Raw genomic sequence first — 144179 nt, 5'->3', positions numbered from 1 at the left:
CATAGCAAAATAATAACTTATATTTAAGATAAAGCATCATTTTATAAATCTAAATATGAGTTCTAAGTTATTTTACTTAAAAAGGTATATTTAATATTAAAAAAAACTTAAACAAAAAGATTTTTAAAGTAAAAAATTAATTCAGTTTTTATATCTTAAATGACAGTAAGAATTTGTAAACTCGAAATGAAATAAAGAAAAGTAATAAAGACTTCTCACTTCTTGCTATGAAAAAGTAAAGGTTTTAGGAGCATCGAAGTTGATAGTAAAATAGATGACATTTGAGAATAAATACGTGAAACTGTTATATTGAAATATTTAACCTTTTAGATAAGACAGATTATTTATTTGAATTTTTCCGTTAAAGTTTATTTTGTAGGTATTACATATTTGGTTAGTTGATACCAGACGAAGTTTATCTTGAAAAAAACGGAAAAGAGCCATTTCCGCGCCATGATTCTGAATCAAAAACACCCTTCCAAGTAAAAGTTTGCTGTGATTAAGTTTGATAAGTAACATAAACGTAACTTAGTCTCATATCTGAAATCAAGTTTACAGATGCTTAGAACATGATAATGGTCACACTTTAAACTTTTTGCACTGGTTTCGAAACGTTTATTTAAACTTAGCCGAATTATTACTTTACTGCTTCTAAAAAAATTTAAAAGGGGAAATCCGATTTGCAATTTATTTAAATATAGTTCACACAATCAGAAAAGACGTTAAAAAATACAAAAGTTGTAATGTAGAATAAAATAATATAAATTCGTTATTTAATTTTTTTCAGAATCTTACAAAAGTCATGTCAACTCAAAAAACCTCTAATTATGTAAAATAAAATCAGTGTTATTAAAACGTTAAGAAACTTTTGAAGCTAAGTTAGTGTCGTTAAAATAACGCCATTACTACCTGCTGTTAGCGATTACCGAACTAACCATTGTCTTGTGTATGTTCTTAAAGAGTTCATTGTATTAGGGTGAACTATAGTCTACTTTCTAAGCTATGATCTTATGGAGAAGAACACCTTTGTAGATTTATATTGAGCAGCTGTTACAATATGCAGAAATTAATATATTTTTTTAAATAACTTTTCTTTTATTGATCGGATTTTCTCAAACTAACACAAATTTTTATTGTTCAAGGAGCACTTCAAATATGTTAATTAATTAATGCATATCATTATTATAATACAGAAAGAGGCTCAAAAACTATATTTTTTTTTAAACTAGAAGAAAAAATTGAATCTTCACATCATCGATGAGAAATATGGGCTGGCACAGGGAGTTCCTTCATGAAAATTGTGTTCAGTTTAGAGGAAAAAGAGCGAAAGAGTGTCCTTTTTACTAAGGAAAATGTTTTCCTACACATGCAAAATATTTTATTTGAAACAAATATTTAGTTAAAGTAGAGCCATTACTTTTAAAGTTTTGTTACTTTAAAAGACGACATTTTTAAAATGACAATAATACTACAATTAGAAGTTTTTTTTAAAGATTTTATTTCAATTATAGAAAATAATACGTAATATAGAGTTTTACTTATAAAACTTTTCCTTATATTCTTAATTTTTTGAGTTTAGCATCTGAAAATCAATACTTTTGAGGAAAACTTTGGTTAAATAAGTTAGTTTAAATAAGTTAGTCAAAGAAAAGTTCACCTCACGTAGGTCATCTTTCTAACATACAACAAACTATTAATATTTCTTTTAACTTCCAACACATCAGTTTCTACCTGAATGCTTTCAGAACAGGAAAAAAATTGACTATGAATTCAGATGAGCCTAAATTATGATTTTCACTAAGAATCACCGAATTATAGTGAAGTTTCAAATTTTTACAAAATCTTCAAACAATGAGCTGCTTTATGACAGACCTGTTCTGAGAGATTAATGAACGTCTATAAAAAGCTTAACATCCGTCAGAGCTTCACGCTAAGTCTAGAACTGTCTGTTAACGGTAATATTCTTAAAGAAGGGAAGCAATTTTTTTTTTTTTAAAACTTGAACTTTTAATGGACTTGAATGAACGATTTAACATAGTTACGAGATAATGCATTTATTATAATTTATAAAATAAATTTAAGTATAATTAATCTTAGTAATATCAATATTTTCAAATCTAAAAATACGGTTTAGCCAGAAGAGCAGTAGAAAACTTTGAGCTCATTAATGTCAGTTTTACTTTAATATTTCTCAGCCTGGCTAGAACTATTTACATTAATCAAAGTATTTCGCATGTTATTATAAAATTTGTTTACCTAAAAATATTTTCAGATAAGCAGAATTTTTTATTTTTTTCTTATTATTTATTTTAATAATTTCAAAAAATTGTAATTTAACATCTTTTAGAAAAACATAATTTTAAATCACACAATCCAAAGCTTTAACTAATTCATTTGAATAAATATCGGTAAATATAAATTCCAAAATGCAAATTGTTTGATTTTATATCTCAATCTTATGATCTTATTTCAAATTTATACTATTCGAGCAATTTCCTTACAGTTTTTTTAAAATTTGTCAGAACTTGTGCACCTTAAAATTCAAAAAATGTACGATCCCTTTTTCAAACTAAATATTAATAAATAGTAATTAATTATTAAAATATTATTTTTCTATGTAAATATTATTGAATAGCTAAGTCTTATAACTATTTGAATTTTTTCTTATTTTATTAATATTATTATTATTAATATTTTTTTCGCGATCTGCTATTGGGATTATATTTTTCAGATTGTGGCTAACCTTAATATCTTATGAATCAAAAATTCAAATTCCTCGGGGGAAAAAGTCTTGAAAATTAAAGGAAAGCACGTTATCTCTGAAGTCTACCCCCTGAACTATAAGAATGTGTGATCATAAGACCAAAAGTTATTTGGGGTCCCCTTCTATTCACTTGTCCATTTGTGCATCTTATATATTCACTCTCACAACTGTAAAAACTAGCAATTTTGCAGTTGTGTGAGTTGGCCAACTCCTCGATTAATTGCCCTTGAAATGCGGAATGCTATTACTGGAAGGGGCAATACCTTAGTTAACTATAAAGAAAGGGGAGGGGAGAAAAAAATGGAAATAATTTACAAAATTACAAACCTGTATTTTAAGAAAACGTAAGAGGAAATTAATCTTTGGTAAAAAATGAATAACTTACAACAAAATATTTTTTTTTCTCAAATGTGTAGAATTATTTGAAATTTAAGGGTAGTATTTTCTTTTTATTTCATCACTCCATAACTTTATAACTAAATTTGTTTCGAAACCATTTTACATTCTAAGTAAAATATGTTCCTTCAAAAAAATATTTACCTGATAAAAATTCAATTTCAATATCATAATTAAAGAAAAAGAGTTAGTTTTAGTGTCGATAATCTATTTGATGCCCGTATTTGGCAAAATGCTTGAGGTTGTTGCCCCTTTAGCCCCCTTCTCTGCACGCCACTGATCTGAGGACACATTATTGAAATCCTGTTTCGTATACGAACGTTCGAACTCAAACAATTTTAAAAAGTGTTTGAAAAGATCAATATAAAGTCATCAACAAAAAAGTCAACAATCAATTTAAAAAAAATGAAATACGCGGAATTATCTTAATAGCGCTGAATGAAACAAAATACTTTTCAACTGGAGTTCATTATCTTTCAAGATCCTTCCTTAGTCTTTTTCTGTCTTACTTTGATTTACAACCAGGTTTTAAAAAAATAACACAAATATGAAACAACGTTACATAAAAAGAAGGGAGTAGTTCAACACCATTAAGTCATTGTCAACAAAAGAACGAATGCGCTACTGAAAATAATAAACGAAAAACAAAATTAGAACAAATTCCAGCCCACATTTATATTGTCTAAAATAGAGGATGAATCAAATTAAGTAATTTTGCGATTCTCACGTGTTCGAATTGTGATCCCTTTACAAGATATATTTTTTACGCAAACCAATTGAACATGAGAGTGCTGCCAGCCTAAATATGATGGAAGCGTTTTCCATCTCATAATGTCAAGGCATCAAAAATGTTTAAATTCAGTGACGCGCTCTTGTTCTAGACGTATCAAAAATAGAACTTACCTATTGGCTAATTCCCAGATTGTTGAGAAAACGAGAGCTATTTTCACAGAAACGCGACCGTCACGGCGCACAGTGGCAAAGAAGGAATAGATCCAAATCACAGTATCGAGAAATTTAATGATTATCCATCTTGAATCATGATCCCAAAAGAAAAGAACGAAGGAATACGGAACAAAATCTATGAAAAGTTATAAAAGGGGAAAGGCAACAAAGTTACGCAGACAGCTAGGTCAACACAGTTGACGTTTGTGAGGAAGAAAATGATTTTTGGCTCTCAGGTTTATTGCGGAGAGAGATTTGAATCAGAAGCTGAAAATAAAATAAACTGATGATGACACCATCTCTTTTTTATCATCTTTACTCTTTCTGCCGAATTCATTTATGTTTCACATAAAAAAGTGTACAATTAAAAGAAATGAAATCGTTTCTTTAAATCTGGTTTGATGCCAAAAGCTGCTGAAGTGAAAATTAATCGTTTCCTATGTTGAATGACTTTTGAATATTTTTTTAAAAATTATATGGTTTTACACTACTACGACTGCTTTAACCCTTTTAGTCTCCACGATGCAAATAAAAAGGAGTTTATAATATTTTGTTTCTTCGTTTCTTTTATCTTTGCTGTGGAAACTATAACACTAGGATTTCTTCGAAAAGTGGGCAAAAACTTTCCGACGGTAAGGTGTAATTGAATTGTCCCTACTCATGTTATACATTTTGTATGATGGATTTATACTATTGCTTCATAAAAGAGTCTACTAATAGCCCTGAGCTTGGCATTCCCCGATGAGAGAACGTTCGTCGTTTTGTTTTGTCACCGCCGATTAAAATTCCTACGGAGTTCAAATTTTTTATCAACTTTGAAAGTTTTCTGTTTAAATGTGATTACATATTTTTAATATATTTATTATATGTGTTTCTCATTTCTCTACTCTATTCTATTATTTCCCCCTTTTAATTTGAAGTTCATGAGTACATTCATAATATTCCTCGATATAACATAAAAACTTAATGATACAACATAGTTGTCCATTGTTATAAGTCCATTTTTATTGGCTGGAAACTAACATGGGAGTATTCAGTTTTCCAGAATGAACTTCCATACTTTCTTATTTGTTATCAGCAGTAAAATTAATAAAAAGTCATAAAGGTACTGTTTTACTGTAAAATATTTTTGCATACCTAATTTAAAGGTATCTGTATAATTTATATTTCTTATTATACTCTGTTATTATTACGTTTTTGATTTTGATTGCTTTCTAAATTAAGAGTATTAAACTAAAAGAGTTGCTTCTTTATAAAAACATAATTCTGTGATATTATCTCATTATAAAGCTACATTTTAAGATAAACTTATCTATATAAGTGTCTTAACTTAGCAGTCGTTTTACAATTACCGATTTTGATGCAAATTACATTAATACATTATGATAAATTAATTACATTTTAGTGGATGGCATATGGTAAAATTTATCGCGTTTCTGACTCTATCGTGGTTCTGACTCTCTCAGTTTTATAATGTATGATAAAATTTAGCAAATGTGGAAAATGAAGTAAATTTTAAAATGATATCTTAACATGACATAAAAACCATTCATTTGTCTAAATTTACTTTTCAGTCTCGTACTAAATGTGTGGTAGTAAGAGCTATAACCAGTAAATTGCTTTATAGTTTCCAGTAAATTGCTACCATAGGAATGAAAAACTACCAAATGAATGGTTTAAGTAGGGGAGAGTGGGGTCAATTGTAACAGGGTACGATTGTAACAGAGCAAAAATTTCGAGTGTCGGGTTCTAGATTTGGTTCCTAGGTGGCGCACAAGGTGTATTTAATAAATCTACATGTACACCCCTGATGGCAACCATTTTTATGTACTTTTGAAAGAGTTACATCACAAAAGATATTTTCACGCCACGCAAGTACTTTTTTTGGTATTAGAATATTATATTGTAACAAAGTAATTTTGTTTAAACAAATAAAAATTAGTAACCGAATATGTAAGTGGACACTTTAATTAACATTTCAAAAAAAAAAAGATTAGTTTTGCTAATTAACTAGCATTGTTTTTAACAAATGAAGCTGAAATGGCGTCTTGGGGACAATTGTAACAATAAGTAAAGGGACGATTGTAACAGCTGAAAATAAATAATCTTATGTTTACAAACCATTACTTAACTCTTTAAGAACCACCAATAGTTTCCTATATCATTTATATTATGTTGCATGTGCATTATTTTATTTGTCACCTTTCACAGCATAAATTAAAATTTTTAACCCCTTAAAGTTAAAAGTTTAACCCTTTAGGTTTCTGCTCATTATTATTTTTACTCCTAAAATATCACTACTATTTTGATCAATAAAAAAATATATCACAACTATGATAATATGTATAATTAACTATGTTTTAGTTGAATTTATGAACTGTTACAATTGACCCCGTAAGTGGGGACAATTGTAACAACTGCACGACTGTCAAAAATTGTTAATAACTAATATAATAATATTTAAAATCAGGTATTTATTTTTTTTCTAGTAGAGGATAGTCTACTTTACTCGTTTGTCAATTAATACTAATAATATATTGGATTTTTTGGTAGTTAAAAATAGTTAAGTAAAAAATGTTACAATTGACCCCACTCTCCCCTACTGTATATTTTGGTTTTAGTAACCGAAATTGTAGTTTTTTCTTCTTCAAAAAATGTCATTACCGTACAGTTTGGTAATCTTACCGGAATTTTTTTCTTCGTGTAGATCGGCCGACATGGTTCCCCCCCCCCAACAAGTTTAGCAGCTAATAATTCTTGAACTAATTGCCGAATTTTAATTTTTTTATTCTATCGAAATTCATGTACAGTTTTCAACACACCTTAATAATTTCAAGTTTCTAAGTCGTATTGTTTTAGAGGCTCTTACGACTTTTTATGTCAAGAGAAATATTTCATATTTAATTAGCTGCATACCTAAGTACTGGATGAAAGAAAGTGTAAGCGATTGATGAATCAGTATTAATGAATGCTGCGAAATCATGTATTAAACTCAAAGACATGTATCGACATATTTAATCAAGCTAAAACTGTTCCATATTTGTTGCCCTATCCTATAATTTTACGTTATTAAATTAAGCAAAATGTTACGTTTTTAGGAGTTGATCCCATCAGAATAAAGATTAACTACATTCAGTATCATTTGGAATAATGATATTGCTCCTGATAGTCAAGACTTACCATGATCAACAATTTTTCAACAAAGATTCTTTTCAATGATCAGCAAAGTATTTATCCCTTTTGTGAGCCATAAAATACTAATTTCCACAGTTTCTATAATAGGTACGTTGGAGTCTATATAAGTATAATTGATGCCTAACAAAACAACACAAATTAACGTAATACCAGCAGTAATAATATAATCTCGATTAATAAGCATCAGGGGCGTCAATATTATGGAGACTTTTTTTTACGGTTTTCCTTAAAACGGCTTTCTCTACTAATTTAGCTTTTTAGTAAATAACTTTCTTTTCCATTTGTACCCATTATCAAAATTTACTCTAGGCATAATTGGCGACAATAATAGAATGGCGATTTTTTACGTTTCTCCTAAACCAATTAGTACCATTTTTCTTTAAAGTTTCCTTTTCAATACATAACTTTTCTTTAATTTAAATTACTACAAATTTTAAATTAGTAAGTTTTATGGAAACATGTTTTTAACCACGTGGTTTCGAGTTACTTTAGAGACATTAAGTTGGTAACTTTAGTCAGCCTATGTTGCCACGTTTACGTTGATCATTGAGTTTATATGACATAACGAACAAAATATAACTATAAAAGAAGATACTATAAACTCGCTTTTTTTTATTAAATAGAGCTAGAAGATAGAAAACATCATTTTTTATGTTATTTCCAAAATAATTGGAAAAACAGAAATCTCTACGGTTTAATTTATAGAATGACTTTTGTTAAACCAATGAGGGAATTTTATTTTTCAAATGTCTCTCCTGAACGATCTAAATTTAATTTTTGAGTGATTTTAAGGATCGAGGACTTAAATTCTGTCCATACTTTAGAACGCTTGTGCAAATGGTTCTTTTATAAGGTATAGGGCGAAATTTGGAAATTTTACTATTTGCCAATGGCCAGTTGTAGCATTTTAACAAAGGCCCAATTTTTAAACATATGACCACTTGTTCGAAAATTTAAAATTTCAAGCGATTCAAAGAACTTAGTGTTAATAATGTAAGGTGTTTCTTTTAAAGCATTTTTCAAAATATGTGAAACATAACAATTCATATATATAATGAAAAAATAAAATTAATAAACCAGTATGAAATAATGCAATTTTCAGATTATTATAAAACATACATAATAATTCCATATTTATTAAGAAAAAGCAATAAAATGCAAATGGGGTGTGTATTGACGAAAGAAGTGACCGGAGGTTTTTTAATCACTACTTGTTATATTTAGTCACCTTATGGCCGGTGGTGACCATTAATTTTGCCCTATATTTTAAGAAAGACAAGCAGAAAACACATGAAATCGTCCTTTAATTATTACAGATTAATCCTAAATATGGTAGGAATATAATATTATTTTCAAATAGAGATAATGATCCTATGCCAACAATTTTGTTGAGAATACATGTCCTTCATTTAAATATATTATCTTCGCAAATCATAGTTATAAACGTTAACAAAAAATAATATTTCTTGTGCTCCTTTGTCCTAAATTTATTTTTAGATGATTTTATCAATTTTAAATTTCTGTAATGGAAATGAAGTTCTTGCTCTAAAATGGTTAAATCCTATGTGATTAGAAAACGAAATACCTAAAACTTGCAAGCGCTGTATGAAAAAGCTATATAACTATAGTTTTTTCAATTTTAATCAGCAGAGCTTTTCCGTATACTGAGACACCAATTTTTTAAAATATAATAGTTATTAATTAATTTTATTCTTCTTTTTTAGTATAGTATTTAGAAAAATAACTTTTACTACATGAGAACAATCAATGAGAAATTATGACATTTTAACGCTAAGTTAGCTTTCAAAACAAAGGATTTTTCTTTTTTAAAAATTATTGTTTCAAAAAAATTAATTTGAAGCAACGAACTGTTTCTAACACAAAGACAAAAAATGCAAAACTTAAAGTGGAAACAGTGAACATTTAGAGAAGTCTAATGTTTGGATTTAAAATATTCAGGAAAAGGTCATTATTAAATTATGGTTTAATCAGGAAAACGACATATCCTCTACAAGGATTTTCGTCGCGTCACAGAATCTTTTCATAAAGAAATACAATGTCAATTATTTTGCATAGTGTAGGCATATTATTTCAAAGAACTCCTAAATTTTTAGAACATTTAAGTTTTAATGGTCTTTTAACTGCATTATAAAAATTTTTGTTTGAAAATCATGCTTTATTCTTGATAAATATTTCGCTTGAAGCAAATGTTTACTTGTTAAAAAATTAATCTTATAAAATAAAATATTACTTTAAATGTTTTATTGTTTTTAGTGGTCGATTTGATATCCCCTTTACCTGCCTGAGGCCGTTGCCTCCTTTTCTTTCTACTCTGGGCACCACTGTCCCGAAAGAAGCAAATTCAAAAAACATCAACAAGCTAGAATGGAATTTTAGATAATTTAAATAATAAAATCGTTAAACAGGTGATGATATACCATTAGTAAGTGAATGCATTAATGCTTTTGAGTTATGGTTAGAAAACTCTATCACGAAAGCATTACCGTACTACGATTTCGAACTAACAAAGAATGAGTTATCGAACATATCAGTATAAAATATTTTTATACTTACATAAGTCAACAAGAAAAATATTTTAATTTATGAAATGTTTTTTTTTGCTTTTGCTGAAACGTATTTTTCAAATTTTTTTAATTTGTTACTCATTTAAATAATGTAAGAATGTTTAAAATTTTATCACCCAATTACTAATCATGACAAGAATATTTTATTATTTTAATTGCAAAAAAAAAATTTCAAATATTCCTTAGAACATTCTGTAATTCCTACTAGGCCAACGATTTCCCAAAAGTGGGCCCTCTAGATAGTTATGGTATTATCATTCAGGCACTGTGAAACATAATTATATTTTTATTATTTATTTTCATTATTATTATTCTTATCATTATTATTGTTTTCATTTTAAGGCTATTTGCGTATACAAAACGTGCGTATGGCATTCTCGAACCGTCGAAAAAAAGTTTACACGCAGTCGAAAACAGAAAAGTTTACACATATACAGAGTAGAAAAAGTTTGAGCACTGCCTGCAAACTATTATCAAAAGTTTGAGCAAAACTATTATCAAAATTTTACTGCTAAACATTGTTTTTTTTATCTGACCCAAACTCTTTCTATTCCCTAATGTTAAAATATAATAATAAATATATTTTAATATAGAGTGCTTGCATTTTTTACAAGGAATGTCTTAAAACTAATCTTTAAATTTTTATCCATATTACATCACTGTTTCACAATTTACAACCCTATACCTAAGAAAAACAAAAGAATCTTTATTTGCAATAATCATAGTTTTGAAACTTTGGAAACGATTTTGAAAAGTACTGTATCTGCGTAAAATCGTTTACTCAAATAAAGACTGCCATATATGAACTCTAAAACGCTTTTTTCCCCTTCAGATTATATAGTTTTTTAATTCTTCTGGAAACCTAGTTCGACAATCTCAGCTAATAGGAAGTAACACAAACTCGCCTTTGGCTGCTATTGTATTATTTTATAGTTCTGACATTATTATTTTTATTATTCAAATGGAAAAAAAAATTGGATGATAAAGTATTGAATAAAAAAGTATCGATGTTATTTAAAAACTATATAACATTTTTTTAAAAGTACAATTAATTCTGACATAATGACACTCCAGTAACTGAAAGTGACGTTGACACGATGAAAAACATTCTGATAAATTTATTGTATTGCATGGTCATGACATTTTTAGTAGAAAAACTTCGGGTAATAAAAACTAAAATATACGGCAATTAAGCTATTCATTTGGTAATTTTTTCATTCATACTATAACAGTTTACCCCTTATTCTGGGCGTGAAAATTATAGTTTTTACTATCACACATTTAGTAAATCTATATAAAACTGAAAAGTAAATTTAAAGGAATAATGGTTTTCATGCCAAGTTCTAAGACTTTAAGGTATCAAGACAAAATTACCAAATTTTTCCACATTTACCGTACTTTATTACGCATTATAAAATCATAATTCATTGTTAATTCTTCCAAAATCATTACCAAAGTGCTTCGGTAGATTTTGACGTTTCTATTGAGACAGAAACAGCAAATTTTACCAAAGTCTGGTAGTTTTAACCACATTTTTTTTCTCAGTGTAGAAAAACAATTAATCCTTACGGGTTTTATTTATCTTGTTGCTAAGATAAATATGATTGTTACACATGTTCTTCGTAATTAAATGTTTGAATTCAGGCTTTTATGGACCATAATAATGTAAATTCAAGTTAGGAGGGAAAAACGCTTTGTTTGAATTATGTATTAATTTTGACAACAACACAGTTACTTAAGTAACTAACAAAAGTGACAACTTAGATAATTCTTTTTTATAAACTGTCGTATTTTTGCCATCAAGAATCAAACTTCATGTACTGTATTATATTATGCAAGTAAAAAATACTGGCAAATTTTTCTAAAAAAAGTCTTTTTTATTCATACGATTAAATATTTCAGTGATATGCGTCAGAATTACTTCATGTACCTTTCCAATTTCTTTTCTTTTGATTAGAGAATTTGAAACTGCCAAAGTGAAATTGAATAATATAGCAGGAAAATGAAATAAAATGAAAAAATAATAATAGTTTTTGCATAAAAAAGGGAAGAAGAAAGGCGAATGAAGTTTTTGGGTTTCAATTTGTAAACAGTATTTAAGAACTAAACTCATTTTTGCAGATTGATTTTAAATTTTAAAATATTCTTCACGGAAAATGAAAAAAATAGGGCTTTAATGTAGGAAGACGTTCTTAAAAAGTTAACAGTGGTAGAAAAAAAAATCAATATTAATGATGCTGCTTTTATTATTATTTTTATTTAAATTTTTTTCATTTATTTTAACTTTCGCAATCATATTGTTAAAATATTTACATTTTTAATAATCTTATGAAACAGATTTGGTACACTTGTCTTCCGTTCGTCTCAATTTGTTCCAAGGTTTTTGAGAAATATATTTGAGTCTAAAACTTTATTCATAGAAATATTTTGGTTAAAAAATTTTATTTACAGCAAAGTTAGCCTAATAACATTAAAAAGTTCAAAATCTAGTAAAAGCAAATCTAACGATATATCGCATTTTTAAAAAGACATTTGTTATTTGAAAAAGATTTTGAATATTTATTTAAGCATACATTTTTTCAAATGGAATATAACACAACTGAAAAATATGTATTCCTGTTTGTAAATATTAAGTTATGTTATAGTTGTAGAACATTTTTATAGTAAAGCATAACAAATTAAATAGCATGAAATATGAAACTGTTAGCTTATAATTCACAGAGGTAAATTACAATTTACAAAGGTATTTTTCGGAAAGGTCTTAGCGCAATTTTTTCACATTATTTAAAACAAAATATATGATAGAAGTATAAAAAAATATATCATATTTCATTCATAAATTAATCCTAGCAATGTGATTAAAAAGTTCTTAAATATAATTAAAAAGCTTTTACGAGAAAACCTTCCACGGGAATTTTGAATCGCAGCCACCGATTTGATGTATGCATACATAAAGATCTAAAACTACTCAATGTCACTAAGTAAAGAACAAAAAAAAACATTTTGAGTTATCGTCTGCCAAATTGTTTGGATAGGGAAAACAGGGATTAAGGGATAAACAGGGATACAACTTAAAAATTAGCTAGTTTTCAAAACCTTTATCAAAACAACTTAAAATTCATGTAGAAAAAAATTTATGTTCAATAGAATAAACATTAAATTTAGTTTAAAATAAAACCATTTTAACATTTGACAAAAATATTAGACAATTTATTTTTTATTTGTACAAAAAATTCTTATTATATTGTTGTTTAAATGCGTAATAATTTCCTGAATAAAAATGTCATTTAGTGTACAAACGTTAGTGATTTTAAAATGATTTTGAATATTTATTTAAACTCACGTTTTCAAATTGGATACACGCATTTGAAAAACATGCTTTCTTATTTGTCTCAAATATTAGTATTATTTAGAACATTATCGTAAAGCATTACGGCATTACAGCTTTAATAGCACGAAATGCAAAACTGTTAGCTTAACATTTGCAAAAGTAAAATACAGTTTACAAATGTAATTTTTTGAATGGTCAGAGTAATTTTTTTTACATTATTTATTATGAAAAATAATCTACATATTTCTATTCTAAATTAATCCTAGCATGTGATCCAATACTTGAGTCAATTAGAAATTTTTTTACCTGAAAACATTCCAAGGGAATTTTGAATCTCTCTTAATGCTTGACTGATATAATGCCTGCATGTATACAACTCGAAAACTGTTCAAAGTCACAAAATAAAGAAGAAAAAAAACATTTTAAGTTATCGTCTGCTAAATTATTTGGATAGAAAGTTAGTTCACAATAATTTTTCTTTATTTTTCAAAACTTTTTAAAACATTATCAATTTTATGTAAATAAAAAATTTAATTTTGAATTTAATATTAATTAAAATTAAAAATTATTTTTAATTCAAATGCTTTGAAAATAAAATAATTCTAACTTGAAAATAAAATTTTTCCAGTTAAAGAATAAAATTATTCTATTATTCCAAAAATATAGGACTATTTAATTATTTTATTTTTGCAGTTTTATTCTTTTTTATAATTTTATTATTATTAAATACACAAAAATATTCCAAATAAAAATGTCATGTAGTGCATTCATTAGTCTTTTATAAAAAATGGGTTTTAAAGAACTAAAATAGAAAAGAAAAAAAAAACATTTATTAATTCGTTTCGGCTTGTTATGTTGAATGAAACATTCGGAAAAAAAATTTCGAAGTGTCTCAGTAATAGAAATAGAAAATGTCTCAATCTAATGGCAACCTGAGCTTTGACATTAAGTGAGTTTCGGCCACATTCGATGAAGTGGAAAGATCGTTTAAAAAGTCAATGACAGTGAATTCATTTTATTTGCTGGGTGACATGCATCACAAATCTAATAATCCCGTACAACCGTTATTTCGTTCGACCTTGACTTTCAAGGAGTACGAGTATTATTATTTTTTTTCCGTCTCAAGGCAGCAATTACTTTATATTATATTATGAAGAAAATGAATTAATAAATAAAAAAAGAAGAAAGAAAAGGGAAATAAAGACTTATATACAGAAATAAATGCACAAAACAGAATAATTTACTCTGAAAAACTTCTTAACTTAAAAAAATTTTACATTTAAATTTAATTTTTTTTATATAAGTTCTTATAACCAGAGCATTGAAGAAACAATCCATATAACGGATGTGCTATTTTTAATGTTCAACTTCATTTCTAGTAATTTTCTCCCTAACTCAGGGGGAAAAACTCAAGAATTGGAACAAACCTGGGCTACCGGGGAAAATCATGTAAGAATTAGAGACATTTGATCCATCTGACAGTAAGAATATTTTATGCCAGTAATGTGATAGAAGCAACGTGAGCGCTTTACAAAACACGAAACAGCGGGACGATTCTTCAACGGGCCCTTACCCCTATGTCACCCCTAACTCTCAAATTAAGATTTTCACTTTTTATTCAACCGTTCAATTAATATTTAAGAAGTTTAAAGGAAAAAAATAAGTTATAGTTTTGAAAAAACTAAAATTTCTCAAGTGAGATCTTATTTAATTATACAAGTCTTTTAATCATCAATAACCTTAGTGTAGCCCTAGTGCAGCGTATATAACAAAACCAAGGTTTTAAAATTTTTTTAACGCATTGATAAAACTCGACCTACAACCTTTTATGAATTTTTGAATGTCAGATTTAAAACTTTTTTTACTGAATTAATAAAACTCGGCATCTACAGCCTTTTTTAAAAACGTTATAACTTTAATACAAAGTGTACAGAGCTATTTTAACTATTCGTTCGTAGAAATTTTTTTACTGATACAAGTATACCTTTAATGGTGCAAATAATTGAAATTAAGTTTGTATCCTGTAAAAAGTGTTAATCTCGATGTGTTAAAGTGCTGTTCACCAAAGTAATTTATAATCTAGCGTACTTATGCATGGGTAATTGATGAATTTAGTCTCGTACTTCAAAATAATCTTCTAATCGGAATTTTGACTAAGCGATTTATTTTCAGCATAAAAATATTCTATTTCAGCAACAAATCTGCAATTATATTTAAAGGAGAATAAATGAATGTATATGTAATGTACTTAAATTTTTATATTAGACATTTTATAAGAATTCGAATTATGTCACTAGTTTTCGTCATTTTATTAAGGTTGTTGGTTTAATACGTTATTTATTTGACTCACCTTGCACAAATATTTTCTAATTTAAATACAATACTGGTAAAAGCGAACTTAACCGTGAAATTTTTCATTCAAATTTTTAGCCTTGATAAACTGTAATGAAAAGGTGCTGGCGGAATGTGGGTCATCGAACCATATAAATTGCCTTTTACGTAACTTTTACGCAATGTCGATGATGCTTGGCCGTTAAACCAGGATAACTTTACATAAAATAAAATAAAGACACGAAACCAATTTTAAAATATTTAAATTGGTTTCATGATCTGATTATTTTTATCTAGCATTCATAAAGTCAATTTTATAATCAATTTACTACCATCGTATCACCGTACATTAGCATAAATTATCTCTTTCTTTCCCTTCTTTTTATTCCATGATTGAGAAATTTAAATTATTCTACAAATTAAATAATTTTATCATATTTGTAACTAATTAAAAAGTATATTAAAAAATTAGTTTAATATTGAAAAACACAATATTCTAGACTAATATATAAAATTTATCAGTGATATATAGTTGAAACTGTCATCTTAAAAAAGAGTAAGTAATCTCCATTTCACAAAAGAAAAAATGTTGTTTTTATAGTATTTCAAGAAAATTTAGATCAGTAATTTTTTAGTATTAAAGGGGGTTACACGTGATGAAATATATACTTTAATCTAATTATTTATAATAGGATATTTCAACAAGCCAAAGGATATTTTTTTCGATTTAGGGAAAATCTCTGATCAAAACACAAACATAAAGAAAAAGCTACTGAATTTGCAGTTAATGGGAAAGATCAGAGAAAGTTTTTTATTGTTCAAGTTTGTCATTTATTGTTTTACAGTAATTGGTTAGTGTGTATTAAAAGAATATCAATAATGCACTGATCTTGTTTCAATATTGATATGAATTCCCCAGGCAAATATTTTAGATAGGGTTTGCTTAATAAAATTTGAGGGGGGGGGGAATGTTCAGTAAAAGTATACTTATCCGTCAGAAAAATTAATACCCAAGAAAGTTTTTTGTCTCGTCAACAATTTGCAGTCATGGGTACCACAGCTTCAAGGTAAACAGCGTACAGACACTCTGGAAATATATGGCTACATGCTCGCAGCCCTGTCAGCTCACTTTCGCCAGCTGTTAGCCTGAAGTAGTGTGGATATCGCCACAGTGGAGTTTTGAGATATTTTCCGACAAGGCTAGGTTTATCATGCAGTCTGATTCACGTCGAGCTTTTATATAGACAACGCCAGACACCCGTTACCATTGAATGACACCATTATGATGATGCAGATTTACTCCTAAGGGGGGAAATTATAGTAGGCTTTAGAACAGATCTGCATGCTCAAATCGGAACCATGATAGACCAAATTTATCGAGACATCATTCAGAAACGTAAATATGTTTTGGGATGCCATGGGTGCAGAAATTGTGTTTATTTATGACAATGCCCATATTCACCAAACATCGTAAACGAATTCCTTCAATCTGAAAATATCACTCGTGTGGAATCATTTACACCTGACTTGAATCAGATAGAGCATGTGTGGTACATTCTTGGGCGATTAGTTGCAGCCTGTCAAAACACACGGATGAAGAAAACAAGATAATATTTGGAAAAAACAACATTGTATATTTGGAATGAAACATTAAGTTTTGGGTATTAGAGAAAAACTAGATATAATCGTTAAGTTTTGGTAACCTTCTTCTTCTAAGAAGTCCTTTATGCTTTCATAAGAAAATATTTTTTGAGAATGTTCAACATGACCTTTAATCACTAAAACGGTTTGAAGAGTATAGTCTAAAAATAGATCCAATGTGCTTTGATAAGAGATCTTTAAAAAATTATAGAATCACAATGGTTGCCCACAAAGAAAATATTAAAAAAAAAAAACAAAATTGGAAGAAAAAAAAAACAGGATTTTATTTTGTCTCTACACAAAAGGCACAATGACTTGAGATCAAATAAAAGAAACACTATCACAACTGTGTAGCAACCTAAGCCATAAAAGCTGCCAGGTGCATCTAAAACAGTGGAAACAGTATCTTACACGATATACACAGTTCAGGTATAAAAATCAATTTTGTAACACTGCAATATTGTAAACATTGTTTGGCAGAGAATGTACACGAGCTGATTTCATAAGATTCACATATGTACACCTTGGCACTCTAACATAATTCATTATGATCATCTACTAACAACAAAATGACTCCAAGACAAATCACAATAGTCAAGAACAACAGGTGACATAGGAAAAAAAAATATTGTATACAAATTAAAGAAAGAGCTACAGTCCAGTTTTTAACTAGCTTACAATATAATTTATTCAAAGTACTCTAACTTTCATATACTAAAATGTTTAACACTATAAAAGACATCAAATATTCATAACTTGAAATAGTCTTTTAATGAAGAGTTATACACAGACATTATTTATTACATTCACATAATAATAAACCAAATTTTTGTGCTCGTTTCAAATGCTTCGGATAAAAAGAATTGGGTATGACTGTACTATTTTCACAGCTGCCAAAATTAGGCATTTTACTACTTTTTATTCAAGATTTCTATCCTGGTGTATCTTCAATTTATTTAAAAGTATAATTCTGAAATAAGGATGAAAAAGTTTAAAAAAAAACATTAATTGCTAGTAAAAGGGTTAAAAAGCTAAAAATATGTTTAAGAATTTTGTTGCTTTTTCATCCACTTGTTTTCGTTTATTATGAAAGAAGATTAAATCTGGTAACTTATAAATTCTGAAACTTCCAGGAGTCATATCTCAATTTTCATATAAGATTGTTTAAACTAATGACCATAAAAATGTCATGTAGGGCAAATGACTGATTTATTTTTATTTTTAAATTCAGTTTCAATTTAAAAAAAATGAATGCTTAACAGAGGAAAAAAAGTCATAAGTCATTGTTTGTATAGGATGCTTTGAAATAAAGGATAACTCTTATATTTTTAAATAAGATAATAGAGTTTATTTAAAGAGAACTTAAGAACCTAATAACAAGTTTCAGCACAGTTATATTTCTAAAAGTAATTTTTCATAACTATCAGGCATTTTTATTGTAGAAGTTTAATATAACATGCTAAAATCACACCACTTCAATAAATCAATGATGATTTTAGAGCATTTTATAAAATTCATTACAAACATAAATAAATATGCATACATAAATAACAATTTATGTTAAACTGTACACATAAATTACAGCATTTCACAATGCAAAAGACATAAATGTTGAAGAATCTCTTTTAAAAAAAAGCAGATCATATATATTGCAAACATAAATAACATACACCATTAACAGCTTTTAAAAAAATTATATAAGCTTTTCACAACAAGATTCTTTTACATAGTTTTATTAATCAAAAATTAAAATTATGTGAAACTCCACAAAAAGTGGTCATGGAATCTATTTTTATCAATAGAAAATGCTACTTTACCTTTTTTGGGTTTAAAAATAATTAAACAATTGTTAAATAAAAAATTATCTCAAAATATAGAGGTTAAAAGTAGTTTAAACAGTATTCATGATGTATGAACAAATCATTTGCATAAAGGCAGAAAAAAAATAATTTCAATTAATTTTTTGAAAATATAAAAAGGAATGTTCATATATTAAAAAAAATACAGGAAATAGGTAGAAATATTACAAATGTTTAACCATATCAAACCATATTGTAATTCAAACAAAGTGGGTGTAAAAAAAAATATATAACTTAACAATTTAAAAAAGTTAAATATTTTCTGAACTGGAAAATAAAACAAATTTTAAAAATAGTAATTAAAAAGTAAAAATAAATACAGTAAAAAAAACACATATAAATGAAATTAATAAAAAATATGTTGACAAAAACAGATTATACAAATTATCACATAGAATTTGTAAATAAAAAAAAACAGCAATTAAATTTAATTTCTACATAATAGAAATATTTATTGCAAGTTCATGTTATATATATTTATAAAAAAACGTAAAATGCAAGAGACAATAGTAAATGGAAACCTATCTAATAATGACACTGTAATATTACAACATAGTAAAACATTTTAACTGAGTGAAGACTATGTCAAAAATTAAAAGATAGTGAAGAGATTCCAGATTTATGTTTAGTTAAAAAAATTTTTTTCCAGTTTCTGAATCTTCAAAAAATGCATTTTAATAAAGTACTATCTTTTCTACCATTAAAACCTTTCTAAACATAATTTATTATTTGGTTTATTACAATTATCTATTAGTATAATTATATTATGACAGAAAAATGGTATGAAAGAAGTAGGTTATAGTAATGCTCTAAAAAGAAAGAAAAGATCATAGACAATAGTTAGTTGTTTTAGTCAGCTCTCTTTCAACAGTTGATTTAATTTCTTATAGGCAAAAATGTAATAAAAAAAATTATATCACAATAACTAAAAATTATAAGATTAGAAGTAGTATATCATAGAAAAAAAAAAAAACGCTAGAAAAAAATGGAGATTCATTGCATTGATTGAGAGACATCACTTATTGTTATATTTTATAAAAATAACTATTAATATACATCATTATCAAGCAGTTTTTAGTAGAACATAATGTAAAATAAACTAGAAACCGGATTTTAGCTAAGCCTATAAAGTAAAATTTCAAGTTTATACACAATATGAAGCAAAGAACTAGTAGTCACTTAGTATAAAACAGAAAAAAAAATTTATTTTGATGTATTTCTATTATTCTATTCTAGGAACAGAAAAACCAGGAGCTTCATCAAAAAAGGAAAAACTTAAAATATAATTTAATACAAAAATGATGGTGGCTTAGTAAAAGAAGTTTCATCAAAAAAATTGTCTGCTATAAAAGACAGATTTAGGATAAATTATAGAAGTTACTCTGGGTATTCCTTAATTACTGTAGATCTTTAGAATCTTTGCCAAATGTATTGTAAAAAAAATTAGAAATCGCAATTTAAAATTTACCATACAATCATGGCAATTAGTTAAGGTAAAGGAGAAGTTCTTTTAATAATAATAATAAAAAAAACAATACTAGCTACAATTATTGAAAATATAGTTTTAAGATTGGTTTTTGATGATTTTAATCACACCTCAATAATCTGATAATGATTCGTTAAGTTGATTAAAAGATTTACTAAAATTTTATTAAAGTCTTTTCGTTTTACACTTAATTTGAAACCCAAAAATGCATTTTTTTCCCTCTTCTATCTTGGCAAGAATTTTGAAAAATATATTTAAGCATTTTACCAAAAGAATGATCTGTAGATATTACATATATGACATAAATATCTTTAACTATCCTAATATCTAAACCTCTAAAATGTAAAGGAATAACAAGAATGTTAAAGAATTGTCAAAATAAATAAAAAGATCGTAAAATATGTCAAAGGACATAAAATCTGCCTATGAATAGATCTTTTCTTATTGTTCATTGGAATCATTTCTGAACATGAATGTTAATTTCATTCTATTAGATTATCATGATGCTTATGATATTATCATCATGACGCTAATTCATGAAAATCTTTATATAGTAATGAATGATTGTTAATTATAACAAGAAATAATATATACATGATGAGAATAGTTTTCAGAATTAAAAAAAAAAAATTCGTTAATTAACTAGTCAACAAATTTAGTTCATATACAGTTTAGCTGCAGAAAACAAGCTATAGTAAGGAAATTAGCTATTAATATACATTTTAATAAATAGTGATTGCTTTTCTTCTAAAGCATTTAAAAAAATTCTAAGTAATATTTTGAGGTGAAATTAGACTCTTTTTTGTAGATGGTAAAGAATGTGCATATCAGTAATAAAAATTGTTAAATGATTTAGAAAATCTCAATAAGTAATGCATTATATATTTTGTACAAGAATTATGTTAAAACTAAATTACAGAGATTAGTCTTTATGAATCTACCCAACTATAGTACCCTAAATACCACCAGAAATAGTAGTGTTAGTACCTCTCGAGAAAATAATAGAATTCCAATAATAATTAGAACACAAGGTAACAATGAAAAACAAAAAACTAAAAGCTTTCATTAATTTTTAAAAAAGAAATAAAAGTTTTATAAATTCCTTGAAAATCTGTATAAAAATTAAGTTTTAAATTATTCATTTGAACTTGGAATGTCTGATTTTTGAAGAAAAAACAATCTTAATTCAAAAATTAATGTACTAAAAATAAAGGGTATTTAATAAAAATAAAAGACAACAATTTTGAAGAACATATTAACTACAATTTCTGCCTTAAATGATTCAGTGTTGGACCTTATTTTCAAAAATGAACTAAAAGTCTTCAATCGGCTTAAGAAGATCAATAATTTTAAGCAACAGTTATTATTCTTTATAGACTATAACTGAACCTATTTCAACACTTTTGATCTAGCTTATGAGTAAAGAAATCTCTAATTGTGGTGCTTTTGCACCAATCTATGTGACTGGACATGATCTATTCATAATGCTGTATTCGTTAAGATATAACTTACTCTTTAGAGCTTTATCTTCTTAAGATCATAATCATTTATGTTTTTTAACAAGACTTGTTTAAAAAAAACATCACTAAAATATACATCTGGACTTTTCAAAAAATTCTAAAAAAATGTTCAAATTTATGCGGCATTGCAGAATTTAGGCATCCTTAAATCGAACTATTTATTTATTATTATTTTTTTTGCTAAAAATTATAATTTTTGGAAGGTCTCTAAAATCTTACCCTCCATAGATTTAAATTTTATAATCCATAGAAAAATTATAAAATGAGTACCACTCATTTAATAATTTTTCAACATTACTAACAGAAGCATAATTAAAATTGTAGGGACTTAAAATATTTACAACAGAGGTTAGTTAAAATCATGCAAATCTTTAACTTAGATTTATTAATAATAACATTCTGCTACAGTTTAAAAAAATTTACTTTTTTATGACTACATCCAAAATTTGAATGAAATTTGTTGAATAATACTTCAGCAATACAATTTCAAAAAGTTATTTTTCAAATTTTATTTCTTAAACTATTGACCAATTTCATTCAAGTTTAAAACTTCGCCATTAAAAATTGCATTGTTTGATAATCTAAAAATTTTTACTCTTCGCAATTTACTCTTTTCAATTTATTTATTCATTATTAAAATTTTCAACAAATTTTTGGAAACTATTGTAACCTTTCTAAATTACAGCTTCTTTTACTATTTTGAGAATAAAAAATCTACATTTGTCAGGAAAAAAGTTACGTTTATTAAAAAGAGATTGTTTTTGAGTTTAATTTAAAGATAATCTATATACAGTACTATTTAGTTAGCTTATTTCAAAAGTGCCCTTTAAACTATAAAGACTTTATTTTAGTACATTAGATAAAATTTTTATACATCAAATTGATATATATATATATTAGCTAAAATATTTTATCAAATATGAAAAAACACAGACATAAATTTTAAAATATAACTTTTTTCCTCAAAGAAACTTTCGAAAATGTTTTCCAAAATGGATGCATATTAAATATACATGCATAATAATCATACAAAATAAGATGTGGAGAGGTTTTTTTGATTCACTTCAAAAATTGTTACAATCATGCTTTTCTCTCTATTTAAAAAAAAAAATCTTACATTTTCTATGCTACTAGGCTAAAAAACAATTTTAAGTTAATTATACAAACATATATAATTTAATTAATGAATATATATTGTCATGTTCATAATATATAGAACAAGTATTTAAATTTACTTCAAAAATAAAAATACTCGTAAAAAATATTCATGTACAATTTATTAGAGACATACTTAAGTTATAAATCATACAGAATATTACTCAATTAAAAACTTCATTCACCTTAAAAATATACACATTGGAAATAATTGGAATTATTTCCAAAGTGTATATTTTTGAAGATGAAGTCTTTAATCAAGTAATATTTTACCGCTTCTGTTTCTTGGGATTATTAATGTCACATACGATTGCTCATCGATTTTTTTTTTTTACTTCCAATTATTTCAAACTTTTCTTAAGAATTTGAATTGCTCCCGTCAATAATTACATTGAAGATTTTCTATGATACACATATCTTACAATTAATGAAATAGATAGTGGAAAAGCCTTACAAATTCTGCACCCAAACTTAATTAAGAGCTCAAACATTTTCATATCATTTCAATGGAAATCTAACATAACGTTAGTTATTGAAATATTCAGTTTTTATAGTTTCAGTTTTCTGTAGTTTACTTTTAGAAAGATTTGTTTACCAACTAAAAATGCTGCAGAAACCTTCTCACAAGTAGAACTGTGTGTTCTACTAGACAGACACAAAATATTTTTAATTTCAAAATGAACACATTACAGCAAAATATATGTTTAAAATAAGAGCATAAATGAGATTCAATAAATAAATATAAGAGATAGAAAACCATTAAGCAGTACATTAGATTACCCTTAAATAAATAAAAAAAAATTACTTAAAGTTAAGATTTTACATTACCATACATTAAAATATTTAAGTAGTAAAACACCAATAATTGGTACAGCACAAACACACAATCTCAATGATCACACAATAAAAAATGTCTACACTTTATGATTGATATACATGAACATCAAAACTATGTAGTCAATTAAAAAACTGAGAACTCTAACTTCAAATTAGGAATCAAGCTGCAAACAATTTATTGAAATTTATAATCACACAACAAAACTGTTAAAAAATTACAATGATTTATCTTTATCATTGTGCCACATTTGTGCTTATACTCCTTGTCACATAACTTTATTTAAGTAACATTTTGTACTTACAAACTGAAAGAAAATTACCATCAAGCTATTAAAATTCAAAACAACCATATAAATCATATATTTCCAACATCAATCTTTATAAAATTGTGATAACATAACGCATTGCTATTAATTCTAAATATGATAAAAGCACAGATAGAGTGAACAGAGTACATAATGAAGATTAACTTGGAACATTATTGCAAATTTTTTCTCTCTCAATTTTCTTAATGTTTTGGCATAAAATTCAGCAGCAAAATAAACTTTAAGTAAAATAACATTCCAGTGAACACATTTTATAATCTGTTTTTAAAGTGAATCAAGCATATATTGTATAAATATTATTATAGCATATTCTGCAATTACAAATATTTAATTTTATTATTTTATTAGCAAGAATTATAACGATAAAAAAACAAATACTGCATAAATTTACTATAGATTCCATAATTGTTTAGATTTTAAATATTATGTTGTATTTGGCGTATTCTTATAAATTTTATGTCTTTTTCTATACTTTTTTTTAAAATTTAACAGCAAAATAAATCTTACTTTAATGTAAAACTATCTGACAGTCATGATGTAATTCATAATTATTTATTAAGCGAATGGAGCACATAACATAACTTTGTTATAGTAAAATTATTAAACTCAAATATTTAATTATACTGCAATAGTTGGCAACAAATATAAAAATTTAAAAAAAAAGACTGTCTAGGTTTACTTTAGATTTCATTCTTTGTTGTACAGATATTAAATATTTCATCATATGCCATAATGAGAAAAATATCAGCTTTGTGAATATTTGATAACCTAATATATATATTTAACTTTCCGTGCTCTATATGACTTATTAATAAAAGGCAACAGTTTAAATATTTTGTTGAAATATAATACACAATAAACATTATAAAGTTGTAACATCTGACCTAAAGTATACACTATGGAACATTTCATAATTTTAATTTCTATAGTTATATATTTATTATAAGCAACATATTATTTAACTTTTTAAAGGTTCTTCAAACAATCAAATTTAATTTTAAACTATTTAGAAGAGTAATATTTTTGTTCGAATCAGAATTTAGCAGTTCAAAAACATCACAGTATGCAGGACAGAGAGCTTGATGATGCTATCTTCCTCTTTCAGACAAATTACAGAATTCCAATTATCCTAAAAATCTGAAATAAAAAAAAGACTTAATTATGTGAAAATGATAACAGATGTTAAAACAAGCTATGTCATTAAAGTAAAAACAGATATTTTAACATGATGTTGCAATATTATGAGTGTGCAGAAAGATCATAATATTTACTTATGCCTGAAAAAAGCTAGGTTAATTTTCGTAAAACTATGCTTAAGTTTTAAAAAAAAGGATAAGAAAATTAATGGAATTATTCAAAATAATTCAACATGATTTTTAATTTTAATATGTTTGTAAAAGTTTATTGAAGATACCATTAAAAAAGAAAAAGGAATTAAAAAATATTATGCTGGTAATGAACAGCCATTTTCAATAATATATTCAGTAATTTGAAAAGTTTAGGTATAAACCAAAACCAAAATTTTGAATGTCACATATTTTTTTAACTTGACTAAAATACCTATAAAATAATCTACATGTATGGAGCAGTTTTTATATCATCATTCATTACACAAATTTATATATGTGAATAAAACTAACAGAGTTATAACATAATAAATATACAGGTAGAAGTTGCACTTAAATGATTAATCAGTTTATTACTTTCATTAATATTATTTCTTACTGTAAGAGCAAAAATACAAAAAAATTCCTACGTTTAAGTATTAAAGTTTTCGTTATGTTTTGGCATGTTCAGCATCTTCTTCCCAGCCATCACTATCATATTCACTCCCAGATTGTGAGTCAGAATCAGAAAACTCCATCGCTACTCTTCGGGCGAGAATGGAAGCAACATCATGCAATGGAGCTGCTTTCTCTACTTCTTTTTGTTTATGATCTTCAACCCTCCGTAGTTTTATACCTAATTGTAAATGTATTATTTAAAAGACATATTTAAAAAAAAAGGGCAAAACAAATATTTAGTTAAACTTTATTAATACATCAAACATTATTATCAAACATAAACATTATCAACATCATACTTTTTTAGAGAAATCCTTACAAAAGAAAAATTTAGAAAAATCTACATTATAGTATTTTCAGAATCATATTTTAAAAGAAATGAATAAATAGAGGATATATCTGAAGGACATAGTAAGCTATGTGTGCATTGGTTCCAATATATAGATATATATTTAAAAAAACTTAATACAATGGCAGAAAAAAACTGAAGTATTTTACACTAAGTTATTATTATTCTTTTCTTTTCAAGAGTTTCATACACTCGCAGTATAATAACATGGCATAATGGTTTAAATTCCCACATAAATAAAATTTAAGAATTTAAATCATGAGAATTAATTAAAATGAACTGATTTAAGTGGGGTTTGCAAAACTATTTTTAATTTGATTGAGAGTAGTGCACTTACATTGTGATGACACTATTTTTATCAAATCTAATTTAATCTAGTTTTTGCTTACATCCATATCCCAGATTTTAGTTCCAACATAAAAAAATTATCCATCTTCCCATAAAATAAGGAACAAAATAATTCATATTCAGAAACAAGATTTTGAAATATATTTCACATAAAGAAATCATTTTTGCTTATATTCTTACTTTTAAATTTAAAAATAGAAAATTTTCAAAAAATGAAAATCGTTTGTATACTAAAAAGAGACAAATTTTGATAGGAATAGACTCCTACTAATGTAGCAACATATTAGGAAATACCATTAATATATAAGTAAAATCCGACACACACAAAGTTCTAGTTATATGTGAAAATCTAGACGCTCAATATTTCTTATGTAGCATTAAATTCAGCCACTAAAATTAAGCCATTTTCTTAATGTTTGACAAAATTTTTTAAATTTTATTAGGAATTTTAAAATTTGCCAGCCTAAATACACCATACTAAACAGTTGTTTTTTGAGAAATTGTTCATAATCCGGACTAAGCAAAAAGGTGTGTGGTCTGTAGAATATTAAGAAGTAAAGGCAATATGAAAGAAGAATAAAAAGTGGTTTAATTGCAATTTAGTTAGATAATAAATAAATTATCCAGCTAAGATAATCAAAACATCATCATTATTTTTTATACATTTCAAATTATTAAATTTAGCTATAAAAAAATATATAAATCTGTAATTTCATAAACATTTGCTTTCAATAATAAATAAAGTGCAGTAATAATTTTAAAGGCAACACTCGAGGAAAACTACTTTAAAAAAAATTTATAAATTATATATAATAAATATAAAACCAGAAACAATTTATGAATATAAAACATATAATTTAATCTTGCTAGCCAAATAGTAATTTTGCACCTAATGCATTCTAAATAATAATAATAATAAAAGCAGACACCAGAAAGTAGTATCGGCAAAATAAATTTGAGTAAATCGGGTGACAACACTTTCTCTGCTGACATTTTCTACAAAAAATGCGCACAATTTCTACAAAAGAGACACATCTTAGTTGGTATTCTTTGGTATTTACACTCGTTATTCTTCTGCTTTACGTTAGCTAAATAATGAAATTTAAAATTTATTTGTTCTACAATAACTTGATGAAATCATTTTAATATTTAATAGCAATGACATCCTCACCTGGAAATTTGAAGTCAATAGAAATGAATTCTTGCTAAACATTCTATGAGTTAAAAAACTATTTTGTTCGATTTCTCAACAACATTAAACGATTAAAATTATATTTTTCTTTTCCTCAATAATAAGCAATTGAAATTTAAAATTTTTGATTTAAACTATGTTGGATTCTTAACTAGTAATAAAAAGTTAGAAAGGGAGAATGATATAAAAATCTTTTTCATTATTCATTTATACATAAAGTCAGTATATAAAAATCCTTGATTTTTTTTTCATAGCAAATATTTCATTAAATAATAAATATTTCTATGACTTTAACCCTAATGCATGAAATTAGCAGATGATTAAATAAATACCTTCTCTTATAGCTTGCAAAAGATCACTTCTTCCATCATTTTGACCAGAGAATTTTGATTTGGAGTTAAAATGTTCACTAAATTTACTAACACTTGATGTTTCACTAGCTGATTCAGATGTAATTGACACAACCTCCATATTTTGATTTTCAGAAATACTACCATTTTCAGCTATGTCCAAGACAAGATCTTCCAAGGGTGGCAATGGAGGAGGAGGCGGTGGTGGAGGATGCGATACAGGCTCTTCTCGCGGTAATGATTCAGATTTTGGAGATGTAGATGCTTTTTCTTTCGGCTCCTCGTTTGGAATACTTGGAGGTAGTGGAGGTGGCGGTGGCAAATCTACCTCCTCATTAGATTTTTCTTCCATAGTTTTATCTAGACTTGATTTACTTCCACTTCCACTATTATTACTACCAGGTGAGAGGTTTTTTGGACTATTATTTTTCTTCTCCATGTTTCCATTACCTTGTGGCTTTTCCTCATGACTGTGCAAAGGAGACATGATTAAATCAGAGGAGGTTTGAGATTCTTTCCTTTTTACAGAATTATGCAAAGGAGATTCGGTAGTGGTTGAAACAGGAGGTGGTGGTGGGGGTGGTAAGTTATCTCTTTGAGAATTATTGCGATATCGGCCAGTTCCACTTGACGGTGTGCCGACTGAAACAGTGGGTGTAGACGATCCACTAGAGCTTGCAGAACTAAGTGCTGGAGGAGCAGGCGGAGGCTGAGATGGCCGCAATGAATTGATACGATAAATATTTCGGGTAGGAGTTCCAGACGGAGAAGAAACTTGTCTCTCAGGAGTAGAAGCAGCATATGGGGGTGGTGGATAATGTTGTTGTGGCGATATAGGGTGCTCTGTATAGGCAGGCGGAGGTGGAGGATATTGTGGTTTTGAGCTGTCCGAATAAGGAGCTTGTTGTTGATTAAAGTAAGGAGAATGAAGCTCTAAACTGTTGGGTCTAATTGGTTGAGCATCCGGTTGAATTTGATTGTTGCCTATAGGAACGCCACTATAATAGTAATTATAGTTAGAAGGTTTAGTTTCCTTGGCCGATGATATATTTTGTTTGTACTTCTCTTTAGATGTATGAGGTTGTCTGTTCTTCCTATGTTTTTTACACTCAGGTTTGACTCTTTGGTTCGGATTCTACAAACAAAATTTGAATACATTATTTTTAGTAAAAAAGTTATAAATTCATCATACATTAATAAAACTCGTAAAAAGAAAACTCACAACAAATTTTTAGAATAAATACTTATTTATTAATTAATTATATATATACAGTGGAACATCGTTTATACGACGATCACTTATACGACGTTTACATTTATACGACGTTTTAGTGTGGTCCCAAATCATTCCTATTCATTTTATTGTAAAAATATATCGTTTATACGACACACAGAATCGGTTATACGTCGATTTTTAGATTTTGTTCACGTTTAATTTCTTCTTTATTCTTCATTCTTTATTTTTCCCGCGTATTTTAAAAAAGGGCGGAATTTGCCAATATGAATGATACAGAAAAGGGTGCCAACAAGAATGCTTGGATGACGAACGTAATTTTTACTAGATGACTGAAAAAACTAGACCATGTCATGAAGAGGCAAAAACGAAAAATTTTGCTATTCATCGACCAATGTCCAGCGCACCCATCGATACTAATTATTTTGGAAAATGTAAAAGCTCTCTTTTTTCCTGCAAAATGCACAAGCGCGCTTCAGCCATTAGATTTGGTCGTGATTAGAAATCTAAAATTGCATCATAGAAAGCAGTAAGTTCAACTCGCTATTCAAAGCATTGTAGAGACTAATAGCAAGAAAATATAATTAAAGGTAACATACATTCAAATTGCTCACTGCAATTTTTCTTCTTTGGTTATTTGTTTGTTTTGCATTGTCTAATTTAGAAATTTATGTAAATCAACACGTTAAACATTAAAATTAACTGAAAACAGAGTTAGTTTCAGTTTTAGAAGTAAGAATCGATTATACGACGTTATCGTTTATACGACGTTTTTCGGTGGTTCCTTCAGCGTCGTATAAACGATGCTCCACTGTATATAATATATAGTAAATATATATAGTAATGAAATATACAGCAGTTTAGCCTTATTTGAAAAATGTTGGCAATTTAGATGGGGAAAAACTATTTATTGCTGAAGAAATAGCTTACAATACAGAATTTATAGAATTTGATGATCAAATAAATGAAAAATTTTTGTCAAGTCAATTCTTGTCAATATCATATCCAAGTATTAGTTTCAATCAAAATATAGACAAAAATATATATTGCTTCAGTATTAGTGTGATTTTTAAACATAAAAACAGGGGCCTGTATAGGACAAATTTACTACCGTTTAGCGGTACCTTCACAAATTCAACTTTAGGAAAAACGGTAGTTTCGCAAAATACTTTTCCTAAAATTTTAATTTTGTATCCCGTAAGAAACGATAAATCCATATTTTTGTGTTGATTTTTTAATGTAAATCAACTTTAGGAAAAACGGTAGTTTCGCAAAATACTTTTCCGAAAATTTTAATTTTGTATCCCGTAAGAAACGATAAATCCATATTTTTGTGTTGATTTTTTAATGTAATTTTTAATTTTCACAAAATAGGTACCTCTCAGAAAAACCTAGACAGACCACTGCTAAATAAAATGATAACTTTTTAGATCAAATGCTTATTTTTACACAGTACTTTAAAAGGAATAATATTTGCATACCGTGTGTTAAATGAAACAAAGATTGATTTTTAAGCTAAACAATTTATAATTAAACAATTGTGTTTGATTCTAAAGATGTAGAGTTTATGAATAAAAATTTGACTTTTTAGGAATGATCATATTTTTTAATGATCTACTTTTTAAGCTGATTGGCTAAAAAACTTAAAACTGAAAATGATAACACCAATACCTTAACTTTAATTAATAACCTTAATGATTAAATTGCTTCAAAACCAATTAAAAAATGTGTTCAAAGTTTTAATTGGCAATTTTAATGGTAACTAAACTACTATCAAGAAAATGAATGCAATATTTACCTTTCTCATAGACAAATATATCTTTCACAGAGATATTAAAATAATTTTCTCCTTTTTATTATTAGGCATTAAAGTTCAAAGTATGTCATTTTTGTAAAAAAATATTGAGGAAACAACTAAAATGTTTAATGTTTTCCAACATCTGAACTTAAAACTGATTTTAAAAATAATTCACAATAGCATATTATATCAGCTCTATTTAGCCCAAGTTAAGTTTGGGCAACAATAGCGAGTTTTTAAAAAGGGGAAACAAATAATAATAAAACAGTAATTAGAATAGTAATAAATAGATTAATACCTCAGCCCCTTCCTTTGAATGAGAGACCTGTGAACAAAAATAACTGCATACAGTATATGTAAGCAATATTTAAAAAAAAATTTAAATATTTGAAGAAAAAAAAGGCTAATTGTCTTACAATACTCACAGTAACCATAATCAATAACTTAATTGACCAACAGATACAAAAAAAATTGCATCCAAACATTGAAAAATAAATTTATTTGAAGAAATATGATAACAGAAACTTCAAACAAGACAGTAGAAAAATTTATTTTTACTAAGTTAAAATTTACCTTTTTTCCACGATCATGTATAATTTTCTCAGTATCTTTCAGCATTTCTTGTTTCCAAAGATCAAAAAAGTAATTTGGATCAGTGTAAAATTTCAATCCATCTTTTCCATCCTCTCTGGAAAATACATGTGTGATAATTAATTTGCAAGAATTGAAAAAATTACAACAGAAATAAGTATTTGTTTTTAAGAATGTGTATTAACTTTATTTAATGTTAAAATAACAAACAAAAATTTTAACAGGTTGCTTTCTCGTTTTATAAAAATTCTCTTTCATATTATTAATTTGAGAAATTATTTGTAAGGAAAAGCTATTTCAGTACATTCAAGGTTTGGCAGTTTTTAAATGAAAATTATGAGCACAGCATTCAAGCACAGAAAACTTAACTACTTGGATGATTAATAAAAAAAAATTGTGCATGATATGAATATAATTTATTTCAAGATATTAGGGCACTTCGTATTCCATCTTCTTGTGCTGGTTGTAGGAGGACATGGAATAGTGCAGGAAAAGAGGTTGCACAAAGAATGGGGGCAGACTTAAATATTGCTCACTCAAAAAATGAGGTATAGTCTCCTGTATATATTTTTATGCTTAATTGAATAAAAACTTAATGTCTTTATCAAAGTGTACGATTGTTATGCATTTTTATTTTAGGTGCTCTACTAAACCTAGTTTCCATTTATATGCGTCTAGTACTTATATTATAGCAGGATTAAAATATTTTGGGTCTTTTGATAATCTAAATAAATTATCAAACTATAAACAATCTAATTGTCCATTACAAAACAATTCTTGAATCGATTACATAATTACCGCAGAAATTTATTACTTACAAAACTGAAAAACCGAGTAATATATTCATTCAGGATGAATGAAAGCAATGACATTTAAAAATTATGATACATTTTTGATTGCAAGCAAAAAAATTAATTGATTTAAAACTTTCTCCTAAATTTAAAAATCTACCGAATAGTATAGATGAAAACTAGAAAAAATAAATTAAAGAATAATAACTGTGTAAAGGAGTAGAAACTTATCAAGAATAAAATTAGTACTTTGTTATGTAAATATCAGGCACGCAATACAATATGCAGTTACAATACAATACTCTCAAAATTTCTCATTAAAAAAATTAAAAAAAAAAAAACAATTTGAGACAAATTTCTTTTTTTTTTCAGAAAAAAATCTAAGAAATAATTCTTAAAAAAAAAACTTTTCAGCTTGCTTAGTAACTTGATTAAATTTTAACTGAAAAGGATTTTTTTAGTTTGTCTAAACCATTAGAGGATGAGACACTTTTTAAGATTTCTTATTAAAAAGGAGGGCATATGCACACTGTCACCTGCACTAACAACGCACTTTTACTTTGATGAAATGCTGAAATTCAATTTTACCTATAAGGATTGAGTTTATCCAATGGAGGTGGTTTGTCACACATAAAGTATTTTTCTCTCATAGCTGCTGGCATAGATTCTCTAGACACCACTTGCTGCTCATACACGATGTAACTCTTAAATGCTTTTCTCATGTGTATATCATGCAAAGAAACTGTAGGTAAAACAAAACATCTATTATTGATAAAAATTACTTCCAAACTTATTATATTATTTTTTAAACGAGTTTTATGATAAAAAAATGCTTCATTATAGATTAGGTGTTTGCATGTTCTTTTAATACAGAAAATATTGGGACATATTGGTGCAATACTATATTAGCTGCACTGTTTGATTGTTCCAAATAAGAGATGGCACTATGCTTTGTAAGAAAAATTTCATTACCATCTACACAATATTAACTACAATTGTGTCCAACAACACATCCATTTACAATTCACTATTATCAAATTAAATTAAAAATCCATTTTTTACTTATCAAACATAAATTTTTTTACTACATTTTTAATTTATTACTTTCAAAGTGATGTTTCACAAGAACCTTGATTATCCAAATCTCTTTTATCTGAATACTTTTGTGAACCAAAATTTCTTTTTGAAAGTTTTAATTAATGTTATTCATTCTCTTCCTTTTGCCATTAGTTAAGTGCTTAAAGAGAAAAAAAAACTTCTTCACTTTAGTTATTTTAAATAATTTTTTAGGTATTGCACTCCAAATAATATGGTATACTAACTAAAAAATAGCAAAAAAGACTTTGCTCTTGAATAAATATACAAATGTTATAAACAATAAACTAATAACTTTCAGTGAACAGAAAAAATAAGAATGAAATTTGAGTCAGGGTTCACACTTAATGTCATCTCTTTTTCTTGAATATTTTGAGTCATAATTCTAAAGAATAATACATAGAATCATGCAATGCATCAGTTAAAATATGATAATAGTATTTGTAGATAAAAAAAGAACACCAATAAAACTTTAAAAGCATAAAAAATTACATGCATTATTATAAATACAGCATTATCAGTCCTACATATTATCTAGTCATATAATATTGTGATAAACTCATATTTATTCCTACAAATCAAATTCTCAAGTTTAAATAATCCTAAACAGTTTAAAGAATTTTAAACAAAAGATTATTTATCATTAACCAGCAACAAACTTTAAAAAAAACACTTATACCTTTAGTTCAGAAAATAAATCAGAATTTTCATTAAAGTAATGATAGCATCCTAAAAAATTATTCAAACATTATTATATTTCTATAAAGTATGAATTCATGATTTTTTCAAACCATAATGGCCTGCAACAGCAGAAGTGACCTTATCACACATTTGCGTTGGAGAATTAAAAATTTTGGTAGAAAAAATAAAAAAATTTAAAATTTTAATAGTATAAAATGTTTTAATAGTATAAAAGACAAAGAAATTTTAAGTTTCCAAGGCTTTTAACAAAAATTTTAAATTTCTCAAATTGTTTTTAAAGCTAATTTTAAATATCTTGAGTTTTTTTTAGTCATATGAATTTTGCTAGATTGGTCCGATGGAACTAATAATTAAATTCACGAAACAGAACAAGAGAATAAAGTCAATGAAAAATTAAAAACAATATTATAATTCGTATTCAACGAAGAAAGCAAAATATTAAATAAAAAAAAAACTAATAAAGAAAAAAAAGGTAAAACCTTCTTCAACAGTCGAATCTAACTGGGTGACTTTGACAGCCAAACGATCTATGCGTCCTTGTAAAGATGTTGCTCTTGCTACAATAGATGAAGATTCCCTGAACAAACTGCTAAATAAATCTTCAGCATGTTTAGATAAAGATGACAACTGCCGAATAATGTTAGCTAATGTTCCATTAGTAACACATTCCAACTCATTTGGCACATCCACTGCAAGAGTACCTTGTTCATCAAGAGGTAGAGTATTTCTGCACACATGAACAGGCTCTATTACTCTTTGTAAGAATGGCATCACTCATAACAGAAACTTCCTATAAAGTAGATTTCAAAAATTTAGTATAATGTGATAATTTTATCAAACTTAATTTGAAAACATCTTAAAATGAAGTAAGTATCTATCTTTTTTCAATTTCCAGTTTTTAGACTTATTTACAAAATTAAAATATTTAAATAGTGAAAATTCATCAACAGAGATTAATTTAAAACAAAATTTCATTCCTTTTTTATTAGCTGAACTTAATATCCATTAGATTCATTATTAAAAAATTAGATTAAGATAATTAAGTTAGGCAAAATAAAATTTAAATCAATTATATTCATTATTTAAAAATTGTAAAACAAATATTCAGTATAGTTAGAAAAATTATGAATGAGTTAAAAAAATTTAGATTAAGATAATTAATTTAGGTTAGATAAAATTTAGTTTAAGTTTAAACAACTAACATTTACACTAATCTCTCATATGTCACCAACACATTTGTAAATAGACAGGAACGAAGCATTTTAATAAATGTAAAGTAAATGCAAACTAATCAAAAAGTTATAATTTTCCAAAGTTATATAATTAATCAAAAGCTATAGTTACTGCAAAAGTTAAGTATTTATCATAATTTGAAAATATTGAAACTTAAATACATTTTATTTAAAATAAAATATATATTTATTTAAAATAAAATAAAATAAAATTTTATTTAAAATAAAATAAAATGTATGTATAAAATGCATAAAGAAAATAGCTCAACATTTAAACTAACATGTCATATGATATCAGAAACACTTTTGTAAATAGATAGAAAAGAAGCATTTCATAGAATATATAGTAATTTACAAACTAATAAAAAGCTATAATTAGCCAAAGTCATAATATTTGAAATAATTAAGGAAAAGATTATTATAAACTTTTTATCTTCATACAATGCATCAATGTATCCAAACAAAGACGTTTATGGCAATAGGAAATGTTTAAATGCCTCATAAGACAGGAAAGAACAATTTGACACCTAGATTAAAACTGTTCAACCATTAGATATGCTTCATTTAATATCAGCAATTCAGATACTTCAACTTTTTCTAGTTGAGTAAGCTTTCCATATAAAAAAAACTGAAGATATTAATTAAATATTGATAAAATCAGAGAGAATACGGCAAAAAATAGTGAAAATAAAGTCGGAAAGACAGATTGTGTTTTCCTGTTGAAGAAATGCTACTATTTATTATTTTACTCAGTCAATAAAATTAATACTTAAAACTTGGAATTTCCATACAATGATTCAAACAATTTAAATTAAGTTCATTTAACTAAGGTTTAAACTCTTCAGTTCTGAGGTGATTTTAAATCTCATGCTAGGATCACATTTTAAACTGATCAAAATTTGAAACAAAATTACATTTGCGTTCAAAACAAATTGAAGAAAAATGAAGATGATTACTTAAGCTAATCAAATCATAACCGAAAAACATAAATTAATACTCAATGACCTAATATGTATTGGAATGTTTAGATAAAATAAATTAGTTGAGTTATCTAAGGTGTCCCATATAATCGATAGATTATATAGCTGAATGTTTAAAGTTAGCTATTTTTGTATGTTACTCGAGTTTAAACTAGATATATAGAGGTTAATATATTTTTTTAACGTTTACAAACTATATTTTATGGATAATGAAATGACTATTAGCCTACCAGCAAAATTAAAGTTTTTGTTTGTTTACAAACTGCTCGAAAGAAGATATGCAGTTCTATTTCCACTTTTCTCCTCCTTGCCGCATTTCTTTGTCGACCATTGAGTTGAGAGGAACTACAAGCTGAGAAAAAAGAATTTTTTTTTTTATTGCGAGTAAAATTAATTTCTTGCAGGATAATTATTATGAATTCTAAAAATCATATTCCTCTTTTTTTTAACTTTTTATATAAAGTATTAAATATAAAAATCATTTTTCAACTTATATGATACTTTCGACAACTCAACACTTAAAGTTGAAATCTGTCTGAATGTCAACAATAACAATATTGGCAGGGATTTAAATTTGCTGTGATCTAATTATTATTTCTCACAGAATTTAATGTTCTTTGAGGCCCTAATATTGTGCCTTTCTATTTTATAAGTTCATGGTTTTAAATTAACTATAAATCAAATATTTTATAAATGCTTATTGAATTGCTGCTTAAAATTTAAAATGAGTATGTCACATATGAAGCAATATCATTTAATCGATGTTATTTTATTTAAATCACTAAATACAAGTTAGCCAAAAATTTTCCATGCAATATTTTACACAAGTTTGTATCATTGAAAAAAAAAAGAAACTCAATCATGACATTAAATATATAAACATAAATTAAAATGTTTATTGCTCGATTTATTTCAGCTTATTATTTAAGTCTTTAAAGCTTTAATTTAAGTTGTGTTTTATCGTTGATAAACACTGTTATTTAACAGATAGATTTAATCGTTAACGGAATATTTGATAATTTTTATTAACAGTAAAGAGCAGGAATAATATCGCACATTCAAGTCATGATTAACATAGATACATTATAGTTTGAAATTTATTGTGCTGGCTTATTTTAGTAATATTTTGAAATAATGAGAATGAGATCTCTCTAGGAAAAAAAATGACTGGTTGCTAGTATTAAAAAAAAAAAAACACATTTAGTTTTGAAGGACACCTATTTAGAATGGAAAAAATAAATAAATAGATAAAATGAAAGCTTTAGTAAAATTATAGTTGTTGAAGGTTGCATATTAATAATTTTTGTTAATTAATTATCGAAGGGAAACTTTCAAGAAATGATTAAATTATTGGTTTTTCTCTATTTATCATTCCTATTAGTGAAATGAGTTTTATACATATACATGTTATTAAAAACATCTGATTTTATTCTATCAGTATTTTTTTATTAGATTATACTCAGAAATACATAAATTTAATAAAAATTCTTATTTTACATTTATTAACAAATTCAGCACAAAATATATCATTGGTACTTTTCATTTAGCTGGGCACAAGGAAATTCAACTGTATTTTTTGAAAGAAATTCTCTTCATTTTATTTAAATTTTTTTGTGAACAGCCATTTTGTTCAATGTTTAAAAAAATGAAATGTTAAAAAAATAAAAAGTGTTGGCAATTGTTTATATTCCTTAGTGACTCCTTGTGCCTGGCTAACCAAAAAATACCATATCATTTATATGCTAATTATTTTTACTACCTACTTTTACAAAACACATTAATTTCTCAATTTTTTTAAAAGACAAGTCACAAAAAATAGTTCTAAGCATTTTAATTAATTATGAATCTTATTCATACGACAGTGCGGTATAAATCATTTATCAGTGTACTTGTGTTTAGTGTTTATATTTTCCTAAAATTTTTCCCTTATTTACTCTTCTAGATTGGGGAAAGTGTACCTGCTATAAATAAAGAATTTTTAAATTACAAATTTATGTATTTTAATGTTGATGTCAAAAGTTTATGATTATGTCTTAATATTTTTCCTCAGTAAAACTTGTGTGTCCATGATGCTAAAATTGTGTGAAAGGCTTAAAAAAAATTTTTTTCTTCATAAGCTTAATATTTAAATGGTTAAACAATGAAATTTTTAGTTTAATTCATTTTAAGTTTTGAAATTCATTATTAACTTTGTACTTTTTCTATTATTTAATTTATTATTTTTCAGGTGATGAACTGAATAATGCTTCTACTTCTGGATCTTTGAGAAAGAAACTGACCAGATTTCTCTCATCAGCTTCATGTTCTACAACTTCTAAATATTTTATTTCAAATACGAACTGTACTCAAAATACAGTTTCTACTGTTTTTTCTTCATCTGATAGTAGTGCATTTAATTCAATTTCAAATGCAAAAACTGAAGAAATGGGATCTTATTTGCCAGAAGAAATTTCTCTTGTGAATTCTAAATTTCAAGTCTCTCCAACCAAAGATGATGTTGAAGATGATTTTCTTGAATGTAAAATTGAAAAGAAACTAAGAACTGCACAAACTCAGAAAGCAAATGTTGGTACTTGTATTTGTGTTGTGTGTAGAGTGGATTTAACAAATTTAGATCTTGAAAAGCGTACTGTTCACATGAATCAGTAAGTATGCATCTTGTTACTACTACTATTTATATTATTGATTTTGTGTAGAAATGCATCAAATTATAATTCTTTTATACATGTAAGAATATTTGGAAATTCCATTTGAATTTAAGTACAAAATTCATGTTACAAAGATTCAGCTTTGCATTTGTTTTATTTTTTATCTTCTAAGTTTATTAATGTATTGAAATTTTTCTCATTGCTAACTAAATTTAACTGTAAATTTATCTATAATTAATATAAGACTTGACTCATTATTTAGACAAATCTCTTTTAAAAATAAGAAAGCGGATTTTTTTTAGAGGGTACTCGCATAAATTATGGTGCTTAATCATTTAATTTATCTATAAAATTAAGTTATTTCACTTCAATCACATTTCACATCTGTATAATATCACCTATGGAATTTATTTTTATTTTTTTTATATAATTAAGTGAAATTTTTGTGTTATGAAATATGTGTATACCTGTAAAATCATATGTAACTAAAAGAAAAAAAATTTGTTTCCTTTTTTTTTCTCTTTTTTTTTTTTTTTTTTTTTTTTTTTTTTTTTTTTTTTTTTTTTTTNTTTTTTTTTTTTGCTTTTTATATTAAAAAAATATCATAAATTGAAAAATATCTATATAGTTTCAAAAGAAGAAAGAAAGAACAATTTATTTTTTCTATATTGCAAGTGAAGAACAAAGCTCTGAATTGCAAAGAAATAATATGGCTGGATTCTGTGCTTACTCCTTGATCGCTTTTAATCCTTAATCATTTTAGTTTTAAAATTGTCAGATTTTAAAAAGTAGAAATATTTTATCATTTTATTATGAAAACTTCTTTTATCAAATTTCTTTACTCTGTGATATTATTTTAGCTAAATTTATTTTGCGATTATTTTTGCCAGTGTCAATTTTATTATCTCTGAAAATATGTTATGAAGAGGAAAAAGTTTATTTTTATGATATAGGAATTCTATTATAATTTATTTAATAATTTAAGTTTTTTTTTTAATGTTGAGAAAAATATATTTTTAGGTGTATTGATTCACAATGTTCAGCTGGTCAGGATATAGATTTAATGTCCTCAGAAGCATTCATATTAGAATGTCCTTTGTGTTTCAAAAATTTTCCGTCACCAGAGGTTTGAAAATTTGCTTTATTTTAACGTTTTGTTTTTATCACTTAAAAAAATCATTTTACTTTTTATAGGAACAGTTTCTTTTACCACTTTGTACTTACTTTTGTAATTTGTATGTACTTTTTTTTACTTTTTCCATTTCTAAGTTAGATCTTCATTTTATTATGCACATTTATTAAAATAATATTTCTACTAATATTTCTACATTGGTTTTATGCAGTTTGTTATTATTTAATATTTTTATTACAGCAAAGTAAATGTTTTGAGATTTTTCAAAGAATACTTATTCTAATTTTATATTGAAATTATTTCTTCAACAAAAATTTTAATTTTTTTAAATAAAATAAAATTTATTATTATTATTGTAGAAATTAATACACTTGTTGGGAGGATAAGCAATTTACTTAATTTCAGGTTTGTAAAATTAGTTCTTTTTTATCATAAGCATTGAATTGTTTCTTAAAATCTACAGTGTACTTCTTAGTTCAGCCCCATTGCGATGATGTTTCCATTACTATGATCCTTTCCTTTGCTACTACATTGAAATATTGTTATTTTAAAATTGCTTTAACACCCAAACTGAACTATTCATTCCAATATAGCAACCATTGAATTTCATTCCATTTCTTTACAAAAAACAAATTTATACCCCAATTTCATTAGAAGAAACACATCTAATATCTAATGAAACATGTTGAATTTCCTTTAAATAAAGTAAGAGTGGCACAGCCTCTGTTAATTATTTATCCTAAGTGGGGGTGGTAGAAGAAGCTTGGGAATTTAGATTGCTTAAAATAAAAGAAGAATGCTTCATGCTTGAGCACAAATCAGAATGGTGTCCCATATGCATTGCTAAATTTTAAAAAGATTCATTCCAAATCTTTGTAATATATTTATTTTGAAAAGATAAAACTCTATCAAGAGCCCTGGTGTCTCAAGGGCTAGAGCACTCGCCTCCCAATGAGGTGACCTGGGGATTAAATCCCAGCGATGGCTGGTTGTACCCTGCTTGCACCGACCACAGTGCTAATTTAAAATATCCTCAGTGGTAGATAGATCATTGGTTAAAGTCCCCTTGCTGTCAGCCTAATCATGGGAGTTTTTTCTTGTTTTCCTCTCCATGTTACGCAAATGCGGGTTAGTTTCATCAAAAAAGTCCTCCACAAAGGCAGGGTTCTTCCATATTTGATCCAGGAGTTCCCTTGTCTTCATGGTTGCGTTCAAAATTAGAAGGCTATGCAGTTGAAAATTGGTAGTCGTAAACTCAAAATTGGGTCTGCTGTTCAACAACGGTTTTTAAATAATATAAATCATATCATGCATTTGCATCTCCTACTTCAAAGTTTTAGTCACTTGTTCTATAAAATGTTAGTCCCCTTGATATAACTAACTTTCCAAGTGAAAAACACGTTTTCGCTTTTCTAGATGACTGTTGTTTAGTAAAATATGACTACTCCTGACCAACTTGTTATTTTTCTGATCTATTTTTGACTTTTAATTTGTTTTAAACAGTGTATATGTGTAGTTAGTTCATGCAGTAGGGGAAGAAGGGTACTTGTACTCAGATATCAGGCAGTGTTAAGCTTATTACTCTTTATCATAACATATCAATATTCTAGAATAACAGCAAAATCATTATGCTCTGCTTTTCACAGTAGAGATTATTGAGAGCAAAAGTTGCAGGATATTCTCCAATTACATCCTAATGCATGTTAAAATGTAAAAATCAAGTACTTTCAATGGTTTTTATTGCTGAGAAAGTGCACAAACCTGAAACTGTTATGAGGGTGATCAAAAAATTTTCTATAATAAATATTTCTAAGATATGTTATAAATTTAGTTTCAAACAAGAAATATCTTCAGAAAATGAATAGCATTCAAAAATTTAAATTATTTTAAAGTATGGGCTAATATTTAAGAGCTGATTAGAGACTTTTTATATTTCATATATTAATTAAGACGGATAACATATCTTTTTATTAAATGTACTTTATAAGTATTTTTTTATTATATCGTAGCTTTATCAATTTGTGAGAAAATTCTCAAATTTACTGCTATATTTTTTAGTTGTGAAATAAATATTTTTGTTCACTTATCAACCTTTCATTGTAATGTTTGTTTCTGTTTGGTCATTATATCGACCTTATGAGCTTAGTATTTATTATAGGGTTATTGTATTGAATTTATTTGTTACTTATGGAGAATATTTATAGTTGATAGTTTTATCTTTTTTTTAGATGCGTTCAGCTCATATAAAAAAATGTGGTAAATCTCGAGGTTTAAGTGCCCAAAGTGTCATTCAAGCTCTTCAATTGCAAGAAAAACATTTTTTAGAAAGAAGAGCCTTAGGACTACCTTTAAATAAAATAAAGTAAGTTTATATATGTTTTTTGATGTAATGGAGTTTAAGCATGCTAGTAATTTAGTTTTGTAAAAATTTGTCATTAGTTTGTTAACTTTCTCAGGTTGTGAGGATCTGTATTAATATTAAAAATTGTTCATCTAAGCATCCCTGGCGTAATGTAATTTAATTGTTCATCATGAAATCATTTGTTGAAAATAATGTAAGACAAGGAAAAATTACTGTGGGACTACATGACTTATAATAGCTAACGTGTAATATTTTATAATAAGATTGTATTATTGTATTTAAGGGCATAAAGTAGAATAAAAATATGATAATAATAGATAAATAATGTCAAATTATGCGAAATCTTAATTTAATAAGAGATACCATGTCTAAAATACCATGAAACATTACATGATGAACTTTGAGCATTTACTGTGAATTTTTCTCCATTTAATAAATTAGACTGTGCAAGATTTGGTAGCATGTACTTGTTTTCTAAACACTGTTATAGATTCCTATTAAAATTTTTATTTTTCTGCTTCTGACCTGATAATTATGTTCCATAGTTTTCTGCCTGGGGATTATGTTGTTAATAGAATTAACCTCACAAATGAAGATTTGGTGTATCTTTTTTGAACATAGCAAAGCAATGTTTTTAAAGCACAAATGGATACAAAAATGAATATGATGAATAAAAGTTCATTTTCTGTGTTTGATTCACATGGTTTTGTGTTGTTTAAAATTTATCTGATCTACTTTTCAGGGTCATTCGGAATATTAGTGATGGAAAAGGCTTAATTTAACAAGCTCTAAACAACAACAACAAAATTTTTGTGTATTATTGTCAATAAATAAAATTATAATTTTTACAGTTGTTTTACTTATGTGTATTTTTATGCCAGTTTTAGTTTAGATTAGGTTTTGTTATTAAAATATACTTAAATTGTATTTTAATATATTACAACATTTTATTTAGACAACTTAAAGGGCCAAAGAAGCCATCTGTAAAGAAATTTACAGTTGAACCTCGAAGGTAATAAATAGTTTTTATTTAAAAATGATAATTTTTTTAAACTGTATATTTTATACTTTTATTGAAATCAATTTAAAGGAAATTGATGCTTCTTTTTGAATTGGTCAAACTTAATATTAATTTCTTAACTACTTCAAAAAATTATGAGCTTCTTTTTTCAATTATTTCTGTAATGCTTTGAATTATAATTACTCAAACAAAAAAGTTTGTTAATTTTCTGATGTAAAATGAAAATTATAATTGAGCAAAACCTTGTTCAATTAACTTATTTCTTCTCTCTTTATCTTATAATGTCAACTTATATTTTAGTTTATTGGTGTTGTTAACAACTGTTTTTATTATTAAATTCCTTAACTTTTTAGTTTTAAACCCAGCTTAGATCTCTCGAGATCCATCTTTAGAGAACTCTTAGCTTGGGTAGCCAATTTTTTTGAAAAGACACTGTAAAAAAGGTGTCTCTTCCAATTTTTCCAACACACTGAAAAATATAAAAAGGTGAGAAATATTATTTGTAGTCCGATCATGGGATTTTTACACAAAGTGCGAGATTTCTTTTCGTGTAAGTTGCGAAAAGGGAGATTTAAAATATAATAAATAAAACAAAAGTATGAATTTAGCTCTTACTGTTAATTAACATTTTTGAAGATTCAATATATCAGGATCTGTTTAAATGAAAGTGAATAACTTGAAACATTTCATTTTAAATAATTAGTAAACCCTGTAATAATTATTAACAGACATAACTTAATTAACAGAGCATATGAATTTGATCAACTTTGTTGTTAGAATTCAATTCTGTTTTTCAATTCAACTATAATATGTCACAATCCAACTTGAAGGATTACTCCTTGATAAAGTTAATTCTTTTTGATAGGTACCATGTGCTATATTCTTTCTTCTCCAATGAAAAATTTTTTTAGACATTTTAAGAAATATGGTTTGGGAACTGTGGTTTTTTTAAATATTATCTAATATTAAAGACATTATTTTTAAAAAATATTTATGAATAGAAATGAATAATTATTTTAGCGGTTTTTAATTGTTGAGGGACCTCTTATCTTTGCCCATGTTTTTGCAATTAGAGTCATTATAGCTTCTATATTTATTTATTAATATTCAAATAAGGAACTTAGAAACTAATGTTACTACTTTTATTGATAAGACCTGGGAATTTATCAGGAACTATCACTACTTATAAAGTATATTTTTTGTTTTATAAAATCCTTTATAACTGAAATGGTATAGTTACTGCTATCCTTGTACATGACTTAATTTTTATCACAATCTATTTCTTTCTTTGCAGTGCAATGCAATCTGATATACAATTAGCAAAAGCCTTATCATTATCCCTGGAATCTAATGGAAGTCAGATCTCTCAAAATGAAATGCCACATCATAGATATGAAGAATCCTCTTCTATCATAACACTGAACCCACCCACAGAATTTCAAATTCCAGGCAGAGTAATCAATAACAAAAGAGTGAAATTGTAATTTTTTTACTATACATATATTGCTTTCAATAAGGCTTTAGATTAATATATATATTTTCATTTGATCACATTTAACAAAGTCTTTTATGGTATTTCATTTACTTCAGTTTACAAATGAAACATTTAAAGTTGATATTTTATTGTTTATAGAGTTTCAGTGTAAAAAAAATCAAACAAATAAGATTTTAATCTAAAAAATGAATTAATATCATATAAAATTTTATTAAAAGGCAAACATTTATATTTTCATAACATTAAAAGAAAAATATGTTCAAATATCAACAATGTAATTATTGACTTAGTTTTCTGTTACTTTTAAACCAATGATATATATGTAATTCTTTTCATTTTTTATAAAATGCAAAATAAAACAATTCACCAAATAGATTGCTTGAGTAAAAGAAAATTACAGTAATGCCTTCCTAAGTTAACTAATTGATGGTCCTCATAGGCTTATAAAGGAGCTTGTTTTACAAATTTGGCACGTAATTATGGAGTTTAATTTGAGAAAAGATCATATTTAAAAATTCATCAACTTAACTAATTCTCACTAAATTTATTTAAGCTAGCTAGCATTCATTGATTAAGGAAATTTTATTGTTTCAATTTTCTTATAATGCCAGTTTATATCTTTTATTAAGGTCTAAATGTCTGATTTAGTTTGTATGCAAATTGTCCTTTTGTGTACCATTTTTCTCTTGAATTACATTTTAGTATAGCCTTATGTTATGCCAGAAAAAGCATAGTTGGAGTTCTGAGAAAAGCTATATGTTAGAAGAATTCAACCATATTCACATTAATACATAACTTTATAACATAACTTTTAAAAAAAACTTTGTAAAAAAATTATTTTAAATTTAATGAAATTTTTTTTTTTTAAATTGCCTGTTTAAAGATTTTTAAGTTTATCCATTTCGCTTGCTTTTCCTATTGTGAAAAGCAAGCGATTAAGTTTGTAAAGTTAAATTGTTAAGATTTACTTTTGACTGATATATGCACCATGAAAAGTTATATGCTATAGCCATCATTTGATATAAAATGAATTTTATAATTTTTTTTAAAAGGTGTTAATTTTATTCAATAATTTTTATGAGCAAATATTTTATTTATTATTTGCAGAAGTCATACACCGTTATTGCTAACAAGAACTGAGGAAGAAAGAAACAAAATTATGCTTGATAAAGTTAATGCTGTTATTATGCCTGAGGTATTTTGTAATTGATAGTTGTTATTTTTAATGCACCCATTGATTTTAATAATTGGTACTTATTTCTGATATCTTTTCTTATTCTGGTAACTTACAAACTGAAAGTTCAAATATCTTAATGTTATAATTGAAATATTCAAGCAACTTTGTAAAATATTGACTATGCCCCTTCTCAATTTTGACAGAAAATGTGCTTTTTGACAGAAAATATTCAAGCAACTATGCCCCTTCTTAATTTTGACAGAAAATATTCAAACTACTTGACACTGTAAAATATTGACTATGATCTTTTTCAATTTTGATAGAAAATGTGCATTGCCATGAGAGAGTGATTAAACACTATTGATTTTGTTCATTATTAATATATGACATAATCATTAATATAACATGTTTAATATGATGTAAATCAAAATTATTAATGCTTGTAATGATAGGAAATATAAGCAATTGTAATTACATTACTAGATTTCTAAAATATATTTTACTCTAACTTTTAATAACAGCATTTTTTATCTTTTTGTTTATATGAAAAATGCCGGTAACGATAGTAACGCATACATTTGATTAAAAATTAAATAAAATTAAAAGCGAAAGATAAATATGAAATTCAACATATTTAATATTAATTTATAAATAAATAAAAATTATTCAGAAAAATTAGAATCAGTATCAAAAATTATGTGTAAACACTCATATGATCATTAGCTTCTTGGTTTGCACCAAAGTGGAAATGAAATAATCCATCTTCATTTTCATAAAATATAAGCAAAGCTATGCAATTTCATGCTAAACATATTTTTTCTCATCTCCTTGAATAATTCTAAGAGAGAAAGACCTTTCGACTGTTTATTCATCCATCCTCTTTCTCCCTGTTTATATCTTTCATCATAGTCCGGGAATGAAGGGATTCATCTTTGCTTCGTTGAAAAAAGAGAGTAACTACACATTGACCTGCTAAACCAGTTTTTCCTCACACCCTTAAATAATTCTTAGAGAGCTTTACATTAACACATTCAATTTATAATTTTCACGTACATTAAAAAAAAATTGTGTAATTAATGTTTTTTTTTTTTTTTTTGCTGTTTATGTTTTAAATAAAACATAATATCTTTGCCTGTATTTTTTTACAAATTTGATACTTATGTCTATAATAGATTCTTAAATGCTTTTATATATAGATAGGTAGATGTACATATTATATGTATAAATGACAGGGCTGATAATCAAGAAATATTGATTTTTCCACGTTATTTTGCCAAAAAATCTTCCTAATTATTGACAAGAGACTTACTGTTTTTAGGAAAAAATTTATTTAACCTTGTTTTAAAAGTATTAGTTTGAACATAATGGGTCTCAATGTTACATAAAAGTCAGAATAAAATAAAATTTAATTTAAAGACATATTAATTTAATAGTTTCAAGTGTTAGCATTTGCTTTTAAATTGAAATGTAGTCTCACGCACAAACATCTTTTTTCTTCCTTTTTGTGTCTAAAGATCAGTATAATAATGTACTTTAAACATTTTAAGACTAGCATAAATAATGAAAAAACACTTAATTTTAGGTTATAAGTGAAGAAATATCAAGCATTCACCAAGAAAGAACTTCACAGCAAGTATGTCAGTTTTTAAATATATGTTATCTCTGAACTGATGTTTTTATAATTTAGCAGCTTATTAGCAATATTATTTTATAATTTAGCAGATTATTAGCAGCTTACTTTAAAAATATTTTATTAAGAAAGTTTTGAACTTTATTACAAAGTATAATTAAATATTGTTACGGAAGAATCTTAACTAATTGATGCAGTATTTTTTTAATGAAACTATACTGAAAAAGTTGATATATATTTCTCTCAAATTATTATGAATTCATTAAATTCATAATAGTTTGAGATAAATCATTTTAGGGTGTTAATATAGAAACAGTTTTCTGTTAATTTGTTTTTAAATCTACTAAAAAATATATATACCTGTATATTTTTAATGTATTTACATCTAACAGGGGTAGAAATTAAAAAAATTTAGTCACTGGTACAAAGGACCAGTAACTGAAAGATGTTACTAGTTAGTACACATTTCTCTGGTTCTTTTTTTAAAAAAAATTTAAGTAAAATTGAATTAAAAAAAATATTTGTGTTATCAGGTTTAAGCACATTGTATTTTTTCCAATATTAGATTTGTAATGCACTTTATTTTTTTATTTGACTTGATGTATTTCTTTCTTATCAAAATTTGAGTTTTTGAAAACTGTTTGCAGTAGTAGTTTTCATTTTCTGTAGAATTTTTAAGTATTTTTCTTCCTACTTAGCTTACAATTTAAAAACCCTCTTATTCTTACTAATTTTTTTAAAAATAATTATCCTTTTGCTTATGGTAAATATAACAAGTGGACTAAAATGAAAATAAAAAACAGTTTTAGCATGCTAAATGCAGTTTTCTAAAAGGTTAAATACTTTTAGGCATAAATAATCCAGATTATTACTATGAATATGATGTTTCTTATTTTCACCATCCTCCCATACATATTCCATCCTCTATAAGAAGGCAATTGAAGACGAAGTTATAGTATGAGTCTATTGATTAAAATAAGGATAACTTAGAAAAACATTTAAGGAAGTTTATAGTGGGTGGTGTAAATCTTTGCACTATCGACAATTATTCAGCACAATAACACTTCTGTATTAAAGGGTACTTTCCAAAAATCAATTATTTTCTTACTGCAGATGGACTATATTAGATTTCCAATTTTGGTAGTTTTAAAATGAATGCACAAGTAGAAAAATTGACTATTAAATTTTTTTTGATTATATTAAATCTTTTAAGGTGCCTTTGTTATGGAGTTTAAGTGGTAAGGCAGAAGAAAACAAAACTTCATACTATGTTGAACAATTGCTTGATTGGATTGCACCGTCCAATGTTGATCCTGGAAGCAAGCTGTGCAATCTCTCTCAAATACCAGGGCATCATATTTATACACAACTGCCTTGTGATTATACTTTCAGTTGTGAGAGCCAAAAAGGAGTAAGTTTAGTTCATTTTAATTCATTATAATTGTTTAGTTTTTGTAGATTTTTTAAATATATTTTTGTGTTATTTCTATTTTAGGATATTAAGACATCTTCAGATGATAACCATTCACCATCTTTAATGTCGGGGCTTCGCTCTCTTATCGGTAATTCCTGGATGAGTGATGTTGCCATTCATACTGCCAGTGGTATTGTCATACCTGCTCACAAACTAATTCTAGCAATAAGGTGTCCTATTCTAAAAAAGGTTTGCAATTGTTCAGTTTTAATAAGTATTCTCTGATACCTTATTAATTTATGTAAGTTTGCTTTGTTGTCATATGGATAACTTAAGACATTTAAAATAACAGTTAGTTAAGTTATACCCTGTTTCCACTAGCAGGTTTAAGATTTCTTAAGGTGAACTTGAGTTTTCTTACGCCAGTTTTTTGACAGCTTAAGTTTTCTTAACTTGCTAGTGGAAACTGGGTGTTATTATGGAGTCTATTTCCTTAAAATTTAGTTATCAAATACAAGGTAACTTCAGCTGTGTGATTGTATTTCCAATCAACTTAAATTAAAGTACTTCAAATTAAATTAGTTTAAATCAAATATTTTGTATAAAATTATTCCAGTCAGTGCTGTTTAATCCTAATTGAGGGGAAAAAATCATCTGCAATGGAAACATCTGAGGAAGTTTTGTATATTGCCCATTAAAATACCAGGAAATAAAACAAATTAAGTGATGAATCACACCTAACTCATTTAAAAAAAATTTTAGTGGCAAATAAATAATTTCAGTTTAAATTTATATCATTGTTAAATTATTCATAGTAAACTAGTCATCTTTGGCTACCATCTTGGTCACTTTTCAAAATTATCTGGTGCATATATAAACTTTAATGGTAACCAAACAGAATACACAGCACATCTGTATTTAAATATTCTAACTCTTCAACTCCTCTTCTAATCCTAACACATTAATTAGTTTTAAATAAGTGAGTAACCTGATTTTTTCACAATCTAGCTGTTATCCGTGCAGAAGTACCTTGATTCCGATTTTAACTATTTGCAAGAGATGTCTGTGATATTGTTAAAAGTTCCTTATGTCTATCATTTTAATAATTATTTAAAATGGGAGAAAACTCATTCCAATGCTCCATTATGTTCTGTACTACTTCCTCACGCACCTCTCGAGCTATAATTTGAGAATATATATATATGCTATTGCTTGAAAAAGGCAAGCTCTGTCACCAAAAATTAGTATGACAGTGCATGGCACCATAGCAGTGTTTATGCTTAAAATTTCTACAGTCATGTTAGATGGGATTAAAAGTAAATCTAAATAAATACTTAACGTTTTTACCAACTATTCAATACTACTCTGGCTTATTGAATAGTCAATTCTAATCTAGCTTATTGAATAGTTGGTACACTTCCTTATTTGAAACAACTATACAAAATGAATAATAAGTATTGTGTTACCTATAGATAGAAAAATTCCAGATTTTTTGATGCTATATAGAATACATTTATATGTTGGTGTGAGGTTGTGTCTAAGGGTTGTTGAAGGATGAGGCAATTAACGTTAAAACTGTTTAATTAGCAAGGCAGGGTTGGCAGGTTTTTGACATGTGACAGTTTTTGACAGTTTAAACCATGGTTTAAACCGTCACGTCAAAAACCTCACTGTCAAAAATGTCGAAAATGTCAAAAACCTATATTCATATGTGAAATTTAATTAATACATAAAATTTATATATTTTTTATAAAGGATAGTGTTTCTAAATATGTTCTAGAAAAAATAAATTTAAAATTTTGAAGAAACACTTATATTTTGAATAGTAACCAAAATCTTGTACTTTTGAAAGCTCACATCTTTTGTAATATTATGTATTCATTTTCATGTGTTATTGAAAATCTGCAGTGATATTATTAAGAAATTTATTTATAACCAAATTTAGTGTATAGTATAGATTATACTAAAAATTAGACATTTTTAAAGATAAACATTAGCAGTTTTGTACATTAGACATCTTTTAAAGAAAAATCTTTTTAATATTCTTTTAAATCTTCTTAATAATCTTTTTAACATAAGACAATACAAATTTAAGTGCTTTCTGTTAAATACACAGAGTAGTTAGTGTCGATTTACAGTATATTCAGCCTATTCATTTACTATGCTGAAAATTTAGTTTATCCAAATACTTGTGAATTTCATTTTGCTGAATACTATATACATAGTTTTGTTGAATATCTAAATATTCAGCTGTTGAATAATTACTTCTTGCTTTCAAGATATGCATTATTTGTATTCTTAATACAAGTGGGGGGAAAAATTAAGAGGTAAAAATTGTTTTAAAATGATAAGTGTAATATTTATATATAAATATAATAAACAATAGGAATTATATTTATCATTATTCACAAATATAACTACTTTTAAATTCAAATAAACATACTGGATAATAAAGATATTCGGTATAACATTAAAAATTTTTTTTCATGCACTTGTATCAAGTTTGTATTTATACAACATAGCTTGTAAGTTCCTTATAAATATTAGTTATATGTTCCTTATGTGTCAAAAATGCATAGTAATAAACTTTTAATTTTCTTAAGTATCAAAAAAAAATTTTTTTTTTCAAATATAAATATTTAAAAAAATTTTGTGCAAAATTTTTCTGCACATGCATTTGAATATAAATTTCTGAGATTTTAAATCTGTTATTTTTACCTTAATTTTAATTAAAAAACATTTTAAAACCTGCTGATTACCTATAGTATAATTAAATTTCAATATAATGCATGGCAACTGTTGGTAGTTTTGAAGTTTATATATATTTTTGGCAAACTTTAGTTTTTGACATTTTTGACGGGTTTTTGACGGTTTAAACCAGTATTATACCCTTGTCATGTCAAAAACCACTTTTTGACGTCAAAAACCCAACCCTGTAGCAAGGTTGTTCCAAATGCAGGTTGTTGAACCAGACTAGCCATAAGTGCATCTCTTGCCAGTCTCCGAGGAGTAAAGTGGTGCTGCTGTTGCCTAGAGATAGAGCTTCTGTGTTGGTGTGTTACACCAAGTATTTAAATTTAAAAAATTCTTATTTCCTAAATCCAGTACATGGATAACATCATTACTCTGGAAATACACAAATATCTGTTCTCTTTATCTTTAAGCTGTTTTAAAGTTTGTTTTAATACCCATAATTAATATATCTTTATTTATGTTTGTAGTACATCTCTTTTATGTTTGAGTTTCAGTGAGAAATAAGTGTTCTACTTGAACTTATTAATCTGAACTCACTTATTTGGAATTGCCTATTAACTCTTACACTCTTAACATTTCCATATACTTTTTCACTCATGTGTTTTACCATTCTCCTTTATCAAGTTTCCGAACAGTTGTTTCAGAACACTTTCAAATTTCACTTTCAACACTTCAAAAACACTTTAAAGTTTCAGAATACTTGTTGGAAATAGTGGCATGCCATTTACCATTTCCAATAAGTGTTTTTAAACTTTTTGCATGCAATTTATTTAAATACAATAAATGTAATGTTTCAGGTATTTGAAGATTCAGCTAATAATGAAAAGCATGTTTTAGACATGAAAAATACATCATTTGATGCTGCCTTGCATTTTCTGAATTTTATATACACTGGATCTACTGAATGGAAAGAAGATATCATTGAAGAACTGCTGGAAATAGCAAAAAAGTAAATATTGATTTAAAATTATTGTCTTGATCATTTTATTTTATGTGTTTCTTTCATATCTTTGTACAATTACTAAATACTTTAAATTTAGTAAAAAACATAAGTTTATTACTAAACTTAATTTTTAATTAATTAGTTTTAGTTAATTTTAAGTTTATTTTAATAATTAATTTAATTAGATTAATTTTAGTTAATTTTAAGTTTAGTAAAAAACATAAAATTACTTTAATGAAATTCTCTGATAAATATGGTCCACAAGTATTGTATTTTTAAAAAAAATGAACATGAAGTATTTATAAAATGAAAAGGAAATATTAATAATTTTTTTTCAGGTACGATGTTAAAGACCTCATTAATATTTTAGAAAGTGATTGTGGGACATTAGAGATGATGTCTTTGCAAAATACACAAATGGAAGAAGAAAGCAGGGTTAAAGGTATGTCATAAAATAATAGTTTGTTTTCATTTTCAGATTAAATGTAGACATTAAATAACAGATTAAGTATATACATCTGTTGAATTGGGTGATGCAACCGTTTTGGTCAAACAAATTTAGCAGTTAATATGAAAATAGACACACAAAAAAATAATAATAATAATAATATTTTTCCTGCATATCTTTTTTTTCTTCTTCCGGTGTTAAGTCAATTTATGCTTATTTGCATGGTCATTTTTTAACATTTTATAAATACAAAACAGAAAGAAATATTTATCACCCAAAATATAGAAAAAGTAAAAAGACTAGGGGTTCTCTAAATTAGATAAGTTCTCCAAATATCATGAGACGAAATGTTTAAAAAAAATTATAGAGATATAATCTTCCTCCCCTCCACTGACAAATTTTTTACAAATGGCATTGACAAATTTTTTGATGTTATTTTTACTGTATATTACTAAGAATAGTTTTTACACACATTTAAGTTCTAAAACTTGCAAGTTTATGCTCTAAAACAGTGTTCCCCAACCTTTTTATCACCTCGGACCTGTCAACGTTTGATAATTTTACCACGGCCCACTGAGGGGGGGTGGGGACATTGATTGTTTATATTTTAAATTATTTTAATTTAAATGTATTTAAACATACCTTCAAAATAAAATACAGTTAAACCAAAAAATAAAGTGATTTAACATTTTAACTTGCTGGAACGTTACATCAATGAGAACCCTAAGCTTGTTTCTTTGCAATGAGACGGCTCCATCTGGGGGTAATCGGAGACAATGACACCCGAAGTGTGTTGCTTATCTCCAGTTTATTCCGTTGCTTTGTTTTGGTTGCTGTTACTGTAGAAAATCCCGCTTCACACAGATAGGTTGTCGGAAATGGCAATAGGGATTTAAGTGCTGTGGTGGCAATCTCGGGGTATTCTGCCAAGACTTTAATCCAGAACACCGGCAGAGTTGTTGTTTCGAACGTAGTCTTAAGGCCGCCGTCATTTGCAATCTCCAACAGTTGATCTTCTTCTTGCATTGACAAGCTAGATTCACCCGATTTGTTGGCAAATGGGTCGCGGATCCATTCCTTACCAGTTCGTGGGTCTTTTGTGGTTGGGAAGTAGCGCTCGAACTCTTTTAAAAGCAAAGACAGGTGATCGTGAACCAACTGGGAGAATGAATCTTCAGGCTCTGTCTCGCCTAAAATACCCGCTAATGTCTGAAACATGTCGAAAATGCCTCTGTTCACGCGTCGTCCCCATAACTCCAGTTTGGCTTTAAAGGCAGCTACTTTGTCAGCCAACTTGAAAACAGTTGTCATTTTCCCCTGAAGGCACAGATTGAGTTCATTCAGCAGGTTGAATATGTCACACAGGTAAGCCAGTTTGGTGACCCATACCTTGTCACTGAAATGTGCTGCCAGCGGTGACTTCTTTTCTAAGAGAAATCTTTGCAATGGCTCTCGCAATTCAAATACTCTCAGTAGCGATTTTCCTCTGGATAACCATCTTATTTCTGTGTATAACAGAAGGCATCTGTACTCTGCGTCCATCTCCTCACAAAGCTGCTCAAACAGGCGCGAGTTAAGGGCGTGTGCTTTGATGTAGTTAATAACTTTAACGACATCAATCAATACGCTGTTAAATTCTGGTGACATTTTTCGGCTTGCTAGCACTTCCCTGTGAATGAGACAATGTGTAGCTTCACTCTCAGGTGCAACTTCCTTAATCCGAGCAGTTAAACCAGATAGACGTCCGGTCATAGCAGCAGCTCCGTCTGTGCATATGCCTACACAAAAGGACCATTTTAGTTGTCTTGATATATAACCATCCAGTGACTTGAACAGTTCTGCTCCTGTGGTGTTGGTTGGCAAAGATAGTGCACATAACAAATCCTCATGCACATCTTCCTGATATAGATATCGCACATAAACAAGTAGTACTGCCTTGCTGTCAATATCTGTAGATTCGTCAACCTGGAGTGCGTACCACGGTGATGCATTAATCCTCTCCAACAATTGCTTTTCAATGTCTTTGGCTATTTCCTCAATGCGCCTAGTCACAGTGCTAGCCGACAAAGGCACATGTGCTATCTTTTCCACAGCAGCTTCTCCTAATATTTCACGGCAAATGTCTTTAGTGGCAGGCAAGATTAATTCTTCACCATTATTGAATGGCTTTTTAGCTTTAGCAATACGATTAGCCACCAAATATGATGCTCTTAGTGCACTCTCCTTTATTGATGTGGTGGCCATCATAAATTTTTTCTGTCCTTCGTGTTCTCGTTTTTTCTTTCAAAATACTCCAGGGACTTGTCTTTTAATCCAGGGTGCTTGGCGTTCAAGTGGCAAAGCAGTTTTGAAGGTTTCATTGCGTCATTGGAGAGTTGATCACCGCAAACTATGCAGAGCTGTTTTGGTTTGTAAGAATCGCCTGTCCCGACAAAACCATACTTCAAGTAGGACTCATGGTATTGTCTGTTAAAAGTTGCATGTTTCTTTGATGTTGAAGGCTCTTCGGTCTCTTCACTGAGCCTTTTCTTTTTTCCAAGGAAACTTTCTAAGGACGTCTGTTTCGTATTCATTTTCGCTAACTTGTGAGTTAAATTTGTGCAGACACAATACACACGTACGCCAAGCACTGTTAAACCTGAGAAAGTACCGGTGAACAGAGAGAGGAGTGATACACTTTCTTTTTACAAAAAACAAACAAAACTGCATAAAGCACACGAAACAGTAGAGAGGAATCATGGTCACGTGGTCTTCGGGCGACTAAATGGCAGACGAGCCAGCTTCTCTTTTATAGCCTTACTATACACTCTCACTGTGTGAGGCGTCAGAATCGAGGGAGAAGACGAAGTTCTTCATTAGTTCCAATGCGAATGTCGCGCCGGGCTTTCGTTTTTTATTTATGATATTTGCAGTTACGATGATTGCTTTTTGTTATTTTTTTATTAAAACAAATTGAATGAAAAAATAGTTGCAGAAGATTTCTTTTTTTTTACTTTTTAAAACATTAAAAAATTTATGTTACTACCTTCGGGGGCATCCTTTTTTTAAATAAATAAAATTTTAATGGAAAGTAGATATTTTTAATTTGGGGTATAAACCTAGGAATTTAAATTCAGTTTCAATGAAATGGGCGGCCCGGTACCATTTTATCCGCGGACCGGGGATTGGGGACCACTACTCTAAAAGACACATGGAAAAGTGAAAGACTTAAAACTATATTTTACTTTATACTGAGTCACAAATTTTGGACTGCTGATTCTATAAAAAAAAAAATTTCAGGCAAGTCAGTTTTATCGTTTTTTTAACACTTTTTGTTTTAAAATGTGAGAATGTTTTCTTCTTTTGTTTTTGCTGTTTTCTATTTTTATTACTGGGCACTATTTTATCAGGGCATTTCTAATAGACTTAATTCTTTTATTGTCAGTTTTTTCTAAAAATATGGCAATGTGAAAAAGTTAAGTAAAGATTTTTAAGGTTAGTCAGTTTTTATTTATATTAAATATTTCTAATAGATAACTATTGTAGTTTTTATTCCCTCTACCCCATAGCAGTAATTCAGCTAAGTTTTAATTATTTTTCAATAATGACTAAGCTTATTTATAAATAAAAAATATTTATTAATGTTTTTTTTCCTTCAAAATGTTGCTATTTGGCAGATTTTTTTCAGCCAAATCACTATTCATTACATCCCTAGTATCTAGTTTTCTTAAAATCCAAAACATATTTGTGACATTTAAGTTTTTTGTTCATGCAGGTAGGTAAAAAATAATAAATTTCAAATTTGGTGAAAAAAAATTTCTGAAGCTATAATAATTTATTACTCAAGGAAATCTGTAGCGAGAATCGAAATTTGCATATTGATATTGCTATGAAATTTAGTTATTTCCATTTCTTAAAATAATTTGCTGTTTAATTTTAATGAATTTTATTCATTTATACTTTAACATGTAGTATTAAAATTTTAGGAAATAAAATTTCAAAAAAATTATCAATTTCCTTTTATTTAAGAAAATTATAATTTTCTAAGCTCAGAAATTGACCACAATCAATGAATATATATTACTTCTATGTACACATTTTTCCTGCGGAAATTTCAATTTTTTTTCCTCCATGTTATATGAAATCAAAATTAAGCGAAGAAAGCTTTCTTTTTTTTCCCCTTTTTCTCACAAAACAAATGTGGAAAAAATTTCCTATAAAATATTATCCTGACCTTTGTGAAAAATCAATATCTTAAAAGAAAAATGTTTGATACCTGTTTAAAGATTAAAAATATTGTTATTAAATAAAAAACCTTATTTGATGTCAGAAATTTTTTTTTCCTTTTGTCCTTAGTTTTTAAATTTATGAATATTTAATTTTAAGTTATTACTTTATATTTTTTGTGACATTTTTCATTAATTACTGTTTATTATTATTTTTAGATTGCATTATTACCCCTGAAACTTCATCTGAAAAAGTTACTGTTATATCTGATGATGAAATGGAAGCTACTTTCCATGGGACAACTAAATTTTCTAATAGTTTTCAATCTTCCAGTCTTGAATCAGCTACAGATAACAAGAAAAGAGTGGGCATTGAAGAAACCTCTGAAGCACTATCTGTTTGTGATGATATTTTAAACAAACTGACAAATCATTCTGAAAACTCTAAATATGCATTTTTCACATCTGAAAAAAATTGTGAAAGTTGTTCTGATTTCAGCTCTCACGATTTAGCATTTTCCAATAGGCATGAGGAATCTAAAATTTCTCCTGCAATTGTTGGAACACAAGAAGATGAAAATTCTTCCTCTAATGATTCGTGTAAAGTTGTTCATGTCAGTTTCATGGCACAAGAGGAATCCTCTTGTAATTACAATGAAAATGAGTTAATTTCTGAACATGATAAGAATTCTAATAAAGATAAAGATCAGATTATTTCTCTTGATAAAAAATCTTCCTCTGATTCTTTTGATCAAATTGTTGAAAAATGTGATAAGATGGATGAAACCAGCAAAAAGATAATTAGTTCTACAAAACAGGAGCTTGAAAATAATCTTTGTTTCTCACGTACGAGTGAAACAGATAATTCAGTTGATACTGATGTGGAAATAATTAAAGATAGTCAAAGAGAAAATTTGTCTCAAAATTTCAGACATTCTGCAATTAGTTTTGATAATGCATTTAATTCTGCCGATTCTATTACAAAATCTCTTTCAACTACTGATATTAAGAATTATCAATTAGAAACAAGTCCTGTCAAGAATTTTGATAAGAGTGTTGAAGAATCACCCAAGCATGTGTCTAGTAGACGTAATGATGAATCTAAATTAAGTCTTGATGAAGGAGTTGCTATTGATTCATATCCATCTTATAGCGAATGTTATAATATGACTTTTGACAACAGGGACATTTCATCACCAGAAATAATTACCTGTGATTCGGAAGATGATTTAAATATACCAATTAATAATTCTGGCTACTCTGACTTGAAAATGTCAACTAAAAATGTTAGCTCTCCAATGAAAAATGTTAAAAATCATATATTAGATGAAAAATATCAATCTAGTGATGATTTAAACTTCCCACTAAATAATTCTACCTTTAGTGAATCATTTAAAACTGTTAACTCACCAAAAGAAGAATCTAAAAATAAGGGAGCAAATGATGAATGTCATTCTGATGACAATGTTGTATTGCTCGATTCTGATGAAGATGTTTCTGCAAATGATATTATGTATCCTTTGAGCCCCCCAGATGTTGGTTCTGACAACACAAGTTACAGACATCACAAGTTTTCTTCAAGTGCTAAAGATTGCGCGACCACCCTTCATTACCAGTCACCTTCCGTTTCTGGCACCTCTTGTGTTAATAGCAAAATTAATTATCCGGAAGTAATTATTTTCGATTCTGATGAGGAAGATGAGTTTAATAAGACGCATAAAGAGTCTCCAGTTAAATCATACGAAGAAAATCATAAAATAAATCCATTACTCTCTTGTAAAAGTCATAAATATGAATCATTTGATTCCCCAACTAAAAATAAAGATGAAAATAAAAGTATTTTTGCTACAATTCAAAACAATAAAAAACCTTCCCAAAATATCAGCAGTTGTGCAGATTCTAATATTCTATCTGGAGTTCCTCTCTCCAGTTCTGAAATGAATTCTTTTCGATTGGTGAGTGTCATAGTATAAATCACTATTTAAATAGTCGTTTGCTAACAATGTTATTTTATGAAATTTTTGCTTACTTTTCTTAGGGATTTCCAATTTTTTTTAGTTATATGCAATTTATTGGTGATTTTAAATTATTGCTTTATTAATTTAAATGACTTTTCTTTTTACATAAGAAAATAAATAAGAGAAACAGTGCATTGTATGTATTATGTGTGCATAAGCAACAATAATTCCCCTGTACAGTCGACAAAGGAAAAAAAAAGATATCACCCTGAATAATTTTTGTTCTAATGATCGGATTTTCACATACTAAGTGTCAATCTTAATGGCTTCTGGGGGTGAACTCAAATGGGCTATTATTATTATGTTATTAATTAAGTTGCAAAATTGGACACAAAATGCACTTTTACTGAATTAACATATATTTTTTTTTACATATTTGGATTCTTAATCTTCAAAATTTAGAGGGTAGCCGCAATCTGGGAAATGTGGTCCTATAGTTTGGTCTGAAGAGAGATTCAAAGTTTCGACCCCTTAATGTAAATTTCAATTTTTGCGTTATTAGTCATATTTTTAAAACTAATTAAGAAATTCAAAAAAAAAAAATTTCACCCACTCATAAAACTCATTTACCCAAAAATAATTTCATGCAAAAAATAATTTTTAATAATTATTTATTATTTAATTAAATTAAGGACGAAAAAATTTTAACCATTAAGATTGACACTTAGTTTGTGGAAATCTGATCAGTTGAGCAAAAGTTCTTCAGGGTAATATCTTTTTTTTTTTTTTTTGCCGTCTGTACATGAAGTTGGCTGTGAAAAAGTACAATTAAGTCCTCTGTTGGGAAAAAGTAAAATTACTTTCCGGACAACCTAATTATTATTAGAATTTAATGTATGCAGAAAATGATTTCAATTTTACAACAATATTTTTTAAACTTTATACTGTATATCAATTTGTGAAAATAAGCTTAAAAATTATTTAGATAAAAACATAGTTTAAATAAAAGGTTGTATTATAAACTACAGTTTCCATTAAAATAAATAAATTTAACAGAACTGTCTAGACATTAAATGATCAAATTTTTAATACATTCAACCTGATGGAAATTTTAATAAAAAAATGACATTAAATTGAAATTTTGAAATAGAAAGATCAAAATTTCAAGAGTTTAAATTAATGCTATAATTCAGTAAAAATTAATATTAGTCTAAATCAGGTCTTTAAATCATGTATATGTTTTTTAATATGTGAATTTATGTTTTCACATCGATTAAAATAGAGATGTAATTTTTTTTTCTTCCTTTCTTATGTTTTACTAGTTAGTTGTATTTTTTCCTTTATTTGTGATGAAAAGTATGTCTGTTCTATACATTTTCTGCACATTGAATAACAGGGCAATAAACCAGTCTGTTATGCAGAAAGGCAGCGAAGAGTAATAGTTAAGAATATAAGTTAGTAGGTTAATGCAAAACTTAATTATAGTAAAAATGGTTCATTTTCTTACCCTGATTTATTTATTTCATTTAAATTCATTAATATTTAAACTAATTAATATTCAAACTTTTGCAATTTGCATTGATATTGTAATTTGTGTATTTTGTTTATATGTTGCTTTGATTCCTGCAAAATATATTTGATTAGGTTTAGTTACAATCTTCTTTTCCCATTTGAAATGTTACAAAAGTCTTACTATATTTATTTACTTTTGATAAACATAATTCTTATTTGTGGGATTATACTAAAGTAAGGTTTGACAAAAAATTCATATCATTAAAATGATGAGTTAAATTAATAAATTTAAATATTTTATCTATGTATTTTTTTTCTCAACGTAGAAATCACAATTAAATTTATCACCTGAATCACCTTGGATATTGAAAAGTAAGAAATCATTGGACGATTTTAAGACATCCAGCATTTGCTTGAAAAAAAATAAAAAGTTAAATCATCTGATAGAAGTTCAAGAAAATAAAGGCTCAGTTGAAACTAAATGTGAAATTCTACAAGACAGTATTCCTACATCCCAAAATAAAGTGAAGAGAAACTGTAGTGAGTAAATTAATTATTTAAATAGCTGCGTTTTTCTTAAAATTTATTTTTAAACTGTAAGCTCATAATTTGTTTCTTCGTTCATTTGTTAATTAGTTCTTTAGAAAACCAATTACGCATTTTATAATTTGTTTAATCTGATATAAATTTTATCAGTCAAAGTTATTAATAAGTTTCAAAAAATATTGAACAGACATGCAATATCACATGCATCATATAAATTCCAATTTCTGAAACAAATGGAAGTATCAATATCAATTAGCTTATAATACAATAAAAGAGGCAGTAAATATTTTTCTAATTGCTCTAAAACTGCTGTTAAGTTTAACTTAAAAAAAGCAATCATAATTATAATGCAAATGACACAAGGAAAGAATGTAGCAGTGCAAGTGAGATAAAAAGATTTCTCAAAGTTATTTATTTACATGTTGAAAGTCAATATACTAAAGTTAACTTTGAAATTTCATCTATATGGTGTCTTACATCAAGTAGAAAAATTTAGGAACCAGAAAAATTACAATGATGGCTCGGACACCTATTCTGATCTGATAATACAGACTCAGTAAAAAAGCTTACTTTTTCTAATCCCTTAGGAAACACAAAATGAAGACCACCAATTAGAAGGCTTAACTTAGTTGAGAGGGACTTTCATATAATATATAAGAGAAACTGGAAGAGCCTTGCTGTGGGTTATGCCAGATGGCAAAGACTATTTGGGACGGCCATGGCCTGTAACATGCTGTAGTGCCTTGGAAAAAAAAAGAATTCTTACTTCTAAGATTGAATCTTAATACAAAGCTAATAATAAAAAAAAATTTATTTCAAGAATATATACAAAAGTAATTTTTATTTATGGCATTATTTTAGTTTGAGCAATGCCAGTCACCTGTGGTGTTCAATGAATTTACTTAAAGATTATTAGTTACCAATTCAGATTGCTTTTTCATATTTCAAAAATTTTAAAAATTATTCCGATTTCAGTAAACATAAAACCCATTTTATTTATAATAAAACTAATTCTATTACTGGTTGCATTTTTTTTTCCAAATATTATCACTAAATTCAAAATATTGCCACTATTATGTTTAAAAAGTTGATTGTATTACTAGTTGCATATTTTTTTCAATTTTTTTTTATTCTGTCTAAATTTATGTAGTTTTGCTTTTATTGTATATTACAAACCTTTTGTTAGCTAATGATGTAATTTTCATATTTATTAGTTGTTTCTTTTAAGTTTTGTATTAAATCATGCATCCTCATAAATTTCATTGCTTCTTTATTTTACAGATCAATCTGGCCTTTCAACACCAAACAGTGTCTTACAACAATTTAAGCTAACAGATTCACCCATAACTCCCTTTCCAGATTATCAAAATATGGTTACACCTGAAATAAAAGAAGCATTGAAAAAAATTGGTGTCAAAGCCCTGCCCAGAAAGAAAGCTGTTGCTGTTCTCGCACATGTTTATGAAGAAACTCATCCATGTAATTGTTTGCCTTATTTATCCCTTAAATTTTTATATAGTGTCTGACATTAAATGTGATAGTTGACTAATATAAGCATCAACCAATAGAATATCTACTTTGTGCAAAATGTGGGTTATATTTTCTCGGTTTTGCACTGCATGACAAACATAAATATGTGCTAAAAGGATTTATTAAATCAAATTTTGCAATTCATTAAGTTTAATTTTCAATTAGAAAACTTTAATTAAGTTAGTGAATTGATATTATAAGATTAAAGGCACACAAATTCAAGGTTAATAAGATTAAAGGTACACAAATCAGTTCTTTTTTTTGTTAACGTTAACAAAAAAAAAAACATTAGTAAAAGTTAAAGAGAACCTCTGCAAATTAAAAGTTTAGTACTAAACAAAGTGATATCCTTCTAGCAAACCCTTCCACGCTCCAACAAATCACAAACTTCATTGCCCTGGGGCAGGGATGGGCAAACTACGGCCCGTGGGCCAACTGTGGCCCACCGGAAGGTTTTATCCAGCCCGCGGATGGAATTTTAATTTGCCGATCTGTGGCAAATATAAACAATATACATCCTTTTTCTTGTCAACTATTTACAATTATTTCTGTTTTTCCTTTTTTAACAAAGTACTGATGACCTTTTTACTTTCTCTATTTTTGTTCTACAAAACATAAATTGATGGAAAGAGTTAGCACAGACAGCTTCAATTGGTAAAATGTTGAAAGCACAAGTTCTTTATAGAATAGCCTTATATTGGCTCTAACTAGCGTTTGTCTTTCTCGAGGAATCTAATATAGGTAAATTATACTTCACATTTGGCAGACTGCGTATTTTAAGATCCAACGAGCGGACAATCTAACAATCATCTGAAGCAGTTGTTTCTAAGTATGCCCAAGTTTTACAAATCATTAACAAAAGCTAGTTTCCAAAATTTAATATTTCATGCCCAGAAAATCAGCGCTATGTTTGCTTTAATCTTATATATGCGAACAAGAGTTTTCAACTATGAACCTTAGAAAACAATCATTTCAGAAGTAGACTAACAGAAAAACATTTAGCCTTGTTCCTTAAAATAGGCACATATCACTTCGAACCTTAATATAAGGTACTTTTAAAAATGAAATCGCAATTTCATTCATCTCACTAAATATTTAAATTAAAACTTGTATATCGCTTTCTTGTTAAATTTTGAAAGTTTTACTTGGCCCACCAAACATTTTTTTTCTCGATTTTTGGCCCTCGACCAAAACAGTTTGCCCATCCCTGCCCTAGGGCATTGTTTCCCAAAGTGTCGTATGTGTACCATCACGGGTATGGGAACAGTTTAGCGTTCTTATGTGAAGTATCTTGCAACAAACGAAAACTTCAAAACGTTTTATTTGAAAACAAAGCTAGCCATGAAAATTTATGATTATGTATTTTTCTATTGGCTATTTTTTGCAGAGTTAGCAGTTAATAATTAATGGTGTCAACAGCCAGTTGAGATGTTTAACTTTTGTGCAGTTTTTTTTTTAGTAAAAAATACATTCACTTTTTTATCAGTGTTACAAAAGTCATAAGTTTGGGAAACGCTGCCCTAGGGTGGTGGAAAAAAAATAAAGTCATTCAAGTGAAAGTAAACCTTTCATTATTATGCACCTCTAAAAGACGATTTTTTTGAAAAATTGATGCAAAACCTTGCTGCTGACCCTTAAACTTTGTCACTTTCAGTAAATTTTATGACGAGTGACAAAATTGTTTTGATCCCAGTATCCAGAGGTCCTGAATCTGATAAAAATTAGCAACTGATTCCATGAACCAATAAGTTTTCAAACCAGCAGGCATTGTTTTATCTAACGTTGTCTTCATAAAAATCTAACTATTTGTGTGATTGTAAGTTTCAATAATAACCTCAATTATGTTTTTCTATAAATATTTGTCTATTATAGTAATTGGGAAAACATCAAATCATGAAGGTCAAATGCCTGCTTCACAGATGTCTCAAGTTTCATCCAAACTGTCCAGATCAAAACAGTCTAAATCCAATCCTGTTTCTCAAAAACGTAAGAGATCAGACAAAAAAGTTGATGATAAAGCTAAGAAACCAACGGCTGTGATATCTTCACCAGTGAAAAGTCAGTCTGAAGACAGTTCTTTTAGCAGTCCAGATGCAAAGAATACAAAGTAATTAATATTTTAATCCTTTATAAATCTAGAAAAAAATACTAAAATTTTGCATATCAGTTTTAAATCTCAAATTCAATCAAGAAATTATCTAATTTTTCAAACACTTGGTTTTTTTCTCCCCCCCCCTTAAAATCATTTCTCGGATACTTTTGACTGTTAAAAGCAATCTTCTAATATGCATCAATATAAATATTTAATACATTAGTTTTTACTTTGCTTGTCTACAATTAGAAAGTTCACTCTATGAAGTTTTATCTATATCTTAAAACCTTTTTTTAGGAAAAGAAAGTCAGATTATCTCAGTTTGTCTTCTGAATTAAGTGATTGCAGCCAGCCTGAAAGCAAGGAGAAAGTACAATTAATTTCTGATTACATCTTAAAAAATGATATGTTGTATACACAGATACTCACTTACACGGTAATAATTTGTTTCTTTGTTGTTTTTTTTTAGTGCATCAGATCAATACCTTTTGTAATTTTTGTTTTCTAAGATCCGTCAAAAATTTTATGTGGTAGTAAGCTTATCTTCAAAGCAAATAGAAATTTTCTTATATTTACAACCACTTCATTTTAAATAATCTGTCCATATGTATGAGATTTCTGTTGTGACAAGATTTTGAATTTTTGCAGTGATAAAGAGCATTTAATGTTAAATGTTAAATGATGAATTTCATGGACATAGTTTAGCCCTGCTAATTTTGGGGATAAGGAAGAAGAAGAAGAATGTTAAATGTTTTAATACAAGAAACATGTTTTATGATAAAAAATTTTGCTACCACTTTTATAATTTTAGAGGATCCTTGGTGGAAAAATTACCATACTGGAAGTTCTACATGCATTTGACCCTATTATAAATGTCTCTCTCTTCTTACCTGAAAATCTTGCATAATTTCTGTACTTTTTTTCTTGTCGGTTAATAGTATTTGAGTAGCTCAGGTGCTATATTAAAATATAGCTTTTTTTTTAAAAAAAAGCATTAAATATATCAGCTTTTATCATTATTTTGTGGTTTATTATTTTAAATTTATAAACAAAAACTTGGGCGACATGCTTTTGTAATACATCCTGTTATAATTTTTTCATTTCATTTAGGGAGCTGCAAGTTTTTCATCTGAGCTATACATTTGCACCAGACACCAAAGATTCCAAAATTCTGTCTTAATTTTTTAACTTTTAAACTATCAGGAGAGCAGTTCAAAGTTAGGACCCCTTAATGTTAATTTTACTTTTTTTATATTTTGCCACATCTCAAGAATTTATTAGTGAATCAAAAAACTTTTGTGCACTATAAAATTCATTTATCCAAAAATAATTTCACACAAAAATTAATTTTTAGTAATTATTTATTATTATAAGTTTAATAATAGTCAAAAAATTTTGATATAAATTTTATATCACAAAGAAAGTAATTTTATAAGGCAAAATATGAACAAAATTGGTCGATTAGTGCTGAGAAATTAATTTTAAATATACAACTTCTTCAAAATTAGATTTCTCAGGAACTATTAGACTATTGACAGGAACTATTTGATTTCAATCAGTTTTGTATTTTGCCCTATAAAATTACACTTCTTAAAATGATGTAAAAATTTGTATACTTTTCAGTTCAAAATTTGTTGGACTATTATTAAATAAAATAATCATTATAAGTTATTTTTTTGAATGGATAAAAAAAAAAATTATAATTGTGGGCAAACATTTCTTGATTTGCTAAAAAATTTCGCAACATATGGCAAAGTATGAAGTTAACATTAAGAGGCCCAAACTTACAAACACTCTCCTGACCAAATTATTGGAACCATATTCCTCAAATTGCAGCAACTTATATTTTGAGGATCAGAAATCCAAATCTGTCGAGGGAAAATGTTAATTTAGTGAAAGTTAATTTTTGTCTCTGACTGTGTAAGTTAAAATATCATCTGCACTAATTAATTAGCAAATTTGAGGTCACCCCCTGAAACCATTAAGGAGTTTTAGTATGAGAAGATCTAATCATTAGATCAAAAAAAATTAAGGGTGATTCAGGTTTTTTTCTTTTTGCACTCTTTACATTCCATTAACAATTAAGATTTTACGAATAAAGCAGTAGCCACCATCTTTAATTGATTTAAGGCTTTCGTAAATCAATTAAATATAACAACACATTCTGACATTTTTCTCTTTTTGGTGCTCAGTCAGTTAATTATGGGTATCAATTAATATATATGGTACCAGATCCACCATCTGTTAGTTTTCGTAATTCTCATCAGAGTATATCTTGACCCTAATATATAAATGTTAAATTTAGAGAAAAGCAATAGTTTTTTTTTAACAATAATATTAGTAAAGAATTGTTTTACTTTAATAAGTCAACAATTTCTTTCAGCCTATCAACATAGTCGAGTTCCAAACGGATCTTAAAGATAGTGGAATTACAATTGGTTTACAGAAATTGATGAATTACTTTGATGAACAGGTAAAAATATTTTTATTCATTTCAAAATATTTAAAATCTAGTGTCACATTTGTTAATAATAGCTAAAAATGTAATTTTGAAGTTGTCTATTTTTATTTTATTTTTTTTGTAAAAAGAGATTACAATTTATAATTATTTTGTGGTGTGAAAAATGTATAGATTTAGAATTTAGTTACATCAATTTTAAGCAATACTAGGGAGAAATTTGTTCTTGATAAATAATTGGTACTTCAATATATTGTTATTAAACTTTAAAATATCTTGAATAGAATTATTGCTTTGATTTAATAGATTATTCAGATGTAAATTTAGATCCATATTTTGTCTAAAACTGAAAGTTTTTAGAATTGAGTATTTCTAAAAGTAATTTTATTCTAAAAATCAGTACTATCATATATAATTTGTTTTTACTGTATTATTATTTAAAAACTTGGTAATAAATATTTAGCAGCAAATTATGCCTGTGGCAGGATTTTTTCGGGCTTTCTGCGACAAACTTCCCTAGCAGTAATATTTCGCTTTAAGATACTTTTAATTATAACAATTACTAATTTAAAGTAACAGAAACGTTGTGTTCAATTAAAGTTTTAATTGACACAATTTAAACTGTTATAAAAATTAAAACTATTATTAAAAGTTTACAAAAAATGACATAGCAAAAATTTTGATTATTAGCATGTTATTTATGTTTTCAAGCTATTATCATTATATTCTGTTTCAAAATGTATTCCTTGTAAGTAAAAATATTTAATTTTAATTTCATTGTAAGTATTAATGTAGCATTTGAAGCTTCATTTATTCATATTAAATAATTATACAGAATTTAATCATTTCAGTGCATTACTTTTCACCTACCGAGAAAAGAAGAATATAGAAAAAAGCAGCAAGCTCGAACACAGCGCTTCAGGAAGAGAATGATTGCTAAATTATCCCAAAAGACATAACACACTTTTCTTTAATCTAAAATGTAAATATTTTGTTATAATTTTAAAGGTTTTAATTATTAAAACAATACAATTTTGTACATTTTTAAAGATATTTATTATTAAAAGATTTTAATTTTTTATCTTAGTCAATTTTTCTGTTTCGTTTAGAATTTAAATACTATACTGTTCGCAATGTGCTTAAAATCCATTACAGTTATTTTTCCTTATGCCTACTATAAATGCTAATGCCTTTTTATTTAAATATATACTAAATTAACTACATTTTTTTTCTTTTTGAATCAATAAGAATATCTTAAGGCATCACAAAAGAAAAAGCAAGTTTAGATTTTAAAAGATATTTATGTTAAAGGCATAGAGTTCATAAATCTCTGCTGTATTTAAGAAGGGAGAACACAATATTCCTTTAAAGCATTTTGTCTCAAAAATTATGTAGCACAATAAAAGTATAAACAAATATTTTTGACTTTATTAATTTCATAAATAACTGATATTTATCAAAATATCAAGAAAAATATACACTGAGTATATAACCTTCAAATAAATACACACATATTTGATACTCAAAATAAACTTCAACAAATGGAAATCACAACTTGCAAACAAACAAAAAATATAATCACAACAGTAAAAGACGGATTTAGTTAATTGTATTACTTTTCAAAAAACCTACTCATTTCCTAGAATAAACTCGCGACAAAACAAGAAGAAAAATAGTCATTTACATGTCACATGTTTCCACACACACTTTCACCAAAATGATTGTCAGTTTTATATTTCAATTGCATATAATGCAACTAGTCATTTTTTTACACCACCTATTTACATTGACAACATATACAAAACATCTAAGTGAATGACGCAATCACAAAATATTTTATACAACAAATTACAATCATACGACATATCGTCCCCTTGCTTTTTCCTGATTTCCACAGTATTCATTGTAAATCAGCTTGGCTAAAAACAGGTGGAAAACTGCTATGAGGAATGCAATGGACACCCAGAAAAATGCAGGTAAACCTCCCAACTGGTGACCATGTTTATGGAGAGCAATTATGTGATGCTCATGTGCAGGAGCTGCAAAAACAAATTCAGTTAGTTATTATAAACACAATTGTATAAAAAATAAAGTGTATTACAAAAGTTAAGAATAGTTTTCAGGCTTATGCTCATGATAAAGTTTTCATATTAAATTACTTTCAACCATAGCTATTTTTTTTCCTCTTCACTATGAAAAAATATTTTCTCCAAAAGATCATCACTTCGAGGTACTAGAACTAATTTTTACATATTATGAAAGTAACATAATTGCATTTCACTTTTATGAATTAGGATAGGAACAATTATTTTAATTCACTTTTTTAGTTCAGCATTGATCATGGCATGAGATCAATCCACAAGAGCTAGAATTGAGGATAAAAGGATTGCTCATGCAAATCGCTGTTATGTATAGAAATATTTTTCATGTGTGCTTCATTTTCAGTTGTGTTATTCTTGGTTTCATCAGATATTTACTTGGCTTTTTAAGCATAATTACCTGCAACATAATTCTCAGTTGAACATTTCTCTTTAGATTCATAGAAATAACTTTATAATTTGTAAGATTTCAAACTTATTTTTTGAAAAAAAAAATCAACTATCAAATGATTGAATTCACTGAAAATGATGACGTTATCAAAATTATTATTAAAAAGGGTTTTCTTTTAAGAATGTTAAGAAAAATCTATATTTATTTACTTGAACATTTGAATTTAGAATCTGTTATCTGTTTTTAATTTTTTTCTTCATATCATATGTAATAAATAAAGATTGTAAATAAAATATGGTTTTATGAAAATGAGTAACACTTGGGCATAGAAACGAAGTGACAGCGATTAGTTACTTTCTTGCATTGGATAAACTAGTCTTCGTGGAGGAATTTTTTATGAAACTATTCCATATTTGCGCTACATGGAAAGGAAAACAACCCACTGTTAACCAGCAGCAAGGGGATTTTAACCCATGATCCGTCAACTACTGAGGATATTTTACGTCAGCACTGCAGTCAATGCAAGCTAGGAGCAGAATTCGCATTGACTATCCATCACTAAAATTCTTATCTAGGTCACCTTATTCGGAGACGAACTCTTTATCTTCTGAGCCACAGCACCCACGTCTCTGAAACTTTAAATTAAGAAAATAATAGGAAAAAACACTTTTTCTTATTTTTTATAAATGACACTTTATGCCATTTTTTCAAACGTATAGGATAAGGCCTGCTGAAACCACAATCTTTATCAGGTTACTAAGGTATGTTTGTTATGCTTTCCTTTTAATTTCCACTATTCTTTTATTTATTTTATTTCACACACTTTTATTTTCCTTTCAATTTCAGGCTCAGTTTCTTAAAAAATTTGTAAGACTTAGTTGGATAGGGCTAAGCAAATGTGGATATGGATTTAATTGATGTGGGATAACTGTATAGCTATAAATTATTAAAGTGCAACATTAATAATTAAATGGCAAAGGTAATATAGAGGGTTGGGTTTTTGACAAGATGTTTTTAAACAATTTTTTAATTGGATTAAACCATCAAAATCAAACTTTTCTTGAAATATTCACTAAATACATTATTAATAAAAATATGAAAGAAACTAGCATGGAAGCATTTTCAATTATATTAAAAGCTCAAGTAAAAAATATATTACCTTCTACAACTCCGGTGACGTGAATGGCGTGTTTTAGTTCTTCCATATGCTGCTTATCAGCAGTTATATATAATATGGCAGTAATTGGACTAGTTAATTTCACAGGTAGCTGCACTGGATCCGATCTGAAAATAGTACAATTGTTTATTATGTATAAATGTAACTTAATCAGGCTAGTAAAACTTAGCCTGGTTTTATATTTATTAGCATTTACAGATTCTATTTGTATTGATCTCTTATTGATTATAGAAAACCATAGTTCATACTATTAATTCACACAAGACCCAAAAATTACTCCTTGCATTACATATGTATTAAGTTACAAAAATCAGACAACGCTAAAAATTATGCATGCAAAAAAGCGGAGATAAAAAACTGAGGAAATAAACAAAAAAGGCCAGTAGGGTAGCGAATTTTTGTTGATGGGATAAATATACAAAAACTCTTTTTTTCCATTTATATATAAAAAGCAAAAATCACATTTTATTCATCAATATACAAGGTTATTCATAATTCCTTCCGGGGTTTCGAAGCGTCATAGTAAGAAAACGAAGACAAATATGGCAAAAAAGAACATATGAAATTATTCCAAAAGTATTTAAGTTTTAATTTACGCAGTTGCCGGTAGATGGCAGTAACATGTACCACTAAAGCCAGTTGTAGTAAAGAAAAATGGCGTTTACAAGTCGAGGGAATTATTAATAACCCTGTATATAAGATTTTTCTAATATACCTACAAAAAATTTTAGGGTAAATAAAAAAGGGATGATGGGTTAATGTTTTACATGCATATATTATGTACACAATTCATTTAAAAGAAGAAAATTATACAATTTTAGTACATTTGTGATTCCCATAATTGGAAAAAATCCCTGTCATTGTATATTTAAAGCTCTATTCATTATATTAGCAGTAAATTTACAGAATGTGAAACCAATATTTCCCCTAGCCATAGAAAAAATATTTAAAATTATCATTTACCCCAATTTGACAGGAGGATCTAAGCAACCACCATCACAAGCATAGTATTCTTTATCACTTCGATCTAATGCAGTATATATGAGAGCTTTGTTATCTTCTTGAACAGTAACGCTAACATTTACATGAGTTGCATTGCCATAGATGATACGTCTGAAATGCAAATCTCTGTGTAAGTCTTTAGGTTCAGTATCAAATTCCAAGTGGTGATCGCTGAATTTGAAACCTCCAAAGCTGAGTATCATAGCCTGCATAACACCTTCTGTGCCTAGAAATAATCAATGAATAAAAGCCTGCTATTTTACTTAAAATATGCTGATAGGTTAATAAAAAAAGTCAATTTATCTAAAAATAAAAGTTAAGATTACATGCATAGCAAATAAATTGACGTGTTTATATGTTGGTGTTACTGCATTAAATTTTTTCATTCCAAAAATAGTAAGGACGATTTATTTTTTAAAAATATATATAATAATAAAACATTTATAATGTTTTAATTATGTCAGAATTCCACTAATCATTATGAGAAACCATAATCATCAATGAAATTTTGGTGTATGAGAATCTAGGAAGTAGAATCCACAAGGAAATTTTTAATAATTTATGAAAATATAATAACCACATAAATTAACTGTGTATGCATTTCTTTTTTCTGAAGTAGAGCTAAACAAAACTGTATGGGTGGCAGAGATCTGTTGTATGATACATTAAAATATATATATATATTTTTTTATACCTAGAACTATTATTTTTTTTTTATTTTTTGAAACAAAAAAAAAATTATGTCAGTAATAAATTATTTGTTATAATAGGTTTTTTTCAAGTTATTATTTATGGAATACCTAAAATCCATAAAAAAGCTGTAATAAATATTTAACTCCAAAATATAGAAACAAATTAATATTTAACATCAATTTAAAAAATAAACAAATAAAAAACAGTTGCATCAGAAATATTTTTCATTTCTAAAAAAAAAAATCAGAAATTGAAGCTATAATAGCACAAACAACAGCAAATAAATAATGTGTATGAGAAATTAAATAACATTTAATGAATATAAATACATAAATAAGATGTATTTAAAGTAATTCATAAAATCAAAAAAAAAATTTTAAATTCCATTTGATAGGATAGGTTAATCATAAAATAAAAATTTTCATGCATTAAAATTTTTTATTTATTAGTTCACAATTATTTTATCAAGGTTCAATGATTATGGCTGTAATGTAAAATGAGATTTTTAGACTTCAGAAGTTATTTTTGTTTCTGACATGATTTGTTATCAACTTGTTAATTAGCATTTGTTGATCAGAAAAGAAAATTTAAAACCAATTTATGCAAGCCTTGTGAAGATTTTTCATTAATATTTTCTTTTCATTAATTAATCACTGAACCCAAACTTTGATTATAATTTTCCAATATATATTTTTTGAATGTATAACATACTTAAAAAAAAATATTTTTTTAATTTTTATTGAACTTAAATGGGTTTGGTTGTTTTAATTTCTGTCAACAAATAAGTAAACAGTTTTCTACTTATAGATAGATTATTTAAAACAGTGTTCCCCAACCTTTTTATCACCGCGAGGCGTTTGAAAATTTTTCAGCGGCCCTCGGGGGGGGGNGGGGAGATGAATGTTTATATTTTAGATTATTATGATTTAATAATTTTAATTTAATTGTATTTAAACATGCCTTCAAAATAAAATACAGTTGCACCAAAAAATAAATATTAAGTGATTTAACATTTTAATTGACTAGAATGTTAAATCAATGAGTCACGATCGAGAGAGAAGACGAAGTTCTTTATTAGTTCCAAAGTAAATTTCGCGCCGCGCTTTCGTGTTTTATTTATGATATTTACAGTTATGATGATTGATTTTTTTTTATTATTATTAAAACTAATTGATAGAGAAAATAGTTGCGGTGGTTTTTTTTTCTTTTCTTTTTTTACTTTTTAAAACATTAAAAAATTAATGTCACTACCTTCCGGGGTCCCCCTTTTTTTTAAAAAAATAAGTGAAATTTTAATGGAACACAAAAATTTTTAATTTGGGGTATAAACCTAGGAATTTAAATTCCGTTTCAATGAAATGGGCGGCCCGGCACCATTTGATCCATGGACCGGTACCGTTCCGGGGTCTGGGGGTTGGGGAACACTGATTTAAAATATTCTTTCTTCAAGGTCCGATAGACAGGTTAGACAAAAGAAGCAATTAGCTTCCTGATTGATGCTTACCAGCTCGTAGAAGACGATAACATCCTTGTTTAGCAAGTGTTAGAAACCATAAGGCTACGATTCTGTTGACATCTGCAACTGTTCTTAAATCTGACCACAGGGTAGAGGCTTGTCTTAAAATAAAAACCAAAATCATTTTTTTTATTTTTAAGTAGTATTTATTCTTCTCATATTCAGAGAAATAATAAAATTACAGAAATGCATAAACAAATTTATTTTTATATCAAATGATTTCTTGAATAAGATTTCTAACTCATTCATAAACAAAAGGTTATCATGTTACTCAGTCACATTAATAGTTACGTTTAAGTATAAAATAATATATAACAGTTTAAGCAGGGAAAACATTTTTGTTTTATTCTTCCATGTTTACAAAGTTAAATTTTTTTCATAAATAACAATATATAAGACAATTTTTTTAAAAAAAAGAGAAAATTTCTTTGAAATTGGGAATGTGATTTCTACAATTTTGTGCCATCTAATCTGTTAAGAGTTTATATAAGTAAGAATTTTAAACAATGATTATAGGTAATCATACACTGAAGAACATAAACTTATGAAAGAACAGAATTTATAATTAATTGCAATAAGTTATTTACATAAAGGTTATTTTAACTGCCAGGCGTAAAACCTAATTTAAGATTATTAGTGATAAAAAATCTTCATACCTCTAAATAAATATTTTTAAAATAGACTCTTATAGGTTCTAATGTTCACAACTACCTTATTAAACTTTATATCACAAGTCGGAGTTCCGTCAAAAGAAGGTTGATTATTTAGGGGGGGGGGGGAAATCGGGAACCACTGATCTAAACAATAATAACAGTTGGTTTTAATTTATGTGAGTTCAAAATTTGTCTTCCCTTTTTTTCTTGAAATAAGAAAAGGGATACTGCTGATTTATGTTTGCTTCAGGGAAAAGGGGAGTTTAGATTTTAAAATAATGAGAAATAACTGAAATGTAAGTTTACTCTGGAAGTATAAGTTTGCATTCCAAGAAATTATAATTAATTATAAATTACTCACAATGTATGATGTCCACTATAACATTTATCTGGAAGGTATAAACTTCTTTGAAAACTGAAGCGTTGTTGGGGAGTTATGTCTGTTTCAGATAGATAATCTCTAGAATTCGACAAAACATAATACAGAGAAGCGTTTATCCGGTCACCATTTAAAGCACCTTGAGCTCTAGATATACTGATAGTAAATCCACTATGCCATATCTGTAAATAGGAGTAAATTTTATGGAAAATAAATTAAAATAAATGTTTTGGTAACTATATTCAAGGAAATTAAAATGTATAGGTACCTTTTTCCATGCTTCTACGTGTTTTTTCCTTAAATACCACGGATCAGCATCCAAAGCATTTCTAAGATCCTAAAAATTTTAAAATTGTTAACTATATCTCAGCACATTAGCTTTACATATGTAAGCACAAAAATGCTTTTTTAACTTTTTTAAATTTTCATTCTTACCATTTGTGATTGCGATTCCAATTTCTGTTTGACAGATTCAGGTATTGAAACAGATGTTGGTTCTGAATAATGTATTGAAGTCCTTATTACTAATTTTTTTGAACTGAAAAGATATAACTTTGTAAGAACAAATGTATGTATTGATTAGTAAAAAAAATTACCTTATTAATAAAGCAATTACCATCGCACTTAGAAAATGTTACTTAAAATGAAAAAAAAAACATTATGAATATTATAAAAATTAATATAAAATATAAGAAGAATTTACATGGAGTAATAATATTAGAGTCTTTATATACTCTAAATTACAGGTGGAGGTTTTATAGTAAAAAAATACACATTAGTCATTCACAAGTCAAGAAATATTTGTTGCAGAATAGTAATGATGTTTGACCGGGGGGGGGGGGTTTAATGACCTTGAACTTGTTTTTACACCAAATATTACTTGAGTTACAGTCTTCTGATAAAGCATGCAAAAATTTGGTTTTAAAAATAAAATAATGATATTTTTACAAGATATTGATTGTATTTTTAAAATTTGATCAGTTCTAGTGCATGATATCATAAGCTATTTCCTTGGAAAAAGCTCCAAAACCATTCTATTTTCGTGTTTACAAGAATTTTAAAAGGCAGATATAATTTGAAATTTTTGTACATATAATTTGAAATTTAATTTTATTTAATAATTACATAGATACCTTTTTGGAGAAAGAGTGATAGCACTTGGCACTTTCGTTGCAGCAATTGATATCATAATACTATCAGATGAACCAGGAACTTTTACTTCTTCAGAAAACACTTTGTATTCGAATTTATTTCCATTAGGTAATGTTCTACAGGTAATGATATATAAAATAAAAATTAAAAGGTAAAATATAATTCAACAAGTAATAACATAAAAATGAGTTGCACTAAATAAATAAAAATAATTATTATCCCAGCCTGATGTATACAAGTCTTTAAGGTAATAACTATACTTATTAAATTTCTCCCTAGTTTAAATATATGCCGTTAAGTTCATAAATTTAATTATTAATGAAAACATTTGTTTTGCAACAAAACAACTTTGACAAATTTGAAAAGTCAAACAATCATGTATACCCACAGATTATAATCATGCATATACATTTTTAAAAAGAATTGAAGAGCAAAATTTTAAGATCAAACTGATGATGTTTGGACACTTATTGAATTAAAAAAAAACTACAAACCTAACTCTATACAAATATTTTTTATTTTAGCATTTTTTAATTTATTCTGTTTTGCTGAAAAAAAAGGGTTTATAATTTATATTTCGGATTGTAAAATGTGTAAACTATTATAAAAATTCTATTAAGATGTATCTGGTTAAGATAACAGTAAGTATAACAAGTTTACTATAACCATAATTTAAATCAAAATACTTTGACTATATTTAAGTCAGGCAATTGTATTTTTAGATTGAAAATAATTTAAAGAGCTTAGTATTTTGAGCAAAAGCATTTGTTTATACAAAGATACTTACATAACTAAAGGAGTATTCTCATTGCTCGTAGTTGACTCTTGTCGCAATATTAGAGTTAAATCTTCATTCTAAAATTAAAGCAGAAATAAAAAACTATGTGTGGGTTATTCGACTAGAAATGGAAAATAGAATTGGCTACAGTACCCTAGAGACAATCTTATTTCAATATTTTGAGGTATAAAATTCTAGCCAATTAATTTTTTTAAAGAAACACTGTCAAAATATAGACAATTTTTTGCAAAAATAAACAATAATCTGAACTAAACCAAAAAAAAAAAAAATATCTAAACTAAATAAACAGAAATCTAAAACAAGTTATGACTTGATGAAATAAAATCATTTTACTCTTATTTACCTATTTTATTCTCTATAAAATTTCTTAATCACAATCAAAACATTTTTTTAAGAACAACAAAGGCTAACATTTCTGACGTTTGAAATACATAACACTGATTACAATTAAAATTTCCAACTGTAAATTTATCCTCTAATCAAAGATGTGATGCTTCATTTGTATGTTTCAACTTATGTATGTAATTTTTTTATTACTGATCATTATGTGCAAATAATTTTATGTTCCAGAATTCGGTGAACCTAAACATAATATAACTGAAGCATCAAAACACTCTAAAAATTACTAAATTATCTAAAGTGTAAAAAATTGTTGATAAAATTATTTTAATATAATGCAATAATAATTTAATACATGAAATTTTAAAGTAGTGCAATAATGAAAAATAAAAAATGATATTTATATAATTTCTAGTGAAAATAAATGCTCAAAAATAAAATGTGAATTTCAGGTAAATAAGTTACACAATTGTATATATTTTGTAGGATTAATAAAGTTGAAAACTTACTCATCATTTTTAAATTTATTCAATTTTTAATAAATTCTGAAGTAAATAAAAGTAAAACTATGTAATAATATGAAATGTTTTGAAGTAAACCTCTTATGATAGTTAAAAACTAAAAGAAGGGATAAAATTTTGCTTCAAATTTTATCAATATATCTTTAGCTTTTATTTTGCACAATTAAAACTAAATGTTAAACAAAAATCAAAACATTGTTTATCTCATTAAACTTATTTTTTCAGTATATATATATATATATATAANTATATATATACACACACACACACAAAGTACAAGAGAATATTAAATATGTACTTTGCAAGGGCCCGGAAAGCAATAAATATTTTTATTGTCAAGCAAAATTTAAAGTTTTTAAATTATTTCCAATTAACTTTAGACACACTACATATGCTGTAACATAAATTAACAAAGTAGAAGGAAAACTTTTAAAACTTGGTACAATAATGTATTTTAAAATAGCAGTATAACCTAAACATATCAGTATTCAAGTTTACTTAGTTCAAAATTGACAAAGGATATTTAAAGTGATAGCGTTAATCTTCCTAAATCTAAGTACAAAAACAAAATTGGTACCATAAATTAAGTAGGCAATTAATTTACATCAGCAATATTGTCATAGAAATAAATATAGATCAGCAATATTGCCACAGAAATAAAAATAAAAAACTTAGCTAACTTATAACTTTGAAAGGATAGGTTTTGACTAAAATATTGATCTCAGTTAAAGCATTAAAAATAAATTCTTCTTTGTTACAAAATGCAATGAATATTATTGTCATTTAAGAATTATAGTGTTCTTGCAAAAAAATACTGATGCTATCAATTAATGGATATAAATATAACAGCTAAATATCATCAGTATTATACATAAACTATATCTTAAAATAAATACATTAAATTGATTAAAAAATACACTACCAGGAACTTTTACGTACCAATGGATTTGCAATTTCTATTTGTTGCATAAATAAAGAAGGAGAAATCCTATAGGCATAGAATTGATGGACAACACTTACAGGTTTTCTTCTCTGCAGAAAAAAAATCACTCTTTTAACATTCAATTTACAATATTAAATAACTATTACAAAACTACTACATGGAATAAATTTTTTTATACTATAAAAAATGTAATGCCACAATTTTAAAGAAACCTTTTTTTTTATGGCTTGTATTCCCATAAATGAAGAAAAAAGGAAAGTTTTGTTTTGTATTATTCATTTTTAAAGGAATTTAATATTAATCTAAAAGAAATTGTGATAAAGATATGCTACAAAATATTTATTATTTCTTCTTGTATTCAAAGTTGGGCTCTTTTTTAATAAAGGATGACCACAAACAGACAGAAAAAATTCCTGATTTTTCCAGAGGGATTTTATCTAATTTTCCTGTTTTTATAAAACCATGCCAGATATTTTACTACAAATTTTTAAGTTAAATCTCATTCTTAAGCATAAATATATTATAAAACTTACAATTTAGAATTAAAGTTCAGTATAAACATTTTTAAAAAAAAATTATTATAAGGAATTTGTTTTTGGTAAAAATATAGGATTTTCAGGTTTTTTAACCTCTAATTACATACTATTTTCTGACTTTAGGGGTATTTTTATATAAATCCTGATTTTTTTCAGATATATAAAATTCCTTGACATACATTTTCCTGTTCTCTCGCCATTCTGTAATATTTTGCCTATATTGCATTGTAAGCAAATTAACTATACATTACATAAGTATTAGACATATTTAAATAAGAGCAGCTGCGCTCTACATTAGTTTTGTTAGTATGAAAAATCTTTTTCGAATTTAGTTGCTTTGAAACAGCATTTAAAAAAATATCTAAAAATAATTTTGTTATTGTAAGAAAACAAGAAAATATAAATCAAAGGCTTGTCAGTTTGTACTTTGTTCCATTGTCCTTAAAAAACATTTATTAATTAATGTTAATTGTTAAAACAAAATTTTAAAAAAAAAATTTACTACTTAAAACTAAACCAAACATTTTATGGAATATATTATAATTCATAAAAGTGCGAAACTTTAGACATAATATAAAAATCGTTATAAATATCAATAGCTAAAACCTGAAATAAACTTTAATATTGATTTAACAAATGTGCATTAGAATTATTACATTGCAAAATCCTTAATTAATATCAAAATAGAAATATAAACTAGAAAACTTAACCACCAATCAAGTCTCAGACTAGTACTCATTCAAGAGTATATTGCATGTTTTCTTTTCCTTGCAGTGTTTAAAAAAGCTAATATGAAGTAAACAAGGAGAAAATAGTGCAAATAATGATCTTGAAATTGCTTTAAAAAATGAGTAAGAGACATTCAAGATGATTCATAAACTTATAAAATATAAAATAATGTTAAAAATAGATACATCAATAACACAATAAAAATAAATAAAACAATGAGGAATTATGGCATAATGAAAGTAACATTGAAATAACAAATTACATACCATATTAAAACACTGGAATTTATAAGCAATCCCAGAAGTATAGTGAACAGCAGAACCCTCTAAAAAAAGATACACAATTTTATGTATAATAAGTTAAAATCGATCTTTTATTTCCAAAAAAATTAAATGCTAAATAAAAGAGCACATGTTTAAAATTTAGGTAATGTGTTAAAAACTTACTCAAGTCTGTTTTCCTTCGGTGTTAAAACATAACATCTTTGAATATTGATCTTAATCACTTGAAATTTAAAATTTTTCAAAAATTTAATGATACATAAAATACGGCTGGCTAAAACTTAGGTAATGTGTAGAAAGACTCACTTAAATTAGTTTCCTCTAATGTTAAAATATATACAGGTTTTCCCTACTAGTTGGGAAAACCTGTGTGATTCACTTCTGTTTTTACCATTTCTGGCATTTAATCCTACTTAGGACAAGAGACACCAAAAAGCATATATATTTAATTAAAACATGACATAACAGACATACTACAGCAGTTAGGGGAAAAAAAGCTGAACTTTGTGTAGTAACAAAACTTCAGAAACAAATTTTAAAATTACGCATCAACTAATATAAAAATTACAATTTAAAGAATAAATAATTTATTATAATAAATAAATATTAAATAAAATAAAGATTAAATAAAATACAGATCAAATTAAAATAGTTTTTTTTAAAATTAATATTTTAAGTCAATTCATTTCAAATTATAAGATTTTTGCATTAATTGTTTCAAAAGACCATTACTTATTAAAATCTTTATTGGAATAATTTCTTACTCAGAGCCAATCTTAAGATTTAATATTCTTTTGGAATTTGGTTTAATACTTTTATAAAGGTGTTTCACTAGTTATTTTTAATATTTCTCAATATAATGAATTGCTGATGATAATATTAACTGGAAAAAAAACTGAATAAAGAGTACACTTCAAATTTTTTAAACAACTTGGTTATATAAGATTATTATTTTTTAATTTTTATAAAATATTATTGAAGAGTCATAAATATTCAGAAATAACATACAGAGTAAAATAGATAAATAAATAAAATAAGTACAATTTATGGATGATCCTCCGGCTCAACATACCAATTCATGTACATACTTAAGAATAATAGTTTAGTGGAATCACTGCAGTGCTAAGAATTTTAAGTTAGATTAACAAATTATTAATAAACAATATATAACCTTTTTAAAAGCCACAGTTTTAGTAAAAAATAAGGTACCTTGATTACTTGCGCCAGGAATATCAACCTGAACAACAGGATGATAATTTATTGGAAGTGATAAAGACCTTTTGTAATGCACATATAACTGTTCATTTCCATCAAGAGGCACACCAATTCTACCATTACCTAAGTATTTACAAAAATGAATTATAAATTTAATCAACAATTTCAGTATTATACACAAAATCTGAAAAAAATGTCATCAAAATATATTTTATTTAAAATTGAAACATTTTAGTTTTCTAACATTAGAAAAACTTAACGAAAAAAGTATATGATGCAAGAAATAAATATTTGTAGTTTATGCACACTATTACGCATTTTACTTCATATACAAAATGTTAGAAAAATGTAACAAAAAACAATGGGTAAAATAAACAATAATAATTACCAACATAAGGAAGAAAATATGGTTCATCAGGCTCCCAGGATCGATAAACGCCAGCATCATAACTATAAGACTCTCTTAAAAGCCAGCTCATATTAGTTGCAACACAGCCTATGCTAGGATCTAACATAAGTACAAAAATGCATTTTTATTTACGATTGCGAAAAATGCAAAGTTTATAACTTCTTATTTATACTACATTTACATTTTAGATTACATTATAGATTATACTTAATATTTTAAAAGAATAATCTAATTTAAGAACTATATACATTATAGCAACTGATATTCATGCATAATTTCACTTCACACTATGAAAAATGCTTTTAAAATGTATGGATATAGAAAAAAATATTCACAAGAGCCTTGTAAAACATAGATATTTCTGTCAAGACATAGTGCATACAATATAATAGAGCCCAAAGTCCCATATCCAAACCTTTGTTTTTCCAGGAAAGTCCAGATACTTTTTAACAGGCAAAGTAAATTATTTTTTTTTTCCCTTTTCACCCATCTAAAAAATTCCAAAAATTTTTTTTTCCCTTCAAAATTTAACTCCTTGTTTGGGATAAGTTACAAAATGTGATGTATAAAAAACAATTTTTTTAAAATTTCTCTTGTGGCATGTAGGATAGCTAAATATTTACACTGCTTTCATGAGTGCCCTTAAAGAGTTATTGAAAAGACAGAAGAAGTTAAAGAAGAAAAACTAATATATTTCTTAACTGCTACCAATATATTACTAATATACTTTAAATTTTTAACTAATCTAATAAATTTTTAAACTTACATTTTACTTATAATTAAATAGGATTGATTTTTCCTTCCAATCCGAAGATTCTTTTTTAATTTTATTTTTATCTGAATATCTGTGTTGCTAATTCTTCACAACAAAGAAAAAAAGAAGAAAAGCATGTCTTTATTCAAGAAGAAGAAAGTTCATATTTCATTAATGACATTTATTCTATGATACTAAATATTCCTCAGTTAATTCAAAATAATTTAACTAATAACAAAACATTGCATAAAAATTGCCATTAAAACTATTGTTTATTTTGTTATTGAACAATGTGTGTTTTGAGTTTTGTTTGCAATAAAGACCTAGATCTATCACCCAAAAAAATCTATTATTTGAACTTTCTACAGTATACATATATGCCTTAAATCAAGTAACTTTTTAAAACAAGGGGCACACCTCCAATCTAAGGGTGACTCCACTTGTAAGACCTAGCCAGCAAAAATGTTACTCAGAAGATTCATGTTATACGATTCATTATGTTACTCATGTTATGCGGCTTATTAAGGGTGTTATTATAATACAGGTTTTAAATCTCATTTTTACACATTAAAAATCAGTTATTAACAATTGGAGCATTTTTGAAGCCAAATGTCTCAGGATCTCTTATTTTATCAACCAAAAAAATAATTTATCTTATTTTTATACAACAAAAAAAGTCATGCATAATGGAAAAATTTCTACACAAAATTTCCCAAATGGAAAACAGTCAGTTAATTGATTAAACATGGCTTGAATTCTAAAACTGTATTATTCACTTTAGAATAATTATATGTAACCTACCTATCATTATAGGGGTCTTTTTTCTGATCCAACGAAACATAGATGGCCCTACGTAGAACAAAAATCCGAACACTACAATTATGAGAAGAAAAGTCTTCCTTAATCTGAAAAACAAAGATTTCATTGAATTGACATACTACATCAGTAAGAGAATAATACTTTGATTCATCATTCATGAATATTTATATAAATATGCATGAATAGTAAAATTAAGACTATTCAGACAAAAAAGAAACTTATTATAGATTCTGTCCAATCACAAATATAAACTTAAGGTTATTTTTCAAGTCATATTCATTAAATTTTTTAAAATATACCAATTTAAACATAAAATTACACATGTTGGAAAACTGTCTTTCCTATGGGTAACTGCATCAAAATAGTCACCAAATTATAGTTAAAATTGGGGAGAACGAAAAACTAAAAAAACATCAGAGAATTATACCAACTTAAAAGGTATAACCCATATCTATCCCAGGGCAAATCCATATTTTTTGTATCGGTACTTTTTTGGGCCAATTACAATCATCAAAGTGTTTTTAAACTTTCAAAAATTAACTATATATGTGTAAATGGTTGTTCGAGGGTGGCTATGACAGGTCCTCTATTGAAGTAAACTTTCAAAAATAGTTGCTTTAATAGATCCCGAGGCCAAAAATAGTAGCTTCATGAATAAATAACAATAGCCCAAATACCTAGTATTCTTTAATAAACGAAGCACACATAAGGTATTAATAAAAGTAATACAACACAAGGTATTGATAAAAGTAGCACGTCTGCATCACTATCGTGAATCCATGTAATTTTCTAATAAATTATTTTGCCATTTCGACATGTTTTATTTCAAATTCCAATATTTTAATATAATGCAATAACATACAAGAATTTAGATTAATCACTTTTAGATGTTATTGAATCTTCACAATTTGATCATAAATCCATGTGGTTTTCTGATTTTTTTTCTGCCCATTTCCACACATTTTAGATAGATACTATTATGATGTGCAATTTTTATTCTAAATAATAATTTTTTCACACGCTTAGTTTGCAATGATTCAGACATAAACTCGAATATTTTCTGAGTGTTTTTTTTTTTTGCAGTTATTCACCCTCTTTTTAGCCATTTCAACATAGCTTTATAAATTTTGATACAGTGATGGTCATTCGATAACTAAATTTAGGGTGATTCGCTAATTTGAGAACAAATGATATTTAGAATGGTCACCTATACATGAATTTAGTTTGCTAGTTTTTAAAAATAATCGGGCATATTTCCCTATCGTGATCTGTCGCACCAACTACAATTGCCAAGGTGCCAAATCGATTTTAAACTTGCGAATTTAAAAAAAAAAAATCTTATATATGTTGGCCTAGAGATGGCCACAAGTTATACTTCTCGATTTGGTCCCTTTGCGATCTATCATTCAGATTCTTGCAGGCTGCTGCCAAGAAGTTTCCATGACTAAGCAATTATTCTGCCACAGATCAAGATAAGGATATCTCCCCAATAATCGCTGTATAGTTGGGTTTTTTGGTCAAAATAATTTGCATAGTTACCCCGTTTTCAGTAGCAAATAGTAGCATTTTACCTGAAATAGGAGGTCCTCCAATGAGTTGATTCCCTTCAGTAATGCTTTTTTTAAAAACTCGCGTTCCACCGCTTGGAAGTCGTCAAAATTTGACCTTTATTTTGGCGCAGTTACCCAATCGGAATTCATCACGATAAACCACTACATATTTATTATTTTAATTTCTGAAAGTACAGAAATTCTTTGTCGATTGTAGTCAGCATGGACAACTACCAATGCGAAAATATCCCCAGTATATATTAAACTAAACTGAAGTTAAATACAGTGAAAATGTTTACATTGAATTTCATTGAAAGTAAGAAAATAAACAGAAAAAAAGCCACAAATGCTAGAGGGAAAGCTTGTTAACTTTCAATAATGATGATGTGCACAATAATGTATTGGAAAAATAATTTTAACTTACGACATGTAGTTATCAAGTGTTCTCTTGCATCTTTTACACCAATCACATATTTCGAAAATCATTTTCCTATTCAAATAAAATTGATTTTAAAAACATAATTTTAACAACTATTAGTCTTACAATAACATTGATATTAGTAACATGGAGATTAGTATTAGATATAACATAAAAACACATAAACATAGATATTTTTTTTACAAGAAAAATACATATTTTGTTTATATTTTACACCTTAAAATATGAAAGGGTGATACCGAAACTTCAATCAAAATAACTAAACAACATCCAAAAATATTGTAGTCCTTACCAAAAATAATGTAATCCCATCAATACATTTTAAAAGCATGAAGATACAGATTACATTTATGCCAAAAATTTTTATAAAAAGAAATACATTTTGCAGAGAATAAATTTTTTAATCCATAGATCGACAATTTCGTAAACTCATAAACAAACTTTTTAAGTTTGTTTTGGTGGAAATTATCAAGTTGAGATGTATCCTTCCTTCTTCATTGATAAATAAATACAATGATAGGTTTAGTAGCCAACAATCCTGAAACTCAACTTGGTGACATAGCTAGTAACCTGGTAATTAAATTGATTTGATTTGATTTGATTTGATTTGTTCATTTACGTCGCACTAGAGCTGCACAATGGGCTATCGGCGACGGTCTGGGAAACATCCCTGAGGATGATCCGAAGACATGACATCACAATTTTGATCCTCAGCAGAGGGGATGGTACCCCAGCTTCGGTAGGCCGACGACCTGCACGACGACCTGCATTGGCGGGGCAAAAATCGACTAGTCGAGTTTTTTTTATAAAACGCGGATGTTGTTGCTGTAGTTTATTTACGTCGCACTAGAGCTGCACAATGGGCTATTGGCTGATCCTCTGAAGAGGGGATGGCACCTCCTATTTGGTAGCCCAACAACCTGCACGTGAAGTCAATCACTTTACGGTAGAACAGCTTAACGAGGACCAATACCACACACCCTCGGTCCCTACGCAAGCTGATCCAAGTGGTCACCCACCCGCACACTGACCGCAGCCAGTGATGCTTGACTTCGGTGATCTGCTGGGAACCGTGTCTTAACGATCAGTCCACTGCGGGACGGTAATTAAATTAATGAATTTAAAGTAATGAGAGCAAAAAAGTCAACAAAACGTTTGATACATTCTCATTAATAAATGGGTTAGTGTTACGTTTTAAAAAAAAGAACAAAAGACGGTGCGCGTGACTTTATGGGCTGTAAAGGACCAATATTATTGCATGCGGTTCACGCACATCTGATCACCGGAGAGAAAATCGGCGACCTCCATTGGTGAGTGTTTAGGGCGAAAATCTTTTTCACCAATCATGTTCTCATTCTTCCAGGAGGAAGATCGGAAGTGAGTGAACCACATCCAGCGAGAATGGTCCTTAACATATAAAACCATGTGTGCTCTTAAGCATTTTTCCTTGTTTTCTCATTTTTCGCACTCTCATTTTTCTTCTTAATCATTTTCTAACCAATCTCATTTCTAAGTTCTTTCCGATTTTTTTCACTTACAAAAATATCGCAAGCAAATAATGCTTTTTAAAAATGAAGAAAATTTATTAAAATGTCCAAAAAATAGCCTTTTTTAGCAGTTGTATTTTTCAATAGTTCTTTCTGAAGAACTATTCCAATGATTTCCATCAAATTTTGAAATTTTGATTTTGAAAATTACATAAATAAAATTTTAATAAGAAGCAAAAAAATAATTTAATTCGCTTTATTACTTCCTGAAATATGGTCCAAAAAAGCAAAAAAGGAAATTAATAAGCAGTCCACTCTTTGTTTCTGAACATGTACACACATTTTGGTGTCTCATTTCGTAGTTAAAATATCGTCCGAGCTAATTAATTCACATATTTAAGGTTTGTGTTGGCTATTTTTTCCCCCATAATGCATGGTTTGATGCTTTTTGATTCAAAGTCAAATTTTAATTATCATTAAATTTTTAGCTCAAAGACTAAACATTACTTCCTTTATAAGTTTGTTGCTTCCAAATTTTACTTCTCCCTCTAATTTAAAAAAAAAATTTCTATCCACTTCGAATGAATTACAATGCATGAAAACAAAACTTAACAATATTAAATTCTCTAATTTTATATAAAAGAGCTAAAGAAATATATTACTCCCGAAGAAATTATTTTTAATTATTCTGGATTATTTTTCTGCCATCGAATCATACAGAGAATTTTTATTTCATATGTGCCAGTGTTTGTACAGTGTGTGTGGTCGTAGTGAACAAGTACGTTTTATGGATGTTATTTAAATGTATAGCAAGCAAATACCTTTTTTTTTTTTTTTTTTGAAGAAGAAGAAGAGGAAGAACGGGAAAAGAAATTCGCGATCGCAACACTCGAATACACTCGAATATTTATCCTTGCTTCTTTAGATATGGTGAAATACGCAAAAAGTTAAATCAACATTAACAGGCTCAATTTTCAGCTGTTGGGACTTTAATTTCGAAACTGTGACCACCCCCCTTATTTTGAATTTTGATAGTCACAGATTAAAATCCATCGAAAAAATAGTTGGTTTATTTAGAGAAAGTACGTTTTTTTAATTTAGCACTTTTTAATTTACATAGGATAGGCTTTTAGTTTGTGAAAACCCTATTATTAGAGCAAAAATTATTCAAGTTCATATCTTTTTTTATTAATTTTATTATAATATTTAGCAATTGTTTTGATGCAGTTTAAAAATAATTAATTTATTAATAATAATTAATATTAATCAATTAATTAAAAATTTGTTACTAATTAAAACTTAATTTACATTTTAATAATTAACTCAAACAATTTAATGAATTAATTATTAATCAATTATTTAAATGAACAAGTTTACAACGCAACTGCTTTTGAATTAGTACCTAAAACAAATGGTTATCACAGTAAGGGAAAACTTTAAATGACCCCATAGGTATGAAAAGTTTAAAGCAGTTTTATTAATGAGATTCAGAGAATCAGGGTTAAGCGAATAAATTAAAGGGGGGGGGCGAGCCTCCATTTATACAAATAATGGTTTTTGACGAATAACTTCATACGAATACACACTGCTTTACTCTAAAGAAGTTTGAACCAAATACAATAATTTTATGTTATTTTATAGCCGGCGTTGAACAGCCGGGCCAATTTTGAGTTTACGACTACCGATAGAACACAAGGGAAATCATGGATCAACCATGGAGACAAACTAGCCTTCGAGAAATACTTTTTGATAGAGCTAACCAACAATTGTGTTACTTGGTGAGGAAAACTATCAAGACCTCCCATGCTTAGCCCGAAACCAAGGAGATTCTGACCCATGATCCATCTACTACAGAGGTTATTTTATGTCAGCATTGTGGTCGGTATGAGCAGGGAGAAAAATTCGTTATTTCCTGCAAACACTGGGATTCGAACTTGGGTCACTTCATTGGGATACAAATACAACCAATCTTTTCCTTGAGCCACAGCTGCTCCAAATACAATCATTATAAAAAATAAATGAATATGTATTGGCAAGCAAAAGATTATAAAACAGGCTGAAGTTATTTGCTTCTGGTTGTCAAATAACGCCATATGAATGATGAACTTCAATAAATTGAAAAGTGCGTACTAGTCCAAAAACCAATATCTGTACAGATAGCTTATCATGTAGTTCTTAATCATTATTCTTCATATTTGGTTAATGACAAAGGATGGTGCATGCTTATGTAAGAAAGTTGCAGGTCCCCCCCCTCAGGTTTTTATTTTTACTTTGACTTTAACTATTATTCAGTTTTAAGATTTAATTCAAATAAGATTTAATTCATTCAAATAAGATTTAATTCATTCATTTAATTCAAGATTTAATTCAAATTTAACATTTAATCCATTTAATAAAATTGTGAGTCGAAAAATCTATAGGAAACTTTTTGTTTTCCTTTTGCGTTCAAAATTCTTGATCTGCAAAACATATAGAAGAATTTTTTTTTTCCAATTTTTTCTTTTCCGAGTTCAACTTTTATACTTCTGAAATTCTTTCATGTGAAATTTTTTGTAGCGTGTTTATTTTGCTTTTTTAAGAAAAATTTCTCGTATCTCCTTGTCAGCAAAAATAAGCAAATTACAAAGCCCCCTCCCCCGTCAGGTAAAATATATCATAACTTCAAAAAAGCATTTTAAAACTGGTGTAGACTTATGTTTCTTACTGACTAATTATAAATGAAAACACTCAAATTACTAAACATAATTTATTTCAGTTAGCTTGAGTTATAAAGGCAATTTGAGAATAAAGTCAACTTGTGTTATAAAGTTCCTGAGCGTCAGTATCGACGTTTTATTTTCTTTCGTTTCTCTGCTGTCTCTCCGTTATCTTGAAATTTCATCGGTGGAAGGCTGGCAGACGCATAACCATTAAAATTTTCATTAAATGATTCATTATCTTTAGGTAAACGTGAATGCTTTCTCCCATTCCGAGAAGGCCTTTTTTCGTCTGATAAAGAGCAGCTATTACTTTCTTTACTTTGATTAAATTTTGCATTAACTTCATGTGGCGTAGGACTAATGTCTGGTGAATAAAAAAAAAATAGTTATATTTTTATATGCTTACAAATATTGATTAAATTTTGCATTAACTTTATGTTGCGTAGGATTAATGTCTGGTGAATAAAAAAAAAAAAACTTATATTTTCATATGTTTACAAATAATTCAAGTTAAAGTTGTTTTTAATAATCTTTAAATCAATTACGTACAGATTTCGAATACATTCGCGTGCTAAATTAAGTCGCTATCTTCATTTCTTGGAGAAGAAAAATTAATTGCGTATATTTAAAAATTCAAAAACATTTCTTTCGTTTGGTTTCCTCGGCAAAAATTGCATTTTAGTCAACTCGCGTACAAAAAGTTTTTGAGTCTACTTATGAACTAATCCTTATTTCCGACGGTAACGCATTTATTCAAATCCATTGTATTTAGGTATTTCATTGTATTTTAAATAATTAACGCAGCTGGACGCAAAACGTTTTAATCATGTTGCGACCATACATGGTGTTTCGGATTCACCACCCTTAATACGTACGGTGTCGAGATTTTGCGTTAGTGCATGATTTTTCTTTAGAGGCTATCGCGCGTCTTATATAATAATCTAATTTATTGTTGAGAGACTGAATCGGAAGTTTATCCTTGATTAGAAGTATGCTAAAAAGAGGGGGGGGGAATGCTGAAGAACATATAAAGTACATTTAATTATAATTTCTCTAATAAATTAGAAGAAGATGCCACATTTCTAGAATGCAATTTTCATTATGGTTAAATGCAATTTTCATTATGGTTAAATGCAATTTTCATTCAGCATAACACGAAAAAATTACATAATTGCATCTCCTCTGAATAATTAAAGTGTGTCAAAAATTAATGATCTTAACACAGTTATCGATTAAAAATCTTCACTTACGAGTTTCTTATGTTTTAAACAAAAAATATATGAAAATAATTTTAAATTTTGCATTGTTAAATTCTGATAATAAAAAAAAGTGTTCTTTTTTAGGTTCAATTTTTATGTCTGTCTTGATTAAAAAGTCCCCTTCAAACCAAATGATGACCTACAGAAAGTACAGGATTTTTTTTCTTCTTTTTTTCACGTAACCTAAAATATTCTACTTTAATTTGAAGCAAATGAATTGCAGTTGGCTTGCTTGTGATGCGTTGAGTGGTAAAATGGAAAAGTCTTACAATTATTTCATCACGTAACAGTTCCCGTGCAACTAAGAGAAGTAACATATAATTTTTTTAAGCGATATAAATTTATTTAATAGTCTATTACTTGTTCAAATAATTGTAAAATTTTGTATTTTAACTCTCAACGCATCACAGCCAGACAGCAGATAAAGAGCAATAGTTTTCAAAAACCAAATGTGATTTTTGAGCTTCAGTATTAGGTATTAGTTCCAACAAACTCAAAAATGCACAGGTTTACCCGGCTGTTACAGATTTATATTGTTTACAAAAATATTTTAACACTGGAATCCATTCAAAGATCACTTTATAGAAAAATATGTGAAGAATTTTAATTCTCACTCTAATATTCAAGCACGAAAAAGATGACTCTTTTTTTTCCAATCCGAGGCAAAATGGCAACATTTGCCCAAACGGTTTTAGGCAAAAGAACGGTTCAAAGGCAAAAAAGTTAAACTATTTGCTAGATTGACGAGCTTATCAATTTTCTTTTATTATTTTAAGCTGAATTTACGAAATTCGCTGTAATCATTTGGTTATGTGTTGGATTTTACTTCCATACATACCGTAATAACTAACAGTTTCATTTAAGTTTTGCTAGAGGGTGCAAAAAACAGCTAGGCTTGGAGAATTTTTAAGAAAAGCATCGTGATGACTTCTGAGTGGAATTCTCTTTAGTATTATCATTCAGGTTTCAGGGAAAAGAAATGAATGAAGAAAGAAAATGTGTAAAAAGCAGCTAATAATTACTTTTTGATTTTATAATTTTTCTTGGATTTTTTACATCAGTTTTTGAATTTTTTGTCCTACTATCTGGAATGCATTAACTTTTATTAAAATTTGAGAACTTATTTATTTGCTAAATATTTAAGATAACATATAAAATTATAATGTTGAAAAAAAAAATAAATAATGGACCATCCTGGCTCCATCTTTATGGTTCAAAGGGGTGATCTTAAATATGCTAATTAATTAGTGCAGACACAATATTTTAAGTTGCGAAGTCAGACACAGAAACGTACTTTCTCTGAATAAACATACCTTTCTTTCGACGGATTCGGATTTCTGACTCACAAAATATATGGGGCATCTGCTATGTGGGAAATATGGTCGTAATAGTTTGGTCACGAGAGCAGTCCTAAGTTTGGACCCCTTAATGTTAATTTTACTTTTTACGTATTTCACCATATCTCGTAAAGCGAATTAAATTTTTTTTGCACATATTTATAAAATTTGTTTATCCAATGATAATTCTATGCAAAAAATAAATGCTAGTAAATTTTTTTAATTATTATATTTAGCAATAATACAAAAAATTTTGAATTTTAAGGCATGAAATTTTTTACATCATTTTAAAGCATCTAATTTTAGATAAAATACAAAATTCGCGAGAAATCAGTTGAATAGTTTCTGAGAAATCGAACTCTAAATATACGACTTTTTGAAATTTGCTTTCTCTGGAGCTATTCACCTGATTTCGCTCGAATTTTGTATTTTATCTAAAATTAGATGCTTTAAAATGATGTAAAAAATTGCATACTTTAAAATTCAAAATCTTTTCGTCTATTATTAAATTAAATAATAGAAAATAATTAATATTTGCTAAAATTTATTTTTTACATGGGATTATCCTTAGATAAAAGTATTTTTAAAATCGTGAGCAAAAATTTTTAAATTCGCTTAGAAAGTTCTCGAGATATGACGAAATATGCAAAAAGTAAAATTAACATTAGAGATCTGAATTCGTCTACTAAAAGGTATGTTTATACAGAGAATGTACGTTTTTGTATCTGATTTTGGGATTTTAAAATATTGTCTGAATTGACTAATTAGCATATTTGAAGTCACCCCCTCAAACCTTAAAGATTGAGTCCTAGAAAGTGAAGATCCGATCATTAGATCAAAAATTATTCAAGGTGATCCTTTTCTTCTTCTTCCTTTTTTGTCCACTTTGTACATAGAATCCATATAACAAGATAAAAAAAAAAACAAAGAAATAAATAAAAAGGAAATGACATTTTTAATGAATAAGAAAATTACCAAAACTAACAAATTTATTTTTGGTAAGAAATTTTTTTTTTTAAAATTTATAAGTATTTTTAAAAATTATTTTTTTTAAAAATGTTTATAAATGTAGGTATTGAAAAAAAATTATAAAAAGCTAGGTTGGCTCGCCAACCCCCGAAAATTGCTACGCAATCTTCGCAAAATTGCAACGCAACCAAGCTCGTTTCGCTCGCTACTAACTTAGGTACATTGCAAATTTACAAAATTCTAAGAATTCAAAACAATCATTCAAATCCATATAAAAACTTTTTTTTTTTAAAAAAAATTACATCTTTTTAGTAAATACTAAGTCATTAAAATAAATTTGAGTTCAAATAAATGACATGTAATTCGTTAAACCTATTAGAAATGTGCTATAGTATAAAATCTTAAGATAAAATTTCTAAAACTGATATCTCTTTAAAAAGGTTAAAATTTTGGCTATAATTAAGTCTATTAAAAATTGAAATAAGTGAATTGCAATGGAAAAACCTGCATAAACAAATAAATTCTAGTAAAACAAATAAATTCGTGATATAAATCAAAAATCGTCAAATAAATTCGTAATATATAAATTCGTGAAAAAAAGCGCTTTCGACAAAATACTAAAATAGAGATCTATCGACAAAGACTACTCACTTCTGCCTAGCTTATGCTCTCTCTGGTTATTTCAGTTTCCGTTTTTAAAAGCGCTATACGTTGAGCCACCTCAGCTAGATTTGGCATGCGACATTTTTAGCGGCAATCATTGGTCGATTTGCCATGTAAGAGAAATAGTAACGTAAACAAAACAAAGCAAACGTTGCCACCGGCGGAAAAGAGGGGGAGCCACGTAAGAGAATTATATATATTAGAATATACTGATGACGAGATTATATGTTTTTCTTTAATTTGTTGCTGGCTTATTTTATTTAATTCTTTATTAATTTTTAAAAAGTTTTTAAAAGAATTTTTAAAAGAAATGTATTATTTGTATTATTTTTGGTAGCTTTCTACTAATTTAAAAAGCGTTTTTCTATTTTATTTCTTTTTTTGCTCTTGCTATTTTTTATCTTACTTATATATATTACCGTGAAATTACATTATAACTATATTTACTTACGGTCCACATTGAACTCTGGTTCTAGAGACGCGGGAAAACTTCGAACGTTCTCTATAATCATTTTTTGAACTCCTACAAAACAACATATTTCATAAGCTCTTGAAATAAAAATTTAAAACTATTAGTAAATATGTTCGTTATATTATTACTTGGAAATTCCAGCTTGGATGATCCTCGTTTAATTGTTCGATAGAAAAATACTGTTAGTTTCTGCAAAAATTAATGAAAAGTGGATTGAGCATCAAAAATTCCACTTAATTTCAAGCAAGGAGCTTAATTATAAGTAATACGTATGTTATAAGGGACAAGCACATCTTTTGTGTAAGAGTTAAAACATAATGTTCAAGGGAGTTAAAAAAAATTTTTTTTTAAGAGTAAGTAGTCCTGTTGCAAAATATATTTACATATCTTCTAAATAAATTTAACACATTCTTAAAGATATATTAGACTTACTGGAAAATAATTTTATTTTTTAAGACAGTTGATTTAAATAAATGGGCTAAATAATTATTTAGTTCAGTTATTCCGAAGTAAATTTTCTAGTTTGTTCAAGCCTAAATTTTTTAATTCTGCCTTATGACGTCGTACAAATTCTTTTCGAAAATGTATGCATTAGTCATCGGCTTAGAGTTAAAGTCAAAATTTTTAAGTTTGCAGTCAGTTATCTAATAACGCTAAGGAGTTTTAAAAAAAATTCTGTTCTATAAATCATTTATCTTAAACTTTAACTGAGTATTCTTTATTAAAAATTATTTTGTTTCTATTTTAAACTAAAGAATATAGAATTTTCTAGTAATGCCGCATGCCAGAAAGAACGTATGATACTTGGAAGAGAAAAATTATTTATACTATAATTTAAAAAAAAAACACAACAATTTTTAATATAAAAGAAAAATGCTCACTTTGATGGAAAAGAAATATATTTGAAAGCAATATATAAAATTTCAAATCATATTATTAACATTCATATGAACTATTCTTTCCTATATGTAATATGTTCGAGTTTAATTACATTTTGTCATATAAATAAAACGCACATAACTTTTTGTGCCTTTTATTTAGATATTCCATAGAGATTTGATAGAGCCATTCATAAAATAAGTAATGCAATGTAATACCAGAAATTGATAAAAAATGACTTACCTTTGAAATGAATAATATTCTTCGAAAATGTATAATGTCCTTTTCTTTCATTGAAATGCAGAACAGTAAAAGATCACATTTAAAGATTTTTTTTTTCGTTAAAATTCGTGCATTGATTTACTTCCATTGAAATAACAAGAAGAAACGGAAGGTAAAGAATTTAACTCATGGATTGTTCACTTCTCACGTGGTTTCATTATTAGAACTAAAATCAACATATAATGCTCACTTCACCTCGATTACTGCTCTATGATATAAACAAGTGAATTCGTGAGTTGATTAAATTTTCTATAATAAGTTAATTTGATCAGATGATTTATTTCAATTTGTATAACTTAAATTTAGCTTTTGATTTAAATAAATTATTTTAATTAGAAAGTTTACTTCTATTCGTTATATAATCTTTGTTATCTTTGAAAGGACAATAAGAATAACAAAATGACAAGATTAAAACGAGCACAACATTTTTTGTTTTGTAAAATAATATTTTCCTTTCTCATAAATTAGTTTAGACATTACCAGTTTGTGGTTTAATGAAATCTATTATGATAGTAACTTATATGATAAAATTAGAACTACATGTAAGCTTTTTTTTTTTTTTTATATGTTTGTAAAAAATTTTCCGTCGGGATTTTTTTAAAAAAAGAAAACAAGTTTGAAAATTATTATTAGGAATTGTTAAAATTTACATTCTTAACATGCATACTTACCCAAACAGTTATAACCGGAAATAGATACAAACTGCTGATCACAATTCCAGTAACTACACTAATCAGAGATAGCTGAATTTGCAGGTAGAATTTGAGGAGTAGAGATTGCGGTATGTGTTTTCTTATACCAGAAGCATGAATATCAAACAATGTTTCTCTTAAAATCTTGAAATTAAATAAGTTTGAGATTAAAAAAGATGACTGATTTCCTATTAAAACTGTAAATATAAAAGTACAGAATAAAAAGTATTAAAAAAAGTTGTAAAAAATTTAGCTTGAGTTTGACTTAATAATTAGAAACTACATACTTTTAAAATTATTAATTATATAGTAAAAATAATTCTTTATTTTAAAAATGATAGTATTTCAAAAAAGTTATTTCAACCTGGGCTTGATAGTAAAATTTTCACTGAGAAAAAATCAAATAAATGAATAAATAACTATTTTAGTATTTTAATTATTTTATTGAACCATTTTATACAATCTAATTTTTTTTAATAACTAGCAGATTCCACCCCCTATTCGCTCTTAGCAAACCTCCGTAATTATGCTTCGCATTCAACATCGTTTATACACGGAACATTTTGTAAACAGCAATAAAATACTGTAGTTTTATGTTAGAACAAAACAAATACAATAATTTTACATTGTATCAATATGTTAATGGTTAAAAAAATGAAATGTCAACTGGGAGAAATATTCTCTATCTTCTCTCTCTGCCTCTCTCCCTCTCATTTGTTACTTTTGTCATCAAATCAAGCATAAACTTATAAAATAAAAGCCTTTACACATTTTAAATGCTTGATGATTGAACTGCAGGACTAGATATATAGGGAAATTCCATGAAATATTTATTCCAAAAGCAATCCTTAAGTATTATTGAAATGAACTATATCAAATCGTAATGTACGTGAATTAAATTAAATTTATGCATAAAACTAAAGCTTCACAGGATGTATATGTTGCATATTTTTAAAATTTTACTTTAAAAAGATTAACACCTTGTACACAAAACTAGATTAAAATAAAGTAGTATAAAATGAGCAAGCGATAGTATAAATTAGTAGTATAAATAATTCTAAAAAAACTGTCAAAGGGGTACTGGGGATGGAGCCTCCAAGTTTTTTTATTGTCAATATAAATATTAACAGATTAAAGAAAAATTATAATGCATAAATTAATATAATAAAAATATCTTCATTTTTAGAAGCATTTAAAAAATCTGAGAATGCTTTTTACTACGGAATAAGCATAAGGTAAATAACATGCTTCCTCTGTGCCTCACAGAGACAACTCAATGATGGCAAGATTTTTCCTCCTATTATATGCAGAAAAAGAAACGCATTTTTAACGAAGGGAAATATCTAAGAAACTATTCAAGTGGCCTCAATGTAAATGTCATATTCTAATTCGGAGCCTTAGAATTTATAAAACAAATTTTTTGCTTGATATCAACATTTTACATCACACTTGTTGCCATTTCTTTGTTAATAAAATGTCACAATTAGTCTAATTTCATGTGCAATAACTTAAAATTTATTAGTTTTTTAACTTTAGAACAAAAAATAAATTTTAGTTTTAATAATGATTGAAAAGTTATAGCTTTCAATTTCGTGACTTCTTTATCCCACCTGACACAACTATATAATTTATATTTCTTTTTTTGAAAATAATCAGGTTGATGGAATATTTAGATAAAATCTGAAGGGAAGAAAAAACTATTATCACCTCTTATAATTAGGTTTTGTTCTGGTGATGAAGGAGTTAAAATTTCTTCAACTTGCCATAGAAGAACCTTACCATAAACTAAAAAATATTTCAACAATTGTTATTTTTCACTAAAGTCTTAGTTATAATAAATACATAAATTGCCTAGCTGTCAAAATTTGCAATTTTTGAGATAACGTTTTATCGAAGCACAAATTTTGCTACCAAATTAATTATATGAAATCTTATGTTAAAATCGGAATAGTTAGCTATGAAATTAGAAGTTGTAGTTGATCACATTTCCGAAATTATTATTCATTCATTTTACACGAGAGTATATTTAAATAATGTTCAAAAGGGCAAAAAAAAAAACAAAAAAAAATCGTAGTCCATTCTACTAGTTCTCGGCACTGGTTTTCACAACAAGAGCTATAACAAGGTCTGTGAAGAGATTTTGTTTCGGAGACCTTTTTTCAGTTTTAGAAACAGGATATAGTCATTGCGGACCAAATCTGGACTGTAAAAGATGGACAGCTCCAGATTTCCTATTTGAAGTCTTGCACCAATATGACATGTTGAGTCATACCATCACTCAACATTTCAAAACGCTTGCGTGTGATAGCTTCACGTAATTCTTTGCCCATAAATATGAGTTACTGTTAGCATTTTTCAGCTTGGTCACTTTTCCAGAAGTCAGTCCATTTCAATGGTTTTGATGTATCTTCAAATTGACCCAAGCTATCCTCATAATTGTTGTCTGCTAAAGTGTAATGTTTAAAATCCATAAAAATTAATCCGAAATAATTTTCACGGATATTTTAAGCGGTTTATATCTGCTGTCCTAAGTAAGAAAGTAACTTCACCAATCAGAAGGCAGTTGAAATACTGCATACCTGCCTGCATCCTTTTTAGAATAGTCTTAAAAACCGAAATAGGTTATCAAATTTTCAATTATTAATTTTCTTTATGTGATGAAAAATTTGATGGAACACACATGTTCTTTGAAAAAGTTATAACTGGAGCTTAAATTGTCACATAGATAGAACATGTTTAAATTGCATAGCATAAGAGCGTGAGAACTACATTTTATTTTAGGGAATAAATGATTTCATATATAATTAACTGTACTCATAATTTTTTAGACACAAAATTTTGCTGTTTTTATGCAAGATTTTCTAAAATAAATTTCACGCATTAAAAATATTAAAAAGATAAGCCTGTTTGGGATTTTAATTCATTAAAAATCTTAAAAAGTGCTTCTTTTTTAAAGAAAAAGTTTAGATAAGGATATGAACAATTTTCTTCCAAGCTCGGTGAATGATGAATCTTTTATAAATTTCGTTTATTCAAATAACGATGTTCTATGTAAAAATTTATTAGGAAACTGAAAATTGTTTACTTAAATTTAAATGACAAATAAAAATTAGTTTCCACTTACATAATATGTATAATCTAATTTATATTTTAAATAATCTAATACATTTATAAGCATTACTTGTTTCCACACAAAAAGGAACTAAGATTGATAGAAGTATAATCCCAGATAGTAGAAAGGTGATCACAACTATTCTCGTACCTATAGAAAGAAATAGTTAATTCTCAGGAATTGTGTGTAATTAAGAATCTAATTATTATTTTGGTGAACACGATGAAATCAAAATAAATGTTTTAAACTAAACTTTTCTCTGTATTGTTTCTTATTCCGTATTGTTTAGAATTACTATCGATTTGTTATATAGAAAGAAAGAAATAACCAGCTTTATGTCCATAAAACTTCATAAAGTTAAAATACAAAAACATGATTTATGATAATGACTTAGTTTCGTATGCTTTCTTAACCTCTGATGTCGACACTTCTAAAACCATATGATTATCATAGCATCTAAAAAAAGTGAGATTCTAATAAGAATTCTGAGATGAATAAGCCACGTTATCGAAAAAAATCATTCATTCGACTTTTTAACATAGATCCGAATGTATACAAAAATAAAAGGCGGATAGAAAACAAAGATACTCACTTTTTGGTAAACTAGTCCGAGGGCTATGTTTTCCATTTCTGCTCTGTGAAATAAAGAAAATAAATTAAGTTATAAATTAAATTTCCACAATTTCATTAAATGAGAAAGCTTTTTCTTATATACTTTTTATTGTCTTCCTTTAAAAATATGCTTCCCTTTCACACGATTACAATTTTTAAACAATGTGTTTATTTATATAAATATATATATCTCACTCTTGTCTTGATATATTTTGCTTTAGCCATATTAATACAATATTAGAAAGCACTCTTTTTCGGATATAATCGTGTGAGCTGATGACAAGATTATATCTTTTTCTTATTTAGTTTTCCCGATTTCTAGTTTCAAATTTTCAAATATTTTTGAAAAAAATTTCTCGCGCTCGTGTCTCTACTTCCCACGTCCAAACATTTCCCTGATGATTCTTTAAAGATTTACATTTTGAACATAAATAATTTTACTTAGTAATGCATTTTTAAAATAACACTTAAAATTAAAAGTTCATTGTAATTACTAATAAAGCGAGCGCAAAAATTATAATTTAATATTTTAGCTTATCAAACAGGCTGATATATTAAATACAATTTGTGCATGCACCACATTGTGGATGAACCTGATCGAATCTCTTAATGATTTAACGAATCTTCTTAACTCCTACCCATAAAATTAAATTAATTTAATTTTCCCCAGAAATAATAATGGTAAGCCGGTTATTAAATATAGACACAGATTTAAGTAATTATATCTTAAAATATAGCATATTAAGGTAATATCATAGAATTACATTATAATAATGAAACACGCTTTTCGTTTTAAACTTTTTTTAGTAAGCATTCAAAGTCAAAAACGTAATAAAAGCAGCGTAGAATAAAGATAAATATATCTTACGGGTCAATACCTTTAAATTGGAGATACAAAAATATTTTATAATAGGAAAACGATACCTCATGACTTTTATTAATTTTATCTAGATGACAACCAAAAAATTGTACGGAAATTAATATTTGGGAACAGAATCTTACTATGTGATTTTCCGGCTAATAAAAATGCACCAGCATCAATAGAAAACTGTATTAAACCATTCTGTTTTATGTAATATAGAGATTTATAGCTCGCATTTGAAAAGGTTCAATTAAAGTAACAATAATTTCTGATTTAATAACTTTCCTATTTCTGGTTGGCCGGTTGATGTATTTGAAGCATGACTTTCGTATTGTGAAAGATTTTATTGGATCGTGCGGCACCATCATTGGATTTTTGTAAATAGCTCGATTTCGCAGCATGTTACAGATACAAAACAGCTTTAAAAAAGCGCAGAGTTGAGGGCTATTTATTTATTACTCATAGATTAAATATATCCATTTAAAAATGACTTTTTGTTATCTTAAGAAATTACATTCTCTACTGCCTCGATTGATTTTTAAGTGTATATTTAATTTGCGAATAAAAATAAAATTGTAAATAACTTTTATTCTATTACTTGGATTTTCACGAACTTAGTGCTTAATTTTAATGGCATAAGAGATTAAACTCAAATGGTAAGAGACGTAGACGAGAAAAAATTATATTTCAATAAATTCGACGCGTGATACGGCACTGTATTTAATTAACTTCACGTTAAATAACATTCTAGCTTATGTGGAGAAACTTAGCTCAACTTTAATATGCCATTTTACTCATAACAGATCAGCTGGTCACAAGTGTAGGTATCTGTGATCTTCTTCTTAAAGTGTAAGTACCCAATTAGAGAATTATTTTGTTTAAGGGTTTCTTAAAGTGGGTTACCAATTCAGTAGGAAAATATTTTTTGGAATAAAAATCGGTTTTGTTTAAAAACGGTAATGATAGTCATATTTTGTTGAAACTTTTTCCTAAATAATATTTTCTTTCCTTCCAACGATTGGTAAAACTAAATGGAGTTTTTTCCTGGAACCGAAAATAACTTTTGGCTCGATACTATATTTAAATAAATAAATAAAGTACTTAATGAAATAGCCTTAGCTCGCGTTATAATCGTCAATATAATTTTTGCGCCATTTGAAAAAAATTTTGTACAAAAATTCTATGAATAAAAAATTACTATTTCCATGAATTTTATATCCCGTACTTTTAACTTCTCTAACAGTTTATAACGTTGATTGTATTACAAATGGAATTGTTTAAACCAGCTGTTCCTACGGCTATTGCACACTAAATTTCCAACCATATTTCGACGGAACCCCTACTTAATAAACAACTACTATTACAATTTTTTAAACCCTGTTTCTTTTTCATAATTTTTTTAATTCATTTTTATCAGAAAAATTACACTTTCTTTAAAGGTATAAAAACTTGCCATTTTTTTTTTCATTGGCACTTTACTTTAATTTCGTAAAGGCAACCGAAATAATAACTAACTAATTGATTAGATCTAAACGTAATTACAGATTTCAAAAATGTTAAAAAAAAGTACTAATTCTCGGAAACCTTTAACTTTCCAGCGTAACCCTAAGGTTCCTCGAAACACCATTTGGGAACCGAAGGTTTTTACCTAAGGAAAATGCATACTTTGTTTACTTACTTTGTTCGATATTACACCTTTTATCAATATTAGACCACTGGTAGAAACGAAAGATAATAAACTCACTGCCATCAAAGATCTAACTAAGAACAAGCAAGTTACTTCAATCAGTCTTCGAAGAAGAGTATAAATAAATTGATAAGCTGGTGTGTTTTGTAGAATTAATATATGAATATTTTCTACTTCTTTCATGTTTTTCATTTGAATGCATCTTCCAAAAGAATAGTCAATGAATGATGTACATTTCGTTTTGGACGTTAACCAGTTTTCTTCCAGTGAGCTTTTATAAATCAAGTAGTAATTCCAATTTATGAAATATGGATCTGCATGTCTGAGTAACCCATAAGAAGACTCTAAAATTATAAATAAAATACAGTACGTTATCCTTTGATATAGTTTTTTTTAAAAAAAACTATATATAGTTCCATTGTTTTTTTTTTAAATCTAAATTTGAAGTTGGTTTTCAAATGTAAGGAAAAACTTCATACGGGAAGGCGAAATATGGATCTTTTTCACCTGATACATAATTTAAAACATTTTGAACAATCTTAGAAAGAATGCAAACATATGACTTAGGCCTACTTTATTTTTGATTTACATACATATGAGATTTTGGCATACATACTTACGTGTAATATTATGTATATAGTTTTATTTCAAAACCAGCGTTGAACTGCTGACACAATTCTGAGTTTACGACTATCAATGTTCAACTTCATACCCTTGTAATTTTAAGTCCAACCCAGAAGACAAGAGAACTTCTGGTTCAAGCATTTCAGTACAAACTAGTTTTCGTGGAGGACTTTTGATGGAACTAATCAGCATTTGCATAACGTGAAGAGGAAAATCATGAAAACATCCCACGGTTAGCCCGATGGCAAGGGGATTCCAACACATGATTCGTTTATCGCTAAGGATAATTTGCATCACGTCAGCACAGCTGTCAGCTCAAGCAGAGAGCAGAACTAGTATTGACCAACCTCCACCGGGATTCGAACCAATGTTACTTCATTGAGTGGCAAACGCTCTATCTTCTGAGCCACTGAGGCTCAAATATTGATTAAGGGGTCAGATATATGAATAATATGAATATTAATAGGTAGAAAACTGATAATGATTTGAAAGTTTCGGTTTGGCCTGGGATGGTATAGTGGTTAAGTCAACGAACTGCCATTAGGAATGACCAGGGTTCTATCCTCGTTAGCGTCATGAAAACTACCCAGCTTTAGACGAACGAGTACCAGCTAGTCTGAAAATTAAAGGCGGTCGTTGCGTAATATTGAACACTTTGCTACTGTCACCATGATCCCCTGGCCGACAAACTGACTGTTGTGAGAGCGTTTCTGATATGTTGAATTTCTGAAATCCAAGAATAGAGCACTCAGTTCCCAACCAGGCGATTCAGCAAAGATCGAGCTGAATTTGAATTCCAGTGACGTCTCACACTGACAACAGAAAAATTTATCCAGTGGTAAATAGATTATGGATAATTGCAAAGCTCACAAAATAGTTCCTGCAGGTTAACTAATTACCTGCGAGAAATCATAGTCAGAACCTGAATCCTTTATATCATTAAAAGTATACTTGGAGGGCACCATACCCCAATTAGCTCATTTATTCTGTGATTAATGTTTCATTCTTTTCCCATTCAGGAAAGTTCTAAGTATGATTATGAGTATGTATTATAATTGTAAAATAACAATTTTGTTTGTATTATATCAACTCATCTTTTCACTTAGTTAAATCTGTTCAGTGGTTGTCAATATATTTGGCGAAGTTAGAAAATTCTTTTAATTTTTAACATCTGCGCAACTACGCATTAAAGCTCTCATATCATTGAAATTATTAGTTCCATTAGGTCTCTTTCGATTCATCATAAAAATAATTTTAAAAAAATACCTCATTTGCTTAAGAGAGCAATGCCAGACTCGTAAATAGTTATAATCCAAATAACTGTTTGTTTATTTTGTTAACTTCAAATTCTTACATGTTACTAGCTATTAGTTCTATCTACTTTGTTTTGGTTACATTCGATTCAAAGTAAAAAAATACATAGGTATCGTTTTTTCTTTTTTTCGCCTCCACCTCAGTAAATTCAAGATGGTGAAATTGCCTAGAATTGATCTCGAAAGCTTACATTAAGGGAGGGACAAACTTTAAACTTCCATTTTGTGCCTAAACCACAATTTTTAAAATAATTTTCACCTTTTCCCTAAATGTTTTCGAGTATTTATTTTGTTCAGTGATAGTGAATGTACTCAAAAAGGGGGATTTATAAAAATGCAAAAATTGGCGGGGTATTATCCTATTATCAATAACATCAAATGTTTATGGCAAAATTATTGCAAATAAAAAAAAAAACATAATTAAAAATGTTCTTAGTATAGAACAGGGAGTTATAGTTCTACTGTCCAATACATATTTATACTTAGAAATATAATCGAAGAATGTGTTAAATATAAGGCTGCACTGTATTTAAACTTCATTGATTTTAGTAAGGATTTCGATTCAATTATTAGTATCAAATTATGACAAATTATAAAACTTTATTGTATACTACAGAAGTTAATAAATATTATTAGAGAATTGTATAGTAATAGCATAGATTGCGTTGAATTAGATGGAAAACCAACTAATTTCTTTTTAAATAACATTGGCGTTAGACAAGGCAGAGTTCTATTAGGACTTTTACTTACTGTTATTGTCTTAAGAAAATTGATATTGTCTTAAGAATTATTGTTATTGTACTAAGAAAAAAATCAACTAAGGAAAAGTTAGGAATAGAATGGAATTTTTATTTTGCTCTGGAAGATTTGGACTTAGCAAACGATATTGTGTTTTTACCATCAAGAAAAGATTTGTAGAAAAAACTGATTTTCTAGCCAAATATGCAGAATTAATTGGATTATATATGAATCGAACCAAAACAAAGATCCTTCAAATTATTAGTAAAAATGATGGTTACAAGTATCTTAAGCATAAATCAGTAGAAAATGCTGAGAATTTTTTTTATATCTGAGTGCAACGATAAGTGCCCAAGGTGGTAAATTTAAAATAGAATTGTAAAAGCCCTCAATTTATTCAAAAATTTAAGTACATTTTGGAAGAGCTCAAATATGAATTTAAGTGTGAAAGTAAATCTGTATAAATCATTTATAAGATATATTCTTTTATATGGTTGAGAAATTTGGAAATTGACAGCAAATGCAAATTAAAAAATTAAATATTTTTCAAAATAAATTATGGAAAAACTATAATGAATATTGTCTAGCACCAATACCAATGAAATGCTATTACAAATAAATAAATAAATAAAAAATAAAACCCTTAAATGAAGAGATTAAAATTAGAAAATGGGAGTTTATCAGCCACTGGGAACATAAAAAGGGAGAATAGAGGAAGCCTAAAACTAACGTGACGCTAGACGATGCGTTGACTAACGTGAAGCTCAAAAAAGGGAAGTTAATCAAAATTATTTTGTCCAAAATCAATATAATTTTGTTCAAAATCAAAATTATTTTGTATAAAATCGATATAGATTTCCTAACGAACATGACAAATTTCTAATCATGACATTTAAAAACTTTTTTCATGTTTCTAAAAGATTATTTTAAATTGGTGAAAATTATTTACTAAAATTAATTCATTTAACACCAGAAATACAAAAAAACAAAACAAAAATACTTTGATTTTTTTACTAAACTAGTATGCAACAGTAACGACAAAGACTGTACCATTAGTTAAGAAAGAATTCCTTAAAACTTAAAATTTATAAATTATAATTACAAAACCAAATCTCTCTTATCCTCCGTCTTCCTCAACTTTTAAAATATGAATAGCACTAATCGCTAATTGCACTAACTATCGAAAAGCTCCATTCTGAAAATAATTCAGTTTAATATAAATATTCTTAAGTCATAATTAATGTATTTTAAAATTGAAACTTTAAGTTATATCATACGTTAAAAACACCAAAAGAAACTTACTTGGAGTAAATCCTCCATTATAGTAAAACCGAAAAACTAATATCAAAAGTGATAGTAGGTGCATGAAGAAGATAAAGAATTTATGCATGTCATTAGTCGCTAGCTTTAATTTTACTGAAAATTCTCAACTGTTCGTATGCCACAATGTCATTTTCAATAAAAACAATTTTTGTTGCCAATCTAGGTTTTACACGAGATAAATAAAATAAAAATATGGTTACCTAGTAATTAATCATTTTCCTAAATATTTTTATAATTAAAAGGATATTGATATTGTAGAAAGCAAAATGTAATGCGATGAATTAAGAAAAAACTAATATTGAACGGAATAAACAAAGCATCGCAGGTTTGAATATAAAATCACGTGTTTTGCGATCAAACGATTTTGCCCCGATTATAAATTCGTTCAAAATTTTAAAGCAGATCGTTTGGTAGAGCCATATAAAAAATAAAAATTTTTCATTGGCTTAGATATTGATAAAAATGAAGAATGAAGACTTTATTTGAAGATTTTATTTCTATCAAATATTTTAAAGATTACATCAGTGATATTTGACAGCTTGCAGCTCTAATTAAAAACCGACGTTTTTGCAAGTTTTTTTTTCGTTTGTCCCTCCTTATAAGATTAGTATACATTCTATTTTCAGTATGAGTTTCGGACAATAAAAGATTTTTTTAAGAATTGTCATTAAAAATTTTCCGACCAAGTTAGGCATTTTTTGGAATTTCATGTCTTAGCATGAAATCAGTTTCAAATGTGAGACGTGTTTCTAAAAATTACAAATAATTCACAAAATGTAAAGTATTTATCAGATTATTATATTTGCTATTTTCAGTGTGTTTCAGACAATAAAAGGTTTTTTTTAGAAGTTGTTTTAAAACATTTTCCGACCAAATTGGGTAACTGTGAAAAAAATGACTTGAATATTTTAACATGAAACAGTTTCAAATGTGAGAAGTGATTTACAAAAATTATAAAGTGTGACTCTTCATTTCAGAATGTTCCATGTATTCTTAGTGTGTATTTTGGAGAATGAAAAGAATTTTTTTAAGGATTATCTTTAATTATTTTCCGACTTAATCGGGTGTTTTTGGAATGTGGTTATCGGTTTCAAATGTGGGACACTATAAATACTGACAGAAATAATAAAAAATTGTAAATCAAAATTGATAGAGAAATGGCTTTAATTCGCTTATTAGAAATGTAAAATACCGACACATTATTATTGACGCACTATTTTGATGCAGTTTCTATAGGTTCCAAATGTACAAATATAGGTACGATGTATAATATTAGTGTATTCGATACCTATTAAAACTGCATCAATGCTGGGAAGGTTTAGTATAGATTTTAGATTCTGTGAAAATAGGTTTTTTGCGGTCCCACTAAAGGGATTGGTTCCGGGGAAAATCTCTTGATTGTGGTAAATGTTGACTATCATAAGTTGGCCTCCAGCAACAACATAATGCCGAATATATTGAACATTGATTGATATTAATTATTGATATTGGTACATTTATAGCTTACTTTTTTCACCCTGTATGAAGAACGAGTATTAAGCTGTTAAATAATAAATCAAGACTGCCAGAGTTAGTCCCTATCCAATGCAAATTAAAAGTAGTTAATTTTATGTTTCAAAACCCTTGAAGCTTCTGAACTACTGTTTCATGTTCGATTCCAGCGTAAAACTCGCATAATAAACGATATTTCATTTATCTTTGTAGCAGAGTCAGGTTTAGGCGTGTTAGTATTTACAGTACAGAATTTTGCGTGTAGTACTTTTATAATTTCTAAACTATTCGTACTATAATCTCTTTTGGTAGATATCAATTAATTCAGTGCATAAGAAACTACATCAGAAACTACGTCATTTGTCCAATATCTACACTTAAATTTCTTCCCTCTTTTACTTTTCTTCATGTGAGTTCATCTGATACTTCCATAAACCATTTCCATTTTATTTGTTTTTTAAATTTTGTTTTGTTTTAGAGTCTCGATAGTTTAAGCATTCAACAATAACCCACACATACACAACAAATTAAAAAACTACTATATCCACATTGCAAAACCACCTTAACCATAGATAATACGGGTTCGCTGCTGAAGAACTGAATGCTGAAGAACTGAATTGTGGTAAGATTTCTGTAATGTCTTTGTCACCAGACGTAACAAGTTCAATTCAGCCCAAATAGATCAAAGTGCTACAGTGAGTCGAAGAATTCTTCCATTTTTCTTCCTCTCCTTCTTTTTTAATCTGTAGAATTAACTGAAAACCGCGAAAAGTAAGAAACCATGGTAAGAGTTAAGAAAAAAATACATGAAGAATTTTAATAATTCTGGAGGGTCCGGTGCGTATCATACCTGACACACCCTGTTTTTTTTTTTTTTTTTTTTTTTTTTTTTTTTTTTTTNCCCTTTTTTTTTTTTTTTTTTTTTTTTTTTTTTTTCAGTATTTAATTTGAAAGCAAAAAACTCGTATAACCCGTAAAACTCGTATAACCCATTTCACAACAAACTGGTTTCTAAAAATTGGTCGTGACTACTAAACATTTTCTATTTTTGCTGACTACAGGAAAGAGCAACATACATTGAGTGGCTGCGGGTTTTAGAACATTTTTCATTTAAATATATTGCACAGAATTTTTTTTAAAATTTCCTTTATTTCTATTTATTTTTTTATTAAATTTTATGAATATAATAATTCGTGTTTCGAAAGTTCGAAGAAGCCCTGGTCCCTACCTCCTCGAATTACCGCGAGACTCTACTGGACTAAATATTTGCTAAATTGAATAGAACAACCTTTGCCACATTGAAATGAAATAAATAATATCAGTAGTGTTTGACTTTCATTTGCGAGCGCAAAATATAAAAAGGGCCATTTCAGTAATTATATAAGTTTCTGCAGTTGACAAAAATAATATTTCAAATAAAACATCTTTTCCTTAAAGGAGATGAGTTTAGTTTTTTATAGTGTTCATAAACCCCGATTCAAATTTTTGATATAAGAATAATTTAACTTTATTAACCTAAACAAATTCATTTACTTAAGCATCGTAAGAAGTAAAAAAAACATATTGATATATAATAGCGTTAATATATAATTTATTTCTAAAAGTAGTATTAGTAGCTAATTATAAAACCGCGCAACTGTGTTAGAAATAAAATGAACTTTTCATAAAGGCTGTACAGTAGCTTTTAAATAGTTTTCTTTACTCGTGTAGTACATTTAAATAACAATACAAGATATAATATTGAGGCTGTTTACCGATTTAGTGCATGTTTGAGTCGAATTAGTGTAATTCTGAGTATTACTGTCTGAGAAATATCACAAATATACGATCTCGGTATCAAATAACATAGAATAAGGCTTTGATTTAAAAGTTTGGAGCAAGATATTAATAGAAAAGGCATATGCTATCAATATCAGTTTAAACGTCATGAGCCAGTGTAGTTATTGAGAAACTTTGCATAATGTTTAGGTTTTTCGCTGACGCTGTGTGACCTCCACAGCGCATGCGTGGAAATTTCTCTATAAATCGTACTATCGGACCGGTTTGTGACAGAAAATAAGTTAAGCTTAGGCAAACGCTAGGCAAAATCTCTCTGATGTTTTTCTAGAAAATAAACTTCAAATTTAAGTTTTTTTTTTTTTTTTTTTTTTTTTTTTTTTTTTTTTTTTTTTTTNCAATTTTTTTTTTTTTTTTTTTTTTTTTTTTTTAATTTTTTCAATAAATTTCTTAAAAATTTGTAAAGATCAACAAGAATCAGCGATAAATAGAACGCTCAGCTGTACATTGAAAACCAGATCCGTGTTCCATTCACAATCCGAAATCAGTCCTTTGTCAGTACATTTCATGGCAATTATTCTTGACTCATTCGAGTTCATCGTCCAGAGAATCTTCATCGGGTTGCTCATCCGGTTGGACGTAATATTCTTCAACATTCGTGATTGTAACATTGTATCCATCCACCAACATCGTATACGGCACAGATCTGAAAGAATCTTCAACAAAGTCTGAAGGAAAGTCATTACCAAACAGCTCACTAGCATCCGATTCGGTTTCCGAAGGTTCTTTAACTGTTTCATCAATTTCTCTTCTTATTTTTTGAATTTTAGGATTCATGTTTACCTAAGAAAAATCATAGTAAAGAATTAATTATACATTTATTTACAGTTTTTCTTTATTTATCAGGAAACATGTTTTGATTTTTTGTATATATTTTAAAAATGAAGGACTTGAGGCAATACAATGATAAGCCACATTTTCAAATTGCTCAGAAAAGAATGTTTTGAAATCGTTTTTTGTATTAAAAATATCGTCATTTACTAGAAGGCAATAAGATGTTCTTATGTATTGCGTCAGACGAAGATATTAGCGGATATTTCCATAGTGTATCATGCAGGTATTTGTAAAGTACCTGTTCTTAAATAGGTTTTTGATGAAAAACACTGCAAATTTCATTCAGACAAAAGATATATTTCTGTTTCATCGCGTTGCCAGTGAAAATTCGGGAAACTTATAAAATATCAACCTAGAAACAGTACAAAAGCTTTGATTTAAAAAAAAAAAAAAAAAACTCTTTTGGGAAAGGAGTGGAGTATCACGATCTTCGTGCGGTTTTTATTTCTTGCATAAATATTTTACTTTTTGTAAGTTAATATAATTTTCAAATTGATACAGGAGAGCTGGCCTGGCTTTGGTGATACAGCGTTTATCTTTCAATGAAGTTTCTTGGTTTGAATCCCAACGATGGCTGATCAATGCAAACACTAATCCCGAAGCATGACGTTTCAGTCCCGTAGTTTCACTCCCTCCATTTCGTTCCCGTAAACGTTCCTTCCCTTGTCATTTCTGTTTTTTTTTTAAATTTTTTATTCCAGATACTGAAATTTAAAGAAGTTTACTAAATACCCATAGTTATTCTTGTAATGATTCAAGAAACGACGGAACAGAAATAGCGAGGCCGAAACTTCATAAGCCACACTAATCCCAACTCTCACAGTACTGACGTAAAATTTATCCACTGGTACGCTGATCATTGGTTAAAATCTCCTTACAGCCGTGTCCATGTAACGCTATCACGAGTTAGTTCCATAAAATAGTCTTCCACTAAAGCGAGTTTGTTTGGTTTGTTTCCATTATTCAAGAGTTCTTTTGTCTTCTGATTTGTGTTCAAAATTACAAGGGTGCGGATTTGAGCATTGATAGTAGAACATAGAAAGGACCGGTTGTTCAGCGATATAAAAAAAATTGATTCGAGAAATAAATAAGTATTGGTGCACGATATACTAACTAAACTAAGTGTTTAACTAAACTAGCTGTATATTTTAATGATTGTGCAAGATTGCAGATGCTTGCGAGCTGCAGAATCTAGAAAGGGGAAAGCTGCTTTTTTTCTTTCTTTTGTGTGTAACTAACTAAACTTATATAGTTTTAATAAATAAAAAAAACTTTTTTTCAGTTGTTGCTGTTCATTTACGTCGCACTAGACCTGCACAATGGGCTATTGGCGACGGTCTGGGAAACATCCCTGAGGATGATCCGCAATTTTGATCCTCTGCAGAGGGGATGGCACCCCTGCTTGGGTAGCCCGACGACCTGCACGCGAAATCGAGCACTTTACGGTAGAACAATTTAACGAGGACCAATACCGCACACCCTCGGTTTCTACGCAGACTGATCCGAGTGATCACCCACCCGCACACTGATGGTAGCCGGTGATGCTTGACTTCGGTGATCTGCTGGGAACCGTGTCTTAACGATCAGTTCACTGTGGGACACTTTTTTTCAGACCTAAATAAATTATTTTAGAGACAAAGATTTTCGCAGTTTTCGAAATTTTTACACATTGACAAATTGTTATTTTTATTTAAGAAATCTACACATACATTATTTACTCTTTAAATAAACAATATTTTAATACAAAAAATGCTTAACACTGAAAAGTAATATTTACTTACCGCACAGTTTCCAACAATGCAGTTGGCTTGCGTATATGATACATTCAATGGTATTGCAGTCTGAAAATTATTATTTATTATTATTATTTTTAAATTCTTACTATCAAAATAAATGCACACTTACAACGAGAAACAATTATTGTAATTAATCTCAATATTACAATTATTGTCGAAAAATGTTAGTATAACTTTTAAATTATTTTATACGTGAATGCTGTGTGCTTTTTTTTAAAAAATAATTTCAGAATATTCTTTATTACTGCTTATTAATTTCAATATATTTCTGTTTCTATTCCATATATTTTTCACCTAAACAATACAAATTACAGTAGTACAATTAATATGAATATTCACACAGCAGTCACTTTTATAAGTGTTTTCATTCATATTCTTTTCTATCAAACATTGGTAGTAAAAAAGTATAATTTCAACACGTTGTTCAAAATAGAAGGAAAAAAAAATAATTATAATAATTTTTGCATAATATTCATTGAAGTGATAAGTTTTTATAACTTCAATGAATATTATGTAAAATGAACATGATATCGGGTGAATCATTAGATATAACTATTTCAAGTTGTTCTGTTGAATGTGATTCAATGCAATTGATACAACATTGGATGTGGAATTTCGAATAAACTAACCAGTAAATAAAAAAGTTAAGATTCTTAACTAAGATAACATTTTGTGGAGTAGTAGTACGTTGAATTACCCAATCAAAATGCTTGAATTACGTTCAAGATAGAATTTTTAACTTCGTGCATTGAATTCTTGGAAAAATCTGAAAAACAATGGCTGAAAATAAGTTAATGAGAGGTAGTGCATGTAGCAAATAACCAAAAAAGTCATATTTTTTAATAATTTTCCAAAAAAAAATTTTTTTAATTTTTTTATTGTTTATAAATATCTAACACATCCAAACTCTGGTGTTCTGGGTAAAATAGATTTAGTAAACTGCAGAAGATATTTTCGAAGACATGTTTCCAAGCTATGTGGAAAAGTCTTACTCATTCAAAACAATGAATAGGTGCTTTCAGAAAATTGCCTTAAAGTATGTAAGATCATTCATGAGTTTAATTAAAGAAAATACGCATTTTTCATTTCGGTAAACAAACGTTTATACAATAACGTTTTACAATATACAATAATGTTCAATTTTTTCCCGTTTTAGTGACCTAGTGTGTTATTAAAGCCCATTTTTAAGTTTAAAGATATCTTAAATACTTTAAATTTGAATTAGAGTAGGAATAAACTTGTCATCAATCATTCTTGTTAAATTTTCTATGAAATGACAAATAATAAATAATATAAACATTAATGTACTTACTCCCATGACGCAAGTAGTTAGCTAAGAAGAAAAACAACCATATTAAAATTCAATTACACAAAGACATTAAACAATCCAACAACTTTTAAAAGTTTTTTTTTTTTTTTCAATACTGAATTAAGCCATAAAATGCATTTTGATTGAAAGAAATGAATAACATTTGACTCTTTGGTTATTTACGTAAAAATGATTATACTTTAAAATAATTTAAATTGTATTCATTTATTCAAATGAATAATACGAAATTTTAATTAGAGAATAAGAACGTTTTTGCACAGAGATAATATTTCTGTTATATAAGAATAAACTAGTTATGCAGGAAATGAGTTGCACTAGATACAAAGCCACATCGATTACGAAGCAATAAGCTCCAGTACTGTAATTTGTAATAGAAGGATCAGCTATTACTAGTTTCTCAGCTGAGAAACAGCTTCACAATTAGTATTTCTCTATAGATAAATCGTACTTTCCCCGGACAATCAATTGTCAATATCAATACTTGAATGCGATACCTGTAAGTGACGTAGTTTGGGTATCCTGTTTGGTTGTTGAAACGCGGCATTTGTTTACGTTAGCAACTGTTCTTTCCATTCTATTTCAAGTAAGCCAAGCCCGTCAAGTATCAATTCTCGTAAGTGACACATTCTAAATACTCCCACAAAGATTCTTTCACAAAAATCTCAATTCTTTCAATATATATNTCGAAGTTTCCAGATACACAGAATGATAATATATTACGGTTACACTAAAATACCTAAACAAATAATAAATCTAAGTAGACGAGAAAGAATTATATTTCAACTAATTCAATGTGTGATACTGTTCTGTATTTAATTAACTTCACGTTAATTAACATATTTTAACTTATGTGAAGAAACTTAACTCAACTTTAATACGCCATTTTGTTGATAAAGATTAGCTGACGCTGACGTAATAGGTCATATGTGTGGGCATTGGAAGTCTTCTTCTTCTTGAAGTGCAAGTACCCAATTAAGGCAACAAATCTTTAAACGCGCAGTCTGAAATTAACACGCGAACAAAGGACGATAAAAACTCAATTTAATCGTATAATTATATAGCAGGGGGGCCAAGCTTTTTAATAGTCGAGCCATTTCTCAAAATTTGAAATTTGTCGCGAGCCGCAATTAAATACGTATTTAAAAGGTAGGCAAAAAAGGCATGATTTTTTTTTTACAGATATTATATTTATTGAAAACATATAAGTAAAAGTACAAAATATGAGTATTGTATTTAAATATTAAGAATTAAGAGCATTTATTTTACTTCCCTTGATAATTCTTTAAAATTTTGTGAAGAATAGGTGACAGCACATCTCAGTAATTCTTTGAGATGCTGGTTAGTTAATACTAATCAGTGTTTGGATTTCACAAATTTTACAGTGGAATAAAATGATTCACATAAGTAAGTTATTCCGAATATTGAAATAATTCGACAAGCCGCTTATTTTAATTCAGGATACTTCGATTCTGGTACCAACTTCCAAAATTCAGTAGTCGACGTCGACTTATATTTTAATTGTAGAGCTTGATCTTCTTGCATCTCTATTAATTCTAATTCTCCAGATGCTTTTTGGGCAATAATTATATTGGAAATGGTAAACTCACCTTGAATTATGTTAATTTCAAATGGATTCAGAAAAAAATCAAGAGACGATTTAAAATATTTCAAGTCTTGAAATCTATTTTTGAATTGCGTCAATATTCTTTCCAGCTTTTTTCTATACTCGTTGAGCTTTTCTTGTTTAATACTGAAACAAATTTTTTTAATTCGAGTAAAATGACAAAAGGTTTTATTTTTAATGTCCTTTTGAAAAAGTTGTAATTTAGTTTGAAAACAAAATATACTCTGTGAGAGGTCAGATATTATTTTATCTTTCCCCTGCAATTGTAAATTCAGTGTTCGCAAATGTTCCATGACATCAGTTAAAAACATTAAGTCTTTAATATTAAGTATGCGGTTATCGGACCAAACAAATCTACAAAACAATTTAATATGTTGTAGCTAGATATTCATCTAACAATAGAAAAGAAATTAATGTCATTTTGAAGTTCTTCGTCCTTTAATTCCTTAAAGAAATTTTTGAATTGTCGATGATTTTTTGCATGGCGAATGTAATTTACAATGTGTAACACTGTTTTCATAACATCAGGATATTTTAAACATTTAGTGGCGAGATGTTCTCGGTGAATTATGCAGTGAATCGGTATGAATTGTGGAATTTGAGAATCATCTCTTAAAATCACAATAAGACCGATTTTTTTTTTTACCCTGCATTGCCGGAGCTCCATCAGTTGCAATGCTTACGAGTTTAATAAGAGGCACAACAAAAGTTTTTCATTATGGAACCTAATGCATTTTTAATTTCGACATCCCGATTGGCTCTTGAAGTGCTATTCTTCTTTAACAACGATGTCAGGTGAAACAAAACGTATAAAAACTGCCAATTGTGAAAGATCAGTAATATCTATCGATTCGTCATGCGTCTTTCCATGGAAAGATAATAATTTTGTTAAAATATAATAGCACAAAAATGAAAAGGGAACTCGGGTACATTTATAGTGAGCCACAAATAATCCTTCAAAGAGCCGCATGTGGCTCGCGAGCCGCAGGTTGGCCACCCCTGTTATATAGCATTGAAATAATGAAGGATATAATAAGGAATTTAAGCAGTTATGAAATATCATTTCATTGCAACTACTGGCGATGCAACTTTACCTGGGTATTTGCACCAGAATTAATGAGATGAAAAATTTGTTTCTGTAAGGTTAGAATAAGAGATAAGTTATTGCTCATTTTTAATTAACCGTTCATTTTCCGACGATTAGCAATACTTCCATCCCGAGATCTACGGAATTTTGTGACCAAGAAATAAATAAATAAAAACTGTCTCAATACTGTTGTACAAAAATTTCTTTTTTTCCGAATTTCATGTAATTTTTAATTATAATTATATGATTTCTATGCATTTATAATTTTATTTTTAAGTGAGTATTTGGTTTGGCTTGTAAGTATCTTGGTATGGAAACTTTATTATGAACATGAGCCCTACAGCCAATTCGAACTATTGAAAACAGTATCATCATCATTTGTAGAATATATGTTCTTGATCTAAATAGCTCCAGTATATTATTTCATGTACTTCTTCTGTTAAAATAAAAATTGAATAAGTTCATTGCGCTGAAAGATTTCTTATGCATATAAGTGTTTTGATAGGAAACTAGTCGTGTTTGTTATATAAGTAGTTTTCAAAGGAATAAATCATTTATTATGAAGAGATTATATATTTGTTATTAGAATAAGTAAAAAGCAAAAAATTTTTAACTTACCACAATAGGATAAAGTGTGTTTGGACAAAGTATGCATTTAGGCTGTTAGAGAAAAATAAGTATTAAGTATTCCACTCCAAAAAAACATCAAATAAATTTACGCCACGGGTTGAACTTAAAACCTACCGTGAATTTTATTGGATCAGTTGAATAAAGGCAAACTTTGGTGAAAGAGGGTTGATTATTTTTCCAAAACGCTGTTCCCTGAAAAAAAATGAATATTGATAAAAAAAAAATTAAAAAAAGTCTTAATTTAGATTGCAATGAAACTGTATTTCTGTAAAAACAAAAATATAAAATTCATTCATCTTTAATGTATCTGCGTAAAATTTTAGGACGAAAATTTTGATTCTTTCCCAAATTACTAAAATTTTTTTTTTCGTTTGACAGTTTTCAAAACTTAGTTTGGCAAATCTATGTAACAAAATTTATCAAAGAGAAGGAGCAACCACTTAAAATAGAATATTCAGAGTATATTCTTGCGTATATACAGATTCAATACATTTTTGTTTAATTTTAAGGGTTTAATTAATAACTAGTGCTAATTAATTAGCTCGCTATAAATGGGCGGCACAATAAAAATAAATAATAACAATAAGGACAATAACTCATTAAGTAAAATTTCAATTATTTTCATTTTTACTATTTTTTTTCATGAATTCACCAAATTCACGAAGAAACAAAATTAAAATTGTATTCCAGCGTAAAATGCTTTTCTATTTTAAATATCCTCACTTTAATTTCCAGATTGTGGGGCCCATAGCTTCTTCAATATTTATGCAATTTAGTAAAAAATCAATATTGCTGTTTGCTTTGCATCTAGGGTTTTCTTTAATTATCTTTTCAGATCGATGACATGTTGATTGAAAAACACCTATAAAAATATTCAATCAATAACATATGAGTGCAATAGAAGCTACATTAGTAACAAACTCTGTTAAATTTAAATTGAATCGAAGGAAAATTTACGAAGTTATTGAGAGACACGTTGTCTTAAAAAACATTATGTCAAGTCGCAAAGTCTTATTCAATGTGAAACAAAAATGCCAAGTGGGGTGGAAATGAATCTTGACATGATCTAAGACATAAAATGATTCCGAAAAAGCTCCTCATGAAGTCCAACACAATGTTGTAGGTCCGTAAAAACTGAGTTTGTAACCCTAAACTGTAAACCCTAGTTTGATTTTGCCGTAACTACAGATTTCCTATTCCACTCTAATTTTTTCTACTTAATGCAATAGAAATTCTTCGATTCATTATAATGTTATACATAATTTAATCAATCTAAAAACAAATTACTAATTTTTGACATGTTCCATACATACCGGCCACAAAACAGCAGCTACTGCAGATAGAAAGAAAGAAAATACTGCACAAGACCTCATGTCAGTTTTAAAGGGTTTCTGAAAGAAAATGTAAACAAAAGATTCTTATAAAATTGAATTCATTTATATGAGGAAATATCACTGAGTGGCGTTGTTCAAAATAACTGCTTGTTTAAGTAAATAGTTAATGTGATACTAAATTAAAACTTTGGAACACTATATATTTCCTGCATATTCTATATGGCTTACATTTTTTAAGGTATTTGATAAGGAAATTTGAGTTGGATTAAAGGCGTTTATGGTAAATGACGTATAGTTTTTTTTCGATCCCATGGGTTCTGAACTTTCGGTTTTCATCTAATTTATCACAAGACTAACGGTATGAATATTGCTAATCTAATTTCCATTTGATGTTTCGAATTGAAAAAATTTTTCGTTTCAAAATTAACGAACACTTAAATTGTAAATTTTACTGTTTAATTAACGGAAAAGCATTAACTTATTAAAAAAAAACTTTTTGGGGAAGGGAGCAATGTTACTAATATACATTTCGCTATTATTTTGTTCTTATTATCTTCTTCTTATTTCTTTAATCAAATCGGGGAGAAATTAAAAAGTATTTAGCTCCCGTATAAGAAAAACCCTGTTTTTCGCCAAGTTTGACAAAACGCCGAGTTCGACAAGTTTTTTACTCTACCCATCTGAGTGACAATGCAATATATTTTTGAGTTTTTTATCAGTTTTAGTTTAAGCTTTTAAAGAATTGTCTTCAGATGTATTGTCTAAATAAACTGTCTAATTAAATTAAGAGAAGGCGTTCTGTTTCAAAATCATACATTCTTAACTTTAGAAAATTACATATAGAAGAGTTTAGATAATCTTTAAATTATAAGAAATAATACCAGAATATATAATAAGAAAACTATTAATACATAATTTCAGTTTGGGGTGTCGCTATCTAGAACCAGAAGAGTGCAATACCAATTTTATTGCATTAAGCTGGTTATTGTATAATTTATCAGAATGGTGCTATGCAATCTTTTAGTGGTTTCCATATTAACACATTGCAAGCGAGTCACGTAAAAATATGTTTTTGAAATTTCTGCAATCCATACAAAAATTCAAAAAGTGAGAGAAAAACTACTTTGTTTTCGGTCTGTTTTTCAAAGAAATTATCCGTTCGTGATTACCACAAACACAAATGATTCAGTATATATACCTGTATCTACAATCATTCGTCTTTTTTTATTGTTTTTTTTTCCGATTTGAAGTTGTAGCTATAAAAACAAGTTTGCTCCAGCTTTTATGAAATCTTGCCTACCACTTTTTTTAAAATTTCAACCTCTAACAGCTGTTATACATTTAACATTACGTCTACTTCATTACGCATTCCTACTTTTTTCATTTGTTTACGTAGTAAACCTGCTCTTTGTCCAGGCAATCTCATTTCAATTGCTTGAATTGAGGTGTAATTTCATGGGGAGATCTGGTGATCAGGATGGATATTTTAAGATAGGTATTAGGTTTAGGGTTTTCATGCTTGGTCAAACACTTTTTGAGGGTAAAGCAATACGGGTAGGAGCTTTGCCTCGAAGAAAAATTCTTTTCCCGAATGGATCTGGTTGTCGTTGCACACATTTCTATTATAGCTACATTGATTATTTTTTATTGTTATTATTATTGCTTTTTATTTCATTTAATGATTTTTTTCCCCTAACATTATTTACACTGAAATCTTTATCGCTCTTCGTGAGTTTCAATTTACTGAAATTGAACTCAAGTGCATTGAAAGATAAACTCCCAGAGCTAGTTTTTTATTCCAATGGGTCACAATTAATTAGCTTTATTTTATTTAACCAGCTATTGTTCAACAAGTTTACGAGCTTACAACTATCAGCGTTCAACTTTGCAGCCTCGTAATTCAGAAGCTGACCCAAAAGACAACGGAATTCTTGGATCAACGGTGGGACAAACTAGCCTTCGCGGTGAACTTTTTAATTGAACTAACCCGCATTCTGGTTACATGGACAGGAAAACCGCAAAACCCTCTCGCAGTTCGAAGGCAAGAAGATTCTAGCCCATCACCATTTACCACTGAGGTAAGAATAACAACAACGTAAGGATAGCCTTGTAATAATAGCAAAGCAAGAATAACTAAGGTAAGAATAACTACATTAAAGCCATTTGCATAATCATTTTAAATAATTTTTGAAGTGGAATTTTGGAAATTCATTCGACAAACGATATTTCATCAATAATTCCTTAATTAACATCAATTTTTTAATAGTTTACTGTGTTCTTTTTTAATAATTTAATCAAACAAAAGCTTAGAAACAGTTAGTTGTAATAAATTAAAGTTGTGATACAAGATATAATTTTAAAAAAAGTTATCATATTCATTTGAGTAATTACATTTAGTTCACATAATTATAAATATTTCTCTGTATAATTTTCAGAAGATCCGAAGATTTCTTTTATTAGTTAATTCAGTTTTTTAAAATTATTAACAACCCACTAGTAATTTAATTTAATTTTTTAACTACTATTCATTTAATTTTCAATTAACCAGACAATTTTTTTTATCTCCCTTTGTTGTATTTAGTTGCTCTGTGGCCGCTGGAGATTGTTAATTTTGTCTTGTAAATGAGAGGAAAGTTATAAAAAAACATTAGATTAAATGGTTTAAGACATTAAATGATTTAAATGGTATAAAACATTAGTTTTACATCTAATAGTTGTGTAAGAGAGTTAAGAAAAGAGTAAAAGAAAATTCTTACCTGATTCCGCCGAAAAAGAAGAGAAATCCTAAACCAGAGTCCGAAAATCACCACTGCCAAAATCTGAGAGAAAGGGAAATAAATTTAGCATCTTTATATATGTGATTCCAGACAATGAACCACATGATATCAAATACAAATCCATAAAAATATTACTGTTGTTGGATTAGGTCAAAGGGTGGACAGAAGACAATGACAGAATGTCCGGTGTCCATCTGTACGCGGATGTAGCCGCGCCCACAGTTATGTATAGATAGGGTACGGGACCTTTTGATAAATGTGCATATAGAGTAGGTCTGTCAAAATAAAAAGGATAAAAATGTCAGAAATAAGTTTAATTTGATTTATTCCTAAGATAAGGGGAAAAAAACATCATCCACTATCGAGTTTATCAATAAATAATTAGTCAACTTCATTTGTCATTCCCCCAGAGTATCTAAGTATTCACCCATAGTTTTGTTCAAAAAGATAACGAAATATGAATAAAAGAGTTTGACCAATGGAAATTAAAATCAAAAAGTGCTTTTCCAAAAATTGAAATGATTTCTTCAATCGTTTTTACAACATTGTTACTGGACTTTCAATTATATTTCCCCTTCCTTTCTATTTTTCCCTCTTTATTATAATTTCTTTCATTTGAATACAGTTAGATTTTTTCAAAAACTAATTTGAATACTTTCTTTTCTATAATTGTTATTATTTTTCATTTGTATGGCATATCTGAATTGTGTTCTGATTTATGCATGAGTAAATGACGTACAGTATCCACAAAAAAAGTTTCAGGCAATATCTTGAAATAGAAAGATTTTCATATTTTTTTTCTTTTATCGACTTTGTATCGAATTGGAACTATATCTGAAACAAATTAGATTATAGTCAGGGTTGTACTTAAGGAGGGGTGAAATGGACAGTCACTTAGGGTCTGTCAAAAAACAGTTTAATTTATAAAATCATTTCAGTTGATTAAATTTTGCTTGTGATGACTTACAATTTTTGAATTATTACAATTATAATTGTCAGGGCCTGATTATAGCCTAGGCCCCACAGTTTCTGAGGGGCCTCAAAAATTAGTAAAAAATCTAATGAAAGGTGGGCTAGCTATGTGTTGGTTTAAGTACTAATTAAAAAGTATTTACAACTTACAATAAAAAATAATTCAGCTAATCAGTGACTTTTAGCAAAAATCACTGATTTCAATTGTTTGTGGTCACCAAACTATTTTTATTTTGACAAAACATTGTTCTGTTGTTTTATATTTTGCTTTAATATATAGATACGTATACTTTATCCTAGAAAAATAATCTTCAATTGTCTGCTTTCAGAATTTCTTAGAATGTTTCTCTTGAATCATGCAGTTCAATAGATTCTTTTTCATTATTAGGACAACTATTCAGTAATTTAATTTCAAAATATTTTGTAAGGGGTCCAGAAAATTTGGTCGGCCTTGGGCCTGAATTTGCCTTGATCGGTCCCTGATAATCGCAATTCAGTAAGTTGAATATAGTTGCAATTATGTTTCAACTTTACGCAGATAAGTGCGTAATATTATAAATTAGAATTTCTTTCTCTTTCAAATTTTCAGCTGGCTTAGTGGCCATGATATTTGCAATGCAACTTATAAATTTTGACTTGCCCAGATCCGTTATAACCAACAGTTGTAGAGAGTCTTATTCGTTTGCTAAAAATTTGACTCAAATTCTCTTAACTATAACATGAATTGAAGTTTCGACAGAACATAATTAAAAAATTAATTCTGTATTAAAATGAATTAAAATCAATTCTTAATAATATTTATTCACTTAAAATATAAGGGACAATGGACCTTATACACGATTTTTTTTTATGAAAGAAATCAAATGAAGAAAGGGTATTATTTGTCTTTGTCTATACCTATATATTATATATTATTTGTCTATACCTATAAGAATTAGTTAGACAACGTAAATAAAACCTAAAAAAACAGACAGTTACAATTCCATAATCAAGAGCTTTTCTAGTGTCAAAATGCAGAATGAATCAAAATGAAAATCATCATTTTGTTTATTCAACATTAAAGGTTCTTTATTATAGAGTCAAAGCTATAGCATGTCTGTTTTTGCGACGTTAATTGTGTTTTATTCTTGTTTTATTTTCACAGAAATCTGAGCATTTCATTGTCAGCTATAACAGGTCTTTGAACAAAATTTAATACAAAAATATTTTAAAAACAATATTTTTAAATTAGATACAATTAAAAACGTTATTTGCGCAACAATATTTTTTAAATACTTTAAACTTTAAAAAAATATTTGATAAGAAATTTACTTTCGACGTTTTACTAGAATGTTTTGAATATATAGAGGGCCAAAAGGAATCTAATGCAATGTAGCTACATCTTGCATTGCATTTGCTACATCTAATGCAATGTAGCAAATGCAAGTAAACGCTTTTTTTTTTATCCTTTACTGACATGATAGTTCTTAATGTTACAATATTTTTGGAACTCTTACATTCTATTTGCAGCATTCACGACCTTTTCTCAAACATTTCCTTTGTTTCTAAATAGATAGAATAAATTTTTCAAAAAAGTAAATATATCTTCTAAACAGCACTTATTTTTAAAATGAACATTTTTTTTCTTTCTAATTTTTAATTCCCCCCTAATAAACAAATATGGGTTGTTCTACAACCATTTCGTACAGGTCCGCCTCTTTTCATTTAATCCGCAACGTGGAGCAGCACATTGATTTCTTAGGTATGTAGTATAAAAAACATTTGCGTAAATTTTCGTATATTTTATATATAATATGTATCAATGTGTTTTTTGAATGTCAGGGCACAGTGACAAATGAGACAAAACACAGTGGATCATTTAAACTAATAAATCTAAGTAATATCCTTAGAGTAAGTCGATTTTAATTTTTTCAGTTTTTAAATTTAGTTTAACATCTAAGGTTTAAATATCTTTCAAATTTCTAACATTTAATGCATTGCGTGAAAAACGCCTCATACTACGATTTATAACGCTACTCATCGTATTTTCCCTTTGAGATTAGAAATATATATGAATCAAATTGAATCTTTGAGTGTGCAACAGCGACGAAAATTTAACCCCATCCAATTCTTGAAACCAGTGCAACGGCGATCGCTGGTTGTGCAACAGAGGCAGGAAGAAAGAAGTGCGCATTGTAGAGAGCATAATGCATTAAGTCATTGCAACATGCGATTTGTGGCAAACCTTCCACGGTTAGCCTGTAGGTAAGGGGACTCTAACCCACAATCCGTCTACGTCTACCACTGAGGATATTTTACGTTACAACTGGGGTCGGTAAGAGCCGGGAGAGGAATTCGAATCGACCAGTTATCGCTGATGTCAGACGCGGGTCACCTCATTAGAGCCATGACGGCTAATTTTTGTGCTTTGTCCATTTACGCACTTTGAACTTTAGCAACTTTTGTAAATACAGATTTTGAGATGTTCTCAGAATAAAAATCTCACCACCGAATACTATTCTTAAACCTCATTAGCATGTTTCAGTAACTTTTGGATTACATATTTTAATGCTGCATATTAAGGGTATTTTAAGGTATCCGACTATCTTCGGGACAAAATTTTTGAAAAATAAATATTTTTCTCAACATTATTGCAATTTATATTGTATATTAATTTAAATAAACATATTTAATAGAGAAAATTTAAATATACAGGAAATTTTTTGTTTAAAGAGTATTTTTTAGATAATTTTAATGAAAATAACTCATTAACGGAAAACACTCTACACAAAAAACTATTGTACATGCAGCTATCAAACTTTTTGAGCCGTTTCGTATAACCCTCTGAAGTGTTATGAACCTCAACTTAAATGATATCATGAAATTAAAAAAATTTATGGAGTGTTAAGCATATTTTTCCATTTTTTTTCACATTTTCTTCACATTATCTACTGCAAAATATCTCATAAAACAAAAAATAATACAGTTATCTGAATTCTGGAGGTCTGTTACATAACCACCAATACAAGAAACAATCTCTGAAAGTTTGAAGACAAATTTATTATAATTAGTTGAGTTATCTTGTTTTCCGTAGACAAAAAACAGCAAAATTGTCATTTTGAGAAAAACACAATTAAAGTTTATAATTACATTTTTTCTAAAAACTATGAATGTTTGTCAGTAGGAAGTTATTATATTTTATAGGGGGCACATTCCTTCACACATTTTCTTAGTTTTATTTAACGTAGCGATATTTTAACGTATTATTTAGCGATATTTTAAAGTATTTAGTGAATAACATCAAAAGTCTACTACTTATAAAGCATTTAACACAGGAACAATTTTTTATTAAACAACCATCTTACTGTATTTTCACACTTTAATATATATGTCTAAATATAGTTTTTATTAATAATTAGAAGTAAAAAATATTTTTTATAATATTTATAATAGCTCAAATCTAGAATTTTCTTCTAAATGCAATTTGTTATCATAGCAAACCGGACAACATAATGAAGCTAATATCACCATCAGGATCTCAATATCAATTATTCGATTGCCACACAGATTGTTTTTATCCAAAGGCATCAGTTCTTTATTGACATCCATAGAAATCGATAATTTTGAAGAGCTTGAAGTAATAGATTCATCTGCTTTACACAATTTTGAATAAATGGTATAATCAACTTTACTCAAATCATCGCTTTTGGTGGCATGTTGATTACCGTAATATTTACGTTTCTTAGATCGAGAAGTACGTCCTTTACCCATTTCAATAAATTCATCAAAATAAATAACAAATTTTTTTGAAAGAAATCAATAAATTTCTTCAAAACAAATCAAAATCAAGATATAGAAAGTACGCTTCAAATGTAAACAAACTATCAGAAAATATGCTAACTTTTCATGTTACCCACAAACAGTAACCACGAAACGTAAAATCTAATTAAAATATAATTCAGATTATTAGCCGTGAGTTTAAGAGCTTTTAAAAATTAAATATCTAAGAAAAATAAACACACAAATAGAAATGGAACCGAAACTATTACCTACTACCGGCTTCATTTTTGTAATTTCCGGTAAGTTGGACAGCTGTCATCTGTTACTAAAATAGCTATAACTAAAGTTCTGCTTGACGTGCATTCAAAAACAAAAAAGTTTTGAAAACTAGAAAAATTGGGCATTATTATAAAGCAATAAAATAAAAAAGTGATATTTTGTGAAAATCCTCTTTTTTAAGGTAGTCGGATACCTTAAAGGTAAGATCTTTACTTTTATTTAAAGTAATTTCATCAAATTTCTACGTCTTATCGCTTTAATCTCGTATATTTGAGTTGAACTCATAGAAATATTTTTGAATATTATCTTGAAGAGAACTTTTATGGTTGGTTTCTTTTTGTATAAATTTAAATTTGTTTTCCACACGGGGTAAAAAAAAATCTATTTTCCCTTGAAATTGGCCTCAATGGTTTTGTGGATTCCATTTCACGAAATAGTTTTGTTAATTCCGTTTTTCTGTTACTTGATTTACTTCATTTATTAGAAATTTTAAACATTATTTTAACAAGCTAATTATCAAAGATATAATTTTTGTTTTTTAAAAAAATATATAATTAATAACCTTTTGATCACTTTTTTTTAAATTGACTTTCTAAATGAATTCAAGAAAACTGAATTTTTTGTTACAAATTGTAGGATTAATTTTAATAAACCATAATTATATTTGGTTTTTACTTTTACAAAATAGTAAATGTATAATAAATTTATTTACATTAAGGTTTGGAAAATTACGTTTTTAAGGTGTTATGGTTTGTCTTATGGGAACAGACCGCTAATTTAAATATTTTTATCCTTTGGGTATTTTTATTGACATTTGGATCTGGAATTCTCGCTGCACAAAAATGTATCGTCCCGATGAGGTACTTCAGCTTTCATTTCATTTTAGTCATAATTGCATCATTCTGGTGATTTTCCTTGATCTGTTTCTTTTAACTAGGTACATATACACCTATACTTTGTTTTAATTCATAAATGCTGTAAACAACATATGTTCAGTGTGCAAAAGAAATAAGTAAAAGGAAAGAATGGACCACTCTTAATAACTTTTGATCTAACGCACGGATCTTCCAGTTCTAGGACTCAATGCAAGTTGTTCGAGAGAGAGACCTTAAATATGCTAATTGGTTAGACGATATTTTTGGTTAAGAAATTAGACACGTCATAAAGCATTTTTCTCTGAATTAATACACCTTTTTTCCAGCAGATTTGGATTTCTGACTACCAAAATATCAAGAGTAGCCACAATCTAGGAAATATGGTCCCAAAAGTTTAGACTCCTTAATGTTAATTTCCTTTTTGAGTATTTCGCCATATCTCGAAAAATTTTTAAGCAAACTTAAAAAACTTTGCATGCAAATATAAAACTGTATCCTAAAATAATTCTGCAGAAAAAATTAATTTGAGTCAATATTTGATAATAGTCGAAAAATTTAGAATTGTAAGGTATACGTAACATACATTATTGTAAGGTATCATTTAAATATTGTATTTTTACATGGAAAAAAGCACAATTTGTACAGTTAAATGCATCGCAATTAAACAATTTTTTAAAACTATATTTCTCTTATCTGCTGTATCACTAACTAGTAAAACTTCTAGCTGATTTATTTCAAATTTTGAGACTATGTTTGCAATAAATATAGTTTCCATTGCACATAGGGATTTCTTGAATTGGATGACTGGTTTTAAATAATCCATAAAAATATAACTTATTTTATGTCATTTCGTGGATTTGTTTTTCAAAACATAGCTATTTTGAGAAAATATTTATTTTTTAAAAATCCAACGTTCAATATAAACTACATTCATGTATTTAAAAAAAAAAAAAAAAAAAACGGAATCAAATTTGGATGATTTTTTTCAACGTTTGAGTACAGCAAGCCATGTACAATTTAAAATATAAGTTATAAATATTGTATTACAAAATAGTTAATTTTTTATTTTTGCAACATATGAAGATTAAAATAAATTCCATAAGATAAAATTATCACAATTGTTGCAAAATTCATTTAAAAAAAATCCTGTTTACAGGCTTCTACTGTGTTGTTCTCAAGCCATTTTCCCCGATATTTTTCAGCATTTGAATGAAATTTTCTAACTTTTGCAGATAAGATTTTAATTTTTTTAAAAATGGTTTCTCTATTCTGTGGCCTCTTAGAACTAACAGCTAAAATCAGAGAACAAGCTATAAGAATACTTTTTTTTGGAAATTTATATACAATAAAAAATATCTATTTGCAGTATCTTTTTTAAATCATAATGTAATGTCAAATAATCTATTTTTGTTTTAATTGATGGTTACTTTAAAAGTTGAATTAAAAAAAAATTATAGATAGAATGTAGTAAAAATAGAGGTTATGAATGGGAAAAAAATGCACCACAGCAAACTAGGTAAAAATTTTATAAAATAAAGGCAGTTTATTTACAATATGGCAGGACAAAATAGTATTCTGACAAACAAAAAAGGTAAACAGTAACTGTGTCCAGCACAATGAGCAAACTATTGCAACACAACAAATCAGGAAACTAGTGGCTACACAACTATTGTATTCATATGAATTGTATAAGAAAAGTTGTTCACAATTATGTAAAAGACAAAAAAATACGAAGGGTGTGACCACTTCATCTCCTGAATTTTTTATCACTTTTTACAAAAAAATCTCTTTCTTTAAATTCCTTTTCTTGATGATGGTGACAGGTAGCACCTTATGAGAAAATATATGCTTCACAGATGAATTTTTATTTCTTAGGGTGAATGAGAAAAATAACAGATATTAATGATCTGATTCAAAATCTAGAACTAATAATTTAGTTTCTTCTGTTCCATTTCTACTGCCTACAGCACATATTAATTTTGTACTTGAGGCTCTTATCCTCCACACAACACCACCACTGCCTCCACTCTCTAAAGCTACAATGTTCCTCAAAAAATCACCAGTTTTTAAGTCCCACAGTTTCACAGTTCCATCATCAGATGATGTCACAACAAACTTGTTATTGAACTGCAAACTTGTCACAGCACTTTGGTGTTTGTTAGCTCCTGAAAACATAAAACAAGATTAAAAACACAATGCAAATACAGAACCTTTCATTTTTTTAAACAGAAATTAGACTCAATTTTTCACCCTCCTAAATTACAATTTAAAAATATGACTTTAATGATTATTTTTAATAGCCACTGCAAACAATACTTCCAATTAAACAAAAAAACATTTTAATTATTCGGTATTAAATTTTGGTTTCGAATAGTTTCCTTTTCATTTTAAGCAGATTAATTGTAAAGAATAAAGTCTAAATAATATGACCAGGGTTCTCACTCAAATTCAGAAAGAAAAAAAAATTCCTGACTTTTCCAGGTATATCAGACAAATTTCAAAGAAAATCCTGACTATATTTTATCAATACCATGCAAATTTTCATCAAAAACTTCAATTCTTTTATTTGTAAGTGCCAAATATTAAATTATGTGAGCAATGCATATATATATATATATAATTGAATGAGGATGGTAACATGGCAGTTACATTAAAATGTGACTAATTTTAATAGATGCTAGAATTATTTAACTCTAATCTCAATCACTGATAACTATTACCGACAATTCTAAGAGAGGTTATTTTACAGGTATGATATGTAAAATTTCCAAGCTTTTGTAAGAAAAATGTAGCTTTCCCTGACTATTCCCTGCTTTTTAGAGTCAAAATAAAATTCCCTGACAATTTCAGGTTATTCCTGACTCATAGGGATCCTGTATGACCAAATCATCTTTTCTTTTCAATATTAAGCTCCATAAATTGATAAAATCTATATCTTATGCAATTCAATACCATTATGCAAAACCCAAATATTTTTATCGATATATATATTTCGTAGAGCTATAATGCATAATAGGCGTAATTTTTGCATAACTACTCATATTATTAGAATTTTCCCACAAATTCACAATTTTAGGAACACAAGGTATAATTGTTTAACTTTTTAGTGAAGTCCACAAAAACAAATAAACAAGACAACTAATATATACCAATGAAACGAGAAGTAAACAAATATTTCCATAGCTTAAAATTACATTTTCAAATGAAAGCTTATTTTGTAAAATTATAGGTAAACAACTTAAAATTCTTCAGACAAATTGTTTATCTTATATTCAACAATATTTTTCTTTCTGAGATTTTCTAACAAAATCATGTTTATTAAGATTAATTTACTTTTTTGAATCCTATCTGAATAGGAAATTTTCAAAACAATTTCTAGTTAATTTTAATTAAAGTAACTTCCTGAATCATTTTTTAGTTATGCTGAATAACTAAAACATAAAATCCTAATTTTGAAAAATATAGTAATCTAAATATAAAATTTACACAACAATGCCAATTCAGTAAAACAATTACTATTTAAATTATAAAAAGTAATTAAAGCAGAAAAATCAAGCATTAGCAGCTACATACACACTGAATTAACAAGTAATAGCAAAAATATAAGCAATCACACACAAACTAAATAAACATCATAGAATTTTACTGTAAATCATTTTCTAACACTGTTAAAAAATTTTGAGCTAAATTCAAGTTTCTTATTTTACTATAAGTAATTTATATCTAACGTTACATAAAAGGCGAACTAAAAAGTGATTATTTTAAATAGGATAAAGAAATGGCCTTTGTGTTCATATTTTCATGAAATAAATTTAAACCACATAATTACATTGAACTACTTTATAGTTTGCAATAATAGTAAAAGACAAACATGCTTAATTATTACAGCATAAAAATGATGGAAAAAAACCTACCTGCTAGAGTTTGAAGACATTGGCCACTGGTTATATCCCAGACTTTTACGGTTGAATCTGCATTACCAGATACTAGGATACTATTTCTTAGCTCCATACCAGATGTTAAAGACTGATGACCCATTAATGTATGTTTACAGCCTCCAGTTTCAACATCCCATACACGAATAGAAGTATCTAATGATCCACTCACTACATGAACTCCATCAAACTAATAGAGAAAAAATTGAATAGATAAAAGTTATGATTACAGATAATGTGTAAAATAAAATACAAAAGCAAACACTTTATAAATTTCTAGAACACAGAAAACTAATATTTTATATAAGTTTTCAAACATATTTAATTTGAATTTAACACTTAAAAAAAAGTCAAGCCCTTTAACAGTGGGAGAGGATTTAAATTTACTTAATTCGAGGAATGTTTTTCTTTTCTTTGATAGTCTTATTTAAAAAAAAAATTTTAAGTGTACCTTAAAATAGAACAAAGGAAATTTTAAAAATGTCCTTAACAAACAGACTGAATTAAATTTATGTGGTAACATAAAAAATATTAATAGCTTTCAATAAGTACCTTAGACAAAATTCAATAATTTAAGGAACTTAAATTAATGATGGGATAAAAAAATACTTTATGATTAAAGGTCATATGAGAGTACCATGTGCTCTGAAAACGAGATCCCAAGATTCCGAAATTGATTATCTTATCATTTTTATCTGCACTCGTACATATTTTTTTTCTTTTCACAGAATTGTTTTAAACATTACTTTGAAAAATATTAGAAAACAAAGAATTCATGTGTGACAAAACTATAATCCTCTACTATGCCACGGTAGGGATATTTATCGGTTTTAAAGGTCTTTGAAAAGATCTGAAATGTTGGAAAGCTAAGCAGTTGAATGTCTTAATTCACAGAAGTTGAAACAATATAGACAGGTTATAATGATCCCAGTTCTAAGGGTACATGGCATTATGGAGAAAAATCTTGTTTTAGCATGTGTAACTGATGTGAACTTAATGTAACTGACACAATGTGTTTAACCATACCTGTAAAGAATAAACTCTGTTTGTGTGTCCTTGCAGCGTATGAATGCATTCTTCCCTTTCAGGGTTCCAAACTTTCACCATGTAATCATAAGCTCCGCTCACAACTAACTTCCCATTGTATTGAACACATCGTACAGCAGCAACATGACCAACTAAGACATGCAGACACTTCCCAGTGTCAACATCCCAAACTCTTAGAGTGGCATCTCTAGACCCACTTACCACTCTGAAATAATAGCAAAATATACTTTAACCAGCTTATTATTTTTAATTTAAAATACATTTAACTTAAAATAAACAATCTTTGACCAAATATTTAAAAAAGCTCATTAAATGAGACAAAGAGATATTTGTACAGTTTAACTAGAATCAAGTATTTCACTTAATTGGCTCAAAATTTGCAATTAAATAATTTAAGATCAAGTGGGATTGATTCTGATTTAGTTGAAATTGGCGGTTGCTCTGCCTCAAAGTTTGCAATCTAAAATTCTAAATTCACTTTTTTGTATTGAAAAATAATAAAAATTTCAACAGTCAACTTCAAAAATGGCCATGAACAATAAATAAGAAGAAATTAGTATAATAACATATAATTTTACTTGTCTTAATTTACATTTCACAGTTTAATAAAACTAATTTCTTTTGATCAACAGTCTAAAATAATTTGTTTATTTTTTCTTTGTTATTAAATAGCTAATTACTTTGCTAATATTGGACTTAAGATTTTTTAAAGGATAGGCCAGACATAGGCTGTATAAGGAAGGAAAGACTAGATATAAATGCTTATTTTTTTCTATTTGTCTATCATTTTATAAATTAAAGAATAGTTATAATTGATTATACTCAAAAAACGACAAGTACAAAGGGAACATAAATCAACTTTTTTGATCACTCTTCATAATAGTAATATTTCAATTAATTTAATAATGATTATATATGATGAGATGTAAGCTTGAAATATTTCCCTATTATTAAGGGTCAAGAAATTAAAATCTTATAACAAGATTTAAATAAGATAATTGATATAATTATTACACTTTTTATCAAGTTTTTATACAACAAAAATTATACATGGATTACAGTGCTCATGAAAAACAATTCTAGAAAAACGCAGAACATAAAGAAAATTTTGAAAGGAAAAAACTTTAGGGACTAATAAGCTAAATTGAGTGATGTATCAAAAATAAATCCTATATCTTTTGATAGATCACTCAATAAATTTATATAAAAATATAATATCCCTTAAAAAAAAAAAACAGATTTTAAATTTTATTGAAACAAAAACTATAAAATATATATTGTGTTAAGTAATGTCAATATAAATAAATTATTTAAGAATTAAATTATATCAGAACTAACTAAAAATTTTGCAAAATAATTAGAAAATTAAATTTATTTAAAGTAAGAACAATATAGTGATTATTTTTTAATTTTTAGGAATATCAGTAAATTGACTTGAAGACTAGAATATCTTTTACTTATACCTCATCTATCTAAAAATTAAATTAATTAATTAATTAATAAATACACTATAATTTAATGGTAATCAATTAATATTCATAACTCACTTGTTTTCATGAAGGTGCATACATCTTACTGTAGAAGTATGACCATATAAGGTATGAATACACTGGCCAGTATCTGCATTCCAGACTTTGAGAGTCCTATCAGTTGAACCACTAATTATAATATTGAGCCACATTTGGGAAGACCAAACACCACCAGTATGACCAACTAACGTTCTTAAGCACTACAAAATTAAGAAAGGAAAATTTTTTTGATCAACACACATAAGTTTTTTTTAATCCACTGGGCGGTTTAGCTGAAGGGCAAAATTGGGAGAATGTTTCCCCTGTAAACACAATATATATATATTTTTGTCTTAAAACATGGAAAAACAGATTTTGCAATGCGAAGATAGCGGTTTAAAATACAACTTTTTTGTATAGAACCATTAGTGTGTTAAAGAAAACATAGAATGTTAAATTCTGCTATAAATAAATTATGTATCTTTAAAACTTGACAGTTTCAAATATCAATTAAATAATGAAACTTAGTAAATTTTTGAATATGACTAACTATATTACAACTCAAATTATTATAAAAAGTGGAGACCGAACTTCATCGTAATATATTTCTTTGAAATAAAATGAAATTGACTTACAACAGGTTGGTTTAATCACTATGAAAATAATGTTGATTATAATCATTCAATGTTTACAGCAAATTTTAATTTTATGACTCAATATTTCACTTCTTAAATCTATTGTCTAATCACCAGTAAATTTTATTTTTAAATCAAAATTATTCAGATACTTGGTAATCTTTATAAGAATAAAAGTATGTTGGGAGAATATTTTAGTAACAAAAAATGTTTTCTACTTTGAAATGGCTAATAATTTATTACAATATTAAACATTTTATATTTGACATAAAATGTGAAAAATATAGTAAAGAATAATTTCTGAGTGAATAAATGAATAAAAAAAAACTTATATACCTTTCCTGTACTAGCTGACCACACTTTTAAAGTGTTATCATCCGAACCACTGACAATTCGGTTACCGGAGAACTGAAGACAAGTAATGACATGATCATCATGGCCTTTCAGAACCTTAAATAACAAACCAGTAATCTCAAATAAAGAACTGCATCATAAAATCACATTCATTAATGTTTTCATTATAGACTTTTTTTTAATTTTTATACAAATCAAAATATGAAATTCTCCACTAACTTAGGTTAAACAAAAAAGTGGATACTTGTACAATATATATAAATGAAAATATTAATTTTTTTTTGGATTTATTTAGTCGAAAAATATTTAAGATTAAACTTATCCCAAATGCATAATACCAAAAACTATCTGCACACAAATAGTGGAAAAACTTAATTCATGGCACAAACAGAATCACAAATCTGCAACCATTGAAAATTAAGAAATATGAGTTTGATTAAATGGCCCAATTTAATTATTTAGATACAATAGTAAAGAATAATCATGACATAAAAATTGAAATCAAAAATAGAATCAACATTAACAGATGTTATCATGGATGAGAAACCAGTTCAAATCTAAATACATAAGTTGTGAATCAAAAATGCAGTTGTGCAAGACACTAGTGTGACCAATAGTTTTATATGGTAGCAAATTCTGGGCAACTAACAAAGCAGAAGGGTAACAGATAACTTTCGAAAGAAAAATATTGAAAAAAATCCTTGGTACAATGAGAGAAATGGAACCTGGAGAATTTTGTTACAATGAATTACAATCAAAATACAAAGAACATGGGAAAAATGGTCAAGGTTTCTTCAATATGGTGACCAGGACATGTATTTCGATATAGCAATGAAAATCCAGTTAAAAAAATAAACAGCCAAACACAATAGGGGAAAAAGATGGTTAGATAGAGTAGAGAAGTAGTTAAAGGACTTGGGAATTAACAGATGAGAATTAGAGCATCACATAGATCTAGATGGGGTAAAATGACTGAAACAGCCCTTACTGGTAACCAGCTGTAATGTCTAAGAAGACAAATACTGAACCAAAAACTTTCTGTGGCAGGATGTCAAAGTGTAAGGTCACTGATGAATAAAAATTTTAAAAAATATTTATGTAGTATAAAACATTTATTACATTAACACAACCATTATTCATTACATTAATACAAAACACTTTTCCAAAAATGTATTCACAATTAAAGAATGAAAAATGAAGAAATTTTATTTTTTCCTTTTAGATTTTTAATGCACATCTACATTTTGCAGACTGTTATGAATATAACAAGCTCAAATATAATTTAGATAATTTTGCAAGCTGGTACAATGAAGAATTAAATAACCAAAGTTAATCATTTTATTATCTACAGTTGAACGGAAGTTGAAATTCTTGAAACAGGTTATTTATATACTTTTGAAGATCACTCATGATAGAATAAAATTTTTCACTATGATACATTATCTTTGGAAACACTAATAATAATTACAGTTTAAAAACTGCTATGGAAAAATAAAAAAACAACAACAAATAGTTTACAACAAATACACAAAAAATAAAATAAAATTTATCCTCCGTATAGTATTTCTACATAAGAGACCATTGCATTATCAATGTAAAAAATGAGCTATGAAAATAGATATCAAATTGCATGCGCTACAAAAGTCAGATTGACATCATTGATAAAATAGGAGATTTATAAACAAAAATTCATACTTTTGGTAATTTTATAGGATTGCATCTCCAATTCATTTCAATATTGTGCTGGCGCATGAATGCAGCTTTCCATGGGCTAGGAATCACTTGATAAGGATTGGCATTGTTATTGGCACTAATGCTGCAGCGAGAACGTCGTCGACCTAAAACTTCCCGTACATCATTTATTCCTTCTTCACGACACTTTTCTCGCCACAAAAGGTTATCTTCCGCTAAAACTCTCCAGTATCTACAAGTTTGGGCTGCCTTTAAAAGATCTTTTGGCTCCAAAAATGATAAAACATATAGAGCGAGCTGGAAAAAAAATTATATAATATAAAAAATTAGATAATTAAACTTTGTATCAACTTGTAAGTAAGCTTTACTCTTATAAAACAGCAGAGTTAATAACTCAGTGTTTTAAAAGCAATTTGGAAATATTCACAAATAATCTCCAAAAACAGAGTGATTGAACTATTAGGCGCTCTTGATGCAAAGATACTTTTTAATAATTTAATTATCACTAAATTTTAGACCAATTTGAATTAAGTAAAAATATCCAAAACTTTGTAACATAAAACTTTTTTTTTTACATGCATTCACAAAATAGTTATACAAGATTATAGTTGAATCTGGTTTCATTTATGTTCATTCTATTTTAACAAATCGGAAAAATAAATTGAAAGTTGAGCTCCGAGAAGAATTAAAACTAAAGCAAACAAATTTTTTACCAAACATTCTTTATCTAGTCAAGCTTTATGAAGCACATCATTCACATTGATTTAGGCAAAAATTTGATTAGGCTAATATGAAATAAATGATTTAGAAACAGGTAATTCCCCCCTCTTTTACAGTAGGGGTGGATCAGAGAATTATAAAATTTTTAGGTGTAGATGATCAAAAAAGTTCAGGGATCCACCAGTTAAAATAAATATAGCAGAAAATATTTATAACAGAAAGAAATTATAGACAAAATTTTCAAAACTTTAAAAGTTTTTAAATTCAGCCATATCTATGTTCAGTTTCAATACCCAAAAGTAAAAAATGAACATAATTGCAGCTTTTTCGAATTTAATCTCTCATGTTAATAAAGCAAACATGTAGGTAAACACTGGCCATGACTTTGCTATTTTTAGAAATCTTGTTGCACACTGTAAATGTTTCAGCCTTTGGTTTAACCTTTTATCTACTATGGAACTTTAATTTCCTTCCTGAAAACAATTATTGAAATCACCATTCAGAGTTATCAATGACATCAAAAAACTATTTTTATTGGATCTGGTTTCTGTTCTGCTTAAGCAGATTCTCAATTTTTCAATGCATATTCCATCCGAACTTTCCTTTTTATAAAAAAAGCTGTTAAAAGCAAAGTGTTAGAAATTTTTTTTCATTACAATTAAAACTTATCAAAACATTTCCTTTAACAAAATCATTTTTTTAAGAATGGCAGTTGTTGTAACTGTTTTAATGATATGGAGTGTGCTCCATGTCTAGGAACTCAATCTATTTAACCAGACAAATTTTTTATATTTGCTACACTGCATAAGTTATAGAAAAATCATGAGCATCAAAAATAGCAAAATAAAGTTTTTTAAAATATACCTCTTTTGGAAGTAAAGATATAAAATCTCTTTGAAACTGAGGTTCAATGACATTCATCATATGCCTTACTTGAGCAGGATCACATACATCAATTAACCTATCTATAGCTGTAAGGCGATCACTTGTAGACCATTCCTATACAAATAAAGACATTTAAATTTTTTTTAGCATATCACATATACTTACATGATGGGAACAGAAATTAAAAAGTCTATAAATAATAATAGTGTCTTTTAAATTAGGATAATTGCAGTAAAAAATACCCTTCGCTAATTTATTTAATATAAGCTTCACAAAAAAAAAAAAAAAAAGATTCTCTATTATTTTAGTTCTGGTTAAATTGCCATTGCGTAAGTATTTTCATTCTCATACAAAAACTTAATGAAATACAAATTAAAACTTGTTAAGCTTTTCCTTAGCTTTGAACTACTTCACTTAGCCTTTTCAAAGTATAAGAATAAAGAAAGTATATATTTAAGGTTAGTACTCAAATAAAAAGTCTAAAAACACTTAACATTGATATTATCATTTTTGCAAAAGCAGATCATTCTTCAATAGAACTCCGAAAATAAGAACATTTATGGACCTAAATGACTGTAAGGATAAAAAAATTCAAAATAAAAAATATTTTTAAAAACCACGTTTTTGTAGTGGAGAATAATAATTAAAAAAAAATTGAAAAACGAAAAACGTGGGGCGCATGAAATACATAACAGTAATGTTATATTAGAGTGTGTATGTGTGCTCTTGAGAATATGTGTATGTATATCTGTAATTGTATCTGAATGTGAATGTGGAATATGTTTGTGATGTATGTGGATGTATATGTGGCTGTGCATGTGTATGAGTAAGAAAATGTGCATATGTATGTGTATATGTACTGTTATGTATTTCATGCGCCCCACGTTTTTCGTTTTTCAATTTTTTTTTAATTATTATTCTCCACTACAAAAACGTGGTTTTTAAAAATATTATTTTTTATTTTGAATTTTTTTATTTTAAATTATAATTTTTTTAATTTTTATTTTATATTTTTTAAAAATTATTACTTTTCAATTATTATTCTTCACTACAAAAAACGTGGTTTTTAAAAATATATATTTTTATTTAGATTATTTTTCTTAGTCAAGAGTAGTCAAGACTACTACAAGACCACTACTAAAATAATAGAACTTTCATTTTAAATTAGGGATACAAAAATCTTTATAGAAAATCAATACCTTTACGACTTTCATTAGTCTTATGCTGATGACAGCCAAAACAATCTGGAAATGAATGAGGAAAAACTGGATCCTACCACGTGATTTTTCAGCCAATAAAAATACTCCGACAATAAAAATATTTTCACCTGATATGTAATACTAATTTGAAATAATGGAATCGACAACAAAAGACAATCTCGAAAGTAATTTTTTTTAAAATTTTAATTTTATTTTACTTTGCATGTCTTTTTTCTCTTCATTTTCATGCATTGTCATCCGATTCTGAACTCTGTGCCAAATTTGAAGTTTGTAGCTAGTCGGGAAGTTAGTTTAAAATCGATTACAAAATTCCACCCGGACAGACATACACGAAGGCAAGTTTATATAAACGTGGTAAAAATTAAAAATTCTTAGGGGCACTAAAAAAGTTTGATGAATTAAAGAACTGTTTAAGGAGAATCCTGCAATACTAGTTTCAAAAATTTTTAGGTAGTATTGCAGAATAATTTTTTACCTCCAGAGTCATTTCAAAACATAAAATATCCATTGCGAGTAACTCCTTTAAACATAAAGTAAGGAAATAAAATAAAATTGTGATGTTTCAATAGTATGAATATTTATTACCTGGAATTTGCCAAGCCAAGTATCAAGGCCAGGAGGATCAGGTGCAGAAGAAATAGGTTTGATACTTTTATTTACAGATACTTGAGAATCTTCAGTTTCTGACACAAAAGCCTCCAGATCATGCTGACTATTTGAATCATCATTACTACTGAATTTAAAAATAAAAATAAATTAACAGCTGAAAATTTTGCATGACACTAAGAAAAGTATAGAGTAAGAATTAAATTTTAAGCTTGGTTGCTAAAAAATAATAATAAATGAAACAAACAAGTTCATTATTCTTAAATGAAGTTACAAGGTGGTCAAAGGATCAAATATGATTAATTTAACACTCTCAGTTGATTAACTTAACAATCTCAAATGTAAATCAAAATTTGTTAAATTTTATTTCCAAAGCTTCAGCTAAATTCAATTTTTTTCTAAAAATAATAAATAGTTAAGAGCATATCTTCGGATTTTAAAGTAGTTTTATTTAAAAATTTTATAATATTAATATTGATTTGCTCTAGATATAAATTGTCATGTTCAGAAGATAAGTTAAATGATATGGGAAATGGTTTATCTAACACAAAATTCTATTTAACACTAAGTCTCACTTTTCAAGGTTTGTGTCTAAAATGGTCCTTGGCTGTAACTCACTATTTAAAGAAAAATTTATTAAATAAAAGCAGATATTGCATGTATACAAGTCGTGACTTATACTTAATAGAGGAAATCGCTTCACAAAGAAATGATAATTAGTCAATTGTTGGAAAGATTGTTTTGACCTCTCAAAAATTAGAGATTGAAATGCATATTCTTAACCAATTTTTTTTATCCTCTAATATTGCTTTTATAATTGAATGTAATTTTAAATCATATTTCAATCCAAAATAAAAAAATTTATTTGATTTAGTTGAAATTATTTTAGTCATATTCACTTTATAAATTTTAAACACATTATTAATATTAAATTTAGGAAACTTGCACTTACTCGATATACTCTGATTTGCACATTTTCTTTTCTAAGCTGTTTTCATTAAATGCATCAGACTTCCTTTTCAACTGCAAATATATCAATTGTTAATTAAATAAATAAATTAACATTTTAGATAAACTAGTTATTACAACTAATTTACTGCTCCATAAAAAAAAAAAAAAAAAACTAACACCTAAGTGAAACTGCAATTTTGTTTCATTAAAAAAATAAAAAGACTCATTTTTTTAAAAATGAGAACATATTTCACACAATTAAACAAAAATATTTTAGCTGCTAAAGGAACAAATAGATTTTAACAATTTAGATGAACTAATTAGTTACAACTAAATTAGTTTTCTAAGAATTAAAAAGTTTTAGGCATTAAAATATATCAATTATCATGTAACATTTTCTTTTCTTTTGAATATAACTTCTGAAAGGTTTTTCATACTGGACAAAAAAAACAACAACAAAGGTTGAGAGAAAAAAAAGTGCAATGATGCAATGATTCTTCTCTAAGTATTCTCTAAGTGCAATGATTCTTCAATCTGGCATTTTCACATACAATACATATTTTTTTAAAAAAGGTTGAAGGTTATGTTGAAAATGTTGGTCGTAGGTAATGTTGAAAAAGAGAGATACAGTCAAACCCTGCTATAGTGAACACAGCTTATAGTGAAAGAAATGTTCGGTCCAGTGCCTTGCTATACACATGTAATGTTATTTTTTGTGGATATAGTGAACCAAAAAAGTGAGGAAGATTGATGCAATCAATTTTTTTCTGTCTTCGACTGATTTTTTTCTTCATTTTTTTGTAATAATTTTGAAATTTCTACTTCATAATAAATACATACACCGATTTTTAAAACCATCTATTGAGGGTAATGCAGCAATAAAATTTTTTTCTTGTTCGCTTCTTTTATTTCACTTTCCCATCCCTAGACAAACCAAGCAAGTGTTTCCTACCCAGGCAGATGTAAGTGCACCTGTAAGGTGTCAGTGGGATCAATATGTATTTTCTGTCAGAGCGAATGAGGCATTATTGGTCAACTAATATGTGTTGATAAGGCCCTCATTTCAACTCCTTTTTGCTCTCAGTTCAGTTTAAAAAAGCCTGCAAATAATTTTCTCAAATTTAACTATGGCGAGCAGTAAACGTAAAACGTTCTTCATTGATGATAAAATGGGCGTAATCAGAAAAATTGAAAATGGATGCAATCAAGCTGATATTTGCAGAGAATATAAACTATACAAATCTGCAGTTTGTAACCTATGAAAAAATAGGCAGTTAATAATTTCTGCTCATGAAAAAAATTTAGATGCTAGAAAAAAGTTGAGAAAAGCAATCACAAGGATGTTGAAGAAGCATTACTGAAGTGGTTCATTAATCGAAAAAGCCGCAATCTTCAGTATCTAAACAAATGTCGATGAATTTGCTAAGCGATTTTATGAGACTACTTTTATGTGCTAAAATGGCAGGTTAGACAGGTTTAAAAAGCGGAATAACAGAAATTCAGGAAAAATTATTTGAGGGTCGAGAAGTGTTTCCATATCTGATGTTGAGGATTGCTCATCACCTAGAGATTACTAATTTTTTTTTGTACGCAAGAAGAGTACTAAAAAAGCAACACATTTTTTGCTACTACATAATATTTTTCAGTCATTTATTTGAATAATGAGTAATAAAAGGGAGGAGTTTGGGAACCATTAGTTAAATTGCCTGCATAACAGATATAGTGAACTCCCGGTTCTAGTGAACCGAAATGTCGGTTCCTTGAAGGTTCACTATAGCGGGGTTTGACTGTATTTTATGTTAAGGAATAGAAACAGGTGTTAATACAATCTTTGTTTTATTGCCAATTTTATTACAGTAGACAATGGGATAGAAATAATTTCTTTTTTGTGACAAAAAATGAAATAGGTGAAAATTCACATTTTTGAATAATATTTTCAAAGTAAATCTTTTAGATTACTTTCATAGTTCATAGAGCTAATATTATTATTTTGAAATACATTTAATGTGCAATTAAAAGTAAAACAAAATGTGAAGGGCCCCAATGAAACTTAAGATCAAACAAGAAACAGGAATTTTAAACATGAGGTTAGAAAACTAAATGAAACTATTACTTAATGAAATAACAAATGACATCAATATTATTGCAATAAAATAGACAAGCAAAAAAATAATGTAAGAATTCAAACTGTGTGAAAAGTTACAGTTGACTTTTATCCTTGAAATAAATGTTACAGTAAAAAATATTTTTAAATGCAAAGCAGTTTCAGCTATAAGAAATAGTTTAAATACATAAATGATTATCTAGGCCCATAAATAAATATTTTTTAAAAATAAACTTAAAGGCTAAAATAAATTGGAATTTATAAAAATGAAAATTCAGATATAAAACTTATTGAATTGTGCAACATGCGTTACTAAAAATATTACTTACAACTCTATTTTCGAACACACA

General features: G+C 27.5%; 7 protein-coding genes across 12 annotated transcripts in view; 1 reads left to right on the top strand and 6 right to left on the bottom strand.

The window, feature by feature from the left end:
* LOC107456885 (sodium-dependent phosphate transporter 1-A) overlaps window positions 1-4350 on the bottom strand; it is a 92805-nt gene extending 88455 nt beyond the window's left edge. Inside the window, exon 1 of one of the 2 annotated variants that reach the window (XM_016074884.3) lies at window positions 4064-4350. The gene's annotated coding sequence lies outside the window, so the exon portion shown is untranslated. The remainder of the gene's footprint in view (window positions 1-4063) is intronic. The other variant, XM_071181463.1, reaches the window with a different exon arrangement.
* A 19444-nt stretch (window positions 4351-23794) lies between these two features.
* On the bottom strand, window positions 23795-37156 carry LOC107456871 (actin-binding protein WASF2). 2 transcript variants are annotated; one of them, XM_016074843.3, is made up of 8 exons: window positions 37048-37156; window positions 35085-35395; window positions 33397-33550; window positions 32000-32114; window positions 31725-31751; window positions 28377-29529; window positions 26128-26333; window positions 23795-25508 (listed from the first exon to the last, which is right to left on the bottom strand). In XM_016074843.3, the coding sequence occupies exons 2-7, from the start codon at window positions 35374-35376 to the stop codon at window positions 26149-26151; spliced, it is 1926 nt and encodes a 641-aa protein (XP_015930329.1). In that variant the 5' UTR covers window positions 35377-35395; window positions 37048-37156; the 3' UTR covers window positions 23795-25508; window positions 26128-26148. The 2 variants fall into 2 exon arrangements, with proteins under 2 accessions (XP_015930329.1, XP_015930338.1); XM_016074852.3 differs by lacking the exon at window positions 31725-31751 and having other exon boundaries at window positions 37048-37150.
* A 192-nt stretch (window positions 37157-37348) lies between these two features.
* On the top strand, window positions 37349-69221 carry LOC107456853 (structure-specific endonuclease subunit SLX4). The gene is made up of 19 exons (XM_016074822.3): window positions 37349-37545; window positions 39045-39462; window positions 40486-40591; window positions 42826-42959; window positions 43915-43971; window positions 45275-45460; window positions 46583-46670; window positions 48235-48285; window positions 49496-49693; window positions 49778-49945; window positions 53248-53399; window positions 53732-53835; window positions 58266-60001; window positions 61843-62056; window positions 63344-63541; window positions 65465-65699; window positions 65982-66120; window positions 68068-68157; window positions 68994-69221. The coding sequence occupies exons 1-19, from the start codon at window positions 37542-37544 to the stop codon at window positions 69099-69101; spliced, it is 4386 nt and encodes a 1461-aa protein (XP_015930308.1). The 5' UTR covers window positions 37349-37541; the 3' UTR covers window positions 69102-69221.
* Window positions 69222-69548: 327 nt separating this feature from the next.
* Window positions 69549-87017, bottom strand: LOC107456863 (uncharacterized protein KIAA2013 homolog). The gene is made up of 16 exons (XM_016074832.3): window positions 86831-87017; window positions 86524-86589; window positions 84532-84635; window positions 82956-83075; window positions 82562-82690; window positions 81338-81396; window positions 79803-79895; window positions 77992-78059; window positions 77186-77320; window positions 76488-76590; window positions 76321-76389; window positions 76035-76234; window positions 75009-75121; window positions 72773-73037; window positions 71792-71916; window positions 69549-70181 (listed from the first exon to the last, which is right to left on the bottom strand). Exons 1-16 carry the CDS (start codon window positions 86848-86850, stop codon window positions 69997-69999), a joined length of 1854 nt encoding a protein of 617 aa, XP_015930318.1. The 5' UTR covers window positions 86851-87017; the 3' UTR covers window positions 69549-69996.
* A 3746-nt stretch (window positions 87018-90763) lies between these two features.
* On the bottom strand, window positions 90764-107739 carry LOC107456665 (uncharacterized). 3 transcript variants are annotated; one of them, XM_071181460.1, is made up of 10 exons: window positions 107528-107739; window positions 103542-103894; window positions 100982-101024; window positions 100459-100539; window positions 98985-99062; window positions 97257-97474; window positions 95553-95613; window positions 95404-95475; window positions 93006-93068; window positions 90764-91088 (listed from the first exon to the last, which is right to left on the bottom strand). In XM_071181460.1, the coding sequence occupies exons 1-10, from the start codon at window positions 107613-107615 to the stop codon at window positions 90844-90846; spliced, it is 1302 nt and encodes a 433-aa protein (XP_071037561.1). In that variant the 5' UTR covers window positions 107616-107739; the 3' UTR covers window positions 90764-90843. The 3 variants fall into 3 exon arrangements, with proteins under 3 accessions (XP_071037561.1, XP_071037563.1, XP_071037562.1); XM_071181462.1 differs by lacking the exon at window positions 98985-99062 and having other exon boundaries at window positions 107528-107738; XM_071181461.1 differs by lacking the exon at window positions 93006-93068 and having other exon boundaries at window positions 107528-107735.
* Window positions 107740-111171: 3432 nt separating this feature from the next.
* On the bottom strand, window positions 111172-127009 carry LOC107456658 (uncharacterized). Its single transcript, XM_071181054.1, has 8 exons — window positions 126767-127009; window positions 122267-122329; window positions 119490-119567; window positions 118291-118368; window positions 118165-118206; window positions 114818-114838; window positions 113491-113550; window positions 111172-111658 (listed from the first exon to the last, which is right to left on the bottom strand). Exons 1-8 carry the CDS (start codon window positions 127007-127009, stop codon window positions 111401-111403), a joined length of 843 nt encoding a protein of 280 aa, XP_071037155.1. The 3' UTR covers window positions 111172-111400.
* A 2673-nt stretch (window positions 127010-129682) lies between these two features.
* The window catches only part of LOC107456829 (F-box and WD-40 domain protein 7), an 18505-nt gene continuing 4008 nt past the window's right edge, over window positions 129683-144179 (bottom strand). The window contains exons 2-11 of one of the 2 annotated variants that reach the window (XM_016074795.3): window positions 144159-144179; window positions 141727-141797; window positions 140754-140901; window positions 138928-139062; window positions 137347-137640; window positions 135634-135747; window positions 134702-134883; window positions 133134-133359; window positions 132087-132297; window positions 129683-130337 (exon numbers count right to left, since the gene is read on the bottom strand). The exon at window positions 144159-144179 is cut by the window's right edge and continues 218 nt beyond it. In XM_016074795.3, the coding sequence (XP_015930281.1) occupies window positions 130072-130337; window positions 132087-132297; window positions 133134-133359; window positions 134702-134883; window positions 135634-135747; window positions 137347-137640; window positions 138928-139062; window positions 140754-140901; window positions 141727-141797; window positions 144159-144179 (1668 nt within the window). In that variant the 3' untranslated portion in view covers window positions 129683-130071. The remainder of the gene's footprint in view (window positions 130338-132086; window positions 132298-133133; window positions 133360-134701; window positions 134884-135633; window positions 135748-137346; window positions 137641-138927; window positions 139063-140753; window positions 140902-141726; window positions 141798-144158) is intronic. The other variant, XM_016074802.3, reaches the window with a different exon arrangement.

Source organism: Parasteatoda tepidariorum, chromosome 5 (genome assembly GCF_043381705.1).
Source record: "Parasteatoda tepidariorum isolate YZ-2023 chromosome 5, CAS_Ptep_4.0, whole genome shotgun sequence".
NCBI classification, from domain to species: domain Eukaryota; kingdom Metazoa; phylum Arthropoda; class Arachnida; order Araneae; family Theridiidae; genus Parasteatoda; species Parasteatoda tepidariorum.
Note: the sequence above shows the minus strand (reverse complement) of the source record. Positions and strands in the feature narration are given on the sequence as shown.

What these genes read in the sequence shown, in the direction of transcription:
- LOC107456871 (XM_016074843.3), bottom strand. Translation starts at nt 35,376, where the DNA reads ATGCCATTCTTACAAAGAGTAATAGAGCCTGTTCATGTGTGCAGAAAT. An exon ending in GATAAACTCAATCCTTATAG is followed by an intron (nt 32,115 to 33,396) that starts GTAAAATTGAAT and finishes TGTATTTTCCAG; the next exon opens with AGAGGATGGAAAAGATGGAT. An exon ending in TTTGCAAGCTATAAGAGAAG is followed by an intron (nt 26,334 to 28,376) that starts GTATTTATTTAA and finishes ATTTACAATTAG; the next exon opens with GTATAAAACTACGGAGGGTT.
- LOC107456853 (XM_016074822.3), top strand. An exon ending in TTTACAGTTGAACCTCGAAG is followed by an intron (nt 43,972 to 45,274) that starts GTAATAAATAGT and finishes CTTTCTTTGCAG; the next exon opens with TGCAATGCAATCTGATATAC. An exon ending in CTGCTGGAAATAGCAAAAAA is followed by an intron (nt 53,400 to 53,731) that starts GTAAATATTGAT and finishes ATTTTTTTTCAG; the next exon opens with GTACGATGTTAAAGACCTCA.
- LOC107456863 (XM_016074832.3), bottom strand. Translation starts at nt 86,850, where the DNA reads ATGGGATTACATTATTTTTG. An exon ending in ACGTAGAAGCATGGAAAAAG is followed by an intron (nt 76,235 to 76,320) that starts GTACCTATACAT and finishes TCCTATTTACAG; the next exon opens with ATATGGCATAGTGGATTTAC. An exon ending in TTATCGTCTTCTACGAGCTG is followed by an intron (nt 73,038 to 75,008) that starts GTAAGCATCAAT and finishes GATTATTTCTAG; the next exon opens with GCACAGAAGGTGTTATGCAG.
- LOC107456665 (XM_071181460.1), bottom strand. Translation starts at nt 107,615, where the DNA reads ATGCATAAATTCTTTATCTTCTTCATGCACCTACTATCACTTTTGATA. An exon ending in TAATGGAGGATTTACTCCAA is followed by an intron (nt 103,895 to 107,527) that starts GTAAGTTTCTTT and finishes TTATAATTTTAG; the next exon opens with AGTCTTCTTATGGGTTACTC. An exon ending in ACCAGAGTTCAATGTGGACC is followed by an intron (nt 93,069 to 95,403) that starts GTAAGTAAATAT and finishes AATGCATTCCAG; the next exon opens with ATAGTAGGACAAAAAATTCA.
- LOC107456658 (XM_071181054.1), bottom strand. Translation starts at nt 127,009, where the DNA reads ATGGGTAAAGGACGTACTTCTCGATCTAAGAAACGTAAATATTACGGT. An exon ending in TTCTTTTTCGGCGGAATCAG is followed by an intron (nt 119,568 to 122,266) that starts GTAAGAATTTTC and finishes ATTTTCTTTCAG; the next exon opens with AAACCCTTTAAAACTGACAT. An exon ending in TAGCTGCTGTTTTGTGGCCG is followed by an intron (nt 118,369 to 119,489) that starts GTATGTATGGAA and finishes ATTTTTTTTCAG; the next exon opens with GGAACAGCGTTTTGGAAAAA.